The sequence below is a fragment of the Diadema antillarum genome, unplaced genomic scaffold (genome assembly GCF_040938485.1).
Source record: "Diadema antillarum isolate AM-2024a unplaced genomic scaffold, OU_Dant_1.0 scf00000006, whole genome shotgun sequence".
Taxonomy (NCBI): Eukaryota; Metazoa; Echinodermata; class Echinoidea; order Diadematoida; family Diadematidae; genus Diadema; species Diadema antillarum.
In genome coordinates, this window is record NW_027270895.1 from 2,452,456 (window position 1) to 2,596,634 (window position 144,179).

The 144,179-nt window shown below is 39.1% G+C and overlaps 3 protein-coding genes across 3 annotated transcripts in view; 2 read left to right on the forward strand and 1 right to left on the reverse strand.

Annotated features, from left to right (window-relative positions):
* Positions 1–8,990: 8,990 nt before the first annotated feature.
* On the forward strand, positions 8,991–11,091 carry LOC139715441 (uncharacterized). The gene has a single exon (XM_071627017.1). The coding sequence runs from the start codon at positions 9,170–9,172 to the stop codon at positions 10,937–10,939; it is 1,770 nt and encodes a 589-aa protein (XP_071483118.1). The 5' UTR covers positions 8,991–9,169; the 3' UTR covers positions 10,940–11,091.
* A 12,076-nt stretch (positions 11,092–23,167) lies between these two features.
* On the forward strand, positions 23,168–102,092 carry LOC139716185 (uncharacterized). The gene is made up of 28 exons (XM_071627752.1): positions 23,168–23,277; positions 25,505–25,609; positions 26,035–26,172; positions 26,635–26,883; positions 28,291–28,338; positions 30,147–30,203; positions 31,811–31,909; positions 32,941–33,096; positions 33,894–34,034; positions 34,652–34,883; positions 51,336–51,460; positions 62,194–62,322; positions 71,620–71,799; positions 73,117–73,323; positions 74,272–74,364; positions 75,781–75,882; positions 76,621–80,499; positions 81,044–81,231; positions 84,568–84,767; positions 86,397–86,527; positions 88,547–88,765; positions 89,960–90,064; positions 91,010–91,097; positions 92,142–92,206; positions 92,833–92,880; positions 93,240–93,329; positions 97,764–97,819; positions 101,094–102,092. The coding sequence occupies exons 1-28, from the start codon at positions 23,191–23,193 to the stop codon at positions 101,392–101,394; spliced, it is 7,518 nt and encodes a 2,505-aa protein (XP_071483853.1). The 5' UTR covers positions 23,168–23,190; the 3' UTR covers positions 101,395–102,092.
* Positions 102,093–139,027: 36,935 nt separating this feature from the next.
* The window catches only part of LOC139715833 (uncharacterized), a 5,458-nt gene continuing 306 nt past the window's right edge, over positions 139,028–144,179 (reverse strand). The window contains exon 2 of the mRNA XM_071627372.1: positions 139,028–144,068. Coding sequence (XP_071483473.1) covers positions 139,028–144,068 — 5,041 coding nt within the window. The remainder of the gene's footprint in view (positions 144,069–144,179) is intronic.

A 144,179-nucleotide genomic window follows, 5' to 3' on the forward strand; every position in this document is an offset into this window, starting at 1 on the left:
GATCATCGCCCATCAAGATGGATAAGGGAGGCAATTCACATCAGCAATTTAAACCCTAACACAATGAACAGAGACTCGGGACAATCCACACATGTATAATTATGATCCCATTCTCTCTGACGTCAAGCGTCATACCGCCATCTACGACGAAGTCCGAGAAAGTCACCAGTAGGAGGCGACAGTGCGCTCACCGAGGTACAAAATATTTTTACGTTATACTAGTAGTGAATAAAATAATGTATATTTCTATAATACATTATACTTTTTACACTTGAACTTTTATCAACAAAAATATGATATTGGAAGTAAAATTCATTTGAATTGAATTGAATATTGCATGAATATTGTATTTTAATGTATAAAGAGATGGTTCTGTCAACTGTCGCGGATACCATTTCATATTTGAGCAGGCTCATTTACGCGTCACCGATCACTGTAGAACAATGCTTTGACAATATTATGCATCCCGGTCACACAATGCTCTGCTCTGCGTCCAACGTTGCGTAGGAAAAAAACTAAAGTTTTTTTTTTGTTTGTTTGTTTTTTTCCTGCGGACTCCCTCAGACCTCTTCCCGGATGTAAAATTTATACCGGAATTTCGGCGTCAAAGGTCAGTTACGTGCACTTTAGGATAATAATGTGTATTTAAGATCTTTTGTTTAAGTTTGCATTCGTCGTGATGAAAAATTTCAAAATTTCGCAGGCTTGGCGTTGTAATTTTGTGTTTTACTACGGATCACTTAAGGACAGTTACGCCTGCTTGCAACCCTGTCGATACCAGCGAGCGTCCGTAACGTAAGGGAATGTGTGACAGGGGCTTACCACTTTAATAGTCAGAAATATTGTGGATGCAGAGAGTATTGCATATATGTACAATACATTAATCAAGTGTGTGTGTGTGCATTTTGTCTTTATAATAGTGTAAGATTGGCATTTCGTACATTGTTGTGTATAATGCAGTTAGTCTTTGCAAAATGTTTTGTTTTTGTTTTCTGTGAAAGTGAATTTTGTGACATGAAATTGAACGAAATTCGAATAAAGAATAAAAAAAGTGTGTGTGTATGTGCGTGTGTGTTTGGGTGGGATGGGGGGGGGGGGGGTACCGCAGCGTGGGGTGGATTGTTCGGGGTAGTGTTGCAATGGGGGTCAAGCAGCAATACTCCCCCTCCACCTTCACCCCTCCTCCGTACCCCCTACGAAGGTGGTACGAGGGTTGAGCCCCGAAGCTATAGCATATTTTATCCTGTGACATGGTTAGAATTTCTGTGGTAATTAAAATGTGTATGTCAGCTTTTTAGTAAAGTGTCATAGACTGCTTTGATTTAGGTTTTGAATCAGCTGCGTGTAAACTTTGTAGTTATTTATTGTGTATGAGTGGGCTACGCTGCATATGCGTGTGGTCAGAGGTTGGCCAAGGCTTAGTAGATTTAGTAGCTTTAAAGATGATAACCAATCCAAAATTTTATCAATTTCGTAAGCAAGAGAAACAAAAACTCTGCCGAATAGTGCAAAACTGGTCAAAACTGAATGAGAAATAAGGAAGTAATGACATTCTGAAATTTCAGTTTTTCTGAAAACACTTCTTGGCCAGTCGTTATGATAATTATTCAAATCGCCAAGTTAATAATGTCATGCTGTCACAATTTCTTATTCATTCTATAACAGAAATGATAAGAATATCATTTTCAGCTGTATAGATATAAAACGTCCTGCAAAACCACTTAAAATATAAAAGACAAACGGTTCCCCTGATATTTATGGTATGAGAGGATTCCTAGAATATTGCATGAATCTTTGAATGGGATGATAATAACCCTATAATCGTTATGATATGGTAGCCGTTAGGATGGCCGCTCTACACAGGAGTACACAATGACAGGTCTTCATGTAAAACTCTTCCTTGATAGATTGTTCTTTAGTATTGTAAGTTCTTCTCAGTAAGGAACAATGGAGAAAAAATTTAGAGGAGTAAAGGAAACCTTGTCTAATATAAGCAATGTTGGATTGAGCGAAAGGAGAAAAAATTTAGAGGAGTAAAGGAAACCTTGTCTAATATAAGCAATGTTGGATTGAGCGAAATAAACACGGAAGCATACATGTATACTTTCCATTGAGTTGTGTACATTACATCCGTAGTCTATTTTCTGTACATGCACCCAATGAAATATAGTCCCTTCAAATTCCATGAGAAAAGCTGTCATCTTCCAGCCAAAATGCAGTTTGTAGAGGAATTCGTACTCAATATCTGCAGCTATTAAGCATTTTGGCAAGCTGCATTTCTGGTTCTTAACTTTTTTCTTCATTGTATTTTGGTATCTTTGGTAAGATTTTGTTTGATTGATTGATTGATTGATTGATTGATTGATTGATTGATTGGTTGGTTGATTGATTGATTGATTGATTGATTGATTGATTGATCGATTGATTCTTATTTTGTTAAGGGGTCTGGGACATTCCATTTCATTAACAGGTGTTTGCCCTATAGTAGAGGTCATATTTCTTAATTAATTTATAACATCATAAATGTGTTTTTGATTATGTTTGCCCCGAAGTAAAATTATGGAAAATTACACATTGAAGAGGGTTGTAAAGCTTCTCAAAGGTGTTTTATCTTTACTTACCTGGATAAGTGAAATATACCCTTTCATCCATCAAATTTCCAAGGAGGGTTCTTCAGCTCAAACTCTGTCCAAGGATTCGCAAAGCCAGACTACGAGTTCTTTTTACCCAAAAAGCACCTATTTTCTGTACATGCACCCAATGAAATATGGTCCCTTCACATTCTCATGAGAAAAGCTTTCATCTTCCAACCAAAATGCAGTTTGTAGAAGAATTCATACTCAATATCTGCAGTTATTAAGTTTTTGTCAAACTGCATTTCTGTTTTTTAATTAACTTTTTTTTCTTCGTTTATTTTAGTATCTTTGGTACTACTTTGTGAATCGGTCAGGGACATTAAGTATTATTTACAGGCCTGAGCCCGGTACTACTCTCATGACAATAACTCTGAGGACTACATTTCTTGATAAGCAAAGTAAAATACATTGACGTGATATTTTGTCAACTTGTTATTATCATGTGTATACTCAAGTGCTCGATCGTGTCGCCAAATCAATTATTGTCATACTTGTCGAGTTGAGTGTGAGTGCACTTTGATAATGTATTCTTCTTCAGCCAACACATTGTACAGCAACCGACGAGGGCAGCATATCACTGTTTCGATCACCGAGTTCTGTGGTTTCGATACGTAGACGTATTTTGCAAGCAGTTTACTGTGGTATCTAGGATTATCAAGTCAACTCAGGTGGGGCTGACAAAACATGCTACTGCATCTATTTTGATTTTGACCTTCTCTTGGCACCATGTCTGGGTAGAAATATTAGGATTGGCAGAGAACACATCCTGCAAAGGATTTTTTAGTATAAAAAATATATTTATAATATAAGCGTATCAAAAATATTAAAATAATTATATATAAAAACACAGACACAAATAAGTATGTATGAATGTACATGATATAGATACATCAGGAAAAATTCTGGGACATCTAAGGACAATCGAAGTCATTTATTAGTAATTTTGTAAAGGGTGGTCTGGATTAAGACTTCGTCGGGTCACTGCATAAATCATCACAAATAAATTTGTACGTAAAGAAAAAGAAGAGAAATAACTTCTAAGCCTTCAGATTCTACCACATTTCGCATGTGAATAATCGCTGGCATTACGAGATCGAATGTGCAATTCACGCAATGATCACTTTATTTATTTTCAGCCTGTTCGTGCCATATAGCAAAGTCTATGAATATTACGGAACTATTACAAAGCTATACAAGAAAACTAATTTTAGAGTTGACGGTAACCGCTTCTGAAAAGATACATTTTAAGAGTCACCGCATTTGCCATAATAGTAACCAACACTTCTCAGAGATTGTACTGTTTAATTTGGCATGACAAAGTATTTCCTCATAGAGGTACTTACAACATCATTCTCAAAAGTTACGTGAGCTAAAGTGTGTTCCCCGTGCGCGGATTTGATAATCATTCTATAGGACAGCCAACAAAGAGTGATCATTCATGGATCATTCTGATATTTAGCAAACCAAAGCCCAAATATAAATGTATATTGAGTGAAATCAGCAATATTAGTGGAACACATCAGTAAAAGTTTGGGGAAAATAGGACAATCGATTTAAACGCTATTAATTTTTTAGAATTTCAGTGTCGTCATCGTCGGATCACGACGCCATTGATGGGCCATTGCCGCATGAGTTTCAGGATGAAATCAATATGATCAATATGCTTTTGTTATGGAAGTGTAAATGTCAGTCAATTCATTTCACCCATACGTGTACTATATGCATAATGTATAAAAACACACATACATACATATGAAAAGTTGTTTGCAAAAGGTGCTAAATTCATTTTTCATCCAATTGGACCTTTTGACAGAAACGTATTCATTTTCAGTAGTCCCATACAGTAAACTTTTCTAAGTATAGTGAAATTCTTGTGATAAACTGGGAAAATCGGGCAATGAAAATTGAATTTTGTTCCAACAGGTGGTAAATCCCGCAGAATCCAGTCAGAAGTCCATGCGCATTATGCTTGACTGCACTTTGACCCCAGAGTAAGACAGACCAATCAAAATAAAAGAGCCGTCTTTTAATTTTGATTTATACCATCTTCAAAATAAAATCTGCCATCGACTTGACAAAGTCCTATAGGCGAAAAATCGCTAAAACAACATCTTTTACCGAGTTTTCCTAATTAAGACTGTTTTGAACCTGTATATATATATATATATATACATATATATATATATATATATATATATATATATATATATATCTACCGTTTTATACAAAATGTAAGCAATGAAGAAGATTCGTATAAAGGTCGGAAGCTCAACAAATATAATAATTATAGAAGTGTGTGAACAATTTGCCTGCAAATAAACATTTTATATATGCTTTTATAATGTATGCCTCTATACATGCACTAGAAGAAAGTTACTGAATAATATGGATAAAGATAAAGCATAATGCAAAATATACTAAATCGGTGTTTTGATAAGAGACCACAAATTTTCTATCCAAGGAGAAGAGACATGATTCATACTATTTTCTTGGATACACGTGGAGGTTTGACGTTTGCTTTATTCTGTACAAAAGATTATTACGGAGGTAAAAATAAGATATAGTCTTACATCACACAAACACACACACACACACACATACACACACACACACACCTTACAATTCATTATAAGAAGAAATTCAAGATATAAACAGACAATGAGATGGAGGGGAAAAAAGAAGGTAGAAAGTATAATATCGAAGGCAATAGTAAGAGAAAAAAGATTACAGATGAAAAAATAGAGATAAAGAACAAAGGGAGAGAGAAAGAGAGAGCGAGAACAGAGTAAGGAGGAAAAGGAGAGAGTAATAGACGAAGTGTCAAGAAGAGAGTGGAAGAGTATATAAAAAATATGGAATGTTAATGGGTGAGAAAAATACATACATGACCTGAGTCCTATACAATTTCTTTACTTCTTCTTTTTTTGTAAGACATTTGAGACTTTCTCGCAATGGCGTATTGGTAACTGTAAATATTAATTATTGTATAAATATTGTTATTCTCCAACACTTTTAAAAAAATTGTGTTGTGTGCTCTTTCGGACCTATATTTTTTGTTTGTGCTTTTGTCTCTTCTTTAGTTCAGGGGAAAGCATAGAAATTGTATGTCACATTACTAATAAAATGTCGAAAATGTTGAAATAAAAGTTGATATTGTAGTCCTTAATGTGTTTTTGTGTGTGTGTGTGTGCGCGCGCGTGTGTGTGAAGGCAGGACTGGTATGTAAGTGTGTGTGCGTGAGCAGTGCTTGAGTGTGTAGGCCCTACACAAAATAGCTTGGGTAATTGTCAGTTTGAGATGTATCGTGTCTGATTTGACCGGTATACTTTCAGGTGCACACATTCAAAGCTGCCTGAGCTTTGAACTTTAGCACTTCCGCATTGAGCTGCCCAGTCATTGTAAGACGGTTACATCTGAATGTGTACGACGGTCAAACCTCGTTCTCCTAACTTCAAACTGTTCAAATCGAACATTATTTTCATCAGGATTGCTTTTTTTTCGCCTGATCACAGTGATGTTGGGACATGCATCTACATAGTTTGCTGCTGTTCGCTACTTTTACTCATTATCAAGGTGTTCAATCATCAGTTGTGCGCAGCGTTCATCGCCTTTTGAGTCTGCCAACATTGACAAGGATATACACTGTACACCATACGGACGGATCGAGGACGTAAATAGGCGTTGTCTTTGAGACTAGGTAATACATTGAACCCTTTATAGCCTAACTTCATTTACCTTACTTCATATTCCAATACAACAGAATCTAGTTCCTCAAAGATGCGTGTTAATGACTCGATCAAGCCCTCAGGCCTGCTGGTTGTCACATGTTTGATATTTAGTGGATGCCTTTACGCAGTGATTTTGTGTACAATGTCTATGGTGCTCACGTATTCCTCTGTACACACATCCATTCTATGTACTGTTCAAGGTGCACTAAACGTGGCCAAAACTAAACGTTTTTTTTTTTTTTTTTTTTTTTTTTTTTTTTTTTTTTTTTTTTTTTTTTTTTTTAACACGCACAGCTTCTGACAATGCCAGGCAAGCTCTACACTAATGTATGAAGTTCTGCAAAGACCAGGCTGAAACAAATAGGAAACATAATATTCTATCGACATGATGATAGAGCAATGTACATAGTCTTATCAAATATGGAAAATTTCCAAATTGGTTGTCTTTTCATATAATTTAGCTATTGATATATAGTGATGTAGCCATGCGCAGATTGTTGTCCCACAAGGCGGGGAATCCCAGAGACGGTTACACAGAGGTGCTTTACAGTTTCCGATCATAATGCACTATAGGGTAGCTGCTAGTCATCAACCCCACAAGTTCAAAAGGTTTGACCCCTTAGAGTTACTGGGGCCACCGTCATTACAAGAATGCGCCTCAGCCTGACCCCTGCTATTTGAGGGCGGGTTCGTTCACAAATATACAAAGGTTACAAAATCAAATACGGATTACAAATAATATCGAGTAACATCATGTAAATGGAAAATACAACGAAAACATATGAAAACATAATACGACATAATACAAGTGGTGATCATACGAAATGATTACTAAATCAAAAGATAGACTGGTGAAGCCGGAGGCGTTTCTTGAAAATTTCTAATGAAGAGAATGATTGAACGGAAATAAGTAATGAATTGAACATTTTACAGGGATTTTACAGGTAAAAGAGAAATATAAATTCTTATAAACTGGGAAATTTGGCTATCTTAAATGCATCTGGTACAACACCTGTGGTTAACGACAAATTGAATATAATAGAAAGAGGTTTCGCAAATGCAAAAAAAAAAAAAAATCGAACTAAATACAGCACTTATGTCATCATGTCCAGCAGACGAAGCATTTTCTAAACGTTGTTCCAGCTTGACGATTTCATTTTTATCAGTAGGAAAAAAGAACACTGATTTATTTTTTTGATTGCCCAGATAATCTGTAAAAAAATGGTTTGAAGATTTGTTGACATTTTTGGAAATACGAGAACTTATTGATGTAAAAAAGAAAATGATTTCATTTGATAGCAATCATTATTTGTCATCTTCTATTAATATATGACCCTGCAGAATACGTTGAGGCAATCTTGAGGCATTGCTTTGTCTACCCAAAATGTCATTAATAATTTTCCAAGTTTTGCAAATATCACTTTTGTTTCGTTCCAGTAAACGTGTGTAATACTCCTGCTTCCGTAATGGAATAAGTCGATTAAGTCTATGTCTATATCGTTTGTACAATAATTCATCTCTTTAGGAAGGAGAAGTGATATGATAACGATATAATCTCCGCTTTTTGTGCAATTGATGGCATAATCCCTTTTGTCATCCATGGCTTTCTACGAGTGCATTTCTTCCCCCCCCCCCCAAAAAAAAAAAAAAAAAAAAAAATGCCTGATTGCACTCTACTGTATGTTTGGACATGGACTCAAATTTATTTGTAAAAGTTTCATATGCAATATGGGGTCTTTACAGTTTTCGACACATGACCATTTGTTAGAATACAATTCATGTATTCTATCATCATCAGTCACGTTTTTTTTTTCAAGGTCCATTTAGAATGTCTTTTCGGGCAGTGGCTATCTTGAGCACAATGTGACTTTGTTACTATGAAAGATCTGTATAGGTGATCTGTTATATCTGAGAAAAGAACCCCAGGTATATAACAAGTTTATCCATGACATTTGTAAATAAGTTGTCAATGCATGTGTAGGAATATTCAGTTAAACGCGTTGGCCTATAGTAATCAAAGGCCTAAAACGATTTTCCTACATTATGCTACAGAAATATAGTGGCGGGATGTGTGAAATATTTCAATAAATCATAATCAAAATCACCAACAATATAACAAAATAAAGTTTCTTTGGCTATTTTAGAGAAAAAATTTCAAGCAAGTCGTTAAATGCACTAGAATCAGTGTCCGGGGCCTTGTAAACATCACCCAAAATAATGTTTCTATCGGGATTTCTTTTTCACCGCTACGAATATGGTATCAACGAAATCATTCGAGAAGGACAAATCAGTTCTCTCATTATACTTATGTCAATTCGCTGTCAACATAAATGCAGACGACACCATCTCTTCGGTTCTGTCGCGGTTTGTGAACAAAAGAATATCGAGGAATACTTCAGTAAACGCGTAGATCGAAAACCTATGATTAGACGTTAAAATATAATCAGAAATGCCTAAAAAATTAACGGATAAACTTCTGGAATCTAAATAAAGTTTGAGTGTTTTCGAGTCTTCATCTTACGGACCGATCTGATGACTCTTATTCTGTGTTTTTGTTTGTTGTTTGTTTGTTTTGTCTTTTTTCACTAGGGGTGTCCCTTGTAGTTCCCGTGTTTCAAGACCATCACTCTAGTCTTATTCTATGGTCTATGATTAATAGATTTAATCGTCCTTCACAAAATCATGTCAAATCATTCAAATTCAAAAACCCATATCGGCCATTTCGATTGTATTTTGTGAAGCGCTGTGATTTTTGTTGCTGTTCCTTTAGTGTCGCCAGACGACTGTGAGCACTTCGACGTTACCATGGCAGCAAACTTCAAGGAGGACAAGAAATGTGTCGACTGTGGAAAAAAATCTGGAGCGATGTACAATGTAAAAGAAAAACAAATGCTATGTGATGGATGCGTAGAAAAGAAAGACTTCGCAATCAAGACTGGAAAGGAAGACAAGAAATGGTTTTGTGAAAAACACGCAAAAGCCATCGAATTCTATTGCGATTCTCATGATCTTGGAATCTGCCAGTCCTGCCAAACCGTCCGTCACCAACCGCCATGTGTCCTACACGACTTGGATGACATTGTCACTGAGAGAAAGTCTGCTCTGAGAGACCTGGTTGTCAGGGCAACAAAAAAGATGGCTGAACTGGGAAACCGTGAACAGCATGCCAAGCAACATGAAGTTGATGCGACTAATCACTTGATGTCAGTGGAAAGTGAAATAGGATTGTTCTTCGAAGAGATTATTCGTCGCGAGAACGCCAACTTGCGGCGAGAGGAAGACATGATAAAACAGCAAGCAGAAGAAGAAATTTCTAACATTAATGAGAAAAAAGAACAGCGATTGCTACAGAGCCGTAGTAAAGCAAGGGCAAACAGAGAGAAAATGGCCAAAACACAAGAAGAACTATCGATCTCATTTACAGACATACGTAATGAGTGTATCAGAAAATTCGAACATTGTCACCATCAAATTACAAAGAGTCAGCTCGCTATGAAAAGAGTTTTGAGTGACACTGATACCCTTCTCCTCAGTAACAGACGACTAATCGAGGAAGGGAAAGATCTCTTAAGCAAACTGAACCAGGACGTTGGGTCAGCTGATGAAAGGAAGGAGGAGGAGGACCCTGAAGGCATCTCAAGCAAAGTGAAAACTGTCCGATTTGTGAAAAGTAAAGAAGGCAAGGGTTACAAGGGGAGAGTCGATTGGTGTGGTGGGAAGTGGGAACTCAGCGACTCAATTGAAATTCCAGAGGATGTAAAATTCCCAAATATAGTTGGATGTATCAACGAGGAGGAGGTGGTCATTTCAGACTGGTCCTGTGACAACGTGCAAACATATGTGATAAATGTCCGAACCAAAAAGACGGAGAAAGCGCCACAGAACGACAGTGAAACATTTATTGCTTCATGTACACTACTGGATGACAACACGATAGTCTGTGGCAAGTGGCGCCTGGAAAGCTGTTCGGGACCAGTCTTGACCAAGTGCATCTCACTTTACGACAGGCAGTGGCAACTCCTCAGACACCTGGACATACCAAGACACACGCAGGCAGACTACTCCTGTGTAGAAGTTGCAGTCGATGTGGATGGTATGATCCTTGCTTGTGAGGTTGGTCAGTCTAATATCTACGTCATCGATTCGAAAAGTGGAAAGAATGAGAGCGTGATCACGTGCAAGTCTGGGGATATCAGGATGCATGGAATTATGACCTGCGGGAAGATCATAGCTAGGCCAAATGATGGCACATTGTTGGTAATCGATCGTCATGGAGATCAGACGGAGATAAAACATAGTGAGAGAATCTTGAATGTGGCTATTGATCCTTTGACCGATGACCCGTATGTTGTATGCTACGATGCAGAGAGCAATGTATGTTCCATTGATCGTATGTCTTACGACAGTGAGGCGGGAGTAAGAGAATTGTCCCTGCCACTATGGGAGGGATTAAATGCAAGAAATGAAAGACACTGGCATGTTCTATCATCAGGGCTCATTATCACCTCTGATGGCAAACTCATTTTGTGTGATGGAAGAAACGTCATGGTCTATAAGAAAAAGTTTACATTGTAAACGATAGCCTGATATCTGCAAAGTTGATAAATTCAGAGGACATTTAAATGGATTGAGAAAATGATACAACTTCATCAAGAAGCGGAATGGGAGCATAATATGGTTTTGCTCCCTCAGCCAGTATATAATGACTTCCTTTCATTAGATGGCGTTTGGTCTCACAAAATGTGGGAATACATGTGAATATATGTGAACACTCTCCTAGAAGTTCAGTAGATCCTCCGGTTGAATATACTGTTTACCATTTCTCTCTTTTTATATATATATATATATATATATATATATATCATTATATATATATATATATATATATACATATATATATATATATATATATATATATATATATGTAGATGGATAGGTATAAAGCCTCAAATATAGGAAGATATTATTGTTTTTCTCTATATACCATAACTATAGACGGTTCATTCCAGAAAAAAAAAAATATATATATATACATTTCTACCTTATGCACACATTTTGAATTTTGAATATTGACCTAACGTATACGTTGGTTGTTTCTATCCCTAACTCACATCTTAGAACTATTTCGAAGCTCTTAAGCTGGGTTTCTGTTTCATTTGAAAATGGTAAATAATGCCTTTCAAATACATTAGTATAAATTCTTCAGTTGATTTATTTAGATTCAGCAAGCTTTTTTTTTAATGATTCTTGGGTCCCGATTACGTTGTAATCCTGTAATGTATCCCAACTCTTCATATCCCCATATACTGACACGGAGGTAGAGATCAAGTACCTATGAGACAGGTGTGAGTGAACAGTCTGACCTGCATGTAAAGACAAAGGCAAGACAAAAGTGTCTTAAATTTGGTTCATTCTTTCTTTTCAGATTTCTGGACAGCAAGAATAAAAGAATCTTAACCGTTCTTTCTGATGCATTTTCCAATGGCATTCGAAATTCTCACGATAGTATACAACTGTTACCGCTTGTATTGCTAGACAGTGTATAACCAGTTTCACGGTTACAAGTCATGCTAGAAGCCCTATACGTAATACGTTATATTTCCCACCTGCGAAACTTTTTACTCTCTATTTGTAATGACACTTTTTTTTCTGGACCGAGTTCTAAAGTAAATTAAGCTTCCGGGCTTTATCCAGGCATATCTCTTTTGTTACGAGATGTTGTTCCTGCTTTAGGTATTTGTCTATTCAGGTCACAAAACATTCATCTGGTGTTGATCAAATTATCATGTGAGTACTCCACTCCATGATCATAGTCTATTATTTTCCGTTTCACGTCGTGATACGTCAAGGTCCGATCGATTCACCTGCCTTGCAGATGTAGTTTCCCACCAGAACTAAACATGACATTATTGTTCTCACCTCGAGAAGAACGGACGGCATTGTGTTGAGATCAAACGTGCAGGGCGAAACCAGTCCTACAAGCTTTAACCAATTTCGATACAAGTGAAAGTCACCTGAAAAGAGAGTGATATTTCATAAGCACAGCAGTGAAAATTTGATCAAAATCTGACAAAAACTGGGGAAGTCACGAAATTGTGAAGTTTAGCTATTATCTTTGCCAAATTGCCAAACGGTTTTTATCAGTTGACTTTAATACGCAAATAAATGTACTGGTGGTGTCAGCATCTCACAATTTGATGGTGTCTAAAACACTAACGAGAATCAGATTTTTCTGCTCTGAAAGTGTAAAACTTAATTTTACTCCTGGATGAAAACTTCAAAATAATGATCATACAGATATATTAGGATTTGAGACTGGAACGCAATTGCGTTTGAACCAAAAAAAAAAAAAAAAAGATGATTGCAAGATGTCAGGCGATTACGTCATCAACGCCATATTTGCGTATTCATATCAGCTATTCAATTACTGGTTAGTGAAAATTTGCTGAACTTTAAAAAATGTCAGTACTTTTCTCATTTTAGTCCAATTTTGATCAAATTTTCATTATTGTATTAAACAAATGTTACTCTTTCTTTTCAAAGTAAACTTTCAAACAAACTGGTGCGGAATTGCTCTATGATATTCAAAGTAATGGTCGCAATGCTGGATCCGCATGAAAATGTGAAAAGCACCCCTATCCATCTACTACAAACGATCTTTCTATTCCCTCATATTAACTCTGCATCCCACATTACTTACCTGTTCATAGGTTTGTGTGCAACATTTGTGCACAGTTGACTCATTGACACTGAAAAGGTTAACAAAACGAATGAAAGTTACTGAAGAGACATCATAGGAAGTCCTGCACTTTTTAGGATGACGTCACAAAGTCTCCTCTTATCCCTTCTCACAATATTTACTCACACTTGTTTGACGGATGCATTTTGTGCATATTTAATCTGTTACTTTCTACTCATTCATATTATGCTGTCATCACTACAGTTTTACTACTATCATGGTTATCATCATTTTTTCCATTTTTTTTTTCATGTTAGAAATGAAGTAAGTATTTCTTCCCCACCAATGTTTTACATAGTCTTGTATTTCCATCATATCTGAACTATGGTTTATACTTGCATGGGAAATACTCATCAATATTTGATACAAAATGACATTGTATTTGTTACTGTCACAGTAAAAATGCTTTTCACGTGTCATTCATGTTATTACGTTAGTGTCGTTATATCGGTCATTCGTTTAAGCAAATTATCATGTTAATGCGCAGAGAGAGGGAGAAAGAGAGAGAGAGAGAGAGAGAGAGACAGCGAGAGAGAAAGTGAATGAAAGACAAGGTGTAAACCTGGCGGCAATGTTATGTGTACTGTACCATTGATGACCGAGACTTTAAATATGTTTGTATGTCAATAGCTATGCGTATACAGGCAGAGTACACAACCTGTATGTAATTTATACTGTAGAGCTTTAGTTCTCTAGCGGCAGATATCATTATTTTTGAGAATCATATATCGCTTGCTAAGGTGAATTTCATTCGACAATTATTATACCTGTGCTGTTATTCATTCAAACTGAACGAGTCTCTCCCTAATATCGCAAGACATGAAGTCTTCTTTTTTATACACACATAGAAACTAATGTTGTACTCAGATGGTGTGGTGAACCCAACGGCTGCTCTTTAAAGCTGACTTAATAATAATTTTATTATGTTTCTCTGCCTAATATTGGGAGGCCTACATTTCCCTACTTTAATTCTTAATTTACTTAATTCAGTTTTATTTTTCCTTCCTTCACCTGCACGTGAAACATTTGATGCCAGAATACAGATTTTTAAAAAAAAATGTTAAAAAGGTGTAAATGAGGTAAGATTTTAAAAGAGTTTATTCAATATTCTAAAAGCTCATTGTTGTACACGTACGAATAATGCAAATTCCGTGTGATTTTCAGCTTTGTGATCGCCCCATGGATTGAAATGCCTATGACCTTGTTACACTGTGTAAATTCCTTGTGATGCCAGTCAGTAATTTCCCCATGGATTGAATTGCCCATGACTGTCTTGTACTGTGTAAACTGTGTAAAGCTGTATGTATGCTATTTGTGACACCCAAGTGCAATGCACAGGTGATGATTGTGTTTCATTGTATATAATCATGCAGTCTGTATGAAGCGTGGCGCCTCCCTGTCACGTGGTTGTTGATTGGCGCCCTAATGGAGGTACTGCTTCACAGTGTCTATTCTCTCCTTTTTATATGTCTGCTCTTCTGCATTCTTTTGTACCCAATTCTTCTCAATATCAATCCAGTGTGCGTCTTATAATTTTTCTTACATCAAGAAATCCAGTCTTCTTGTGTCCATGAGGGTACGTCTTGTAGTTTCTTTTTTCGTCTACTTTTTTTCTTCTTTTTGCCTAACTTGAATTTATGTCAGTTGACATTGGTTTCCTTGATTTTGTTTTTATATATATTTGTAGTTTCATTAAGTCATTATTCGTTGTCTTATGTATTTTCCGAGAGTCCTAAACAGTACAAGTTTTGCTTTTTGTAGGACCCTCTATTTCCATACCCATCCTTGTATTATGCGTATAGATATACCTTAAAATGCTTTGTTGTTACTCGTGATCACATGTACTTTGTTATTTGAAAAAATATTACAAATATGTTACGTTAATGCATTGTATAATACTTTCCTTGATTACTTATTGGAAATGTAAAAAAAAAATGACTTACAAGGTTCATGAAGCCACAGAGACGAATTGCTTTTGAATAGTAAAAAATCTTAATGTTGAGGACTTGAATTCATATCAGTTAGGACGCTTTATGTTTGATTTTAGAAAAAAATAGTTGCATGAAGTATTTAGTGATGTGGTTTGTAGACATGTAAATTTTCATATGTATCCGACCAGAAAATCCAATGAATTTCATTTACTTTTGCTCTACATCATCTTCGCCCGGAATACTGTTTGTTTTATACAGAACCGAGCTTTAGGAACCAATATTGATTAGAGACAGTTTTGGTTGGTATTTAGATAACATGGAACAACATATTTTAAGTCTCATTATGCATTTGTTCTTTTATGTTGATTACTTTGTTTATGCCAATGGATAATGTCTGGCAATAGTCCTTCATGTGCTGAGGACGCCGTAAGCTGCTACCTCTTAGTAGTCCTTCCTTCCTTTCTTCCTTCCTTCCTTCCTTCCTTCCTTCTTTCTTTCCTTCTTTCTTTCTTTTCATTCCCTTCCTTCTCTCTCTCACTTCCCCTTCCCATTGTCGCTTGCTGTTTGTCCTACGTCTTTGTTTACTGTGAGCGTCTTGTGCCTGTGTTTGTGTTTTTGTTCCTGTATATTTTATTTTTGTATCTTTTTTATTTTGATATGATTTTTTGATTTTTTGGGTGGACCACAAGCTCACAAGCTTCACAAGCTTGCCTTTAACGTGGGCCTCTCTCTTCGAAAAACACAATTACTACAAACATTGGTTTCACATATATAAGAATGTATTATGTTGTTATAGTACGTTGTACTCCTGGATAAGGTTCATCTGATTGGTGATTTCGTAGAAATGTGTTCTCATTTCACAATCACGTAAATATTATTATGTACATTAGTGAGTACTTTGGCCTCCGCCTAGTGGCTTCTTCAGACTGCGTTGTATAGATGGCGGTATGACGCTGGCCGTGAGAGAGTGGGATCATCATATACGTGTGAAATACCTCCCTTATCCATCTTGATGGGGGTGGTATTCTCTGGCATGAATATAGTATAATATAATAGAAATTAGGCAATACCGAGCTGCCCGTGGCTGTACCAAACTTCTGTCGACAGATCATCCCATCAAATTGGAAATATGTTGTATTGAACACGATATCGAACGATAGACAGCCATTGGTGATCATGTTGCTATCAATAGCCATCTAATTGAACGAGAGCAGTACTTTTGCCAGAGAAGATCATCGCCCATCAAGATAGATAAGGGAGGCAATTCACATCAGCAATTTAAACCCTAACACAATGAACAGAGACTCGGGACAATCCACACATGCATAATTATGATACCATTCTCTCTGACGTCAAGCGTCATACCGCCGTCTACGACGAAGTCCGAGAAAGTCACCTCTTAGGAGGCGAAAGTACTCACTGAGGTACAAAATAATTTTACGTGATTGTGAATAAAAATATATATATTTTCTATAATACATTATACTTTTTACACTTGAACTTTTATCAACAAAATATGGTATTGGAAATAAAATTCATTTGAATTGAATAGCATATTACATGAATATTGTATTTTAATGTATAAAGAGATAATGATTCTGTCAACTGTCGCGGGTACCATTTCATGAGCAGGCTCATTTACGCGCCACCGGTCACTGAAGAACAATGCTTTGACAATAATCTGCATCCCAGTCACATAATGCTCTGCTCTGCTTCCAACGTTGCGCAGGAAAAAACAAACAAACAAAAGTTTATTTTTTTTTTGCTGTTTTTTTTTTTTTTTTTCCTGCGGACTCCCTCAGACCTCTTCCCGGAGGCGTGTTTTTTTTAGACGGCACAGATTGGGGAAACTAAAAATTTATCGGGGACCCTATCCCTAAACCTAACCCTAATCCTAATCCTAACCATAACCATCAAACCCTAACCCTAACCCTAACCCTAACCCCAACCCTAACCCTAACCCTAACCCTAACCATAACCAAAAACCCTAACCCAACATTTTTCCCATAGGTTTAACACGCGCCATGCCCCAATCTGTGCCGTCTTAAAAAAAACGCTTCCCGGAGGTAAAAGTTATACCGGAATTTCGGCGTCAAAGGTCAGTTACGTGCACTTTAGGATAGTAACGTGTATTTAAGATCCCGTGCGTAAGTTTGCATCCGTCGTGATGACAAATTTCATATTTTGATAGGCTTGACGTCGTAATTTTGCGTTTTTCTAAGGATCAGTTACGGACAGTTACGCCTGCTTGCAACCCTGTCGATACCTGCGAGCGTCCGTAACGTAAGGGAATGTGTGACAGGGGCTTACCACTTGGTGAGAAATATTGTGGATGCAGAGAGTATTGCATATATGTACAAGTGTGTGTGTGTGTGCATGTGTATGTGTGTGTGTGTGTGTGTGTGTGTGCATTTTGTCTTTATGATAGTATAAGAATGACATTATTTTGTACAATGTTGTGTATAATGCAGTTAGTCTTTGCATGTTTTGTTTTTGTTTTCTGTGAAAGGGAATTTTGTGACATGCAATTGAACGAAATTCGAATAAAGCATAAAAAGTGTGTGTATGTGTGTGAGTGGGTGTGTGTGTGTGTGTGTGTTTGTGTGTGTGTGTGGTGTGTGTGGTGTGTGTGTGTGTGTGTGTGTGTGTGTGTGTGTGTGTGTGTGTTTGTAACACATGTGTTTTGTGGTGAATTATTGAAAGTGAAAGATGTTAGAGTTATTCAAGTAACTGAGGTATCTCATTGGCTTGGATACCCGCAGTGAGGACTCGAGTCTCACTGGTCTGCGACATCTGAACACATCTCGACGTCCGGAGATAGCGTCGAAAGAGAATCGGGAACATGCTTATTTGTTTGTTTTATTTCTGTCATAAACATACATACAGAAATAAAAGACATCATAAGGTGCAAGAAAAATGATACATGCATAAAATGAAACATACATAAATAGCAAACTTTTGTGAATAGTATGACACTTCGTCAATATACGAAAAAGAATAGAGGATTAGACAAAGATAACGGCTGGATAGCCCATAATCAGCTGCACTTTTTTTTGGTGCCGCTGGTCTTCCATGGAGACCAGTTATACAGAGGTAAGAAAGAAAAAGAATAGAAGGTTACATTATTATGAAAATAAAAAATTTGGATATCAATATTGTACAAGATCTCAAGGCAATATAAACTTTCTGGCGGTGTGTAAATACATTATATTAATAAATTAATTTCTTTTGTATCCAAGCAAATAAGTGAATTTACATGACTGAGATTAACCTAATTCAGAAAGGGACCGTTAAAATCATTCAGTGACGTGAAGTCACGGACAGCATGCGGAAGGCTACAGTTTGTCTCCCTGTAGAGAAATGCACGTTTGCAAAAGTTTGTCCGAGATTTTGAAAGGCTGGGGCTATACGGTGCCGAAATTGGTAGGGTTTAGAGGAATAGAATATATAATATTAATGTTTGTAAGTAGGTGTTAAATCACTCAAAATCTTGAAAATCATCACTCCGATATGACATTTTTGATCGGATTTTAATGTTTTACTGTAAAAAGCATACAATGACATAATGAATTTAAAAAAAGATGTGATTTAGGATTAATTTTCATAGTGATACATATCTATTATGATCGATTTTTTTTTTTTCTTGAGACCTTTCCAGTCTCCAGCTGATCTCGGAGACGTCTTCGCGACTTGGAAGACGTCTCGGAGACGTCACGACGCGTCGTCTCCGGGACTTCCTTGTCGCCTTGTTTTCAGAGACGTCTCGGACGTCGCATTTTTGGTGAGGGCGCAATTCATTTTTGGTCTCAGAGCCGCTCGAGTCGAGGCAGTCTTTGTCATATCGAAATGTCCTCCGCTGAGAGGCTTGTGGAGACCTTATCTCTTGACTTTACATAAAAATTAACGTTGGATTGCGGTATAGAGGGGGTAGAAAGTCTCACATGCGTGGTTTACCATGATAATGATGATGATGATGATGATGATGATAATGATAATGATGATAATAATAACAATAATATTGATGATAATAAATAACAATAATAATTACAACAACAACAATGTACAACAAAACGTTGGATTCTTCTTATCAAATGGTGGAAAGAGGAGGGCCACTGCTTAACTAACCACGGGCACAATACTCCGCCTCCTCCACCCGAGTAGGCCCTTTGAAACACCTTCCACAGTCCCTGTCTGTCCAAACATCTAAACTTGTCCTGCATGGTCAGCTAATTTCATGTCATTTTAATAAGAGTGTGTATAATATAAAAATGTCAATAGGAATTTTACCCTATTATATCTTGTAGTAATGTATACATTATACAATGTATACAATTGAGTATATGAATATAAGAACGACCCAAGTCCATGGAAGACCATTTAGAGTATATAAACTAAATGAAAAAAAAAATTGTATCACTTTGGATTATGTCAACTTTTTCTTTTCTTTTTTTTTGTGATGATGGAAATAAATAAACTATTGAATTGAATTGAAAACTAAAAAAAACCTTCACATCTTTTTTATTTGTCCAATAATATTCTATTTAACTGTGATGGGAAGGAAACATTGTATATACAAATTAGAACACATATTATTATGACAATTAACATTTACATTAATTGTGGAGAGGCCATTTTGTGTGGTAGACTTGGGTCGTTCTTTGATTCATATGGACTTGGGTCGTTCTTTGATTCATATACCTGATATTCTGCTATAGAGATGAGAGAAGGATGAGAGAGGGCGCTATTATATGAATGTAAGGATGACTCAAGTCCTTCATTCTTACATCAATATAAGATTTAACTCATTCATTTCAGGCACTTCCGGGGTTAATTAGGATTTATCATTTATACACAAGATGAGTCCATGCATAAGCTACAATTTCCCTTGTTAAACTAGATTTGACCAAAAATTGGACTTGGGTCGTTCTTATATTCAGGTCTTCAATTTATTCAGTCATAATCACATAGGGCCTATCCGTTCAACATTTTTGTGTATTTTTGCAGTTATGAGGTGTGTCCATGGACAAACCCTCCCCCATGACATACTTATAGGCTTATAAGCCTATAAGACACACACATAGACAGACACAGACAGACAGACAGACACACACACACACACCACACACACACACACAATCAAACAAACACGAACACATAATGTGCAATAATGAAAAGTACCGTCGTGTTTCGGACCATTATGTGTGCAGCTGACTCAACGAAGCGGAGGTCTTTCCGCTTTTCATCTCTTACATATTCTATACAAATCTAATTATGAAAGTGAAATTCACCCAAAACATACAATGTGACTTCGGTGAATCACTCATGTAAATATAGAGCCTATACAGATTATTAGAAGAACCTCCGGTTCAGCAGTTATGAATCTTTAAAGGACAAGTTCAGCTTCATATAGACATGTGGGTTGAGTGAAGGCAGCAATATTAGTAGAACGCATCAGTGAGAGTTTGAGGAAAATCAGACATCCGTTCAAAAGTTATGAATATTCAAAGTATCTGCGCAGTCACTGCTGGATGAAAAGACCATTATAGCTTATGATGTCACATGAATACAACGATATAAAGAAAGAATAAAGAAAAGTCAACATATTTCCATTTTTCTCGCATAACAGAAGAACACTCGACTTCTCTCTTTCAGAAGGCAGGGGAAATAATATTACCCTTAACATACGTCAGTAGCAAGTCAAAGGAATGTGCACTTTATTCAAAAAGTAAAGTTTTGTGAAATTCTCTTTTTATTTTCCTTATAATAATAGTTGTACGCATGTGACATCATACACTGAAGTAGTCTTCTCTTCCAGCAGTGACTGCGCAGATACTTGAAATATTTGTAACTTTTGAACGGATTGTCCAATTCTCTCAATCTTTATGTATATGAAGGTGGACTTGTCCTTTAAAGGTTTCGTTAAATTCATGAGATTGTGCACTGCAAAAAGTCCGGTGTTAAATAGTGAACACCGAGCTGGTGTTAAATTTTCGGGGCTCATTTATGGTGTTAAATTAACACCTCCGGGTGTCATTTCCAATATAAAACTGTTTTTTAAAGAGTTTCTTAGTAACTGCACTTCTTGTTGATTTTTTATTTAAACAAGACGATCAAGAATTTTACATTAAAATACTAGATTTTTGAAAAAATGTGAAAATAAATTTACACCAGAGTAACACCAGCTGGTGTGGTCTCTTATTGAAGCTGGACGGGTGTTAAACCATTGATATTAACACCAACAAATATCAAATCAACACCATGTGGTGTCATTTTTTAATTAACACCAGTACAGTGTCAAAATATCACCAGGTACAGTGTCAAATTAACACCACGAAGTGTCAGGTGAACACTTTTCAACACCCGGATCACAGTGCATTTTCTACGCCTGTGGATGTGGTCCTCTATTAACACTTGATCGGTGTTAAATTTAACACCTATGGTGTTAAATCTAACACCGATGTTTTTACAGTGTGTCGTCATCACTGGATTAGAAGAACAGTGGGACATTGATTATGACACATTTATTGTGACAGAGATCCATACAAAGAGAACATGGAGATTATTCTCTAAATTAGTTTTTATTTTATGAAAAGTACACATTCCAGGCGAATTTTCACTGATGCTTTCGAACTCGTGCATGGTAAGGCTTAAACCTAGGCCTATAGCTACCTCCTGCCTCTGAAGGGGCGAGTTACAAGGAAAATCGGGATCGTTCAGACGTTACCCATTTTTGATGTTTGGATAAAACAATGTGTCGTCTTTGCGGGGTAAGGAAGCTACAAAATATACGATTTTATTTGATTTTGATTTGATTTATTTATTCTCTGTATGGCATCATCTACAATTCTTTTTCATCAATAATGAAACATAATATATATATATATATATATATATATATATATACGAATATGATACTCATTATAGCTAGATTTTTATAGCTAGTTTTTTATAGCTAGTTATTTTTTCCGACCTGCGTATCTCAATATAACTACATTTATATCTTTACAAATGACTTAATTAATTTATATTAAATACAATAGTTATAAAAAACCCTCGAATAATATATTATTTACTCATTATTTATCTTGCGATCCACGTCCCACAAGCTTTGCTTTTTAGTGGATCACTATTTTCCATAAACGAATCTATTTTCCGCACGCCCACGAAGTATATATGCATTGTTCCTCCTGATTATTGTATATATATATATATATATATATATATATATATATAAATAAATATATGTTGTTATATAATTTTTCTCGGATACTACATGAATCTTTTGCAAATGTTTTAACAATATTATTTCATGACATGTTTGTATACTTATTTGTACTATGTTTTGTTTTCGTTGATTGGAAATAAACTATGATTGAATTGAATTGAATTGAATAGTTCTAAAATTGCAACAATTTTCATTACATATTACACCTATGACATAGGGAATTCGAAATTTCCTAAAAAGTGCATAAAAGTAAATATATTTACTTCGTTATATTCACTTTTTCAGGAAATTTTGAATTATATGGAATCCTCTTCATTAAATTTGTAGGTTCCCTAGATGTCACATCATAGATTTTGTAGCCTTCTTCACCCAGGAAAGACGACACATTGTTTCCTCCAAAAATAAAAAGTGAATAACTTCGGAACAGAATCGTAATCTCTTATACTATAGTACTAGGCCTTACCTTGGACTGAAATATTTTTGCATCCAAGCATCGAACCCACCTAATATATCCTATTTACTCAGTATATCACAAGGGAAAATTCTCCAACTATTGTTTTCCCCAATGGAAGCTTATATTTTTCCATGTCTGCTTTAGGCCTCATATGCATGAGAAAGTTGAATTTTAGTGTTCTTTTGTGCCGAAAATAGGAACATGTTGATAGTATACGTAGGCATGTGCACTATGCAGTATCACAAAATTATCATGTGATTTTTTTTTTTTTTTTTTCTGTCAAAATGTTGGGTTGATGCGGCACTGAGACTGGTATCCTTTCTGACGCCGTCAGTATCGCCTCCCTCTACAACGCGCCTATGCAATATTTCAAAATCGGCTACCACTCTGTATGTTTAACATGGCGACCTACACATCTACGTGTAACTTTTGACGAAGCTTTTCTCGTGCAAGTAGTGTATGTAAAAATCTGCCACCATGTTTAAGAAGATGAAAAAGCAAATCGAGGACAAGGAAGCGAAGTCTCCGCTTCGTCCATCCGATTCATCAAAAGGAGTCAATCAGGTAAGTAGTGCCAGATAACCATGTTTTTATCATCCCAATCCGGCGTAATTTTCTTCTCGCTGTGGAGCGGGTACTCCGTTACGCCCACCTACCCAAGATCTCCGGCCGGCAGCGCTCTTGGCTGCGTGCTGGCTGTACTGTGCTTGTACCTCCGCGCCAGGCCGTGTGTGCGGACTTCTGGTGGACTTCGCGGATGTTTACGCAGCTCACATTTTCCAGTCGCCGTATGGCACCACACACCGTGTGGCATTGAATTCGGGGTAATCCTGGGGTTTAGAGGCAGAATTATAAGAGTAAATATACATATGTGACATTAGAGACCTCTAACACACAAGTTCAACAAACATAAACAGCAACCCTCCATTATCATGATTATCCACCATGATTACATCCCAGAACAAAGTCCTTTATGACTTGTCAAAGCAACTGTGACTGGTTTCTAAACTTCTCTCTCCGCGCTAACCGTACCTACTTTGTGTTGGACAGTAATTGGTAACATGCATTACATAGAAATTTTCTTCGAATCTTATTAGAAGAAGAAGAAGAAGAAGTAGAAATAGAAGAAGAAGAAGAAGAAGAAACAACAACAACAACAACTATCTAGCAAGTAGCATACAAAACTGCATAGAGATAAGCATAGGTCTAGATAGCCATAGCCTCAGTCATAGGCACCATACATAAGTGGTCTAACCAACCGTTCGGCGTTAGATCTCAAATATACTGAAAGGAGAACTTAAAGGCAAAGCCATGGAAAGTACTCTGGAACATTCAAATAAAAACACAAATCAAGAGAAGTGAGGAAGGTATGGCCGGCTATGGGTATGCAACCTGAGGGAAACAGGAGGAGAAAGAACTGACGAAAATCCTCATTAGTAGGAAACATAGTTATTGTTAACATGTCTTTGCCATTCACTAGATTTCTTCTTCTTCTGTGGTAGTCCTGCATCCTTCAGACTTGAAGATTATTACAGGCATCATTTAATTCCTCCTTCAAGGGAGGAGGTCATGTTTTCATTACCGTTGGTTTGTTTGTTTGTCTGTGTGCTAAATAACTAAAAAAATTGTGCGCAGATTTAGGTGAAACTTGCAGCAAAAGTTGAGAATGACGCAAGGAACAGATGATTAAATTTTGGTAGTGATCTGGACATTTTTATGGATGAAGGATTTTTTATATTTTGGCAGGTGCAACATGTGGGGTCAATGAAATTGGGAGTTCAAGCTGTGCATTTTTGAGGTTTTATATGCATACTAAACTGCACGCTCTAGTTTCTGCTAGGGCAAGGCGCGCCGCGCAGCTGAAGCAGTGAAGGTTTATGACGTAACAAAGACTTTTATATTGGAAAATTATTGGGCAATTTTTCAGCATACATGTACATACAAATTAGTAGTAGTACGTATTGGGTGGAAATCACTGATCTCTCTGGAAGAGCAAGTCTGGATCATCGGTGGAAAGGAAGTAGCTGCTTGGCGGAGGTCTGCACTCTCAGAGTGCTTTTCTAGTTGATGCTGTGCTTGTGAGTTGTATGAAATATCTGAGGGTGCGAGTTAAAATCCATCAGCAGTCTATACTATAGGCTTGCCATCAGCTTTAAGTGCTTTATAAATTGGGAGAACGGGCGGTCGATTAAAATGATGAACTTGCACTGGTGCACAGTAAAAAAAATGTCACTTGCGTTTGTCAGCGAGAATTCCACACATCCAGTACAATCTACGAGTCAACAATCTGAGCCAGGATATGAATCTACCGTATTTTCTGCCTTGACTGAAATGAAATTAGGGTGAAACTGAGGGATGTTTTCTAAGACACAAGGTATTAAATTAAAAAGTGATCGATGAGTAGTATGTCCAACTATACACATCACGGATGCGGGAGGTCGAACCTTGGTGCAGGTTTTATACAAAAATTGTATCTTTTCAGTAGATTTTTTAGTAGATGTTGTGAGTTGTCAGTTGTCTAGAGTGATATATCATACAAAATGAATATTTATTCAAATTAGTTTCTGCTTGGATGGTCACTTAAAAAACAAACAATGACAAGGTGCCTCTGCTAACTGCTCAGTGTGAAGACTTAAAAAGATACTTCCGTGCTGAAAGGAAAGATGAAATTGTAGACTTACTTTGTATTTTCTATATGTGCTGGCATTGTATCTATAGGTACAATTGTACAATAAGTTTACCCTACATACATGTATTGTAATTGAGTGTGTCCTTTTTCTGAAACTCACAGGGAAAGTCACCTGGTGGTGGGGGCAATGCCAGTACTAGATCCACCCCTGCCTCCACCCCAGACTCCAAGCCTGACAGAGACTCGTTGAACTCGAGAAGGCCTCAGGTACGACACAAAACTGATGTCTGAATCAGAGTGACATGGTCAGCCAAATGAAACATCTGGGAACAGTTGTAGTGACTTGAAAGAAGGCAGACTTTAGATATAATACGCCTTATCAAAACCATTCAGGATGACCTGGCCTATTGAATCATTTTGCTAATAATTACAAATTCCATGTTAATGTGAATGATATTGTTTTAATTTCCAGAATTGTGAATGGAGGTGTGAACATTTTCTTCCTCAGTTTTGTAATATTGCCAATAATTGACAAGCAACTAGTTTTAAACTTTAACCCCCTCACATCTCTCTTGTCTATTTCTTTCCTATCTTCGTCTGTCTACATTTGTATCTTTTCTGAATAAATTGGAATACACGCGCAAATGTAAAATCCATTCACCTTCTGATCTCTCTTTGGCCCCATTGCCCAGACCCCAACTGAGAAGAAGACGAAAGCAGCGGAATCTGCTCCCTCCACCCCTACCACCCCTGCCGCCGCTGCCCCAGGCCAGCTCAATGCATCAGCCCCAGAAGCAGAGCAAGCCATTGTCAAACAGACTGCAGTACTGGTAGGTCAAACTTGTTAGGATCCCAAGAGTGGCTGGAATGTTCAACTGTACCTCAACAATAGACCATCTTCATCTTTGTAATATACCTGTGCGGTTGAAATTTTTATCCATAAATTTGACTTGATGTTATTTTGATTGGACACTTTTGAATTTGTAATCAAATTGCATGTGCTATTTTAGAAATTTATTGATTTAGTATTCATTTGTTTTTTTATAAAGCTCAGATTTTGATGTGAAGAATACTGCTTTTTTTCATGTAAATATGATATTATTGATAAGTAAAAGTTCATGACTATCACATACTCCAGTTTTAATTAAATTCTTTTGTTTTTTTTTCTTGTCATAATGATTGAACAAGGGTTAGAGTTTCTCTTGTGCGAACATGAAAACAGATTCAGCTGCATGATGTATGAGTGAAGAAATTTGTCAGCCATTCAGTATTGTCCTTGTGTCCTATTCCAGGAGAATGCAGCAACTCCACCCAGGTCGGGTCAAGGGAAACCCCCTGCCCCAATGGGCGGGGCACTTGGGGAAAGTCCCCTGTTTCCCCAGTACCAGCCTCCAACCAACACCTACGAGGCCCCCTCTGACACGGAGAGTGAGATGGAGGATTCGGGCATCAGCCTGGATACGGTGAGAAAAGAAGAGCTCTTCCAGAGATATAAGAACCTGGAGAGGAACATGGTGAAATACAAGAGACGATACAAAGAGGTGAGACAAGGGGAGTATTGCTCAAATGTGACCGTGCACCTCAAAACGAACATAAAGTCGCACACACTGATTTTGCGTGAGGACTGAAAATAAGTGAAATGGGTCAACCTAGCCGAACTTGACTTTTTCATATTTTCTGAAAGAGCGGGTCTTCTTTTACATTATGCTAAAATTTGGTATCATAAAATGGGCAGGAAAGTGTGTTTTTTTAGCAGTTTATCTCGAGCATTTTTGGTAGAATAGTGTGATTAGGTGTGTCTTTAGAATCCTTTTTTCATTTCTGAAAAACCTTGTCCACACTCTTCACTTTCAACTCTAATAACTTTTGAAAAGATAGTGCTTATGCTTTGAAAGTTGGCATTAATTATGGACAGAATGTGTTAATGAGACATGCTTAATGTCAGTTTAATCTGATAACCCCTTCATTGTTGTTACTCTGGTGGTTTAGTTCCTGTTTTTTGTCCCATTCATTGCACAGCCAGCACGGTTTGGTAAAGATTAAGTGCTTGAATAGACACTGTACATCAGAACACCTTTTCTCAGTTCACACTTTTCCTGAGTTTGTGCTTTCTTTCCCATATTAGGTAGGTTAGGAGAGTTCATTTGATTTGAGTTATACATCATTTTAAAGCTTAAAGTCTGCTCTTTCAGAATATGGTCTTAACTAAAGATTAATGTCTGGCGACATTTTGTTTGTTTTGAGGTGCAGGGTCACATATTATTATTTGAAGGTTCAAGGATTTTTGCAATTTTGACTGTGTAATTGCACATCACACATCACATATGCTTATAAATGGAGTTAGTTTTGTTGGATGAGAAAAGAGATGATTTTTTGTATGGTCTTCTTTTGTGCATAAATGAAGATTAAAGGTTTAAAGAATATGCAAAATTAAAGGATGGTACAAGCGTACCTGGAGGCATACAAATTGTTGTATCAGCTAGATTCAGATGTAATTGTTCATTGCCCTGTACTTGTGCGTAGTACCCTGCAAAAGACTCGTTACAATTTAGAATTGCAATTTATATTCAACAATACGCAAAATTAAAAGAAGTGCATCAATTATTAAAGGAGGAGGGGAAAAAGGGCAACACATAGAAATTCTACTTTGTCATTGAATGTGAACCTCATATTCCATTATTCATTCTTTATTGAAATTGCTCTTATTTCTGTGGGTTTAGTAGTGCATTGTACAGTAGTGTAAAGCCTTTGTGTTGTTGTATTAACCTATTGAAGACTAGTCGTATGTGTACTCAGGCAGGTGTCTACATGGGGAGTGTGTGTTATAGCAAAATCAGCTGGTCCTCAAGGGGTTAATTGAAAGCAATAAACATGGATTATTTTCATATCTCTTTGAAATCAGGTTACTGACTTTTCGATTGTCATCTTTTCTTCTGTTTGGTCTGAAGGTTTCTGGTGCTTATAAAGATCTATTAAAGGAAAATGAAAAGATAAAGGTGAGTGAGAAAATAATTTTGATTTCTCCTTCTGAGCTAAGTTGATATGCACCGATTAAACCTTCATCTACAAGAAACAACACACTGTATACCATTCATTTGCTCACCTGTGTCAACAAGAGTATTGCATTCTAGATCTACTGCCACACACAAAAATTCCATAGAAGCATTCAAGTTGTGCAGCACAGATTTTTTTTTTTTTTCAAATGATTGATATGGATTATTGAGAGATAATTTGCAGAACAATTGAATCAAAATTGAAACTGAACTGAGTCATATAACATTGTTTATTCTGATTTAGTAATTTGGACATATGCTATGTAAAGCTCATTGATGAATATTATCTACTGCAAAAATTGTTATTTTTATGTTAGTATTTTTCTCTCCTGAGTGGGACAAATTTCTTTTGTTTTTAATTTTGTGGAATCAAGAAATTTATGAGTGGAACATATGACCTGCAAAAATATTTGTGTGTTTTTATTTTTGTGCTGGTTTGTGGTTGCTCGAAATGCGCAAAAATTTCCACACTGAAACTTCCCATGTTTACAGCATCACAAATGCACTACATTAAAGATTAGTTCACTTCAGGATTATTGTTTTCTAGAAGATATGCAAATGAGAAAAAGTTACCTCTCAGATCACTTGCCCTCCATGCCAATGTAGGCCTATATATTTGTATAATATACTTTTATTCTATGATTTGGTGTATGATATTACATTCCACACAGACACTGTTGAATTTTGCTCATGACATTGCTATTGGTGTTTAAACAAGCAAACATAAAGTTGATAAGCAAATATTTCCAGAATGGCAGACTTTGAACACTTCATATACTTTGGAACTGCTAGCTCAGTGTTTGAACTTTAGAAGTAAACACAGTGGTGGGCCTGGGTATTTCACATCATTCCAAAGTATCAACTTGTACATGTACAGTGTAACAAATGTTTTCTGTTCTGATGCTAGCTGTTTGAGGTCATAGTGATATTGATTTTTCAGTTCATAACCTTGTGTTTGACGTAAACAATTGAAGGATTACTTCACATCTTCAAATAGTATACTTGAGTGACCCGCACCTCATCATAGGTATAATGTTTATGCATGAAACCACAAGTTCTATGATCGATACTGGAAATTTGCAGCTATCGTCATCAAATGCGAACGATGCGGAATAGTTGAGTGCTAAGAAAGGGGCCCGCACCTCGCCACCCCGCGCTCCCATAGACATACACGTAAAAGTGATGATACTGATAACACGTATTCCTTATATAAATTTAAGATTTTCAAGAAAAACTGTTTGGTTTTCACCTCAGTTTGCTTGGTTGTGGTAACCCAGCAAAGTTTCAAGCATACTTGGGTATCTCAGCCATTTCATAACCAATTTTCATTGAATAAATGTTGAATTCCTCTTGGAATTACATGCTCATATTTCATGTTTCATAAGAGGTTTCTGATTATCTCACCCAAACATGTAAAAACCTGAAGTTAAGTCTCAACCAAAACTATATGTGCCCTTTAAAGTAATAAATGTCAAAAGATCTTTCAGTTTGGATCGTGTCTTAAGGAGTCTTGCTATGGTGAGAAACTATCATGTGCTGTAAATGTGGAAACTTTTGCATTGTGTAAAGTTATATGCATATTGCATGACATGAAACCACCACAAGAAACACTTGAAATTCATCTTGCCCCACAAAATGTGAAAAATTGCTTATAAATGCAAAAATGTATACTCGTACAATACAATTAGTCTTTGTTATCCTATCGCAATCATTAGCTTACTCTTGCTTCCTACATCCACATGTCATTGCAGAATATCATGACTCAAACCCAAGACAAAGCTCTCAGGAGAATTTCAGAGCTGAAAGAGGTGAGAATTTTATCCAGCGTAGCATTTCACCCATTCTCAACCTACAGTATCTGAGATCACTTTGCAATGCCACGTGTTTATGCAAACTGACAAAATATCTAGAATTCATTCATGCAAAGTGCAATCTTGAGCATTACACAGAGAAATCACACCCAATATTCCTAGAATGTGATAATATATGCTGAAAAAGGACAAAAATTCAAGTTTTACTAGTGATAGTCTGTTGTAATATTATGATATTTAAATTAATAATGTACATGTATCAGACTCATATTATATATTGTATACTTTTCTGTATTTCCCCCTATTTTGTGTGTGTGATTGTATGTACATTTTCCTTGGAACGATATATGTCTATATTTTTTAAGATTCAATTCAGTGATGTATTTAAACAAAAGGGCCACTTCATTGATGGTTTTCTTTGAAGCGCACAGTTGCTCGTACAAAGTGAATTAAAGCCAGAGTGTATGCCATTATAGCATTAAAGATAATAAAAAATTTTGGTACCTCAAAAGCTTCCCTGAATTTCCTTGTCTTGGTTTGTGTTTCAGGTTAAAGCACGTTGTCTGTGAGAATTGCTCGCCCCAAAGTGCTCTCATGTCTTAGTAATCATGCAATAATGGTTTCGTACCAGAGCCGACGCTGACCAGCGTCAATAAATATTGTACGAAACCACTGACTGCGACCAGCAGCGTGCAGCCCATTGTACGCATAGCTAACTGCGACCAGCAGCCCCATACGCATAGCGTAATGGGGCTTCGCATTGTAGCATTCAGGATCGTGACAGAATTAGTATCGCGGGTAAATGTCAACTTAAAATCCAAAAATTTCTTCGATTTGAAGACTTACCAATTAAGTTGAAGTATTGAAAACAGGCTTCGAACAACGTTTGGTTCTGCCAATAGTCCCTTTCTGTTCGAATTGATGACTGAATGTGACTCGGTCGAGAGGACCTTGGGAGAGCTACATACACTGGCTACCATGGCCAGCGCATGCGCACACAAACATCTTATCCGTTCATGGATTTGAAATTTGTGTGCATGTGATGTGTTCGCATGCACTGGCTGTAGTATTCAGTGTACTGTATGTAGCTCTCCTAAGGTCCTGTCGACCGAGTCACATTCAGTCATCAATTCGAACAGAAAGGGACTATAGGCAGAACCAAACGTTGCCCGAAGCTTGTTTTCAATACTTCAAGTTAATTGGTAAGTCTTCAAATTGAAGAATTTATGGGATTTTAAGTTGACATTTACCCTGCGATACTAAATCTGTCATGATCCTGAATGCTACAATGCGAAGCCCGATTACGCTATGCGTATGGGACTGCTGGTCGCTATGCGTATGGGGCTGCTGATCGCAGTTAATTGCATGATTACTAAGACATGAGAGCACTTTGGGGCGAGTAAGTCTCACAGTGTTAGTTATATGAAAGGTACTTTAACCTGAAACACAAACTAAGACAAGGAAATTCAAGGACACTTTTGAGGTACCAAAACTTTTTATTATCTTTAAGAAAGTGATTGTAGCAACTGTAGAAGACCTTGCAAAGATCACACCCTGCTTACGAGCAAATTTTGACCCTGTGTATACCTCATCACCTCCACCAGGCGGCTGAGCTGGATCGGCAAGCCAAGACTCACATGGAGGAGACTTTTCGTCTTGCCTTGGAGGAGAAGGAGGAGATGGTTAAAGTACTACAAACTCAGGTCTGCTCCATGTTCCATCAACCTCTTCTTTTGACTGTAAATAGTGTAGTGGCACTCTTTAGGATGCACCCTAAACTTATACAGACCCACATTTAAATATAGGAATTGTGTATTTAGGTGGCATGTGTCTAAATAGACATTGGATGACCTGTTTCTGTAGCAGTTGGAAAAGGAAGGGGATCATGAACATCCTTATGATATTCCTCAAGTGCCTTTACATTTTCAAGCTGCCCTTTATAATGCTTATAAACTTGCTATCCAATGGAACATCAAATAGCTCTTTTTCAATTCAATTCAAATTCAGTTCTTCTCCCATTATGCACATCATGGTAGCATAGACTTGCTAGAGTGCTCATACTGTGGTACCTATATTCGATGAATCTGTACAGAATCTAGAAAGGTTTTCAAATTTGGACAGAATAGCAAAACAAATATACAAATGCACACCATGCAAACAGTTGGAAGTTTGATGAGGTACGCTACACTCTTATGATAACTAACACATTTATTCTACCAAAATTTTGTCGCAACAAAGTAAAAATTCAGATCCAGAAATTATTTTCTGTATGTCTGTATATTTAATTTGTTTGGCCATAACAAAATTTCGATATAGCCTACGCTGCACACCGGCACAGGTCCTATGGCCCCTGACCAGTAAAAATCACTGTCGGACCAGTAACTTTTTTTCAGGAAAGGACCAGTAAAACATGGGAAAACTGGGGTACCTACTGGTCTGACAGACAGTTGGGACCAGTAGGAAAAAATGTGTTAGTTTGCAGCCCTGATATGCAGTATAGCAAAAGAAAGCTGCCAGCCCTGAGGTCTTCATTACAATGGGAGTTGTGTATATTCGGTTTATGAAATATAAATTCATCTCTATTCAAATTCATGAAATTCTTCTGTCGAAACATCTCAACGGAAGAAATTCATCTCTGTTGAAAATTTTCTGGGGAATGATCATGTTGCCATTGACAATGTACTTGAGGGGAATGTGTGGATGTTTCTAATCTCTCCCTTTGGTATCTTACCAGGTCAAGTTACTGAAGCAAGGTCACAGTACTGATGAGACGGATGCAGCTGACAAGGCCAGCCCGGCCACGCCCTCCACCCCGGCCACGCCCTCCACCCCAGTGGCTGCTGATGGCGACGCCCCCACGGCTGAAACAGTCAACAATCTGAAAGAGAAGGTGACAATCTACTCTTATTCTTCATACCCAGACAAGATTTCACTGGATCTACTATATCTATCAATGGAATTTTGTGCAGTGGACTTCTTTGAATGCAAAAGTCAATATAAATGTGAGATGCACAGTATAGAATATCTGAAAGATATTTTATATCCCCTCCTGCAGAGACCAAATTAGATAGTCATTGAAGCTATTCGATAAAATATACCGCAAATGAGTCCAAAGTATAGACCAGCAGGGATACAACCAGTCACTCGTAACTGCCAACAAACATTTACCAGATACATATTGGCATAGAGAGTGGGAGAAAAGAAATAGGATACATGTAGATACAACTGCATGTTCAGTTTAAAGGGCACAATATTGTGCTTCTTTGCCAAGAGGAATCATGTTATCTCACAACACTATACAATGTACTTCTACTGGGTCTTTAGGGAATTAGTTTCAGGACCTTTAAAACCTAATATTGCCAGCTCTCTTTTCATATGCAACAGACACTCTATGTATGTATCAGAGATGTCAACTCTTATTTTTTTTCCTTTTTTGTTGGGGGGGGGGGGGGATTCTGTACTTAATATGCCCAGAATACTGCAGGTTTCATGGAAAATACTGTTTTGTCTGAAATTGTATTGCGACCTATGTTGAAAGAGAGGTAAAATCACTGTTTTGCCACCAAGAATACACCTTTTCAGCTCTCAGTGCCGTTTGGAAGCTTGACATCCCTGTTGTTTCAAGACTCTATTATTTATATTTGTGAAACTCACTACATTATTTGCATGTTTTGATTTCACCCAAAGGTCAAACGACTGGAGGCTCTATTGGGTAAATGCAAGGAGACAATAGGGAAGAACAAGGAGAGAACTGCACAACTGGTTAGTGAGAAGGATTCCTCGATGAAACAGCTGGAAGAGAAGACTAAGGAACTTGAACAACTCAAGGTAAACATGGTATATTTAGAGACACGGTGCCAAATATTTCAGCACAATTGTAACATTTTGACAAGTGAAATGTAATTGTGAATTTATTAAATGGTGATTGGCTTGTAGGATACATTTTGAATAGCATCATTATTGATCAGTTTCACAAATATGAGCCCTGTTTGCAACTATTAATTATGAAATTGTATTACCTGCATATGTATGTGTATTATTTTCTAATTATTATATGGTAGCTCTTTTTTTTCAAGTCAATAGGTACAAACAAGGGTTGAAGAGAAATCTGTGTATCTGTTGTGAATTGTTATTGAAAATCAATGAAATCTAGCCAGGATATACACATACATACAATGTACATATACAGTATTAAAGCAATATGACTGGCGCACAATAGCACACAATTTTTTTTTCTTTCCTTTTTTTTTAATGCTATATGACAACAAAAATGAATGTTTGTCCATGAAGATAAACGTGGACTTTCCTCTTTCAAAGATTACAAGACAGAGGGTAATGAGATGTAAAGCCTAAAGATTTCATTAGTGAAATATCAGTAAAAAACAAATTTTCAAGTCCTCACTGATTTTGTTATCCTCTGCCTTGGTTGTGTGGCTAACAATCAGGAGCAGCAGCGAGTGGAGCAGGCCAAATTTGCTGAGCAGCTGAGTAAGGCCAAGGACCTCCTGGACCAGGCCCCGGAGGAGAAGGCCCTGGCCATCGCTGAGACCAAACAGATGATGCATGCTGAGCTGGAGAGCAGGGACCAGCAGATCACGGAGCTGAGAGCCAAGGCTGCCTCAGCTGGCACTGAGGCAGAGACCCTCAAGGTGGAAGCAGAGAAGAGCAAAAAACAGAGTGAGTTTTCCATTTTTTCCCATCTTCCTTCTCATTTTTCTTGTTGTTGTTGTTGTTGTTGATGGCTTTGCTAGTGAAATAGAAGTGCTCTTCATTAGTCTTTTGTGACCTCTTTGTACATGATACCACTAGCATCATGATGCAATCTTATTTAGAGTTTTTTTTTTTAATGCCATTATTACACCCAGGGTGTGTAAGTCACAGACTTTGATGTTGATGTGATATCAGGGTTTATATATTTGCTGCAAATACCTTAAGTTTATTAAATACATATATATATATGATATAGTGCATGTTTTCTCATGATTTTCTGCAAATATTTCATTGCAGACAATCCAGGCAGCTATATAATGTGGAATTTTCTCATGTCATGTTGCCACAGTTTGGACCCCATGATATTTAACTTTGATGTTATACTAAGCATTGGTAACTTTTCTTCTGCAGAGTTTAGGCTAGTGTCTATAGATGCAGTATTTGGTCAATGTACACAGGCAAAGTGTCTGTTGATTTTTTCAATCTACCACACTTTCTAAAAACTTTCTCATCTCCATACCACAAATAGTCATTCTTTGCTATTCAAAAGGCATAGCTGTATTAGAGGAATAACAGGTTACACTCTTTTCTGCCAGAAGTCAATAGAGGGCTCTCTTCAGAGATCCCCTAGTCATGCTCTCCATGGTAGCAGTTGCATGGGTGGAAATACATGGACAGCTTAAGTGACCTAAGGGTTGAGTCATGGGCATACGTTTGCACTCTTGCAGTGGTCTTAATCAAATCAGCTCTTGTTCCTCTGTGGTCAGATCAGGGTCAGATAGCCGCTGTGTTTTATATCTCCTTCTCTTTGTGGAGAATGTTAAAGGAATAGGGTCTACAAATTGTGCAAGAGTATCCCCTATCATCCAGCACTGTGATTCACCCAAGGGACTAATTTACATGATGTTTAGCATGAAAAAAAGAAGGTTGAATAAAGCTCCTGGCAACAGAGGAAGACAAGAGCAATTTGAGCATGGTCGTTATAGAAATGAATGTGTATGAGATGGGATTTAGAATCTGGCTTCTCGGAGCAGTGGTTTGCGGTCTCTTGTATCGTATCGTCATTCCAACATTGTTTTGTGAAGCTGTGCCTTTATAGTGAATCATAAGCCGTTCATTCAATTGACTGTTTGGGTGATTCACATAGCTGTAAGATTTAAAGAAACAAAGCAAACACCAAATAAACAATCAAAAAAGAATAGAATTGTCTCTTTTTTTATTGACTTCAAATCCCTGTGATTAGTGTATGTTACACGTTCTTTTGAATGAGTCTGGATCTTACATATTATGTTGGTGCTGCCTCTGTTATCTAAAATTCAATGATGAGATCAAAGATCGAAGTAAAATTTTATGAGTCTTAATGGGTATGGAAAAGGTCAAGGGTCAGAGGCCAAAGTTTGAGTTTAAAGTATTACTTTTTTTCTACAGTAGCTTGAGGCATATAATATACACATAATTGCCTTTTATTTTGTTTTGTATGAATGTAGTTGTGCAGGGCAATTGACTGATCATAATTTAGGCAAAACATTGTGATTGTGTCCGTTTCCTAATTAGAATGTGAGTTTGAAAGATTATGCTTTTTTGTAGGGCATTATTTCACAGTGTCATTTAGAATGTTATTATGTCCTCCAGTTTTGAACTTGAATGTCTAAGTTGCACCCCACTGTCAAGGAAATATATCTGTTTTAATACTCAATTCAGCTTTCAAAAAAGAAAAAAAAAGAAAAGAAAGAGCTATTTCCTTTTTTTTTTGGGGGGGGGGATTTATTTCTCAATATTTCTTCATGCAAATGAGTGAGAAAAAGAGAGTTAAATGAACTTTTAAAAAAGACTAGATGTCATTGTAAATTTGCAAGTGGTGGCAGTTTTTTAACCTCTCCCCAAATAAATAAACTTGACCACTGACCATTCAAATTGCTATTGATGTTAAATCATTGCACTTTACTGTCTTTAATACTAAGTCAATAAAACAAGAAGGTGTAAATGTGAAAATAGGCTATTAACACATGTGAATTAAATTACAAACTCAGAAGACATGCATCTTTCAACTCAATAGACATTAACCTTTCAATAAAGAAATGTAATATGTTTGAATTTTGAAGTAATAGAATTAGGGTGTCTATTCCCAATCCTTCCCTATTGATGATGCTGTTTGATATACATGTAAAAGAGGAAGTGGTATTTAGGATTTACACTGGGTGGGGTAGTAATTTCCGTGTGCTAAAGCCATTACATAATTCATAACCTTCCCTTGTCCCCACCCCACCCAAAATGAACCCCTGGTCACTCTTACCCCTTCTTGTAAGCTCACATCCGTTACTGAGTGTATTGTACTTTGACTGCCTATTGGTTCACATGTCTGTAGTGGTGATAATGGCTTTTGGTTTTTCTTTAATCGCTTTGTAAAGATTTGTGAAGCAATTATGAATTTACTATGTGAATTATAGGTCAGTGGTGTCAAACACCAAAGAAAAAATTCATAATTCCAGAGATTCCTTATTTGTATTTTCTTTATTTTTTGTCTTCCTCAGGTCTTGTAAAGTTTGTAAATGGCCACCATTTGCTTTGTAAATTGTCCGTCTTCCAGTTGAATCTATTTGTTGATTTCTAGTGTTTTATTGTGGTATGGAAGCCATAGATGAGCCTGCTCCAAGATATTTAGTTGTTTTTGTTTGGGAAAATGAGCTTTCTGAAGAAAATGACCTCAGTTGCAATCATGCACAAATCAACCAAACAAAGACACCAAACAAACCCAAAAGTAACAACTTCTCAGAGTTCAGGTTTTCAAAGTTTGGCTGATCTGAACTCAAACTTCCCCAAAAACCTTATGCAAAACTTCTTGCAAAACTTCCAACTTAGCCTCGGGAAATTTTCCTGAACCCCTGCAAACCATCTGAAAGTTTGTGCATTCTAAATGCAATTCCTGCTGAAATTTCACGAAATTGTTCATGTGACCAGTCCACTTCCTGTCTCCAGTTCCTCTGAAGCAATCAGAAAACACATGCTTTCTACTTTGTTGCCCATGTGCCCCAGTGATGCAAGCTTTGAGAATTTATAGAGAACAGAAAATTTGAGAAATTTGACAACCAGTATGAACGGATGAGCAGATTTTGTGAAGTGATCACAAAGTTTTTCCATTGTGACTGGGGCTATTGAGAGCCTGATACATAGCCTAAGGTAGAGGGAAAGCCAGCTACCCCATCCCTGCCCACAGCATTTGTCGTCCAGTCAGATTGAGTCGTAATAGAGTTAATCCTTAACACACTATTCTGAGGCTGGTCACCTGCTAGCTGTCACCGCACCGACAGCTGTAGGTCGGACAGGGCTCCTATTGTACGTCAGTCTCTTATCCCACAAAATTTGTAATCTTGAGTCTTTAGGGAAATTGGTTTGTGTAATCAAGGTAATGTGGTCACCAAATAATATATCACATTGTTTTTTTGTCTTTGCTGTATATTTGTCTGGGGGGGGGGGGGGTTGGGAAGGAGTGAGAGGGAGTTGAGGGCGAGGGGGTTATGCTGCTTTGTTTCATGTTGCATCCTTGCATTTTAAAAAGACCAGTTTGTCCAAAGATGAGTTTATTCAAAGACGATAGAAAAGTTGACAACACGGACACACACCAGCCTGGACAACTTAGGAGTTAATTTTATCTGTATTGAAGTATATGTGTATGTTAAACACAAATAAGCCGTTTTGGCAGACCTTCTCCCTGGGCGCACCCAAGTGTTCGCCGGCAAAGATTACATTCCACACATTCCATAAAACTCTGGTTAACCGCCGAGTGCCCAGATTTAACAGACATTGCTCAAAAACCTTTTCTGAGGAAGATACGCTCTCCTTGGCCAATCACATCACAGATATGAATTTATGTAAATGAAGCATTTCACACCATTGTCATTACACTGGCATGTGATTGCGTACTAATGTGCAAGTACATGTATGTACAGACACAGACATGTGGGGCCTAGTATCTACCGAGGCTTTTCAATGTATTAGGCCTACTGTTTTTCCTTTACTAAAATATGTTCACTGTGAAAGCGCCTTTTATTTCTCTTTTCTTAAGGATCTTTCAAAAAGAAATAGAGAAATTACAAGTTGTGAAATCAGCCACATGTTTAATCAGAGGATGTCTATTACGATACTGCTCAACCCACAGAACTCGATGAGTGTGACCACTGTATATAGGTACCATACACACAGCCCAATACACGCTGTGCACAAGTCGCCGTTCTTTGCATGGCGTCTGGTTGTGCTAATACATCGGGAGAGTTTGTAGGATATGTGTGGCACAGCGCTGGTCACCTGACTTTGGGCTGGTCTTGTGATGCCTCGGGGGAAGATTCACCCCATGAGCATCTTAGCAGACATTATAGCAGGGTAGCCTCCAGCGGTTCGCTGGTGGCTACCCTTCGTCAACCCTTGTCGATGGCAGGGTAAGATTCTCCCCGAGGCTACCCTGAGGCTACCCCGAGACTGTCCACTGTGTTGCGTCTTATAACAGACACGGTCTTCTCAGGGGAAGATTTTTTCACCCGAGGCTACCCTGCGTTTTGTGGCCCGCCAGGACGTGGCTTATCATTGGGTTTGCAACTGCAGTAGATGATCTTGCTGAAGCAGTGTAGTGACAGTACGGTTGATAATGCTACGAGAGTGACCATTTCCATAGACTTGGTAAATGCATGTTTTTGCCAAGTTTGCTTCTGTGCATGAGGTTCAAACCTGGCCTGCTGTGTCTGTGGTTGTTGAGGATGAGGAATTGATATGTGAGGTTGCTGGGGATATTTGCTGGTGGCTCTACGGTTCTCTGCAGATGGTTGATACTGGCAAGATGAACGCATTAAATGATCCAGTCTAATGTGGTTCCTGGTTGATGTTTTTCCCTTTCCCATCTACAGAGCTTGGATGTGGTGGCTGATTTGGACCAGGAAATGGCATGGGAGATAGGCCTTGGAAGGGAGGTCCCATTATTCAAAAATGCAAAATGTTCCCATAACTTGGTTCTGTCCAGCATTAAGTTCATACATGTAAATTAACCCGTTGCTTCCGAGATTACTTGAATTCCCATTGCTTCTAACAGGGGGCATCCGGTTCCAATAGACAACGGGTTAATGCCAGTTGCGCATCATTGTGTCTCTTTTCAATTTCCTCCTCCCATATATGTTGTCTGGTTTGGCGCTCCTTTTCCTCTTGTCGCAACCTTTTGTGGATATGTTGATAATAATGATGATGATAATAATAATAATAATAATAATAATGATAATAATAATAATAATAATGATAATAATAATAATAACATAATAAATAATAATAACATGTGCGCTTAACGGGAGCAGACGTGTTTCTCAGGCTCTTAAAATACCATCTCGAAAAGGGGTTTACATTCATCAACATATTCCAAAATAGGTACCATTGGATTGCATTTGATATCAAGATCACGCTCATCTGGACCTTTTTTGGTGTTGACCTCTCTGGAAGCAGGAAAAGGTGATTTATGTCACATTTTCAGGGTTGGAAATGTTTGAATTGAACACTCGCGCGCAGGAAGAAAACACCGCGCAACCAACAGACTGAAAGCCTACGCGCACCCGGGAGGAAACATCACGCGCACCCGGGTTGGATACGAGGATTCTGTGTGATATACAATCAACGATTACAAGTAACAAAAAGTGATATTTTGTGGTATAATCACTCGAACCTGAAGCATCAGAGTGATGAAAGTTGCCTGCTGTATCCTGTCTACGGAGAGAATGGACCCCAGTTCACGCCTGAGTTAGGTGAGTCCACACCTATTTAATCTCACTCGATAACAGTGATGGATATGAAGACTGTAAAAGATAATTCATCTAACGGTGGATATGAGTCTGGTTCTATGAACCGTCTCTCACCCGTCAGGAGAGACGTGGATGGTCAGGCGTCTCCTGGACATAAACAAAACACTGACCATGATCAACATGAGGAAATGATTGACAATGTGCAGAGACGAAAGTGGAGTAGAACAACCAACAAAGTTGTAATGAAGTGTTACTTTAAAAGTGAGCCAAGGAAGAGAGGTTATCGACAGCGCATGAAGCGCTTTTGGGATGAGGAAGAACTCTTTGCAATATCAGAGCAGAGATTAGCTGATCAAGTCAGAGCTATAAGAGTAAATCGATGGATCTCTGAAGTCGAGTTTGAGGAGATAAAGAGAGAGGTGGAGCGGAGAGATACAAATAACGATACATTGCAGAATAATAGACCCATAAATGATAACTGTGCCCCAAATACCACGCTCCACGCTAGTGATGAGGACAATGAACAGATGGGGGCAGATACGGATGCATCACGAATTGAATTCGAACTCTCTGAAGAAAAAACAATAAGGTTGAGAATCTTGGAATATATGACAGATTCTCAAAGAAGAAAGCTGCCAGCTCTCAATTCAGTAGACAAACGCAAGCTGATGGGACATGTTAGGGACGTTAACGAAGTATTGGACACCATCGATACCACATGCATAACAGACACAAACGCTCTACTTTATGCTGCAGCCAAAGTTGTAACTGAAGATCTTGGATTTAAAGTGCATTCTAAGCAGAAAGTTAATAAAACTGAGCCATGGTGGAAAAGACGGCTGGAGGGACAAATAACGGAGATGAGGGCTGCTATAAGTAAACTGACTGAGAGCGAAAGGAGGCACTGTAAGAAAATCAGAGGACTATCTCAAATTGAGAAAAGGTACAACGTAAAAGAAAAAGGGAGGACTGTCGTCATTGAAGAGCTCAAGCAGCGTGTGACGGCGAAGGCTGCAAAGGTAAAACGATACCAGCAACGTGTAACGCAATTCAGACAGAACAAACTCTTCAAGACGAACCGAAGAATTTATATGAGGAATTGCGTGGCACTAGAAACCACCAAGAGGAACATCCAGACCCAGTCGAATGTCAACAATTCTAGGGTAAGATTTGGGGTAATTCAGTTGAACACAACAAGGATGCACAATGGCTAACAGATGTCAAGAGACAGCTCAAACACGTCGAGAAACAAGAAAACATCTTCATTTATACACAAAAAGTGAAGAAACAACTGAGCAAAACGCTGAACTGGAAAGCAGCAGGACCAGACGCAGTGCATGGATTTTGGATCAAACATTTCACGGCAGTCCATGAGAGAATAGCAAAGCAACTACAGCTTGCTCTAGAGAGCGGGGAGGTTCCCCACTGGATGACCACAGGCAGGACGGTCCTCATCATGAAGGACAAATCCAAAGGTAATGTTGCCTCAAATTACAGACCCATAACTTGTTTAAACATGATATGGAAGTTAATGACTGACATCATAGCGAATGAGATGTATTGCTTCATTGAAGGGAAGGACTTATTTCCTGTCGAACAAAAAGGTGGGCGGCGAGGGTGCAGAGGAACTAAAGACCAACTACTAATTGACAAAATGGTGATGAGAAATTCCAAGAGAAGGAGGACCAACCTGTGTGTAGCCTGGATCGATTATAAAAGGCTTATGATATGGTGCCTCATTCGTGGATCGATGAATGCTTGCAAATGTTCGGACTTGCAGATAACATCCGAACTTTACTGACAAATTCTATGAAGGCATGGTGCACAACCCTCACATCAAATGGCAAAGATCTTGGTCAGGTGAGAATACAACGAGGAATATTTCAAGGGGACTCACTGTCACCTCTCCTCTTCGTTATATCACTCATCCCACTTACAAGCGTTCTGCGAAATGTATCGGCCGGTTATGACCTCGGAGGAAATCATGGCTCTCTCAATCATCTGCTGTTCATGGACGACCTTAAGCTCTTTTGTAAAGACGAGAAGCAGTGCGACAAGCTAGTTCAAACGGTTCGTCTGGTCAGCAAAGACATCGGCATGGACTTCAGCATCAACAAGTGCGCTACCCTGGTTATGAAGAGAGGGAGACGAGTGAAGAGTGCAGGAATACCACTCCCTGATGGAAGAATACTACAGAGTTTGGAGGAAGGAGAGAATTACAAATACCTCGGAGTGTTGGAATCTGATGATGTCTCGAACAATGCTATCAAAGTGTCTGTGACGAAGGAGTACTTCTCACGTGTAAAAAGTGTACTAAAATCACACTTAAATGGCGGACACGTGATCACAGCTCTAAACACCTGGGCGGTAGCAGTTTTGAGATACACAGGAGGAGTGGTCGAATGGACGAAGGCGGAACTGGCTGCTATGGATCGGAAGACAAGAAAGATGCTCTCGATTTACAAAACCCACCAAATGAGTGCTGATGTCGACAGGTTGTACCTGCCAAGGAAAGAAGGAGGCCGAGGGCTCGTGAGTGCATCAGATTGCGTTGAAATGGAGCAAATCAGCCTCAACAACTACATAAACAGCAGTGAGGAAAAACTCCTTCGAGCCGTTCTGGTTGAAAGTGGAAATAATGTAAATGTCATTGATCCACTTACTTTCAAAAGCCAGAAACGAACAGAAAGATCCGCAAAGTGGAGAGAAAAGCAGCTGCACGGGCAGTTTTGCAGAGAGACGGAGAACATACATCAGCAGTAATGACACATGGTTATGGCTGAAGAAAGGAGAACTGAAGAAGAAGACAGAAGGACTGATCATCGCTGCCCAAGAGCAAGCACTGTCAACAAATGCTCTGAAAGCCAAGATACAGAAGAGAGATGTGGATGCCGCATGCAGGATATGCCGAGAAAGAGACGAGACAGTGCAACATATCGTATGTGGCTGTAGTAAATTGGCGCAAAAGGAGTACAAAAGACGACATGAGAAACTGGCACAAGTCCTTCACTGGGAGCTTTGCAGAAAACATGAAATACCATGTGAGAGCAAATGGTATATGCACGAACCACAGAAAGTTTCTGAAAATGATCAAGTTAAAATCCTGTGGGATTTCGATGTTCAAACTGACAATGTCATCCAGCACAGGCGTCCGGATATCATCGTCGTAGAAAGGGCTCGACAGATGTGCACAATCGTCGATGTCGCGGTACCGGGAAACAGCAGAGTAGCCGAGAAGGAGAAGGAAAAGATAGAGAAGTATCAAGACCTTGCCAGAGAGCTTCGCCGCCTGTGGAATATGAGAACGAAGGTGATCCCTATTGTCGTTGGAGCACTCGGAACAACGCCAAAGCAGCTGCGACGGCACTTGGACGACGTTGGTGTGCCAGATCGAGTGCAAACGCTCCAAAAAGCAGCATTGCTGGGGACGGCACGAATCCTGAGAAAAGTACTGGAAGTGTAAGGTTCCAGGATGGAACTTGACGTGATATTAATCTCCAAGAGATATCTTGTGAAGATAGAGATAACAATGATAATGATAACAACAACTTAATAATAATGATAATGATAATAACGATAAGCACAGCATTTTTAATGCACCATCAATCTAGTGGCCTATTCTGAAGTGCAGAGGGACATATAAAGAGAATTACATTGTATAGTTGTACAATGTACATATGAAAGTTGAAAAAAAAAGGAAGAGATAGAAGTTCTATGGTAAGGCCGTGTCACACCATTCCGGGCAAGCTACGTGGGCTTGTGGCGAGGAGGTAGTTTCCAGCACGTAGAAGATTTTCAGCAGGCGAACAAGAATGTTTGCAATTTTCATTCATGCCTTGTCATACCGTACGCGGGAACTTCTGCGGCTTGACTTGTGGGGAAACAAATTCACTCCCCGGAGCTCTCCGCAGTTGGTCCGCACCTGACAGTATCTAGCGCGTAGTTGCCCGGAGGTGCTCACATAAGTCCGATTTAACCGCAGCCAAGTTTTGAGCATGACCAAAACTTTTTCCGGGTGAGTCGGGGGAATGTCCGTAGAGGTCCACGCAGAACGCCAGTAGGAGACCCTTAGTGGCAGTACTTCCCAGGCAATTCCCACGCAGGTACTTCGCAGTCCCATATGCAGCCAAGATAATGAAATTCTGTGAGATTTCAGCCATTCCACTAGAGGAATTCCTTCACTGAGTTGTCAGCCCCCACGCGACCGGTACAAAGGTCACACAGTATACTCGCGTATAAGTATAACGCGTCCAGCAAGTAAGACACATGCGCTGACTCGCACAAATCCTTTTCCGCCCTCAGGAATGTCCGGTGTGCTAGAAAATCCCTACACGTAACAAGCCCGAGTCGTTTGGCCAGAAAGGTGTGACAGGGCCTAAACACGGTTGCGGGTAAAAAAATATGCGTGCGCACCTCTGGGCGACTATATGTACTTTTGAGATACATGCTAGGTACTGTCATGTGCTGATCATCTACGGGGACCTCCGGGTAGTCAAAATTGTTCTTTGCAAGTCGCACGCAAGGCTGGTGTGACACGGCCTTTAGATGGAAGAGATATGTTCTAAGTTTTCGGTCATCACTGAAGAGACAGCCTACATGGATTCCATAAGCTTACCTTTTTTTCAGGTGGCTTCTTTCTGACAAAATCTGTGAATGCAATGGAAAAATGTAAGAAGTAAAAGGAACTAAAACCTAAAAAACAGTACATAAACTTTTTAAAATGTAAACAAAAACAGAAAATAAACTTTGTAAAGCCTAATATCTCTTGCCTATGGCAAATTTCTTGTTGAAATGTTGAAATGGTATACTGAATGCATATTGAGCAGTAATGAACTGATTCTTGGAAAAAAAATGAGGAAATATCTTTCAACAGTTCCTACTTTTCTGTGTGGTGTACATTTAAATGATTTTCCACAGTATGATAATAAACCATTTGCAGAAGAAACAGACCTAGCATGTGAGTTAGGAATAGAAACAACCAATGTAAAAATTTGAACCAGTAAATTAGATGTTAAATATTGTTTAATACACAAAATGTGATCAATAGTTATTATAAAAATGTTTTCCGACTAAACCGTCTACAGTAATAGCACGTAATACTATGGTTTAATGAGAAAAATAATGATATCTCTATATATTGTAGGAGCTTTATTACAAATATTTTACATTGTATATGGTAGGATGTTTAGTGATACAACTGACCTACACATATAACTATGCATCAAAAGTGATATCTTGAACATTTGTTTTTTTAAATCACTGCTCCCAAAGGTAACCATGACCTTTAAACTAGATCCCTGATGAACATAGGCCCTACAACTGCTTTATAATTTGCCCATGCCCCCACTACCAGAGCTGGTTCCAGCCTTCCCACCTACACTGTACCTTGCTGTCCTGCTGTGTTTGCCGGCAGGTCTCTCCGACAGGAATTATAGCCTTTGGTGTGCTGCTGGATGCTGGGATGTTTATTTGCAGTTTAAGCTCACTGTACCGTGCTGGTTCATGCTGGTTGAGTTTGTCTGAACATTCATACATATATAAGCAAATCAAATTGTTCCCTGTATCGGTACAATAAAGTGCTGTTTTCCTTCTTAACTAATCACAATCACAATAGTGATGGTGACACAGGTCACTAGCAGTACTGAATTTCCAAAGATTATGAATGCAATCATGGGGGCACTTCCCAGTTGGTTACTTGATTTGATTATCAATCTCAAAACAGAGTGAATTTACATCAAGTTGTAGAAAGTTGCAAAATGTAAAGTTTGCTCGTATAACTTCTGTAGGATTATATTGTTTCTCAAAAATGACAGACACACACACACACAAACAGTGATATAAAGCATACATGCACATGCCTGATGTATTTGTCTACCTTGCATTTGGTCATTCTCATGTTCCTCTAGCTCTGCATACCCACTAGCAGTTGCTCTGCTGGTGTCTTCCAGCCTAAACCCAGTCCCAATCTCCTCCTCAGCTTTTAGTAGTTGATCATGGCAATACATCTATTCCTTGAGTTCCTTCACCATCTTCCTTTCCAAAGGAAGAGTCCGCATCATTGTCTCAATCACTTGAAGGTATGGTGGAAGTTGTAGTACCACTTGATCTACTAGCTGTGGATCACGTCAAAGATGTCCCCGAAATTACGTTTATTGGGTTTGTTGACGGGCAGTACCCCCATATCGCCTGACACAGTGTGTGGTGTGGGGCCACCTTTTTATCTTGCCCACTCCGATTGTAATTGTAGATCACCTTCAGCCACTTGGCGCTCAGGTATTTTAGCTTATTTCTCACCTGCACACGGGATTTCATGAAACCAAGAGCCTTACAAGATTGTCGGCCATTGCTCAGTGTATCTGCTTGTTCCTCAATGTGACATCCATTTCAGTGCTTTAATCTCCTCCTCCGCCCTAATCTGCAGCAGGGCCTTCTCCTCATAGGACTCCAAACTCCAGTTGGCCATACATATAGCTGCCAAGTGAATATAATTCGATTTGATTTGATTCGATTCGATTTAATTCAATTCAATTCAATTCAAATTATTGATTTCATAAAAGCAATACAGCCAATATTTTGTACAATAGTCAAATGTAGAGGAAACCATGAAAAAGCCAGTGGCTTGAAGATTGGGGTCCCGTAAACAGACGTACATTTAAGAAAAAAACAGATCGGCATGAAAATACAAAAATGTCAGTACATAATAACACTGGATACTTAATGAAAGACAGAAATACACATAAAAACAATCAGAGCATAAATAAATACAACACAAAACAGAATGTCATGAATGTATAATATGCTTCAATACCTTGATGAAACATAATTAATCGTAAGATTCAAAGAGATATATTGTTTCAATTTCAACTTAAAAAGATTTAAACTCATAATGCGCTTAAGATTATATTTCAATGATGAATTCCATATTTTTTGCACCTTTAAATTACACTAAGTTCCTAAATTTCATCATAATAAATACATGTACCCTTTACAGAACTATACAACAAACTTCATACAGAAGAAAAGTCACAGACAATTTGATTAGGTATTCCTCTGCTGATGATAGCTTGTAGCTGCAATGAGTCTTGTACTGGTACATGATGTGTACGTGTGACTGTGAGCACTACATCACATGATCAACACTGTACTGTGCGTAGAGATGTGCCACCTGCGATAAAAAATACTTCTTTTCAAAAAAAAAAATCCATACATTTTTACATTTTTTTCTACATAATGTATTTGCTATGTAAATACTTTTTTTTCATAATTTTTATAATAAGTTTAGAAATCATGAACCAAAATATTGAAATCAGCAATGTAAACCAAACTCGTCGCGTGGAGTAATATTGCGCAACCACATGATTTGCGTGACAGTGGCAGCCTCCAGCGGTTCGCCCGAGGCTACAGTACCCCGTGTCTACCCTGGTCGATCGCAGGGTAAGATTTCGCCTGCCCAGCGTCGGGACCAAACGCTGTTTTGGCCAAGTACCATACCCGTTTACCATAGGACGGGACGTTTCTCGGATTGAATCATGCGCAGAAGCACATTTTGCACATGGCACCCTCAACTAGCAGCCTCGTTGTGCCTGCGAAAACTCGCTAATCTTCCCAGGGAAGAATCTTCGCCCGAGGCTACCCCAAGGCTACCCTACGTTTTAGGCCTTTTAAGACGGGACTTTACTGTGTATTTGCTGTATTACCTGACTAGAATTTGTAAAAAAATAAAGGAGCATTGTACTGTGTCCATATAGCTGCTTCTCATGTCTCATCATCCTTTCTATCCATCCGCAAGTTGCAAAACTTATAATGAATCTAACCTTTGGTTTAGTTAGCAAAATAGTTTGGTCTTACATACATGTATGCACTGCTTAGCTTAAAGAGGTATCTTTCAGTTGAATTGAGCCACACTTTCACATGTAATGTACAAGTTCTAGTGTTTCGAATAAGATTTGTAGTTTCTTGCCATTGAGAAGGATCACAGTTCTGGGCGAAATAAATTTGTGGTGTGTTATGACTGAAGTTGAAATGGGGCCATCTTAAAATTGAATTTGCAACGGAACTGAGCATCCGGGCAGATGGAATGGTGGGGGGGGGGGGGGGGAAGAAGCACAAATTAAGGATGGATGAGTGAGATAAATTGGCAGTGACAGCATCAACACAGGCAGAGGGGTAAGAAAGGGTTTTCTAGTTTGAAGAAATGGCTTAAAGAAAATTGTGTCGAATATAAGAAGGGCAGAATTGCTTGAGAGGCAACTGTATTGTAGAGTATTACATATGTTTGCAAAAAGTGTCATGCTTTTGTACTTGCTAATTATGTATTAGAGAGAGGGAGCAAGAGAAAAGATTAAAAGATGCAGATCTCAAAAAGATAGAAAGATAGATAGTTGTATGTATAGATAGTTAAATAAATAGATACATAAATAGATACAGACATAAATAGATGATACAGACAATAACTCATATGTAAATTGATAGATACATAGATAGATACATTGTAGATAGATAAATAGATAGATAGAAAGATAGATAGATAGATAGATAGATAGACAGATAGATAGATAGACAGATAGATAGATAGACAGATAGATAGAGTAATTAGTCCTATCAGTCTTGAGGGATGTGATGTAAAAAAGTGTATGATGCATAAATTTGTAGACGTTCTAGGTAACATTTCAGTAAACTCTGAGAGTAATTGTGAATATCACAGCAATCAGTGAAATGCTTACATTGATTGGTTGTTGCCTGGCTGTTGCCATGGTAATTGTGATTGTTGTTTGTTGCAATTACTGCATACAAAATAGGTCCCTGATTTGCTTCTGGGGGGGGGGGGGATACTGTACGTGCCATTGTATTTTGCAGGTATATTAAACATTTTGTGAATTTGTCTGAAGATAATCTTGTGAGTGGTTGAATTTGCAGTTGAGAACTGCAGCGACGAAATGACAATAAGTTTAATCCCTCTTTCAGGAAGAAAGTAAATTGTTTTCTGCCTTGAAGATGATAGACGGCTCATTTGAGTCATAGGAGGCAATATCTTTTGTGATTTCTTGATTTTGTGATTCTCAGTTGACCTACAAACTTTGAGAAAATTAGAATAGTGCTGAAATAATGCAGCATGATGATTCTTTTTGCATGTAAACACAATTGAATTTCCAGAGGAGCATGCAGGGACCTTGATGAGGTGTTGTAGACGATAGATGATGAATCCTGCTAATCTAATAATGGGTAATTGATATGGCTCATGGTAGGCGGGTCCTTCAGTTACTGGTGATTAGTGAAAGTCTCCCCTGTAGAGAGATACAGTGACAGATGTCACAGACTGACACGGTCTATGATTGAGGCTTCTCTGAATGTCAGTGGTCCTTAATTAAAGTCAGACCCTCCTCTTAGGGGAAGCTGACACCACCTAAAGCTCTTGTGATATCCCTCAAACTGCTGCTTTATGACAGTGAAGAACAGTATTTCGTATTTCATATAAAATGCTGCTTTGGGATTTTACTAAAAGAGTTTTCTTTGATTTTTTTTTCTCAATTTTCTGTGAACTTGTTCAAGATTTATTTGTGATTTTCCTGTCATTTACTGTCAGTCCTTGAAATTAATTTCCTGTTACAAGAACCCTTCCACATAAACCATAATGAAGAGCCAAAGTTTTTTTGTTTGTCGAAGTTTGTTTGCTTGTTTTATCCTGAATGGTGGAGCAATATTGTACACCAATTGTTAACAATGCTGTCTAGCTGCCCTACACATTTGGATCTGCTACATGTATGTGCACTGTGGCGTGACTGTGCAGAGGACTGGCTGATGCCCCTTGCATACTCACATAAAACAGAGCAACAGAAACAAATGGAGTTACGTACCCTTTGATATATTTGTAAATATTATTTGAGAGAGCCTTTCTGAAAATGCAAAGTGTGTTTAACGAGTACATTGCCTTGAAATCTTAACAGCCTTGCAGATTTACTGCTACACGTTGCGATATCTTGGTCTGAAGTTTAAGACTACTTTGTGAACGTATGTTCCTCTCTGGACATGACATTTTGTGAAGCCAGTGAGAACGAGGTCTGACAGACATTAATTACTTCCTCCCAGCATTCAGCTCTCCCTGATTCCTGTCTTCTTCACTCAAGTTTTTGTCTGTACCATGTTCAGATAGGACAGTTAATGCTATTACCAGATGGTGTTAACTTTGATTTATAGTGTTAAACACTCCTGTGAGTGTACAAAGATTGCAGACATTATGTTGGTGGCATTACTTTCCATTGTGTATAAGGAAAGATTTCCTTTAGTTCCCTGAAAAGAATTCCATATAATGCAGGTACATAATTTCATCATCACAAATTGTTATCTACACAATTCACTTTATTCTGTCATTTTTTTTTTTTTAATGTTACAAACATTTTGAAGTACAATGTATTGGCTCATAGTTTCACCAATAATTTGTAATCATTGAATAATGATGTAAAGATTTACATAGGGGTTCCTAAATTTGTATCAAATACAAATTGTGTCCATTATTGCCAGGTGTGCCTATTCATATTTTTTTAAGTAAATGACATTAAAAAAGTGCATGAAATAATACATAGTTAGTGTCAGTTTGAAGAATTCATCATGTTGTTTAAATCTTTCCAATGCTTTATCTTCCATCGTCTAGTTGATGAGCTTAAGAAGGAACTGAAGAAGCAGCTGAAGGAGTCAGAAGCTAGGAGTGACCAGGAGAAGCAAAGTCTGGCCCAGGAACTCTCCAGGGGGAAGCAGGCTGTCATCAACCTCATGCAGGTAGGGAAGCACTGTCCTTGGTCCTTTTCCTTCAGCCCCATCCTTCTTTCTCTCTCTTCTTTCTTTCTATGAAACAACAACCATCCCAGTCCTAGACCCTTTGTGCCACCTAACTTGCTCCATCCTTACGATTTGTTATATCATTCTTGTTATCAAAAACGATAGATCAGTGTATTGTATTTACTTCTGACCAGAATGAAAATGAGCACAGAAAATGATATTCTACTGCGATATGAACCAAAGACCTTTGGACTGCTACAGCAGTGCTTTTACTGACTGAGTGACGGAAATCCCTAGTACTGTATAAGCTGTTATTTTCTCGAATTTCGCCAATCACAGTTGGATCGTGAATTTAGCAAAGTTCTGGCAAAAATGCCTCGATGTACTTGGATGATAGTGCATTTACGTTCGCGTTGGCATTAATTTGCAAAAACAACATCTTGCAAAAATGTCTATGACCTCTTAATTCGTGAAAATATCTGTACACAACAATAACAGCGTATACAGTATGCTATTTGTCCTGAAACCCTATGACTTTCATTGCTCTAGTGGTCAGAAGCTATATAACAGAACTTATGTAGAAATCAACTTGGGGATAAATGCGAGGGATCACCAAAGTGATACAACTTTTTGTATTTATTGTAAAGTCACACAAATGGGGAAAACTGACCAGAAATATATATAATACAAATAAAAAGATGCAAAGAAGTACAGTGTATCCAGATGGAATCCCATTTCCTTTGCTCTTTAAGAGTCATATTACATATTTCTGGTCAGTGTCTAATGTATTGGTTTGTATTTATTGCCTTTACTTCTCGCAGGTTCAGCCTCGGTAAAGTCAATGACCTTATTGCTTTTAAGGAAGACTGCGGAATTCAAAATGTTTTAATTGAAACAAAATCATAAGAATCCTTGCATTTATCTAGTTTTCTGTGTGTTACTTTAGCTGTGTGCAGTCTTCTTCACTTATGAATCAGTGTGACTTTTATACCACTTGCTGAATATGCATTGCAGTGGGTTGAATATTTCAGTAGGGCTGTAGTGTATAATTATACAACACACAACAAATCATACATGGTAGTTTTTTTTTCCATACTGGATACTTATAGATTGGTTTGTGGGGAAATATATCTGCATAGTGATTTGAAAGAATCCTTATCATTTTACACTTCATGATTGATATCAATAGGTACAACGCTAAACTACCTTAGTTAATTTCCTTGTCCTCTGTCAGCAAAATGAGGGATTTTTTCCTCTGCTGTAGATTTCTGGTTTGATAGTATATCAACTCATTTGGGTCTTCGTGACAGACTCAATATGTTAGGGGAAAGTCTGCTGAATCTGTGTGGAATAGGAGAGACCTCTTGCCGTGTCATAGGTGTAGGCATGCTTACCACAGTTTGAATTTAAATTGAATTTTATCTTTCATGTTACACAACAAAATATCATATATCAATACTAGACAAGATACAATTCAGAGCATATAAAATAGATATCAAAAGTAAAGTTAATAATGCATGGATGGGTAAATTAAACCAAGTTTAATTTTGAATGAATGATAGAACTAGAGAAACTGAAATATGACAGAAACGGCTGAAAACAGTGTTTGGGAATATTACGTAGCTGTAATTGGTTCCTATGTTGTAGTTTGTCCTGAAATGATAAGTAAGTAAAATTCTAAAATTTAGTTCTGTAGGAAAGTCTATGATTCCCCAAAGTATTGCCCCGTATTCTTTTTTGCTGATCATCCCAAATCCTCATTTCCAATTGGTCTCATTCACAAATTTAGATTTTCTTAAGATGTGCCAATTAACATTTTTCCCTTGAAACCATTATACAGGCAGTAATAGCAAAATAAACTCTTGTATTCACGATGCAAAACAAACCATACCTCATGATTGAAGTAGTAATGCACACTTAGGGCTGACTCAGACGTTCATATTACCGCATTTGCTCTAAATAAGATTTCCTGCCCCATTTCCATTAATGGCATTTTGTGCTGTCACCGTAATTGATACTAGTACTCTCAAGAATGATAACAATTTAACAAAAAGTGTACTTGAGACACTTCATGTAATTGGGCAGCAGCATAATAAGTCTGACCGGTTGCCTTCATTAACATGGAGTGTTTTAATTGTTATGAGAAACCAAATCTACAGAGGCATGTTTCCGAGACATATTAAATCTTTTTTGCACCTCATCAGTCAGCTAGGGTATTGCTGAAGAGTGCTGAAAGTTTTTGGTAAGCTGGTTTTAAAGTAATCACTCTATTTCTTCTCTCTTCTACCACTACTCTTATACAAAAGTTGCTAAATTCAAGGCAGAAACTTTTGCTCTCATTTTTGTTAAATGTGTTGCTACTTTAAAGGATATTATAAATTTAGAGATGTGGGTTGAGGTTTTTTATGGTTTTGCAACAGAAATAAACAATGATATGTGGCCAGAATAAAGTTAAAAAAGAAAGAGACTAAGGTTTTGTATGTTTGTTCGTTTTAAGTTTGTTTTTTGTTTTTTTTGCTACACTACTAGCAATGAATAATTGAAATTACGAGATAAAGTTGTGTATTTATTTAGGACTTCATTTGTTTTCTAAAAAGTGAGCATCCATGTAATATTGGTTTTAAAGTGCTCTGAGGAAGAAAGAGGAAGCAGAAATGTATGTGGTTCATTCCCAAAACATGTTTTTGGGGAACAGTTTCCGGCAGAGTGAAGTTTGGGCTACAGATGCTTTCAGACTGTTGCCAAAATGCTCTTTTGCCAAAGTTTTGAGCATAGCATACAAATTTAGCCTGGCAGTCATCCAGCATATTCTAGTTTTAGACAGTGAATGATACGTATGATACTCTGTATTTAACATACAATGAATCACAGTCTTCAAAATATCTCTGTGTGATGATACGCAATTACTAACCTTCATGTTTAAATCACTTTTTGGATCTTAAACAGAAATATCTATTATGACCTCAGCATTATTGTAGAACAGGAAAACTAGATTCAGGAAAAGAAACATTGACGCTACAAGTTTTAAGCAATGGTTATAGAGACTTGCTCTTTCTTGTCACTTCTTTAAAGTGGAATATGAACTAGAAAGACACAATTTCAGGAAGCACTCTTAATCTCATTTCTTGTTCGAAACAATTTAATCTTGTTAAAATATATACCAATGCAGGGGTTGTGTGTAATCTTGCCAATGATGAGAGCTTACATTAGTGCTGTAAATTTAGATCCCATATGACTGCTTTATAAATTCTGAGAGATTTCTCTAGTCACTGATAAGGTTGCTTTAATTTCAAATTTCGTTTTGTTATTGTTGTTGTTTTGGTTTTCATGGCGTGTATCACTCAGGATTGAGTATTTGTTTGAGTGCATGTTAATCCTTTAATCCAGCAGCTTGTTTTGTTAATTTCTATGACAAATCAAAGTTGAAGGCCCATTTGACAGGACACTGTCAATTAGCAGCAGACTTCTTGCACGGAGGGTGTTGGCCGGATGGCTACCTCATGTCAGAAACTTTACGCCTTGGGTCGTCATAATCTCACTTCACTCTCACGCCCCCTTTCTCCGTATCACGCTAGACTCGACCGCATGATAGCCTATGCCATTGCTTGTGATGTCATCATATGAATATGAATATGGATTGTTGTTACCACCAACTGGTTTGTCTGTACGATTCCACAAAGTGACATACTGAACTGTCATCAGAAGGTTTTCTTGACTCAGATACTTGTATAAAGTTTATAAATATCCATACAAGTTGTAGCAATGATATGCAGTGTATACAGTAGTTTAGTAGTTATGTTTTGAATTTTGTTTATTTCTTTCTTTGTTTTTAGTGTAGAGGGCTAAAACTTTAGTTAGTTGTAATAAACTTGCACCCTGAGGAAGATAAGAGGATAGAGTAAGGATTTCTTTTTTTTATATATTTTGGTTAGTACCTACTAATCCCTAGATGCTAATTGTACAAGTATCAGGAGTCATTGCAGATTTGAAGATTCACCTTCATGAAAGATCTTCAAGATAGGCAGTTGATTACAGACCAAAGAAACCTCAGAGTCAAACGAGATTAGACCATATTGCTTTCTTGGTCTAAGAAGTGACTAAGATGATGAAAAAGGAATCATGGGATTACGTCAGTGAGAGAACAAAGCCACTGTAATTCCATTTGGTGAATCTGGTTAATCACTAAGTTATATCAATCTTGATGAGTTTATCTCTAGATCTGGTTGGAATCTCCCCTCAAAAACCCCTCCTGGTAATCCACTATTCCTCTTACTTTGGCCGCTTCCCTCCGTTTGCTGACGGACGACGCATGAGAATTTACATCTAGGTTTGTAGCTTGTGTTTGACAACTGTCTGGCGCTGGCAGGGGCAGTGACGACTCACCTCACGACTTGACGCATGTGATCGTTGCGGGTTTTTACGTCAGGGCGTCTTGTGCGCGGTAGGGGAAGTGTGCAGCCCTCTGACTTTGTTTTGGGGATCAGCTGACGGCATGAAGGGGCGCTCTCGAATTCCTGCCAACAAAGAGTTGCCCGTCTTTACGTCAGCTCTGCTCTCCGGGCTTACCGATGGAGGAAGTGAATCGTTGTGGTTCTGTCAGTTAGCGTGTTGACAGCGCTCTGCAAAAGACAACTGTCTTCCAGCACCGCCAAATTCCAGGGCTTGAAATTATAGCAGCAAACTTCGGCAGGAATTCTTACTGAGCTGATGTGTCGTGTGTATCATTGTGTTTGTTAACCCACTCTTATTCCGATCTGCACTTTTACACCTCCATCTGAAGATGCAGATGTGATGACGCAAAGTATGACAAAGAGAAGATAATGTGAGACTCTCAATCGAAGGACTTTTCGTTTTGGGGTTCGTTTTATGTCCGAGTGAATCAGCGGAATACGTGGACAGCTGCTGTGATCGGTTTTCTGACATCCTTTTCATCATTCACACATTCCTTTTAACTGTCCATGCAGCTTAAGAGCGGTTTTAGCTTTGCTGTGTCATGTACTTTTCAACCATTAATGCTGTCTTGATGTGTATGTGATCCAATCGTGTGTCGTGAGAATTTCAAGCGTTTGCCTCTGTGGGTTCAGTAATCATGGAATCTTTGTGGATTACGAAGGATGGGACCTCTGTAGATTGCCACGATCCTTGCCCAGTCACTACTGGAAGTGACTGTCTGGCTTGCTCCTACAAGAAGGTCAGTCAATGAATTCGCCGTTCTTTCGGTTGCTGTCATTTCGTTAGAATCATCTCACTACATTTTGTTTTCTTTTAAAGGTCCTGTTACCTTTGGGAACAGTGATTTTAAAAATTTTCAAGATATAACATTTAATGCATATATATGTGTAGGTCTGTTGTACCACAAAACATTCCATCATATGAAATTTTTACGATAAAGCCTAAAACATAAAGGAGATATCTGTATTTTTCTCAATAAACTGTAACTGTAGACAGTTTAGTCTGGAAACATTTTTATTATAAATATTGTTCACATTTTGTTTATTTAACAATACTTAACGTCGACTTTACCGTTTCAAATTTTTACAGTGGTTGTTTCTATCCCTAACTCACATTTTAGAACTATTTTAAGCACTAATGCCAGGTTTTTGTTTCATCTGCAAATGATAAATTATGCCTTTAATTACCCTGTCACCACTCTTCAGTTCATACTGCCTGCTGCACTTCAAAGATGTTCTAGAAGCGTTTGTTCTTCTTTCTCAGGAGATGATGTCTTGACAGCTTGTTGAGATAAAACCTTGCCAGGAGGCCATCTTAAAAATGCACATAATGGTGTGCTAGAGACAGAAAAAGAGTTTTGCATGAAATGATAGAGAAATACTCATATTATGATGTTCGCTTTAATTACCTTAGATGAAGAAAAGCTATGTAGACTCTACTAGTTTATTTAATGGGTGTTGTAGTACTTTTTTTTTTTTGGGGGGGGGGAGGGAGGGGGGTGTCATGTTGCAGGAGGTATCAGACAAAAGAACACATAAAATCTTACATCATTCAAGCTATTTATTTGTGTAGCAATTTATGTCTTCATATTCTACGTCTTCATGATAATAATTATTTGAATCTGGCAAAAAATTTAGTCTCTTTAGCACAGATCATCACTAGAGAGGTTGCTTTGAAAATCATAGACAATATCTCTTCACGTGCCAAAATTTCTGGTATACATATATCCCCCCCCCCCCAAAAAAAAAAAAAAAAATCTAAGAAGAGTATTACACATATGTACAAACAAATATTATTTGGTCGACACTGTACATTGTATGTACTCCTAGTATGTACATGTACTTGTACTTACATGTTGTAAGTACATTATGTATATTATCCTTACTTGATGAATTATTTATACCGTATATTTTTCCTTTGAAGATCTAGCGGATGTTTGTAATTTTCTAACTAAAACCTCAGATATAACAAATAAGACTAAGAGTCATTTACTTCAATAGACCATGTGATCACCTGAAGTCATAGTATGGACAAGAACATTGATTCAATGTCAAATATCCAGCTCTGTGGTGCATTTACACCCCATGTGGCATCCCCCCCCCCCCCCCCCCATGAATTCATGAAATAAGCAGGGAAATCTATTTCACTTGACCATGATACACAATGTCAAGTTGTGCAGCTCCACGTAAAATGTGTGATATGCACTGTTTACATACTGCTGTTAATGGAAATAGTGTTTTCAATGAGCAAGGCATGGTATGATTGATATGATTAGGCCATGTCCACCACTAAGCATGAAGGGACTGTCCACACAGCTGATTGTAAGTCTCTATTATCTGACACAAGGATGAAGGGAATTAGTCAAGACCAGGTTCTCACTTGCTCAGAGGCAGCTTAAGATATAAAAAGAGATCTGTACATCATGACAATCAGACAGGAAGGATAATGATCTCCACCCAACCCTCCCTCCTTTCATTCTCTCTTCACCTTTTTTCTCCCTCTTCTGTATTTCCTCTGGCAGTGTCTTCTCCCATGAAGCTTCTGAGTCTCATCCTCTTTATACTTACATGTAGTTACCCCCTTCCAAACCCTTCCATGCCCCTCCCTAATCTTTCCCTACCCCTTTCCTACACATAATTCACCCAACTGTTTCTTTTGCCCCTTCTCCCACTCCTATATTGCCCCTCAAAATCTTCCTTCTTTTTCATTTCTCTCTGCCCCTTCCCTTGACCAATTACCTCCTCCACTCATCTTACCCCCTTGTTGCACCCTTCCTGTACCCTTGATTTCCCCCTTACTGTACCCTCCCTATTGTAGCTACACCCTCCTTACCCACTCTTTTCACCCTTCCTACTCCCCGTCTTACTCCCCTTTTGCACTTTTCCTTCACCCCTCGCACCCTTACTGCTCCCTTTGTACACCCCTTCTTACCCCCTTCTGCACCCTTAATACACCCCTCCATACCCCATTTTGAACCTCTCCTACACCTTTCCTTACTCCTCTTTTGCACCCATCCTTCACTCCTCATTACCCCTTACTGCACCCTTCCTTTACCCCTCTTTACCCCCTTTTGTACCCTCCACACACCCCTCCCTGCTCCTCCCCACCCTTAACTTCCTCCTGTCCTTCTTGTCTCATCTAATCTTTATCCTTTATCATCCAGTACCCCTCCCTACCTTCCTCAACTCTCACATGGACAACAATTTTCTGCACAACCCCTTCCTGATGACTGCACTTCCAATGACACAAATCTAGCAAGTTGTAGAAACAAACTTTGTCTCATTTCCTTGGTGCAGTATCTGTTTTATATATTATATAATTTCTGAAGTTCCATAAGATATCATGGAAACTTCTTTCATTTAACCCCTCTGTTCATTGTTTGATTTTGTTGCAACTTTTTTAGAAGTCTTTAAAGTGCTTAAATCACTACTAATTCTCAAATTGGCAACACATTTTACAAGATCAAAGTTTCTGTTCCTCTCTCTCAAAATTTTCATGAATTTCTCTCTGGTCTCTTGGAGATTTGATATGTAAACATGTTTATAACCATATCCATCTATAAAATAGTTTATACAAAAATATAAAACATACAGTGAAATTCAGGGTGCAGAATTTCATGATGACATGGTGATAATTCTGTCCCTCTGAAGCAAAACTTTCCATAGGCTTCATTGGTTTGAGCACTGACTTGAGGTCTTTGGTTACCAAACATTTTTAGATGATGCGTAATCTGCTCACATGAGATTACTTTTAGAACAGGAAGTCCTATGACATTGTAATGTGTCAGGTTGATTAGTCATCATTTCAACTTCAGGATATTGTGTCTATATTTGTTTGAGCTGCCAGCTACACCCTGGTACTGAAATTGTACTGTCCTTTTAGGTTCAAGCATGCAAAATGTAGCTCTAGTAACTACACGTACATAGTTCCTAAGTTGTATGACAAGATTTATAAAGAATGTGTTTAATGTGTGCTGTACATTCTGTGTTGCTTACAATTCAATTCACTTTTTCAATTCAATTTCTTCCATTCAATTGCTTTAATTGCAATACATACTAACAATAATAATAATAATAATAATAATAATAATAATAATAATAATAATAATAATAATAATAATAATAATGAAATAACCAGTGATAACCAGTATTTAGGCAAAAGAAAATGTATAGGAACAAATATGTCACAACGTTGATATGGAAAGTAGACAAAGATGAAGCCTTAACTGCCATGTCAGTTTTGTGTTTTGATACCAGTTACAATTTACAGACACGATGTTGTAGTACATGTAATTTGGATGGTGTTTTGTATAATATGGTCACTACCATTTATAGAAGAAAGAAGAAACAATTGTTCACTCTGCTTTGAAAATGTTAGGGAAAAAATTTTTGTGTCTGTTATGTTTGACACCTATCCAATTAATGATGTGTAAACACAGGTTTTTATATTGGGGCAAATGACGTGTTAATTAATCAATTAGTTGTAAACAAGGAGTTTCCTTTGAAGGCATCACTTCCCAAGCTCTTTAATGTTTAATAGCTTCAGTCCTTGGCACCAATTACTTGCCTCTAAAATCTCTCAGTGATGTTTATTTCAGGGATGTTACTGTATCAGCCAGCTTCTATAAAGAGGATATCAGAGGTAGAATAATTTGAAGTGAAATTGATTTTTGAAGTGCTTGAGTATAATCATTATGCTCATTTTCATTTTGTTTTTCATTTGGACACTTTCATAACAAAATTTGGGTGGAGACTAGGCACTGGAATGGAGTTTGGATGGGAGAAGAATAACAGAATGCAACTGTATGGTCCTGTTTACCTCTTGGAGCAGTGATTTAAAAAATGTTAAAGATTTAATGTCACATTTGATGCATAATATGTGTAGGTCTGTTGTACTCACAAAACATCCTACCGTATACAATTGTTTTGCAAACAGTAACTGTAGACCAGTTTAGTCTGGAAACATTTTTATTCTTAGTTATTGTTCAAATTTTGTGTATTTACCAATACTTAACATCGATTTATATACAGATTCAAATTTTTACAGTGGTTGTTTTTATCCCTAACTCACATTTTGGAACTATTCTAAAGCACTATTGCTGGATTTTTGTGTCTTCTGCAAATGGTACTGTAAATTATGTCATAAACCTGTTGAGGACGAGTCCCGAGTATACTCTGGCAGGTGTCTATGGGAAATGTGTGATGTAGCAAAATCAGTCCATCCTCAATGGGTTAAGGTCTCAAATGGTATTAACCCTTTCTGAGCCAGGGACGTTGAACAATATGTACATTGCTATGGGGTTTTGTCACTCCAAGCACACAGAGAGTTAGAAAGTTATGAATTCTTCCATACCATGAAGAAGACTTCATCATCTTCCTATAATAGAAGGTTAATCCCAGAGGTGAAGACATCCTGTGATATTTCTGACAGCAAAGTGTACTTTGGGTTAGATTAAGATGGATAAAGGAGAGTTGTGTGTCACCAAGCATGGGTCATCTTTCAGCTGGGACTTTGTGGCGTCCATGATGATAGAGTCCCCCTTGCCCATCGGGGGGCGGGGGGCAGGTGGTCATCTCTGAAACCTGCAGACTGAAAGCCTTTGTGCAACTGTTGCGTGTCATAGGTTGTGTTTATCAACTCACTTCTGGCGCAGAATTAAGGTTCCCAAACAACTTTCAGGGAGTTTTGGGTTGTTTAATGCAAAGCTGTTTTGATTATGGGGTTAGAAATGTGTTTCTGAAATGCTGAAAAAGTGCAATCACCAACTTCTTTGAGGCAGAAATGTGTTTCTTTAGAGTTGATATGCAAAGTCCTTTTGAAACACGTTTATGGCATGAACCTTCCTACGCCAACCACTGTCAACTACAATCCTACACATCTCTTCTCCTCGGGTCAAAATGCGCAATGGAGCTGCACAGTGACAATTCCTCCCAATCAACTCACAGCAGCTTGATGAATGCAGCAACCCCAGAAAAGCGATCCGAAAGGTGTTTGCGTTTACGCATTTTGATAGTGGGTATTGCAACACATTTCAAACATGGGAAAGTTGATAAAGGTTAATATGGAAATTGTGTTGTGTAAATTGCCATCAGTTGTCCAGGTGGGGTAAATACAGTTTATCAAATCAAATCATTCAAACATTATTGTTCGCATGTTTCACCAGTCTCCAGTTAATGCCAAAGGAGGGTCAAGGTGGGTCGAAGAATCTCCTGTTCAAGAGATACTTTAGGTTGGAGTCTCTGATTTGCAACATTTTTATGTGATTTTTATATAATTTTCAGAAAGAGAAAGATGAGCTGAAGGATGAGATGTTGAAGGAGAAGGAAGCAGCCATTCAGGAGAGGAACCAGCACTGGGAGGGGGTGGTCCAGGCCAAGCAGAAAGAGTTCCAGGACTCACTTAGTTCCAAGGTAAGTCTAGCCCCTGAACAGTAGTATGCCAGAGGCTGTATGGCCAGATATGTTTAGTTCCAAAGTAGAGAAAATCCATGTTAGTCTAACCAATGATGACATATTCCTCAAGCTCTATGTGCATTATGACATAGGGCTTCTTCAAGTGGATTTGTTTTATTTCTAGTTGAGGAATGATAAGACAAGGGCTAAACTTCAGGACACTATTAAATGAAAGTAAGAGATCTTCTTTTGCCGTGGCCATAGTTGCTAAGTCTCAAGTCTTGTTGTTTGGAAACTGTTGTAGCGATCAAATATTGCATCATTTTGCCTCTAGATTGTTGTTTCTTGTTTTCATGTTTTGGTGAGAACTTCATAAAATTGATTGGCAGAGGAGTGGAGTGTGTAGTAAAAGACTGGATCAAGAGGCTAATCTGTTGTCTAGTCCTGGATGTTCCATTGTCTTTAATGTCAGGTATGACATGCATTTGTTGAAAAGGCCTTGATTTTCTCTCCCCACAATCTTCTATGAGGCAATTTCTTATCACCTCTGACATTTTCCCGAGACATGAAGCCGTCACGAGAAATCCAAAATTAGCAACAGGTTGGCATCGCCCCCGAACAGTAGTAAGCCAGAGGCTGTTTGGCCAGAAATACATAGTCAGCTTGTCCTTTTAAAGTCTGTAGAAGACTGTACTGACATGCAGTAAGTTTTAGGGGACATAAAAGACAAAAAGGTAAATTTCATATATCTCACATGGAAAGTCTCATCTGTTGTGGATTGTTTGGACTAGGAAAAAAGTGAAACCCAAGTTTCAGGCTTTTCTTGAAGACAACTTTAGCATGAAAGTGCAAGTAAAGACAAAAGTGTATGGCAGAAATCCAGCACTTTCTTCTTTAATTAGTAATGAAAGATGTTGTTTTTAAGAGTCTGTTGGCACAATTATGGTTTTTCTAGGTGAATTTCTTGACTAATGATAACATTCAGGAGTTATGCTTGTTCTTTTCCACTGGTACTAGCATAGAAGTGAAAGTGTAGCATATGAAAAGTATGTATGTTTTGATATGCTACACATGTGCGTAGACTTTAAGAGATGTGACCCTGACTTTGGAGTCACTGTTAGGGGTACATGCAAGTGAGGAAAGATTTTCTGTTGTGTTAAGCAACAGCTCATCCCACACCAACATACAACATTCAATATTAAGTGCTCGCCACCCTGCCTGACGCTGACAGGAAGTTGCTGAGGTGGGCCGAATTTAGACAGTGCATTGTGGGATCATGTAGTCCACATTAAGCCTGGTTGTGTGAGAAGTGTATCCTGCTATCTAATGTCCCACTCCGGGTCACAAAGAACTTTTGACTTCATTGTGAGAATGCTTTGAGAAGGTCCAAACTGAACAAAAGTTTTTTTGATGACTCTTCTTTGTTGTCCATACTTATAAGAAATGTGTGCAGTAACTCTTAATTGGTAACGGTATTCAAACTATATCCCAAGGTACATGAACTGTATAACAATAGAAATGTTGTGCTTTATAGTTTAATAGTACATGTACATGTACTTTTATCCTTTACATTTGGCCTATAACTCCTTCAAAATAAGCTGATTTTCATTTCTGAGTGATATTCTGTTATCTGCATGATCAGGAAAAATTCATGATTTTAATACCAGAAAGTCACATTGGTTCTCTTTTTAAAAGCAACACAGGGCTTCTTTAAATTTCATTGTTTACAGAGACATACAATTGTAATTTGCTGTGTGATTAGTATTATATCTAGTAGGGACTGTCACGTGTTAGGAGAAGCAGGTTAATTGGGCTGTTGTAACCTGAGAATCTGTCTGTTCGTGAGTTAACGCACAGAGAAGTCCATCATCTAATGACTGTGTAGGAAGATTGGTAGCCTGTGCCGAGTGATACCGGGTCACATGTCGGCATTCACACCCCAGGGGGAGGAAGCGCACCCTTCTGGATCTAACATCTGGCGAGGAGGGGTAATAGTGCGGCTCGTTTACTGCCAAGTGAGGGCATGCTGAAAAGTCGGTGTCAAATGTGTAGGGCTAAGGATTGTAGTGTGTGAAATCGCTGTGGAAGTGGGAATTACTATACTGTACAACATTTGGCCTTGTTCAATGCAGTATATCCAAAATTTAGCGAAAGATTTACTCTTATGACATTAGGGGAGTTGGCTCACGAGGAGACAAGATTGTCTAGAAAATCTGCATGTATCAGACATGTTCCAACTGATTTTTAATACGATTACAGATTTTTCACAGATTTACTGCTTGTCCAGTTGTTTTTGTCAGTTTAGTGTGTAATAAAGGCAATATCTGCCTGATTCCATTTCTATTTTCCTACAATTTATGTACATTTCATGATAGTCCTTGTTCACTCATACACTGTAGTGGTGCTTAGAAATATTTCTGACCCCTCAAAATTTCTCTTGCAGTATGTATCTTTACAGCGTAAGTTGAAAGCAGCAACCAAATTTGAAATGTTGTGGGTCATATCATTATGAAATTTTTAGTAGAAGCTCAAGTTACCCATATACACAAATGTACAAAATACATCAAATACATTCATATAAAAAGATCAGGATATGGCAATTTTGATAGTGAATATTGAATTACAATGCACTACCACTAATTTGCAGGGCCTCAGTTTTGATACTTGACTAATAAGAAGGAGAAATGATTCTAACGGCAGAAAAAAAAAATCCAAAACAGAAGTGCAACCAGCATGTCAAAGAAGAGTTGAAGGAACTGGAGCAAAGTGATATTTGTTTCTCAACAGCAAAGCCTGATTTTTGTCTAACAATGAGGTTGAATTTTTAGGCTATATCAAATTTCTGCTTAGAGATGAAATTCAGTCAATTCTGGGAAGATATGCCAGCGATCTCTACAGCCATCGTGACATGCATAGCCATAGTCACAAGGATAGCCCACAATGCATGCTGGGCCCGCTGGCACCTCGTAGAATCCGGAAACTCAGCTAGCCCCCCCCCCCCCCCTCCTGAGCCCCAGAGTTCCTAGGGTAGAAATAGTTGTGTCATGACTGGGAAAAGAGAGCCTGTTCGACCCAAGTTCAGAAAACTCCCCTAAAAATAACACAGTATTATGATCAATTTCCTCCGTTTCTGATTCCCTCTGCAATATTGGTCAACCAAGTATTTCCTCAGCAATGGTAGGTGTTCTCATGGTTCTGACTGTCTGTGATTCAGAGAGAAGGGGGGGGGGGATGATCACATGTAAACTATTTTAAGAGATTTTATGTAAATTAGTAGCCAGTAAGTTTGACTCTTTGGAAGTCAGAATATTTAGGATATTTGCACAGTGTGAGTATTTCAGTGTAAAATTCCTCTTCTTTATAAATAGTAAAATCAGCCCATCCGCAACGGGTTAACTCGTTGAGGACGGGCTGATTTTGCTATAACATGCATTTCCCATTGACACCTGCCGAGTATAATAGGGACTCATCCTCAATGGGTGACATAGTACTCATATTCTATTTCACTCCCTATTTAAAGACTACATGCTTACCCCATCAGACTACTACTCTAAAACATGATAGTCATCTTGAAGGGTGGACTGTAGATAGTGAATATTTTGCCCGGGGTTTTGTTTTCATGAATTTTGTGAGTCAAAATAAAAATGTGAGCTTAACAATTTGCCAAATTTTGCCCTCCATTTGAGTGAGAACCTAAAAAGAGTGTTCTGAGAGCGCAGACCTCTGCCAAGCAGCTATTTTCCACCCATACACACATGCTGAAAATCATCCAATCATCAGCTTCCAGCTGCGCCGTGCCTTGCCTGAGCAGAGCACGCACTTTAGAGCATGTAGATGCAAACCTCAAATGCACGCAGCTTGAACTCCCAACTTCATTGACCGTATCTGCAAAAAGATTAAAAAATCCTTCAAAAATCCATGAAAATTCCCAGATCAGTGCCAAAATTGTTTCATCTGTTCCTTGTGTCATTGCCAACTTTTCCTGCAAGTTTCATCCAAGTCTATCCCCAACTCTTTGAGTTATTGTGCACATAGACTAGCAAACAAACAAACAATGAAACAAAGAAATGCCGATGAAAACAAAACCTCCCTCCTTGGCAGAGGTAATAAGTATGAGAGCAATGTACAGGTGTACCAATGCCACATGGGCAGGCAGCACCTGCACATAAATGCTAGTGTTTTTGTTCACATAACCAAGGGTTAAGGTCGAAATGTTGAACTGCAGTGATTATAGCTGCCTTGCATTAACATTCAGAAAAGATACAAGTGTGTACTGATGTTCATTGACAGACCTTCATTACATTCTGAATATATACATTGTGTGAATAATTGATTTCATCTTGAGTATAGTTTGGGCAAAGTCTTATGCTCTGCTGTCATGCCTACTTATCATCATTGTTCTCACTTGTGAAATAGTTTACACTAGCAAGCTGTCTTCTGAGCTAGAGCCTCATGATGTAAAAGTCTTGTGACCTCCTAGCCGTGACCCCAGCCATCTCCCCTGTGTCCCCCAGACGCCCCGCTGGTACCGCTGGCTTCCTCCGAGACTGGCACCCTCTTTAGATTGTTAGGGAAAAGGGGAAACCAAACATGAGGAGCTTCCAAAAATAGCAATAGATGGGACTGTGATCCATATCTCCTGCTATGCCTCTCTGTGATGAAGACTGCACCTCGAGATATTGCGCTTCATTTTTTCGGCTGCATCACTGCTGATTTTAACTTGCATTTAGTGACAGTATCTAAAACCACAAAAACCAGAGAGTAGTAGCAGGCTGGTATGCTGAGGATAGCAAATCATGTTCACACATACATGGAGATGTGTGTTTGTACAAGTCATGTTGTTGATATTTATCTATCAAGTAATCACATCTTGGGCCTACAGGTCACTAATTAAGTGTGAATGGGGTATCAGATTTTGCTGTGTTGTTTACACTCGGTCACGTGGTGTTTTCAGACCTGCACACAGAGCACATGGCGTTTTTCCACCTATTAGCCTCTTCTCACCCCACTCCATTTGACAGACATGACAGAGTCGTTAACACCTTCCCACACGTAGCTTGCACCTCTTCCTCCCCTAAAGGTCTTATTTTACTCTTCATAGTCCCTCAGCTATCCCGTCTGCCAGTTATTGATAAAGTCTGCATACTGCCATGCCATTTCCCGCCCACTTACGCCTGTCATGTGAAAGGTTACACATGGCAAACAATCTTTCATTCCAACACATGGTCTGTTGATATGGATTACAAAGTCAACATCAAGATGATCAAATACTTACGGAAGCTTATACGTGCAGTGCCAAGGCAAGTTGTTTAACTCGCCAAGGCGCGTTGTTTCGGTCAACAAGGCGACTTTTACAAACTCACTATAGAGGCTCCTTGTTTAAGACGACAAGGCGTGAAGGCGGCTTGTATAAACTCGCGAAGGCGACTTGTTCATCTTGATCATAGCGCCTTGGCGACTTTTCTACAAGTCGCCTTCCCGTCTTCTCGTTTTAATCAAAGCACCTTGGCGACTTTGTAAAAGTCGCCTTGTCATCTTTTTGGCCGAAACAAGGCGCCTTGGTGAGTTAAACAGCTCGCATTGGCGCTTCACGTATAAGCTTCTGTAGATACTGCTTAAATACATGCATACTATATGCCACATACTTATTATTTAATGTTTTCTACATGTGTGCACGTACAATGTACTTAATATTTTGTATATTGTAGCCTAATTAATGGCACTTGCAAGATAGCTAGCACTTAGTTTAATGGTGAAAAAGGACCATACTGATGGAATGATAAAAATCATCCCTTCTGAAAAGCAAGTTTTCCAACAAGGAATTAATAAACATTGGTGCATCCTACATTGTATATTATGGGAGGCTATACATGTTTTTGACTTTGAGAATACTGGTCAGCTTAAAAAATTCACTAAAATAAAACCACTGCTAAATTTATTGAAGTGATGGAAAAGAAATGTATCAGAGAAGAAGTTTGAGGTTTAACATATCAATCAGGTCAAACATACTGTACATTGTGTCAGGTGGATCAAACATATAAGGTCAAACATTTTGTGTCAAACATATCAGATTAGATGTATGTCAAACGTACCAGGTCAAACATATGTTGTCAAACACATGTGAGCAGAAGATATGACCTTCTGAATGTTGGCATATCTTCCCTTATTGCGCCATGTGATCATCTCAAAATAGAGCTTCGTCTTGGTTGTGCAACTGTGACATTTCTAGGCCCCTTGTCTGCTTGATACACAAAGAGACTGACGATTGAATTCATGTGATTCACCACAAAGACTTTGACTTCCTTTGTCTGCGAAGATACAACATGGTGTCCATGATGCATCTCTGAAATTAGCCTCAACTCCATGCATGGAATGTGTATTTAAAGTTTCTGTATGCAGTCATGTGACCAACACTTTTTTTTAAATTATTATATAAAGTGCATTGAGTGACCAAAAGCCCATAAGGAATGAAAAAAAAACCCACAAACACAAACAAAAGCTAGCATAGGCAGCAATTCGCTATGATAGATATCCAAATATCATAATCAGTGGTTTATTGCAACCAACAAGAGTAACTATCTTAACCCATTGAGGACAGACTGATTTTGGTACAACAAGCATTTCCCATCTATAGATACTTGCCCAAGTGTACTCGGGACTCATCCTCAATGGGTTAAAGTGCTGGGGCAGACACTTAGTCTCATTAAGATACAATGTTAGATGCCTCAATGACATTTCCAGTCACTTTGGCATTCATGATAACTGTTCCATTTTTTGCCCAATGACAAAGTTTCATCCTTGTGCTGCTTTTATTCCAATCCTGTCATGTTAGATACTTTTCATGAAAGAGTCTCCTTCAGGAGGGGATGTAGCTGCTTATCGTGGCCCACAGTATGCCACTGCTACCCCCACCCTGCCAGCCATTTTTCCTGCCGTATATTATCTCGGTCTGGAATAGATTCATTTCCGCCAGAATGGGCAAGGGTCGTATTCAGTGATGTTCATCCTGAATTTAGCAAGTCTGAAATGGGAGCAAGAAACAAACAAACAGCAACAACAACAACGAAACTCCCACAAAATGGCATTGCAGTTTATATTTAGGCATTCAGTCTGGCCTTTGTATTAAGCTGAATCTATTAAACCCATTAGGAAGGCTTGTACTTGTTCTGGCCACAGTAAGAAAGTACAGTTGTAGCTGAGTATAACTGCAATCTGAGGTCAACTTGTCTGATGTTGATTATGTGCAGACCAGACTTTGAGGCTTCAGGGTATATCATGTCTCCTTTGCCTACTGCATCAAAGGGGAAAAATATTTCCATTCCTTTTCCCCACTTCTACCCTGCTCCAAAGTAAATTAATGATGAGAATGCAATTAGCCATTCCCAAACAGTTGAACTCTGTGTATGTATAGTAATGTTCATCAAACTGCAAGGGAGCATTCTGTAAACTGAAGGTTCTGGATTTTCCCTTCAGCTTGTCAGTATGCACTCACATCTCTGTGTGTACCAGTATATGAGTAAAGAATGATTTTATTCGTGAAGTGATACATTTTCCACCTCGTGAAAAATTGACATTTTTCACAAAATGAAAGATGAGTTGCTTGATGTAACAAGTCAAAAGAGAGTTGAATAGAGCATCTCATCTTTCACTGAAAGAAAAATCTCAGTCCGTTTCAAGAATAAAGTCCATTCATTATTTGTTTTATGAAACAACTAGGACATGAGTACTGTAAAACGAGGAATGTTCATGTGCATTTTAATTTCACGAATTTTGCGAGAGCCAAGATTCGCAAAATTAAAATGCACGCAAAAGTTCTTGTTTATTATACACATTGAGTGTCAGAGGCAACTCATGAAAATTTCATGTCGTGAAAATATTGTGTTTTACAGTAATGATCCGATCGTGCCCCAAGCTAAGGCTTGAGTACAGAATGTATTTATGTATAACAACAATCCTCTCGACTTACACAAGATGAATGGCAAACTGTGAGTGTATTGAAAAGCTTGTGGAAATAATATAAATGGTATGTTATGTCATTATGCATTTAATCCAAAGCTGCTAGATGGCATTTGCTGAGCAGGCAATATTATACAGATATGGAATGATTTTTGCACATTGTTGAAATTGCCTCTTCCAAAGGATTGTGACTCCATGAAACATTCGGAGAAGCTTTCTCCAAGGATCATGGCACGGAGTTAAAATCCAAGGGGCAATAATTTTAACAATATCTAGCATAAAAGCAGTCTACATGACTCTGTTTTCGTTGCAACTGATTGACAAATTGCCCTACATCGAAGTAAATGAATTTGAATGACTGTGTTTTATGTCCCAAATAGTATTGCAATTATTTTAGATTACATTGGACAAGGGTCTCCTCTCATGCTGTGGAAGCAAAGCATTTATATTACATGTGCACACAGGTCTGCACATTTAACTTGTACTGCATACTTTAATATAAAAAAAGAGGGCATTTTGTGCTATGGGGCAATATGATGCTATGGGGCAGTTTAGGTACTATGAAACTGCAGGCAGTAGTTGCATTTATGCCCCTGATTTCAGCCAATCAGAATCAAGGATTCATCAAATGAGATATCTGACACTTTTTTAGTGAATGTCATGTGATTGGTACTGTGTAGTGAATGCTATGTGATGAGCTGTCATCCAATTTGGTGGCAAGAATCTTTTGAGGTGTTTTAGGAGATGTTATATACCTCATTTCTAGAATCCTCTCATCTGATTGGTTAAAAGGGGAGTCATGAAAATAGCTGTGCCCTGTTTTTGAGTTACTGTGACCGGGGCCCTGGCACAGTTAGTAAATAGGTTTGGAGACAGTCGCGACCCCGTACACATAGATCACTCATAATGTACGCACCAATGATACGACCGCCGCGCATTCGATGCACGTGCTGTAAAAGAGACTAGCGGACTGGTTTGGAGACAGTCAAACCCCGCGTACACTGTACACATAGATGATCACTCATGTACGCACCAATGATACGACCGCCGCGCTGTCGATCAGCATTGATTACGAGTGCTGTTAAAGAGACTAGAATCTATATTTTCGGTATCTATATTTCGGAATCTATATTTTCGGTATATAAAACAAATAATGACTGCTTGATATTCGGGGTACAGTTAAAATTATGTAGGCCCTCGGTGATGTGAAAACCATAACCATGCCCTCAGCTTCGCTTCGGGCATAGTTACGGTTTTCACATCACCTTGGGCCCATAATTTTAACTGTGCCCCTCATAGCAGTCATTATTTATATAATGGATGTTTGCTTCCTTTTGAAATTTCTGTGGATGACTGCAGGACAGAGAACATGAGCTAACCCTGCAGCGACACGTCGAGGAGCACCAACGGATCCTGAAGGAGAAAGAGGGAGAGATGATGATGGCCATTGAGGAGAGAGAACTCCAGAAGATGGCCGCGGTCAGCGCCCAGGACAACCAGAAGGATGAGCTTCAGAGGGTCATTGACTCTATGAAATCGGTCAGTTCATTCGTATCTTGACAGTTACATCCCACGTCTGCTCTCAGACCATTGATCACGTGGCAGGCTAGGTTTATGTATACTACCAACTGCCAAAGCACCATGTTCATACAGGCATATGATCAACACACGACTTCAATACCTAGACGATTGTGCACTTTACTTTGTTTACACATATATTTCTTGTTTGTCTGCTCATATCACTCTCTGTCTCTCTGCTCTAAAAATATGTCTTACATGGAGTGTAGTCACACATCATTTGCACAATTTCGAAGATGTTCGCTTTAACAAAATACTTTGACTGCATTTATAAGATTTTACATATCCCAAAACTCGGTTCTGAAGCATAGTTTTGCAACATGGTTTGACAGCAGAGCATTTATACAGTTTCTCTTGAACATGTTTGTGACTCGCTTGAACTGTGCCAATACATATTGCATTATATGCTATACATATAGCTTGTCCTTTGGCAATTAGTCACAAAGGTTTAACAGGGTGCATACAAGTATGATGTCATATAAATCATGTTTCAAATCACTGTTGCATATATAAAGATATTTGAAACCATGTTTGATTACAATTTTAAATTGCCTTTTCTTGTGCATTTCAAAATCATGTTTCAAAACCATGTTTTTGATCATGACTACTGTTTACAAGCAAATGTATAAAAGCTATGTGTAGAAACATAGGTTTCAAAACCATGTTTCCAGCTGGAAAATGTTGCAACAAATCCATCCTCTGCAGCCAACATGGCAATTTTGAATTAGCTGTCAATTGATTTTAAAGGGTGTGTACAGTTCTGGTCGAGGTGAAGATTTAGCTTTTACCGTTTTGTGAGATATTCAGAAACCACTCTATGAGATGTCAAAGAGCATGCAGTTCTAAGGGGTATCAAAAGTTTATTCGATGAAAATCGGTTTTGAAATGGCTGAGATATCCAAAAACAAGGTGAAACAAAAAGATACTAATAAAGTTGGGGCATGTCGCCTTTTATTATTAGCACTTTTTTAGATATCTCAGCCATTTGAAAACCTATTTTCATCTAATAAACGTTGAATCATTCTTAAAATTACATGCTCTTTCATATTTCATAAGAGGCTTTTCATTATCTCACTTAGGAATGTTCAAAACATGAATCCTTACCTCAACCAGTACTGTACAGTCCCTTTAAGTTGATAATAGATGATTATCTTCTTCATGCAGACATAACCGCATATCATCATACTCTGCCCTTAGTACTGGTAACCAGCCAGCGAGATGTGAGAAGAGAAGATGCGCTCCCTCTGACCTTTTTGTCATCTCTCTCTTCCTGTGCAGGAGAAGCTAGAGCAAGATGCAGCCTTCCAGCGGCTGCAGGAGCGCTACCAGACAGACACCAAGGGGCTGAGGGATAAGGTGGAGGAGATCGCTGCTAGGAGCAAGGCAGCCGTGGCCAAACTGAGAGCACAGCAGAATGAGAGCACCCAGGAGCTGGCTAGGAGGCAGGAGGAGGAGACCACTACTAGGATACAGGAACTGAGTCAGGTACTGGGAGAACAACCTCGTTTTAATAGCTTTCCAAGTAGATTTGAAAGTAGTAGTAGTGGTAGTAGTAGAAGTGGCAGTAGTAGTAGTAGTAGAAGAAATAGTAGTGGCACTGGTAAAAGTACATGTAGAAGTAGTCATAGAGGTAGTTTGTAGTAGTAGTAGTAGTGAAATTGGATACAGTAGTAGTAGTAATAGTAGACAATATAGCAAACCTAGTGCAAGGAAAGTGAACATTCAACACATTTGTGACAAACCTGTCATTTCAGTATTTTGCCAGATATGTGAAACTGTCATCACACATTGTCAAGACATTGTACTATAGACCTATTAGGAGAACCATGCATTATGGCAGAGGCATACCAGTCGCTGTAGCGACATTTCTAGTTACCTCCACCAAGGGAGGAGGTTATGTTTTTGTTACCATTTGTTTGTCCGTGTGCAAAATAACTCATAAAGTTTGGAACGGATTTAGATGAAACTTGCAGGAAAGATTGAGAATGACACAAGGAACAAATGATTAAATTTTGGTAGTGATTCGGAAACTTTTATGGATTTTATGAAGGATTTTCGATATTTTGACAGGTAGGGTCAATGAACTTGAGAGTTCAAGCTGCGCATTTTTGAGGTTTTCATACGCGCACAAGTCTGCGTACTCTAGTTTCTGCTAGGGCAAGGCGCGCCACGCAGTAGAGGGTTTATGACGTAACAAAGGCTTCCATATTGGGAAATTGGGTGATTTTTCAGCTTGCATACGTATGGGAGCAAGATCATTGGTGGAAAGTAGCTGCTTGGCGGAGGTCTGCGCTTACAGAGTGCTTTTCTAGTTATATTAAACTTTTTGGAAAATCTGTTGATGACTTGTGTAAAATATTAAACATGTATTCATCACATTTTTGTTAAAAGGCATTAAGTGTATTAATTGCTCCATATTTAATTCTACCACAGGAACACCGAAATTATGTGGATGAGTTGAGACAGCAGCATGAGGAGGCTCTTGAGTCTGCCAACGTGGAGGCAGAAAAGCTTTATAAACAGCAGGTAATTTGTTATTATTATTATTATCATTATTATTATTATTATGATGATTATTATTATTGTTATCGTTATTATTGTTGTTGGTGTTGTTGTTGTTGTTATTATTATGATCATTATTGTTATTTTCTATTTGGCATTTCAGACATGTGTACATGGGTAAACACAAAACACATTTGATTCAGCAAAACATAGATAAGATAAATTTTAACACAGAGACAACGCACAAATGAAATAAACAAACAAACAGACAAACCTAGGTTGTGACGTAGAAAACAGGGCTGCCAAGGGCAAGAAAAGCCTGCATGTAAATGCAGGCTTTAGGTTTTGGCCCTCACTTTCCACATCATAGAATATTTTCATGTCAAGGTTTTTTATATCGCCTCACAAATCTGCGATATATACCATGTTGTGGGCCATGTTGACCTTTTAGAGTTTGGAAACTAAGAGGAAAATTTCTTATCACAAGATTTTTACCCAATCTTTCCCCTTCCCTTCAGTGAGTGAACATGAATGCACGTGTAAAAGGAAATCTGAAATACAGGATTATTTGTCATTATTGATGAGAGCACGAAATTGAGATGCCATAATTGGGTCCTTGATTATGTCAAGGTTTTCATATCACCTCAAACAAGTGTGATATTTACCAGGTCGTGGGCCATGTGGCCTTTTGAGTTCAAAACTAAAATGAGGAAAATTTCTTATTACTGGACTTGTTTTTTTTTCCCCAACAGTTTGTGAGCAATGAACATTCATGTAAAAGGAAATGTGAAATGCAGGGTGATTGATCAGTTCTGGTGAGAAAAGGAAATTGAAATGCCATAATTGAGAGTTATTTCTGTTACGTTTTTTTTCTGGCTCATGTTCATGGGAGGGTGATGGGCTCAATATGTGCAACCTTGTTTCAATTCAGTCACACTTCCCTATTTGAATTCAGGCAGCGATAATTAAGGACGATAAAGTGTGGTTACGATATGACATGACTAGATGTGGGCACACACTTCTGGCCTCCCATTGGGGTTTTTCATCTGATATTTTGTCGCAAATTATGTCATGATCTGATGTTATTTCTAGTGTTTCCTTCTTGGCTAATTTGGCCAATCTATTTCTGCACAGTACAGTCCTGAACACTAAAAACATCAGCTAATTAACAGTGCACTTATGACTATGCTATAACGTACCAGCCTATAACAAAATTTTGTGACTATTAAAAAAGTAAAGAAATTAGACTCTGGAGTTATTGTCTGTATATATCTTTTAATGTATTTTGTTTGTTTAGCTATAATGAAATTTCAGTATAAAGGAAAAAAAAACTGCTGGGCTCGACTTCATTATAATGGCCTGTAGGCCTCTAGCTCAACATGCAAGTAATGTTTCTGTTTTTCTGTTTGTGTGTTTATTTGTCTGTAATTGTTTGAGCAGCTGAATGACTTGAAGCAGAATCATGACAAGGTAGTGCAGGAAAAGGTGGACCAACTCCAGAGTCTTGTGGCCAAAGCTCAAGCCATGAAGCAAAAAATTCAGGTAAATTTATAGCACTTCATATTCCTATGTATGTAACAGATTAATTCATATCACATATTTTCCCTTTAAAAAAAAAGAAAAAGTGAGCCAACATTACATGCTTGCCCTTTTCAGTGTCATGATAAGTTCAAATTTCCCCTCTTGAATGTTGTTTTTTTTTTTTTAAAGAAATCAACAAATATGGTGATGCTACAAAGTACCAAGGCAAACACAAATTGCTGTGGTTGTTAGGCATGATATAACTGTGGGTAAAAATCATTGATTCTGAAAGAGTACTTCGGCAATTGAGGATATCTTCATTTGGTGATTTGTATCGTTGCACTACACAAGGGATTTTGTGTACATCATTCAAAAAGTTAAGCAAGCATTATCCTATGAAAGATGCATCATCGTAAGTGATATATTTTCTCTCTATTTTCCTGTTTCACTTGAACATCTAGTACAGTGTGCTGCCAATATGATAATTGTGCAGCTGAAATGTTTCATCTCTTACTACCTTCAAAAGATGAAGCATTTTTTCATCCATACTTTGTTGAAAACGTCAGCATGATGAAAGGCATACATTTCAAATCTTGGCATTTTCATTGGAATTAGGTGCCACAGTGTCACAATTAATAGGGGTTTTCATGTGTGCATCTAAAATTGCATTTCAGCTAAAGTACATATATTGATTAATAAGATTTTCTTGAATGAGATTTGCAATTCACCTCAAAGTCAATGTATAATTTCTCACCACAGGATCTGCAGGCCCAAAAGCAGGAAATGGAAGCAAAGATTGAAGACCTGGACTCCAGATTGTCCAAGGAGATGGAAAACCATGCAGCAGCCATTGATCAGAAAAACACAGAAGTGCAGAAGCTGGCAGAGGACTTTGACACTGCCAAGCAAAAGAACCAGGACCTCGAGGAGAAACTTCTCCACAAGGGCCAAGAGATGGACAGCAAAGTTGCAGAACAGAACAAACTTATTGAGGAGGAGAGACAACTGAAGGAGGCAAAGGAGACAGAAATCACAGCGCTGAAGCAGGAGATTGAGGAGGCCAAGCAGAGAACTGAAGCATTGTCCAGGGAAATGGAAGCAAAGGTTGTTGAACACGAAAACAAAGTCAGTGAGTACGAACAAAAGCTGAAATTCCAGGAGGAGAACCATGAGCGTGAGTTGAGTAGGAGGCTGGAGGCCCTGGAGGTACAGAAGAACAGTTCTGTCAATGAGGTTTCTGCAGAGCTTGGCAAGAAGCTCCAGGAGGCCAACGAATCGCTTGGCGTCAAGGAGAAGGCTGTCCAGGATCTTCAGCTCAGGGAGAGGGAGCTACAGACTGCCATGGACTCCCTGAAGAACAAGCTAGAGGGAGATCTGAACTCAGCCAATGAGATGATCCAGCAGGAGCGCCAGAGACACGAGGAGCTTGTTGGACAGTTGCGACAGAACATCCAGGAGCTCACTGACAGCAACAAGAAGCGCACTGAGGACATCAAGGAGCTGGAGCGTCTTGGAGCAGAGAAGGACACTGCCATCGAGAAGCTCAAGGAAAATGTGGCCGAGTTGACCAGGAATGCTGGCGAGCTGCAGAAAGAGATTACGGACAATGTGGCCAAGGTACAGGACGAAGTGTCCAAGGGTGAATCCGCAGTGTCTTCTCTACAAGCAGAGCTCACCCAGTCCAGAACGCTGCTGGAGAATCAGCAGAAGGAGTTTGAGGAGATGAGGCACTCTGGAGAACTTCACCTGCAGCAGAAGATGGAAGAATTAACAACTGCCAATAATGCCATAGATGCCGTCACCAAAGAACTTGAAGAATCAAGAAAATCTCATTCAGATGTCGAAGTGCAATTGACGAAGATGTCAGAATCACACATGAATCTGGAAAATAAGTTAAGAACACTTGAAGAATCTTTTGCCTCTAGGGAACGTGAACACGAGGAAGCACTTGCCAGGCAGAGTACTGATTTTGAGGAGAGATTGCGTGTGGAAAGAGAGAACCACGAGAAGGATGTTGCTAGGAGAGTAGAGGCCTGGGAAGCCCAGACTCAAAGTTCAGTGGGTGAGGTAGCACAGGAGCTGGGTAAGAAGCTCCAAGAAGCCAATGACACCATCAGTCACCTTGAGCAAGACATCACCAGTTTGAGAGACAAGGAACATTCACTGTCCACCTCATTACAAGAACTGCAAGACAAGAATTCAACCTTAACTTCAGATATGGAAAGGAAAGACACTGAACTGACATCCAAACTGGAGGAGCTGAAACAATCACATGAAAATTCCTTGTCTCTTCTAGAGAGCAAGGAGAAGGATATCAGTCACAACTTAGCAACAATCAAAGAACTGGAAGCAGAAATCCAAGGACTGAAATTGAGAGAAAATGAATTACTTGCCTTAATTGAGAATGCAAAGAGCGAAACGCAGAATGAGATGGAAACGGTATCGAAGGAAGTGGAGAGTTTACAAAAGCAGGTCTCTGAGAAAGATGCAATGCTCCTCGAGAAGACGCAGTGTCTGGAGACGGAAGTGAGTGCTAAGAATAAGGAGATTCTCTCTCTTCATGATGAACTGAAAACCATGCAAGAAGTGGTGGAATCCTTCCAGCAGAAGACTGAAGAGTTGGACAGACAGAGGGAGGAGAGTACCACTGAGGTTGAGACTCTTCGGTCCTCAATATCGGAAAAGGATGAAGAGATTGGGAAGCTCAAGGGTGACCTCCAGGAGAGGGTGAAGATCGAGGAACAGGTCGCTAATCAGGTTAGGAATCTGAACACACAAAATGAAAAGCAGAATGTCCTCCTTGAGTCACTACAAAAAGAACTCACAGAGGCTGTGGCACAAAAGGACTCTGAACTGAAGACTCTGACGGAAGAATTCGCTGAAAAAGAGAAATCTCTGAAGGAGACACACAAGACACAAGTGCTGGAGTTCCAGGGAAAAGTCAAACAAAAACTTTCAGGCATGAGGAAAGACATGGAAGAAGGGTATAAGGCAAAAGATGATGAAATCGGAGACCTTAAAGCACAGATTGAAGAAGCAAAGGCAAATCATAGCAGAGAGGCTGAGGATTTCAGGAATAGGATTGAACAGCAAGAGAGTGACTTTGAGCAGCGATTAGGTGAGAAAGACACAGAGGCCAAGAGGAAGAGTGACGAACTAGAACAACTCATGGAAACGCAGCAAGCAAAGCATCGAGAAGAGATTGAAGCCTTAAAAAGTGACTTTGAGAGCAAACTCGAGGAGAAAGAAACATCATTTCAGGATCAGCTTTCTGGTCTCCTCAAGGAGAAGGATGTCGGTATCGAGGAAGTGACATCAAGGCTGCAATCAACACACCAAGAACAGCTGGATAGACTGAAGGAGGATTTAGGGGTGAAGGAGAAGGAAGTGGACAACTTGAGAGCGGAGATGGAACAGAAACAGAAGGAACTGCAGGAACAGTCGGCTCAAAGGCTCAAAGAACTCAAGGAACAAGCCAAAGCAAAAATTGCCAAAGTCACAGCAACTCTGAAAGAAGAAGTGGAAAAGTTAAGAAAAGAGTTGGAGTCGCTGCAAGAGCGATCCTCAGGTGAAATAAGTTCCATGAAGCAGCAGTGGACAGAAGAAGTGGACCGTATCAGAAGTGAGAAGATGGAGCAAGAAGAGAAATTGCAAGACTCGGAGAAACTGATTGCAGAACTCCAGGCAAATGTCTCCAAATTGGAAGAACATTCAAAGTCAGAGGTAGAAAGAATGCAGGCAGCTCATGAATCTCAGCTGGAAACACTCAAAACAGAGAATGAGAAGAGAACCAAGGACCTGGAAGAAAACTTCACCAAGCAAATCACAAATCTGACAGAAAATGAGAAGAGTAACACTGGCATAATAGAGAATCTGGAGAAGCAGCATTCTGCAGAAATAGCAAGCAAGGAGAAGGAGCATAAGCAACACTTGGAGGAACTTGAGCAGCAACATTTTGAAATGATTGAATCTATGCAGAAACAGTTTGACGAAACTCTACAGTCAGCAAAGCAGGAGAGTGCAACTCTGCAGGAAGAAATGGCCGCCCTGGCAGAATACAAGTCAAAAGCAAACGAGCTGGTGGACAGCAACCTTGACCTCCAGGTCAAGCTGAAGGCCTCTGAAGAGCAGATCAAACTCATGGAGAAGGAGATCCAAGACTTGACAACTTCCTCCAAGAAGAGGGTCAATGACGTGGAGGAGGAGAAGCGGGAGGTGGAGCGGATCCTTAAGCTGAGGGAGGATGCGGTGGCTCAGGGAGATGCCAGGATCCAGGAACTCGAGTCAGAGATGGAGGCCCTGCGGGACAGTGCCGCTTCAGACAATAAGACCAGGCTGGCCGAGTTGAAGAAGAAGGCGGAGGCCAAGCTGGTGCAGATCAAGAACCAGTTCTCCCAGGATCTTGCCAACAAGCAGCAGGAGATGAACGAGACCATCGCTCAGAAGGAGGCAGACATGAACGAGACCTTCAAGAAACAAGAAGGGGAGCTGAGGGAGGCGACCACTAAAGTGGAGAGCCTTGAGAGACAGCTAGCAGCCCAGGAGATGACTCATGAAGAGGCTATTTCAAGTCTGACAGAGGAACTAACTGAACTCAGGGCATCGATAGAAAAGGAGAAAGCTTCAGCAGAAATGAAGGTAAGATACACCACACTTTCTTTGCCTTCGACCAGATTCCTTTTTGGTTATTTCTGAGGAAAGGAAGTTGATATTTGACATTTTCATTCCTTAGTTCATGACTCTCTGCATTGGTCAAGTGTCTTCCCGAGGAAACATATTAACCCATTGAGGACGAGTCCCGAGTATACTCGGGCAGGTGTCTATGGGAAATGCGTGTTGTAGCAAAATCAAACCGTCCTCAACGGGTTTAATAATATTATAGGAATTTTAAAAAAGTTATGCATGCTTACAATCTGAGTCAAACTGAAACAATTGTGGATGAGGCTGTGCATTATCATAGGGACGGTGTCAGTAATTTCATTACAACAAAGTGAGAATTCAGGTCCCAGAATTATTCTCATTAAATAAAGTCTGTGGTGCAAAGTTTCCATGCGTTGTAACAAAATTTTGATATAGCAAAGAAAACTACCGGTCCCAAGGACTTTGATTTAACGGGAGTTGCCCATACTCTTTAAAAGTGAGCCCATCTCTTACCCATGACATGATGGTATCTGTGCAACAGGTGGTGGAGGAGAGAGACAGGGTGCAGAAGGAGGTGACCCAACAGGTGGAGTCCCAGATCACGGCGGTGCGGGAGTCCCTCCAGGGGGCTGAGGTCCAACACAAGGAGGAGTTGGAGAAGAGGAGCGGCGAGGTGGAGGAGATGAAGAAGGAGCTGGAGAGCGAGAGGAGAAAGATGGAGGAACTCAGGTGAGAGTTAGTCTCTATTCAAGGCTGAGAGGTAGTATTAGGGGCTCTGTCATCTCCACGATTCCCCACAGCTTCATTTCATTTCATTTATTTTTTTTTCCGTATCCAAATAATGCAAAATTATTACAAAATAACAACAGTCACTTGCACAAGCTAGTGTAATAGCATATTGAGATAGTTCAATGAAGTAAATACACATATCGTCGCTGGGGCGACAAGATCTCATATCTACAAAATGTCAAATGTTCAGGAGAGCCAAAAAACGTAGCGGCCAAAGCACTGTAGCAAATGGGATAGCCTTTCCTTTGACATGCCGTGGTGGCTTCATTTTTGGAGTAAGACAGTTAGGATTTGGACTGGACATCACTTATCCATTATTTGACCATTAATCCAAAAAAGTCATTTTCACCAAAATTGCAGATACAAGGTCTTGTCACCCCAGCGACGATATGTACATTTATAAACATCAAACAATTGTACAGTGTATCGTCAGCTGATAACCAGAAGGGTGCCATTGCGTTCTGAAATTTGAGCGAAAATAAAAACGAAACATTCAATTCTCATGTAATAAAAAATTTACTCAGTCAAATGTGGATAGATTTGTAAGCATTGTTTCAAATATAGGGTAAAATAGTGCCTTTATGGTTTTGATTTTTAACCTTGGACTGAAAATGAAAATACTTTAAAACTGGCACCATAATGTAAAGGAGATCAAGCTCTGCAATAAAGCAGGCGGTATGAAAAAAGATACATATACAAACCTGCACAAACATACATGGTGGCACCAGTTACTGGAAAGTTCTAAGCTGTGTACACTGGAACCAACCTCATAAATTGACTAGAAAAGCACTCTGAGAGCGCAGACCTCCGCCAAGCATGCAAATCATTTTCACCACTGATCTTGTTCTTCCATAGAGATATTTCCACCCATGCTGTGCTGAAAGTCGCCGATTTCCCAATATAGAAGCCTTTGTTACGTCATAAACCCTCTGCTGCCCAGCGCGCCTCACCCCAGCAGAAACTAGAGCACGCACTTTAGAGCGTGCATGCAAACCTCAAATACGCGCAGCCTGAACTCCCAAGTTCACTGACCCTCCCTGCCAAAATACCAAAAATCCTTCATAAATTCCCCCAAAATTCTCGGATCACTACCAAAAGTTAATCGTTTGTTACTCGTGTCATTCTCAACCTTTCTTGCAAGTTTCATCCCAATCCGTTGTCTACTTTTTGAGTTATTTTGCGCACAGACAAACGAACGAACGAATGAAAGAACGAACGAACAAACAAACAAACCAACAAACCAACGGTAACGAAAACATAACCTCCTCCCTTGGCGGAGGTAATTAGCCTCTGTGCCACAGCAGACACACAGTAAGGTGTCAAGTTGGTGATCAGTACCTGCTGTCATGAGCACAGAGGACTGCACAGTTTTCAATCGAGAAAACTATCAAGTTCCTTTGATATCATATAACAAGATGTGCATTGTTTAGCTTTTCTTTGTGATGATGAATACTTTTGCTGCCATTAGTCACAACCCTGCTGTAGTAATAATAGGTTGGACTTTTCCAGTGTGTGCTTGTGCATTATCAAGGAATGTCAGATTTGAGAATAGTTGTCAGTTTTTTTTTGCACTGAGATGAATGTTAGAGACTACTTAATGTGAATTTTGTTGTCTCTGTTGACCTCAGCTACAAGATTATTGTAAATCTTGTTGCTATTTCTGCTGTGAAATATTGTATTTCATTTGGGTAACTGCATTTGGCAGCTTTTAGATTAAATGAGGAAAACATGTAAGAGGAAGATTCAATTATCTGTTTGGCTCCTGAAGTATGTTTCTTTTGGGACACTGTAAATGTGCAACGAAAAAAATCACATGACTCAATGCCCTTGAGAAATTACAATTACTGATAAGATTTTTAGCTGTGTCTGATAACAAGTATCATGTAGTTTGTAGGGAGGTCTCACTTTATCATATTAAAGGGGAATTTACTCCAAATGTATGTGCATTCAGTGAATATAGAAATGTTAGTAGAACACATCAGTGAAGTGTGCTGAAATGTGGACCAGCTGCTGAAAAGTTATGAAAATTTTGGCTAAATTGATGTACTGTTATCACTGGATAGGAATGCTACAACTATGTTGAAATATGATGTGATATAAAAAGCATAGAAAGAGAATGACACAACATTTTATTTTCTATCAAAAGTTAACAGTCTCTTGAGATGTTACTGAAATACATTGTATGTTAAGGGTCATTTTATTTTCTTGTCCACTAAAGTGAAGTAAGTTACATGCTCTTTTGTTATGCTAGAAAAATTAGAATGTGTAAAATTTTCTTTATATCTAATCTATACTCTTGTGTTGTTTTAACATCACAAATTGTTGCAGCCTCTCCACTTAGTGAGGACAACAAAGGGATCAAACAAAAAATTCAAAAATTTGTATCTTTTGAGCAGATTGTCCAATTCTCCTTAACCCGTTGAGGACGGACTGATTTTGCTACAACACGTATTTCCCATAGACACCTGCCCAAGTATACTTGGGACTCGTCATCAACGGGTTAAACTTTACTGTTGTGTTCTACATTAACTTCTAAGTATGAATATTTCTGTATTCATTTAATTCACATGTGTACATGTGTGTATATGTTAAGGGTAAATTCCCTTTTTAATAGTCCATCCTTTCCAGAAGGAATATTGTTGCAGAAACTATCAGATCTCATCATTAAATTTGCAGCTCTAAATTTTGCAGAAATCTAGTATTGAAGGAAGACTAGGAAAGTTAAAAGAGATTAAACCCTTAAATTCAGCACAAATCAGAATGAAATTTACAAACATTTGCCAATGCTAAAGAGAGAAAATTAAACCTCGATGCTTTTAAAATGTATAGCCAATTTAAGACTCAATTCTGAATGTAGCAAAGAGAGATTTTGAAAACTCAGCAACTGAATGAAACAAGAAAATATTAACAGTTGAGGCACTTCACCTCATGAGAAACACTAACTATAAATAGCTATAAATGAAAGACTGTACACACTATACTTTGTGTGGTTTTTATTTTCACAAACTTAACAACGCACAAAAATATTAACAATGATCCCGACATGAATGCCATGTGCATGCGTTCACTTTTCCGCTCACCACTGTACTCCACAATTCCGAATGTAACCACTCGTGAAAATGTCGGGAAGTCCCAATTTGCACACAAAAAAAGACCATACTCGCCAAATGCATATATGGCGCATACAGTAAAATATTGCAGCATCAAACTACAGAAATGCGATTTGTGGGACTCGATGGGTTACAACTAATGGCGTCCAAATCTTCTTCCTGGCAGAGAGGACCACAAGGCCGAGATGGAGACGTTGACGATGGAGCAGGAGAAGAGGTTGGCTGTCATCCAGCGAGAGTGTGAGGAGAAGATGAAGGTGAAGGATGAGGAGCTCAACTCCAATCTCAAGAAGATCCTACGTGAGATGAACAATAAGATGATGGAGAAAGAGAGAGAAATGGAGGACAACATGAAGGCTGTGGTCGGTAAGGAGAATTCGGGCTCATCTCACCATCAATTTCCTGCTTTTAGACTCATGTTCACAGATATATTTGAAATTAAAATGGTGCTTGAGATGCAAATTTTGATAATTATGACCAGGAAATTACAAAAGCTAGTAATTGGATATCAGTCTGGCAGTTACAAGTGTAGATGAATGATGATAGATGCAGTAATAATAATAATAATAATAATATTAATAATGATAATAATAATAATAATAATAATAATAATAATAATAATAATAATAATTATAATAATAATAATAATAATAATAATAATAATAATAATAATAATAATAATATTATTATTATTATTCATAATCATAATCATAATCATAATAGTAATAATAATAATTATGATATTAATAATAGTGATAATAATAATAATAATAACAATAACAATAACAATAACAACAACATCAACTACAGCATTTGTAATGTGCCATCGATCTAGTGGCCCATCCTGAGGTGCAGAAGGACATATAACATACGTAATAAGTAACATTGTATAGTTGCAGTAGAGTTTGACCTCAAGGAAACAAATAGATTCCTGCCAAAATATCTTATGTAATGAGGCTGCATATTGAACCACAATGTGTCTGATTAGTGATTGGTTATGAATTACTTACACTTTGAATATATATTTAGATCAAGCAAAACGCCTGATTTGTAGCATCCCTCTTCCTCAGGTCAACCTTCCCAAGCTCCTCCTTCACCTGTCTGTTCATCATTTTCTTTGTTCATCCTCCCTTTCGTGGCTCATTCAGTTTAACCCGTTGAAGACGAGTCCCGAGAATACCCGAGCAGGTGTCTATGGGAATGCTAGATGTATAACAAAATCAGTTGGACCTCAATGGGTTAAATTCTAGTACTTTCCTCAGAACATGATCAGCATCCCCTCCTCAACACCTGCCGATACCTCCGCACTCTATCCTCTTGACATTGACACGTGGAAGTGGTTCTTTTCTCTAGAACAGTTGATGGAATGTTGATGCCGATGTGTCCAAGCTGTTAAAGGACAAGTTCACCTTCATAGACATGTGGGTGGAGTGAATGCAGCAATATTAGTAGAACACATCAGTGAAAGTTTGAGCAAAGTCGCACAATCCGTTAAAAAGTTATGATTTTTTTGAAGTTTCTGCTCAGTCACGGCTGGATGAAAAGACTACTATAGCTTGTGATGTCACATGAGTACAATGATATAAAGAAAGACAAAGAAAATTCAACATATTTCCATTTTTCTCGCATAACAAAAGACCACTCGACTTCTCTCTTTCACAAGGCAGGGGGAATAATATTACCCTTAATATACATCAGTAGCAAGTCGAAGAAATATGCGCTTTATTCAAAAAGTAAATTTTTTTGAAATTCTCTTTTTATTTTCCTTATAGGTAGTTGTACGCATGTGACATCATATACTGTAGTAGTCTTCTCTTCCAGCAGTGACTGCGCAGATACTTAAGATATTCGTAACTTTTGAACGGATTGTCCAATTTTCCTCAAACTTTCACTGATGTGTTCTACTAGTATTGCCGCATTCTCTCAGTCCTTATGTATATGAAGGTGGACTTGTCCTTTAATGTTTTGTTGTTGTTGTTGTTGTCTTGTACTCAGTCAAAGGACAGTCAGTGGAGGACAGGATGGAAAGAGAACACAAACAGATTACCCATGAGCTTCAGATCCAACTAGACGAACAGTCAAAGGAGCTGGAGACGATTAGCGAGAAGTATGAGACGCAACTCAAGGTAAGCAAACGCATTCTACTTTGAAAGCATTGAAATATGATTTAAAGCCCGTCTGCACTAGCCATTATTTTGATGCCAGAACTTTTTTGTAAAGAGCGCCATCTATTAAAACTTCCGGTGGCCGGGTTACATCCACAGAATTCTAGTTCTGTGATTACATCGTTATTTTATACTGTGGCTGATCGCCGCCTGCCGGTCAGCGCACGATCTCACAGCAGCTGTGCGCAGAGCCGAGAGAACACACACAAGCAGTGAATATTATGGTGGGGTACCGAGAACCCAGCCCGGCCCGCCCGGCGCGGCCTCGATCTTTCGGCCGATCGCGAGGGAACGGGTTACTAGTCGCGAGAGAGATCCACGACAATCCACTCACTCAGCCCAATGACCTACTCGCTATACACCAGCGCAGCTCGCATCTCCTCCCACTGGATCCAGCATTTACCAAGTCGTATCCGTGACATAATCGCAGATTGAAGTTCGACACAACGATCTGAGTGTTGAAGACAGTGTTTGAAAGCACCGAACAGATCGTGAAGTGATAAGTGACAACGCGATACGTATAATGGTATATGGTACGTACCATGGTACTATGGTACGTGGTATACATATACGTATGAACTGGACTGCGCAAGATAATGCGGGATCGAAGCGAGCCGCTGCGCTGCTAGGCCATCCCCTACGTTTACGGGAACCTGGTGATCTGTGTGTTAAGTCTATGGGGATATCAGAATTGAGTATGGAACGGGTTAATTGCTGCACGCCGCTCGGCATTATGGGAGAAATGCTGGGCACCACAGAGAAAAATGAGCCTTATGATGGCGCTAGACATGTTTCTTTCCGGTGCAGACCCACTTTAAGAGAGAGTAGGAGGCAATATAGTCAAATGATATATTCTGAAGGGGAAAATATATTGCTGGTGTAGTGTAGGCAAGATGTATACAGGCTGGCTGCGTGATTGTTCGATATCTCTAAACAGAGATAGCCTGACTCTACTATGCACTCTCAAATTATATGTAAGTTCTGTAATGTCAATCATTTACACTTTAAAATTATTGTTGACCATTGGGAGCAGTGATTTAAAAAGATGTTTAAGTCATCACATTTGATGCACATTTTTAGGTTAGTTGTATCACATAACATCCTACCATATAAAAAAGAAATGCAATAAAGCCTAAGAGGCTCCAATAAGGAGATATCACTGTTTATCTATTAAAAAAAAACACACAAAAAAAAAAATAATAACTCTTGAGGGTTTAGCATATATTAAAAGATATATTATAACTATTTTGTATATCTAACAGTGTTTAACATTGATCACTGATAAACATTTTCACATTGGTTGTGTCTATCTCTAACTCATATTTTAAAATTACATTTGAAGTACTATAGCTGGGTTTTTATTTCATCTGCAAATGGTAACTAATGCATTTAACATCAGATTTCCAAGCCAGCCTGGACAAATCTTGCCACTCAGACTTGAAAGTACCTGTAGCTTCAAGTGGTCTTTAGACTCTTTCAATAACCCACCTGCCCAGAAGAAGGCAGCATGATTAGAATTTCAAAAAACAAGACAAGGAGGTGAGAGAGATGAAGCCCAGAAAGGCAGCTTGCAGTGACCCTACTGTCAGATTTTGCCTTTGGCCCGGTGAGGACAGACTGATTTTGTTATAACACGCATTTTCCATAGACACCTGCCCCAGTACTCTCCGGACTTGTCTTCAACGGGGTTTATAGTCATAGAAAGGGCAGTTTTTCTGCCACATCTGTGTGCAAGCAGACTACTCGCTTTATTGAGAAAATGCCCCACTTTTGTTGGATTATCAATTTGCGAATTATGTGAAATATTTAATTTGATTGAGATTAAGGTGAAAATATGTAATCTTGAATAGCAACACAGTACTGTTTCCTCTTTTGTGAACTCTGTTGTGCTATGTAAATGATTTGATGTAAAAAGATGTAGAAGGGTCAAACTCAAAAATTGCTGAGCAGTTTCACTTTCTCCGTAAATTTGTCTATCAGGAGAAATCAGAGGAAATTGACGGAATGAGGACAGACTTTGAGAAGCAGCTGTCGGCCGCCAACGTCGAGCACCAGGCCGAGATCAACGAGATCGAGTTCCGGCTGGAGCACCAAGAGAGCCAGCACCAGAACGAGCTGTCTGACCTCGAGGCTCGTCTCCAGAGGGCCATGGAGGACCTCAAATACAAACATCAGGAGGAGATCAAACTTATGCAGCAGGTGGGTATGGGTCATGGTCCTTGGGGAGTGGTCAACAGTCTTGGGGTGTGGGTCACAATTTTGGGGTGTGGTTTGGGGTCTAGGGGCTCACAGTCTTGGGGTGTCGTTCATGGTCTTGGGATGCAGTTCATGGTCTTGGGGTGCAGTTCATGGTCTTGGGGTGCAGCTCATGGTCTTGGGGTGTGGTTCACAATCTTTGGGTGTGTTTCATGGTCTTGGGGTCTTGGAGTGTGGTTCATGGTCTTGCGGTGTTGTTCAAAGTTGCAGGGTGTGGTCCATGGCCTTGGGGTGTGTTTCATTAGCTTAGGGTGTGGCTCATGGTCTTGGGGTATGGCTCATGGTCTTGGGGTGTTGTTCATGGGTTTGGGGTGTTGTTTATGGGTTTGGGGTGTGGTTCATGGCAGGGGTGTGGTTCACAGCCTTAGGGTGTGGTTCATAGTCTTGGGTGTGGTTCACAGTCTTGGGGTGTGGTTCATGGTTTTGGGGTGTGGTTCACCATGTTGGGCTGTGGTTCATGATCATGGGGTGTGGTTCTTCATCTTGAGGTGTGATTTACAGCCTTGGGGTGTGATTCACGGTCTTGGGGTGCGGTTCATGGTCATAGGGTGTGGTTCTTGGGCTTGGGGTGTGGTTCATGGTCTTAGGGTGTGGTTCATCATGGTCCAAGGGTGTTTTGTTTTTGCTCAATGTCCTGAGCTTTGATCAATGTCTTCAAAGCCTTAAAGTTCGCATTTGTGCAAACATTCTATTGTCCATAGAGACAGTGTTTTATATTCATTTCTCTGCATTCATTCTCTTACTTTTGGAAAAAAAAAAATTTATCTTGATTGACTACTTTTGTAGTTTTAGTCATATTGTGCAAATCAGTACATATGGTATAGTGTGCTAATTCAAAACAATGTGTTAGTCAAATGTTTTGTGACAGAACATCATGGCATGCTTCCAGACATTACAATTTGTTGAACACCTCACCTTATGGGTAAATGCACTTCAGTTACAGGTATCATGAGAAGTATGTCTGAATGAAAGAGATTACTAACTCATAACTATATAGAGGGCAGACTCTGTAAAATTGTACAGGCTGTATTGTGAGTTAGCACTCTAGTACTTACTAGTTTGTAATCTCTTTGGTCCGAATACCATTTATGATTATGCTAATATTCTGTGTGTGCGCCCTCTGTCTGTCATCTCCAGGCGAGTTTCCCTACTAGTCTACACTACCTAGACCCTGTTGTTCCAAACAGTGAGGGAGAGGGTGTCTCCAGCCATGATCTGGAGATGCAGAATGTGGCATTACAGGTAAGTCATGCTGGTGAAGAAAGACTTGTTTTTTTCTTATGACACAAGTGTAGAGAAAATTGTTTCTGTTGAGCTGGTGGATTCATATTGTAATCATGCTATATTGTAATCGTACACACATTGCTTCTGATGATGACATGTGATCAGCTCGTAATGACAAGTTTTAGGCAGTCCTTGAAGGTGTTGGAAATTGAATACATCAAGCTATTCAGGGATGGGCTCTATTCTTTTACTTGTTATGAGATGTTTTCATCCATAGTAAAATTGTAGTTTGAAAGCACATAGCATTGATAATGAAGTGTTTTTTACAGATCCTACATTTTGCAAGGGAATAGTTTCAGGCATGTGAATTCATCAAGGACTTTTTTCTCTCTGTCTATCTTTCCATCTACTATGTATGCCATATTTCATGAATATAATACTTTGTGAATTGGGTTTGTCAAACAATTTTTATGAGTGGTGGAATTCACTATTGAGAACCACATTGCTAGAATGAGATCCAAGTTTTCCATTTTCAAGAGACAATAGCAATTTCCCGCCCTTCAGAAAGTATAATGTCGCTGGGGTGACAAGACCTTGTATCTGCAGTTTTGGTGAAAATGACTTTTATGGATTAATGGTCAAATAATGGGTTAAGTGGTGTCCTGTCCAAATCCCAACTGTCTTACCCCATAAATGACGCCACCACGGCATGTCAAAGGAAAGGCTATCCCATTCACTATAGTGCTTTGGCCGCCATATTTTTTGGCTCTCCTGAACATTTGACATTTTGTAGATACGAGGTCTTGTTGCCCCAGTGGCAATAAATACATTTGTGCCACCGGAGGCAATATGATCATGACAAATATCTATCAACTCCAGAAATTCTCAAAAATAAAGCATTGTAAAAAATACAGGGTGTACAATGTCTGTTTATCTTTTTGTCTGTCTGTATACCCACACCAGGCTGAGTTGCAGCAGCTGAGAGGGCTCCTAGCTGAGATGAAGCTGAAGGAGAAGAGGACGGAGGTGGAGCTGACTGCTCTAAGAGGAGGTAACACACACTTTGACCTTTGACCTTTCACACCGTGTCATGAGGTCAGGAGGTCCAGCCAGTGGGAAGCTGTGATTAAGCAGTGTCTGAGAGCAACCATTAAAGGAGACCTCCGGATGATTTTCAGATTTTTGCATTTGAACAACTATAAATTAGTTATACTGAGGACAGAGTTTCAGAATTTGTGATAACTCGGATGAAGAATAAGAATATTTTCCAAATTTAGAACAAATTGCAATGAACAAGGATGATGACATTGCAGAGTCACCATGAGAATGCATGAGTTGGGGCTCAAGGAAGCAGAACAAAAGAAGAAGGCATGCATAGATTATACACAGGTGAACTCGCAAGCAAGCGGTATTGTAATGGAATTACACTGCTACATTTCTGAAATATGTGAACCTCCTATGTCATCATCCTTGTTCAGTGTAATTTCTTTAAGGTTTTTTAAAGTATTGTTTCTCTGCTCAAGAACCACAATAGATTCCACAAAATCTATACATGGAGTTGTCGATTTATGTACTACATGATGTGAAATTATGAAAATCGTCTGGAATGTCCCTTTAAACTCCTTTTCTATAATATGTTTGTTTGGGGGTAGGGGTGTGTAATTGCATGATTGTAGAAGCAGATTTGGTATCTTTGGGGAGATTCCCCAAATAAGCCAGTGAAATTTATTGTAGTTCACTGCCGCTCAGAAGAACACTGCAGATAAATAGCCAGTTGAGTATTATTGATATTACCATGTAGAGATCATGATAAAAATAATCATAATGCTAATAGTAATTTCAGTAGGAGAGAAGTTAAATTGTGATAGTATTCTGGTATTTTCATTATTACTGTTATTGCTATTTGCACTTTAAAAACACTCAGAGTGTTTCCACTTTGAAAATTATCATAATATGAATAATGATTACAGTGGAAGAAGAATTTGTGTTGTATTAATATTTATGATTACCATTATTACTGTTACTGTTATGGTTATAACTTTTCTTTTAAAATGCTTTTGTTGTTTCTGTCTCCTTTGTTTTCATCTTTTCATAGCAGCAGGAGGAGTAAACAGCCTTGGGAAGCAGGGACCAATTCTTGCCGAACCTACAGAAATAGAGGTGAGGCCCCAGTCTTCCTCAACAAGAGTTTGGTCCCAAATCAAAATTACACAGAATAAAACTTATTTAAAAAAAAAATCACCATTAAGTATTATTCTATTAGTTTCACATATTTTTGTCATACTAATGTACTTTTTAGTATACAGAAAATACATTGTATATGATCCCAAGTAAATGGGAGGGAGTTGATTTACAACAGTGTCAATTGAAAAAAAAAAGGAAAGAAAGTAACTAAAATTGTTGTGATGTGATAGTCCAAGTAATAAAACAAAATGTATGGGGGTATTCATAATTATTCTGGGAAAAAAAGATATGAGTCAGGTTTATTTTTAACCCGTTGAGGACGAGTGCTGAGTATACTCGGGCAGGTGTCTATGGGAAATGCGTGTCTTAGCAAAATCAAATCGTCCTCAACGGGTTAACCAAGACTGTGTGCTAAAAAATCTAACATCAAAGTGCATCCTAGCATTTACCCTTTATGAGTAGATGGGAGAAAAACATTGTGTTATGATCGATTTATTTATTTGTTTATTATTATTCATCTCATAAAGTCATTACAATACGTACGATGTGATGTTATCTCAGAGTTAACTTTGACACATTCACGTTTGCTTTTATACCCACAGTACCTGAAGAAAGTCTTGTATGAATACATGATGGGCAGGGAAACAAAGGTAAGCTGTCATCTAGAGAGACAGAGATCGATAACCTTAGGGGTTTTCCCGATCACTTGTACTTTTTTTCCCCATTTTATCATATTTTCAGATTTTGAAGAATTTTGATTTTATCTAGCAATAGAAGATTTTATCATTTTGAAACTTTAAAAAAAAGTGCAGACACAGTGTTTTCTTTTTTTCCCCCTGTGGCAAAAGCTAATTCAAGTTTCGTTTTCAGTTATCAGGGTGAAACTGGAGCATTTCACATTCAATCATGCTCCCAATTTACTCATGTTTAAGTTAGAGATTGGGGAAAGATGAAAGTAAAGACTTCCCAGATATAATTCAGACTGATATTCCCTTTATACACCTTCCAGACGATGGCTAAAGTAATAGCAGCAGTGCTCAAGTTTTCCAGGGAGCAGACAGACAACATTATAGCCAAAGAAGAGCAGAAGCAGGGAATGGTAAGTACACTGACCTTTGACCTCTGATCTCATGACCTTCCCCGACACAGGAAATTTGGGATGTTGGGATAACCTGTCTTGAGATATGTGACCCGCTCCGACGAAAAGATCCGAAAGTCGGGGGAGGACAATTTTCTAAAAATGGCATGACATTATTCCCTTACTCTTCTACTTTCATTTCATATATAGCACAACTCGTAAAAGTGCTCGGTTGCGGAGATATCAATGATTTTATTAGCGCATGTCAAATGGTTGAGGAAATCAGAGTTTCGAGAAACCCGCTTTCAAAGTTTTCCTGGTTTTCACCTCTTGACAATAGAAGGCATGTCCTAGCGACGTCCACGATGTTCATTCAAGCTATAGCACCAGCAGTCTACGCACGACCAAGTAGTAATCAGGATGCCACGCACTGACCAATACGATCACTCCCTCGTTGCTAGGGGCGGAGTCTAGCTGCGGCGCTAAATCCAAACCTTCGGACATGTTTCTGTTACGTTGAAAGTCGGAAAATCGTGGCCCAGAAAAACGCTGATTTCTTGCCTTATATCATTTAATAGCTTCGAAATTTAGACAGATGATAGACAAAACATTAGATTACAAAATTATGCCAAAAACAGAAATCCGATTGTTTTGACCAATTTTGCTGGTGTGACTTCAAACTCGATTTTCTTGTCTCAGCCGTCAGCGACTTTAGGATCCTTTTGTCGTAGCGGGTCACATAAAGGATATCAACAGAGTCTATGTGTCCCTCTCTACCCCTATCCCTACCCCAACCCATGCCAAGCAAACAGACAAAAGTCTATTTCAAACAGACACAAAATGCAGCAAAACACCTCCCTCCCCCCCCCCCCAAAAAAAAAAGCAGTGTGAATCCAAATCCTATTTTTTTCAAAGACAGACTGAATATACACCACTGTCTGCAATTGTGTGCATTGTTCTAACATCTTCCTGTAGCAGGTCATGTAGAGTAGTAAATATATATTTTTTTTTACTGTAAGTTTTAAGTACTATATAAGTTGTGGTGTTCCTGTCATTATTCACAAGCCTTTATTTTGTTTGCTCTGCTGAGTGCCGTACTGCTTGTGCTTACAACAACCAGCTACCCAGTATAATGTTCTGCACAACCATGCCTATAATACCCTTAGTGCATTGTCATGGTGGATTTGTCAGTGACAAGTGTCCTGTATCAAAGTGTTTTGATGTGCCATACATTCAAATCTTATGACCAAGTAGGTCAGAAAAAAAAAAATGGTCATAATACATCTGAAAAGCTGATTTAACATGTAAAGCTTTGCCCAATTTGTTCATGAAGCTGTTTTCATTGTATACTTCATTTACTTGTGATGCTTATAATCATCATACTTGTAGATAGGCTTGAAACGTTGTATTTGTACATGTACAGAGATAATCTTTTTACAAGTGAAAACTACCTGCGTTAGTAGTGTTGGAAATCTAGAGTGTTGTGCTTTTTGTATTAAAAGCCATTATTCTACTCTACCTACTGTACCCATTTAGCCAGGATTATGTCACCAGCAAAGATGCATTTAAATGTGTTAACACAAGAACTCAAGCTTACAAACACAGCTATGTAATACTGCATTCACGTTTGTTATTATCATCATGCTTATCACATAAATGTTTTGCTAAGTCTTCCATTTGGAGCCAAAATGTCAATATATGCACTCAGCACCAATCAAGCATGTCCATCATGTTTAATTCATATTATGCCACGTTGCTGTGACATTTCACCATGTCCAACACATGAAATGCTGGGAAAAAAATGACCATAATAAACTCATGCAGGTTATCCCATTTAAATCTTAGGAAACTAGACCTAATCCTGCTGGACCTACTCACCGCCATCTTTCCCCAACATTTTATTTTGCTCTCTCAGTTCTCCCCTGCGCCCCGTAAGGCACCTGGCTCTAGGCTAGTAGTCGATGTGGATTCCATATCCATATAGGTCGATGAGAAATAGACTCCACTGTAAGTGATCTTTTGCCGCTGGACAGCATACCCATCTCTCCATCCTCTTCATAATGTTCAGATATTTACCAATTTTCCTTGGGTTTTCTGTGCAAATTAATCATCTTTGAAATCATACGGGGAAACCCTCAGCTTCCAGACCTTCTCTTACTCCAGTGTCTCACACATAGAGGATCGGTGTATACATTCTTGGTGTTTCTATAATCAGACAGCCTTGGATGTCGTTTGCTCTCTTTTCTACGCTCATAGAAATCTAACTCATTTTTATCGATTCATGATTCATCCAAGTCCAGTTCAAAGTCACTGTGGTTGTAAATTTGTGCATGTACATGTTTTCCCCTGTAGTTTCAGTGAACTTATTTGCCTGCCAAACCAAACTTAACAGATAAATGAACACTGAAAACTGAACACATACTATTGTAACTGTTGTACAATACAATACATCAGACTGAGTACTTCAAATATTTCTCATTGCAGGAGATTTGTATATAACATTGAAGAATTTCTTCTGTAGTGGCACAAATCACACATTGTATTGCTCTATTATGTACAGTGGAGAATACTCCTTAAGGCATGCGTACATTACTGTTAATAGTTGCTTGTTGCAAAGAAACAGCCGACAGACTGAAACACAATTCAGAAATATTTTGGACTTAGTGCAAGGTGGGATTATTTCATAGTGATCATGAATTCAGTGGTTAGTTGTAGGCCAGTTACTGACATTGTAAGGATTTTGAGTGCATAAAGTCATCTTCAAAATTTCTAACGCTCAGTCAGTGTAAATGTGTGCATGCATGTTGCGAAATGATCACAAGAAATATTGGTGTACACATTGACATGCCTTGTGATGATATAAGTACACATTTCCTTTCCTCACTTGTTATAGATTCATCGTGTCTCAGTTTTCATCAATTATTTATTCATTTAAATTTGTCTGCAGTGATGTATGCATTTCTTTTGATGTGTATTGGCCTTCACCATGCATTACTAATTTCTGCTTTTTGATTTTTCATTTTCTTGTCATTTGAATTTGTCAGCAGTCTGAGCAAACAAATGAGGTATTATAGCATTGTTACAAAAGTTAGTTATGCTCTTTCTCAACCAAATATTTACCATCTCAAATTTGCATGAAGAAAAATGTTTTATTCATCATATAAGCTCATAGGCAGAATGTAGGATTTCTTCATCTTTTCAATGAAAGCAGTGATTAGATTGACACCTGTCACAATTCTGTCACCTTTTCAAAAGCCTCATACAATGAATCGGCTGTACTCGAGCATGATAATTCCTCTTCAATCTGACTCATGATTTCATGGAAATTCTCTCTGGTTTGGCATAGACTTTAATAAAGGCAGTTCATGAATTTTTGATTTAAGGCTACTGTAGCTTCTTATGAAAAAAACAGAAAGAGTAAAGAAAAAGAGGAAAAGAGGAGTGGGATAGTAAAGAAGGAAAAGCTGAAGAACTTGTATAGTACCTTGTACGCCATACTAAAGGAGCCAGTGTACCAGCATGCAGCATTCAAACTACTGTACCTTCTTGACTATATGCCCCAAGACAAATGGATTTTTTTTTTCTTACAAGCAAGTAAAATGTAAGGGCACCAGTTAATAGACTATAACGGGCACTACCCAGATTCTGTTCCACTTTAGTAGTGTCCAGTGAAAGGATATCCCTTTGTAGTAATAAAACAATCATTGCTGGTATAAATGTGCATTCACCGGTGTCACGAAACCTTGGGAGTAAACATGCATGAGGTGTTGTAACTATATGATATGGGTCTGTTTCGAGGACATGTATGGCCTGGCAGTACAAGTTTACTATTGTTGTCACTGATACTTGTATGACGTCCATTTAGTGCAGACATTTGATTCTACATTCCCTTGGTGTGTGTGATGCTTGGTTTTACTCTTTCTCATGGTTGATAATCCTTGTCTTGTGTACCAACCAATCTGAAGTCAAATCTTGACAATTTTCAATCATTTCTTCCATGACATTGTGTCACTGGGTCTTGCGGGTGTGTGTATTTGACATGCCATGAAATTGTGCTAGTGTCTATGGTTACACAAATACGTATTACACATTTCCACTCTCCCAATTTAAAGCGTCAGCATCATATTTCATATATTGAGGAAGTCATCTTTCTCATTTTATGCATCATGATGGGAATTTTGGGCAGTTACTTTGTGAATCTTCCTAATCTTAACTCGTTTTCTTCTGTGTTTGAGGGAAATTGCATGAAACAGTCTGTGAGACTACAGTGTTGGCCTAATTTTGAATTTGCAACTTAATCAGCATGTGAAGTATTTTTGTGTATCCTATGATGTGTCTATCACCAACATTTTATTAGCCTGATAACCTCTTCAATCTGTATAACCTGGATGAATTGAAATTGGCATCCATCCTGACATATATATCCTTGCCATCACCTATGCCGCAAACCACCAGATCCCCGATCACATGTGTAGTACAGTCAGCCAGCGGCTGTCCAATAATTACGACCTGTAAGTCTTGGCTTGCTGCATGCCTTGCAAGGTGCGAATGCTACACAGTCACCTGCATGAGAGCACTGATTCAAAATTGGCCAGCTCTGTGCTGGATTGTCACCTTAAGGCTTGCAGAACCAATCTCAAACCAACCACTCTTATATCACAAGGTCACACATTTTCACAGTCAACCTCAAGGTCACATACTGTCAAGGTCACTTCTTCAAATGTCAGTCTCAAAGTCACACAGTCTTGAAAGGCACCATATCAATGTCAAATGAGCCCCATGCAGATGCAGGCTCAAGGTCACATATGTCTCGATGTCACAGTCTCAAGGTCGCACAAAACCACACAACGGGTTTACAGTCTCAAGGTCACACGTGTTCTTGGGTACAAACTCAGGGTCACACAGCCTTAACGTCACAGTCGTAAGGTCAACGTAGTCATTTATTGCACAGTCTCAAAATCACGCATCAATTTCACCGTCTTGAGACCCACACTCTCAATGTGGCACATTCTCAAAGTGACAGCCTCGAGGTTGCGCATTTTCAAATGTATAACACTGTTACTGTCAGTAGAGGGTAAATGCCGTGATCACATACATGTACACTTGGTGTTGCACATTTGACATTATTCCCTGAGTGCACATCGTGATCAGCAGAGACTTGCTCGTCTTAAATCCAAGACCCAAGGGATAGAGATTTACTCGTGTTGGGTCTTTTGCCTGGGGACTGTTCAGAACCTGTAGAGCTAGGGACAAAGTAAAGAGACATGAAGGAGAGATCAAAATCTGCATGTGCACAAAGAAGAATGTGTCATGAATCTCATCCTGCATGAATTTCTGAACACAAATCATTCACTTTAACCAACCGTATTGCCACTCATTCAATACCGGCATTCATTTTATCATTCTTCCTTTATACATCTGTGGAATGTTTGTCTTCATCTTTGTACTTGATTTACTCCAATCCATTTCTACAGGTCTCTTTCTTTTTCTATACTTTTTAGTCCGTTATCATCCTTGCACATACAGTTACAATTTCTAAATTTTAAATCTGGAGAATTTCCTGTAAAAGTCTTCCTTGTATCTAGGATGCTGGGATGGAATTTGCCTAGATGCTCACATTCTCTGCAGTGCTTACTTAAAAATGGGGGAAAATTCTCATAGAAATCATTAGGCATTTTGATTATTAGAAGAACCTGTTTTCCACAGTTCAAGTGTAGATAGAGTCAATGGCACTGCTTCAGTGTCATTAACCTATTGAGGACGGACTGATTTTGCTACAACGTGCATTTCCCACAGACACATACCCGAGTATGCTCGGGACTCGTCCTCAACTGGTTAAATAGATAGCATAGCCATCAATGTTTGTCTGGGTTTCTTATGGGTAGCTGGGCTGTGAAGTGACTTTTTACAGATTATTCTACAAAATCATACACATTATTGTGTGGGCCCAGAGTAAGTATTATCCATCCACTTATAACTTTGCAATCGCCCGACACACTCAAGGCAAATTTGAGTGTGTTTTGGAATTTTCAAAAGCTCTGGATGGTGGACGATTTCACCTGACTGACTGAGTAATGTGCATTATTTGTTTTATTAAATAGTGACACAATTTAAATTCCACAGCAGCCATTTTTGTAAGATACCCATTCCAGCACCAGTTCCAAGCTTACTGAACTGCACATTACAGTCTGTAAAACAAGCAATTTATGCCAACTGGCAATGCACATCAGCAGTTATTTGTACTAGTCACAAGTCTAACATCCAGTAATAAGTAATTTGCCTGTAACTTAAATAAAAGGACTGGTCACATGATAGCTCTCAGCGTATTATTGGAGTCGAATCTATAATTATCACCATTTGAAGAGTTTCATTGCGAAACAAGTTAACTCCTTTCTAGTCAATTTGAGATAATTGCGATTAAACATGCTAAAAAATAAAGAAAGTAATAAGAAAATATGAGACTTTTCAATCGTAATTTCAAGAATATTCATTGTTATGGAGTAAGTGAGGTGTTATTGGAAACATTTCATTTTGCTCAAGCTGATGGTCAACAAACTTTTTTTTTCTTAATGGCACTTATGCTCTTTTGCAATCAAGCTCTCCATTCTATAAGTGTTGTTTGCAAAAATTTGGATTCATGAAGCATCCACTGGGTAGTAAGGTTGTATTATATGAAACTTTACATTTCTGTTATTCCTGTTTTTGTATTCACTGTCATGTATTGATGTTCTCATTTGAGACATGTCATATTATTTGATTTTGCTTTATTGTGCATTATTTGATCAACTTTTATTTCATTCACCATTCATTCAAATCCTCATTTCCTTCCCCCATCTGATTTCTTCCCCTCTTGTCTTCCGCCTGTTCCTGCTGTGGTTGCCATGCCGACTGAATGCAGTAACCTCATACCTACCATCAGAATTCTTGAAACAGTTTGGGCATGGTTAGTTTCCAACTTTGTATTGATGCATTTGTTTCTGTTGACCCTGTTTGTTTTCAAATTCATGAAATTTATGACACTGTTTGTTTGTATTGGTGATAATGCATTTTTCCCGCTAAAATCTTATGTTGCTCTTCAAAAAAAAAAAAAAAAAATCATGTCTGTGTAATATATCTTTACCCATTTATTTGTTATTTATAGAGTTTTCATTATTTTTGCATGTTTGCGAGCAAACAATCATTAATATTCATTTACATAGCCTTGTGTCGATTGAGCTTGAAAATTGCATTTTGTCATTTCTTGCAGAGAATACAATTTTCCCAGATTTCAAGTCAGTGTGCCTGCCATGTAAAATTTTTAAAACTCCTCTGTAATCAGATATTAGCCTAAGTACTGTAATAGACCTTGTGATGTCTGGTTCTGCCTCTGAAAGCAAGTACTTGTAACTTCAGCTGTCAAAATTGAGAGTATCTATCAAAGATCCAACCAAAGTAAATGTGTCATAAATGGCTGCTACGTTTGAGACATACAATGTACATGTATTTGCTTGCCCTCACTGAAAATATCATTATTTCAGCAAATTTTCATTATATCATTCCTTGATTATAATGACACGTTTCAGTGAGTATTCAATACACTATAATTAGGATGCACTTTTGTTGTCACAGTGAATGTAAATTCATTTATTTTCTGCTCAAAGTTAGTTTTAAAAAGCTGTAATACACAGATGAACAGATGTCAAATCTTGTAAAGACATGAGGTTTGAAATGAAGAGTCTCAGCTAGCTGAATGTCTTGCTTTGCTGAGCATTGCTTACTCAACCAAATTTTTGTTTGGCCTCATAGGGGCGCCTGGGTACCCACTGATGAAGGGGATTTCCCTGAGGGACCGGAAGGAGAGGATGGGGAAGAGGCGGGGTGCAAGGGAACCGAAGGAGCAGTGGTCCTGAGGCGGAAGCGGTCGTCACGGCGAAACGGCGGGGTGTGGCGGAACAGCGCGGGTTTCCCCGCTGGCGACCTGATGTCGTACTACAGCTGCCGCGAGCACATCATGCTGATCGAAGAGATGCGGCGCTACTCGCAGCTGAGCGACAACTCCAACTTCGAAGAGGAGGAGTTCAGGCTCCACTCGGACAACTTTCTATAGGAGAAGAGAAAACTGGCTGATTCGCCACCCTGCTCCCAGGCCCCACCTCAACAGCCTCTTGGTTGCTTTCTCCTTCCATGTTATGCATTACCCTGGCTAGTATAGGAGACTGTACGCATCTGCTCTGTACACTTGTGTAGTTGGTATCTCCATGCCCTAGAGGCAATGTCCTTTGATGTATGGTAATATTTGGTCCAATGTGTGATGCCCTGCCATCTCTTTACTTTATTAGCATCCATCCAGATTCAAAGGCAAACTTGCATATATCAAAAGTTTGATGCTTGCATGTGTAATGTTAATATTGCTGCAGATATTTATCAGTTCATTTCTATCAGTCATTATAGTCTGGTTGGAGGGGAACTTGTCAAACAAGAGTCCATTTTCATATGCAGTTTGTTTTGTATATTTGGCTCACACTCCTGATAGTATTAGCTGGATTTATCAGTAATCTGCTGAAGAGTTGGAAGCAGTTCATGTATTCAAATAATGCTCATATCCATCCTTTTACATCATGTCCTTTTCATGGCGGTTTGTGAACTCGTCTAAGTGAATTACAAAGACGGCACCAGTTCCCTTTATGTTGAAACTAAATCTGTTCAAGTTTGGTTTATTCTGACAAGATAATTCCATGTTGTTTGTCAAGCACCGTATATATGCCAGCATGACTGATGGGCAAACACTATAATGTGTATTTAGTTCAGCAGGGGAAGGGGGGGGGGGGTGTCTTGAAATATATAACCTGTAATGAATTACTAGTAGTAAAGTGATGATAAGAAATGAAATTGAGAGGCATGATCTACAGAGCAGGCCATTCACTTTCCAATTTATAACCCAGGGCTCGACACGAAACTTTTTTTCACTGGTGGCTTATTAGGGCCACTAAAATCTTCGAATATGAAATTTTTGTCGCACGAAAAAGAAACGCAGTAGTCTGAAATAAAAGCAGACATAGATACCCATCTTGAATCATAGTTGCTTAATTTGGCCACTAAAAGATAACCATTTTGTGAATTTTGTGACATCAATTTTTGGCATCATCGGGCCACCGGGCCACCAGGCCACCAGGCCACTTTCCCGCCACTTATGTGAAGCCCTGCATAGTCCCATCAGCTCGGCCTCATTTCATAAAAGTTGATATGATAGCAACTCTTGCTGGAATGGCGACTTCCCATAGCAACAGCCAATCAGGAAGCTGGATTCTTGTTGTTACCATGACAACTGCCATACCAGCAAGGGTTCCTATCAAATCAAGTTTGTTTCCTATCTTGGTCAGTGTTTTGTACATGTCTCTCGTATTGCAAAGGCTCATTTATGCAGTGGTAAATACATTCGTTTGCGTTGTTAATTTGTCACTGAGTAAAGTGCCAAAGGTGTTTGAAAAAAAAGAAGAAATTCCAAGACAATAAATGTAACCACAATTCAGGTACTGATGTAAATATCATGGCGTAAATCTAAGATATGTGGCTGTTTTGTGACCTGGTGGACGTGTTCTAATCTGACAGTAACTGTTTTTTTTCTAAGCACAGAGACTTTGCTCTATTACAATCAGTAACCAAGACTGATTTTTTAATTTAAACAGATTTGTATATTGGAATATTTCTGTTCTGTAAATGTACATTCCAGTGACCTGTCTGTACATGGCTTGTTTGAATTCCTGTAACAAAAAAAAAAAAAAAAAATGAAACCAAGCAACTTTTCTCTGATGTGAATTCATTAGCAAACCTTGATTTAAATTCTTATAGTCCATCATATTTTTTTTTGTCAAGGAGGGTTTGGAATTCACTCAGTAGGAGGTGAAATTTACAGACGTAGTTACTACACTCATGATTTTATCCGCCAACTACACAGTGGTGACATTTGCCACTGTCACCGCAATGATCAGTGGCTCAAATCTGATCACTCAAAACTGATGGCTGCACAATTTTCAATAACTAACATTTCAGTAAGTGGTATGTGGTCCTGCAGTAGCTTGTATGTATTTGTCTAGTCTCCTCAATCACTTAAAGGCAGCCGATCGCCATCCCTAATGGTACGTAAACTCCGAACGACCGAAGTTTGTGCATGCAATTGCGCAATGCTACCACTGAGACAAGTGTGTGTGTGTGTGTGTACGTGTGTGTACGCATCATACACAAACATTGTCACCGCGAGCTGCGGTGATTGGAGGAGAGAGGCCAGAAGACGCTGCGGCGTGTGTGTGTGTGTGTGTATGTGTGTGTGTGCGTGTGTGTGTACGCATCATACACAAATATTGTCACCGCGAGCTGCGGTGATTGGAGGAGAGAGGCCAGAAGACGCGTGGCTCTTTCGGCCTCTCTTCATGTGCATGCGCACTGAGAGTGTGCGTCCATTCGGAAGCTCTCGTGGCTCGCTGGGACAGCCATTTTGGGTTAGGAGATAAGCACAGGGAGCTCTCTTGTAGCCTACCGTATTTTCGCTGACCCACTGAGCCAGCGTTATTCTCATTCGGGGGTCACTACATTTGATACAGAATGGGGGAGGCAGCGTGTTGCGTTCGTCTCCGTGCCGCACAAACCACTCGCCACGACTGAGTGTCTTTAAAACAACTGGTAATTGTGCCATTTCAAGACAGTTTTAATAGCTGTCACTTAATGTCTCCCTGACTGCCCTTTCCAAAGCATACAGTTTTTTTACTTTGGGGACTTGCGTGGGACAAAGTTTCAAGATCAGATGCCTAGTTGGTATCTAGATTTGTTTTCCTTTAATCTTTTTAATTCAACATCAGTATAGAACTGAAGAAAGAATGATTGAAAATGATGTCTTGTCAAGGAAAATCCATGCTGGGTTGTCGGCTTTTGAGACATCTTCCTCAAATGGTCATTCTTTTTTGTTACTCATTTGCTCAACAGTAATTCTAGCACCACGTTACCAGTGGTCACTACTGTTCATGCACAAACATCATACTTTTGTTGGTGGACAGTTAACTGATATGCTGCATTAGTAGATCGTGTGACTCCAAATTTCAGTGAATGTGCTCCGTGCTCATCTCTCAGGCGGTGATTGTGGGATTCTCAATCAAATTATCCCATGTGTGGGCTGTACAGGGAATTGCTATAGCTGTTTGTTTGGGTTGAGATACATGAGTGTCTTGATGTAAGGCTAATCAGCTGAGCATGTTTCAAACCAACTCAAACCAATTCAAACCAACAACAGCAAACAAAACTTGTACATTGGTAGAAGGGCACATACAGTCATGATTGCTCTTATTTGGCTGAAGAAAACACTATGTGTGGCCTGTTTTTCACACTCTCAAAGTTCACGAAAATCAAAGGAAGTCTATTCCTGTTGTGTGACAACACTCCTCATACTTTTGATTTGTTGCAATGACATGCAGAAGAAGATATTTTGGAGCTGTTAGATTCTGGCATTAAAAGTGTAGCTTCCTTATAACTGATGTGCAGTCAACAACATGTTGGTGCTTCATATTTGATTCTAGAGAAGGGTAATTAGGCATAAGTGTGCTACACTGTACAGCAAAACATCATCTATGGCTTCTTATCATTTTTTCCATAACATCCCCCCCCCCCCCCCCATTCAGAGGGAGGAGGTGATCTTTGAATAGTATGTATTCTAAGTGACCACACACCATTTCATAACTGGTCAGTGAAAGTTGATGTATTTTCTCTTTCTTACATATGATTCATTCCAATTGAAGACACAGATCTTCTATGCTATCTTTAGGAGTGCATGTTATCTTAGCTTTTAAAGTGAATCCTGTCTTCATTGTGATGACTTGTTTTCTGGTCATGTATCATTTTTGTTTTTCTGCTCAAATATTTGTAATGGTTGAAACGAAGTCTAGAAATGTAAGGGTTCTATAGAAACCTTGTATTCAGCAGTGATCTCTACGATGCTATCGAATCTGCAAGAAATGTAATTTTCCTGAAGCGATGGGTGTATTCAGTCTTCATTCTAACAACAATAATATTAATAATAACTGCTTGTAGTAACTTTCTTGTATTTTTTAGCTGATCGTGCCTGAATGTTGTGAAATATGTATATATCTCTACATCATCATCTTGAAAATGTGATTTGTGTTTGATCAGATTAGTCAGTGTTATTAGTATTTTATTAGTATTTTAGAAAGATGGTGTCTACATACAAAGTAGAGTATGATTTACAGACACTTTTTCTTATGGGGACTTTGTGCATACTTCAGATTTATATTTTATCATGATTGGTGCAATTTTTTTTTTCCTGTGTAGTTTATTGTAGAATTTATGAAATTTTATATCTCAAGTTTCTGTAGATTCAGTGAGTTAAGCTGTACTGTATCTGTAATATTGCCTGTATTTCGAAAGCTATTGTATGGACGATTATGAGTGAAAATTTTTCATTTATATCATATACATATTGCTCAAATGAAAGCACTAAAGTAGCATTTAATTTCCCTGCCATTATTTGCCAATTTGTAAAACTCCTGGGAAAATTCTTTCCTGTTCATGAAAAAAAAAAAAAAAAAATCATAGATCACATTAAATTGAGAGCTTCCATGCATTACACTTATTAGTCTCAGTCAAGGAGTTAAAGGTCAAATGTCAAAAGATGGTATTTCCAGTTATGTTGTGGGAAATATAATGATGAATTTTTAAAGGCAGTAGTTATTAAAAAAAAAAAAAAACAAGAAGCTTACACAGAGGGAGTTAGATAAAGTATTAGTTGACAAAACTGAAAAGGTTGCAGGTAGACCTAGAGTATTTGGATTGGACCTAGTCATCTTTTAGAGTATGTCAAGCCCAAATGTCAAGTACAGTAGTAGATGCAACATTAAGAAGCACATTGCAAATCTGACAAGACTCCTCCGTCAAAATTCCAAAATCAGAAGTGAGACATGTTTTTATTACATGATGCTTAACCTTGTGACAGGTGTGTGTGGTACATTTCGTGGAGATTCTACTTTGAAAGCTGTTTATTTAGCTAGCAAATGAAGGACACGGTAATTATCTTAAAAACAAACGAGGTTACCACATGTATGTACTTACATTGACCTGTTTTGCTTGTGAAGCAATGATAATATATAAAATGTATTACATTTATGTACATTTAATAAGCTACTATGTACATTCCATAGAATTTGCCTGCATGAAGTTGTTGTGCTCACTATACTGTAGTGCAAGGTTAGTAAGGTGATTGGAGTAAAGACTTATGTAATGACTTCAATGAAAAGATTTCACTCTGTCACTTCATCAATTTGGGGTCTGCCGGGAATTCCCTTATATGAGTTTTTCACTTCAAGGTGGGAATGTAGCCCAGCTTATGTCAGACTCGAATATGTCGAATTTAAAGGTGGTTTGGAAACTTGTGGAAATGATGAGATATATGATGTGAGTATTTTGATGTCATTGTGTGATGGGGTGTAAGGTTAACAAATATTACATCACTGTTCTTGTGAAGAGACTAGACGCTATTTAATTTTACGTTGACATTTGCAATTTACGTACATGTAGATGGACTACGGAGCCATGTGTATGTTCCATGTACTGGCCGCTAAATTGATTGAACATTTTCATAATGTATAACAACTTAATAAAACAGTAACAAAACAGACAAATGTATGAGTGCTGTCATTGATAGAGTTGGTCTTGTGTCTGAGAGTATGCTTCGATGGAAATGTGTTTAGGCATTATAGCAAAGAAAAATGATTCTGAGACAAGCATTTTCATTGCCAAAACATGCCAAAAATATCTATGGAATGATTGTGATATGGGAAATTGAAAATATCACTCACTAAGGAATTGCATGGACCGGTCACAAAAGAGCAAAGTTTTGCGACTTTGTAAACATTACAAAACTCAAATCTTGACCATGAACTCCTCAAAGCTTCTTCCCAACAAAGGGATGGATGCAATAAATAATAATATCATACAAATGTATTTGTACAGCACATTTTACCAAAAATTTGATGATAATTAATGTCTCCATGCACATCGGAGGAAGGAAAACAAAGAAAGGAAAATAGACAATAAATTACCTATGTAAAATATTCCACAATTCATTTCATCGAAACAGTCATGTTCATAACTATCCGACGCGACGATCCGACGAATTCCGTCTTCCATTAATGAGAACCGCACATGCCCAAAATACATTTCTTTATACCGAACCCAAACTTTGGAATAATTTAGATAATAGTTTAAAAGATTCCCCTAAATTTGTCACATTTAAATACAAACTTAGAAAATACTTACTTTCTACTTATAATCTTAGATAATTTAAATTGCTTTAATTCATGCTTGAGTTTTCACCTGTCCTGATGTCGCAGCACTTGGCGTGTTCTGTGTGCAGACCTCTCTTCTTTCTTCTCTCCTCTTCCTTTCCTGTCTTTTGTTCTTCGTAGACTTGTATTGTTACCGTCTTCTCTCCTCTTGGTACTGTCTCGCGTCTTACAGTGTATATGCGTGTGGGTAATTGAATGTGTGTACGAATGTGTTGTCCTTGTCATATTTTCCCGGTACACGTGGAGATCAGTGAACAGTGTCCGGGCACTAGCATTGGTATTCTATAATTTTTTTCCCGACCTGTGTATTTCAAAATAACTACATGTATATTGTTATAGAATAGTATATCATTTACTCATTATTTATCTAGCGATCCACGCCCGACAAGCTTTGCTTTTTAGTGGATCACTATTTTCCATAATCGAATTTATTTTCCGCTCGCCCACGAAGTATTTATACAGTGTTCCTCCTAATTATTGTACATTATGTTGTTCTATATAAAATTTGTCTCGTATATTACATGAATCTTTTGCAAACGTTTGAACAATATTATTTAATGACATGTATACTTTGTACTATGTTTTTGATTTTCGTTGATTGGAAATAAACTATGATTGATTGAATTGAAGAGGAAACCAAACGATGAAAAGGGACAAAACTTTGACATACAACATAAAGGCCTAGTCCATTGACAAGTTTATTCGAGATCACGTCTTCAAAAAACTCTTAAAGTCATCTACTGTATCAGATTGCATGAGATTTGTGGGTTATTTGTTCTATAACTTCGGTTGCAAGTTGGTTACTACCAAAAAAAAAAAAAACAAAACCAAAACACAAATGTAAATAGGCAAACCGTTGGGATCAAATAATTTGTGGTAAAGAGTGTTGAGTTAGGGACGCGTGCATCATTTTTTCTGTGTGTGTGTGTGTGTGTGTGTGTGTGTGTGTGTGTGTGTGTGTTGTATTATAATGAAACATATTTTTAGCATAGGTATATCGTCATGTATATCTGCAATTTATGAATAGCTTGTACGAACAGCTCTTTTCGCACTTATTGAAATGTATGTAGACCATACTAGTGTGATGTGATTCTGTCATAAACTTGGGGGGAGGGGGGGGGGGGGGGTAGTCCTTGCAAAGGACAATATCACATATCAATTATCAATATTATCATACATAAAAGTATCGTCGTTGTCGTGGCTGATTTATTTCATTGCCTAACTTTTCAAAACGCAAGTGTGATAATTCCCATGATGTGGTACGACGAAGACCGTTAGTCCGAATGGAGATCGACGGAATGAGATTTACTCCACTTTCACCAGTCCTGTACTAGCTGGTTCCACTTCGGGGGCTGAGTCTGCCACCGGACCCAGGCGATCAATACATCGTAAGCACAAAGAATGTATCCGTCTATTGATGCCTGAAAAAAAAAAGACTCAGAACCATTATGAGGAAGAAAATGAAAAGTTGACTGAAAAGGGACAGTGTGTGTGTGTGTGTGTGTGTGTGTGTGTGTGTGTGTGTGTGTGTGTGTGTGCGTGTGCGTGTGTGCGTGTGCGTGTGTGTGTGTGCGTGCAAAGGCGGAAGAGAGATTGAGAGACTCTGTGACGTAAGTAAAAGAGAGAGAGAGAGAGAGAGAATGACGTAAGTTAATTGTGACGCACCTTGATAACATTTCTTGGTAAAAGTTGCTAAAGGTGTACTTTACGTTCGGAGTGATTCTTGTGTCCTTGAAATCAACTTTACAAAGGGGTATAGGCCAACCTGGACTGGCCTATAAAGTTGGTATATTAAAGGACAGGGGTGTGACGTCACTGTAGATGTGGTTAGACGTTTAAGGGGGGGGGGGTTATTATTATCATTTAAGTGTTTAATAAGTCATTGTGAATTACCCCGCTATTGAAATTATATGTGACGTGACTTCTAAACATCAGAATCATTTTTTTTTTTTTGGAGGGGGGGGGGGGGAGATGGGGCGGGGCGAGATGGGGTGGGGAGGGAAGGGATGTCCATATGATTTCTCTTTTGCACTCATTTCAAACATACACGGACATGTATATTCCTACATGAGCAAATATCAAGATATACGGTAAATTACGTCTGTAAATAACGGTATTTTATCACAATAACGTCACAGTGTGAATATATCACATGTAGGTCTATAAGCCGTGATACTTTCGACGTCGCATTATACCAATTGTTATGATATCATATCTGTATGTACTTGACCATTAGAATGCAATGTTTTTTTATTCAACCACTAGTTCAGTTCAGTTCAAATTTTATTTCATAATTCCATTTTCTCAATGATGACATTACAAAATTATTGACAACAAAACAGGAGTACAAAATATATACAATCATGTCTTTTGATTGTAGAAGAAAAAGAAAAAGAAAATATACTTGACACAAATGTACATGGTCACATCGTATGAAAATGTCACTAGTAAGTATAAGAAATATGATGGGGCCTACATAAAAGCTTTAAAGCTTGTAAAACTGTAGGTTCCCGAGTTCATAGGCATATAATTTTACACGGAGAACGGATATGTTTGTCTTGACCAACTAAAATTACACCAGTACAAAAAATCGATGAGTAATCAGGTAATAAACTAATGAACCACATAGATATCGCACAAACCAGACTGCATACAAATCTCGCAGTGTTTGAATAACAAAAATGCTATATTATTAAAAGATGTATCATTACCATGAAATAACTTAAATAACTTGGTGCAGCGGACAAGGACAAAAGACTGGGAGCATAAAAAGGTTGCTAAAGGCTTGGTAGTGTGTATCCACTAAGTAATAACTGTTTTAATTTGCGTTTGAAGGTGAATAAAGATAAGGAAGAAGTGATATCTAGAGGGAGATCATTCCAATATCCGGGTCCAGTAAATATAATTGTCTTCTTTGCAAAAATAGTGCGAGTACGGGGAAGGTGATAGGCGTCACTCTGGCGAGTGGGATAACAGTGGATAGAACGATTCCTTTTGAACATGTGGATAAAAACAGATGGTAATTCATTAGTTGTTAGTTTATACATGAAAATTCCGAGATTATAATAAAATAAGTCTGAAATTTTCAGAATTCTATTTTGATGGTATAAAGTGATCTGACTAGTATAAAGTGATCTGAGGTTCAACCTTTCCACATAAGACTCGACGGGCAACGATCAGCATATGATTCTTACAAGGAACATATAACTATGTTGCAATTAAACTGGTTGTGGTTTTATTTGATGTGCTAGTTTTATCGTGCTCTTGTTAATTTTGTAGATAGGAAGGATAGGATTTCAACGCTAAAATGCTGCTTCTATCAGAACAAAACGTTTCCCACAGTATACCAGTGAAAGATCTCTTTCCTTTTCAAAAGCATATCAGAGGACTATAAGTATACTGTGAGACGAATACTGATATATGTTAGTAAAGGAATGCGGCTGTCAAGATAAACACGTCATAACAGCAGCGTGTAGTCTATACAATTTGGACTGTCTTCGACTGATTCCACCGTTTTCAAAATGACTTCACTCTTTAGTCTTTTCAATTCTCGCGCAGAGATCTCGATCGCAGTCACACCAGTGATACAGAATATCATATCCATAGCAGCAGGATTCCTGCATGCCCATCACTGATCTGTACACTGCTAGATCAGTTAGCAGGATTCGACCTTGAAACCCCCGTATACTTACGTTAATGATTTCTACGCTTCATAGCACGGAAATAGAGAAAGAGAAGTAGAGTCTGCTTCTATGGGTATGATTGTGTGTGTGCGTGTGTGTAGACGAACAACGCGATGGTGAAAGCGGGATCGAAGAGATAGTCGCGTCTGCCACAAAGGCTGCATTACATAATCACCGAATGTGAATACGCATATCCGCATTATTCACTGTAATTTCTACTACAAAAGTCGCTCCTATATCTCTGACGACGATATACTGCAGCTGTTGTGACTCCATTCTGCAGTTTTACACAAACTGCCATTATACACCAACAGAGGAAGACATCAATTGCGAGTTCGATCCATCAAGAATTTCGAAAGGTAGGTATACAATACAAATACGCTTGGGGCGCAGAAAGCAGCATGGCTTCCTTTTTGCAATTCAGAGCTGCACGAGTTGTATTATGAAAATACACTCGGATCAGGGAGGTGCATGTAAGTTGTTGACGTGAATGATGCACAGTGGACGTGTACAAATGAAACCGGTTTTGTGGATGAACCATGGCATTAATACTACAATTGTATTATCTTGTAAAACATGTCTCAGGTCCTAGGTGCTTCACAGATACGTAAATTTAGATGTCAAATATAGAAGGAGATAAGTATATAGACCGATGTATATGCCTATGATAGAGAAAGGTTACGTGAATTGGTGGGTCGCGATAAAGTGATCAAGGTAGATAAGATTGTTAGATAAATATATGCATATAGAGTGAACCAATTCTGTTAGTTAATTGTTAGTCGATACGTTGTTAATCGTTATTGTGTAAGACATTAATATATACGCAACAGATATACAGATGCAGTAAAGATGGATAGATTTATGAATATACATACAAATGTATAAAATGTGTAGATATAGATCGAAACAGACGGATAGAAGGAATATAAAAATTAATACATAAGATTAAGATTGATACACAGATCAAGATTATTGAGAAAAGGAATATTGTCTTTTGAATCTCCATGCACTCTGAAAATGTTTGACCCTGCCTTAAGTGTAGAAACGTATTTATAACGGATCTGGGTTACTATAGCATTGGCCGCATAAGGGAAGATTAATACGAGAAAGTGGCTGATAAAAAAAAATAATGATGGCCTCTATAGGCCTTAAAGGGGAAATCCAGTCTAAATATAAGTTAGTCTGATAAGAAAGAGTAAAATATTACGAGATCAACATTAAAATTGATCGAAATCGGGTGAAAAATAAGGAAGTCAATGTGAATAATTATGCAAACGGCAAAGTGAGCATATCATCCCTTCACAACTTGCCATAATTATGGTTTGTACATAAAATTTTGGAAATTTCTAGTTTGTCATTAGAGCGCAATTATGCCCGAAGCTCAACATCTGGTATATCTAACTGCACTATTCCGAAGTTATTAAACCAGGAATAACATCATGTTCCAGACCGTAATTAAAGAAACATTTAATTTTCATCATTTTTTAACATGATCAATAGAAAATTGTAAGGTTATGACATTGTCAGCTCACTCATTTGCATATTAACATCCACTGTACAACAACTGTTCTGTCGGAAATTACAAAAACTTCAAAATTTCATTATAACTTCATTAATTTCACCCGATTTCGATTAAATTTTTACCTTTGAACTCGTAAGATTTTATTCTTGTTTATCAGCCTAACTTATTTACGGACTGGATTTTCCCTTTAAGCCAGTTATAGGTTCGAATGTGGTGTATAGATACAATCAACTTCTAACCAGTCAAATCCAAAGAACTGAACAAAAGAAAAAAAAAACCGAAAAAGAAAACTTAACTTATAAATGCGAATTCCGACTTGTACAAAAGAATTAATCACCGTGTGTATATCCACCCGGTATTTTTTTTTTTCATCTACATAGCCATCTTTGTCGACTTTTACCAGGTTGACTGAGTCGGCCGAGTTACTCCACAAAACCCAGCGTTAGATGGCAGTTCCATTGAATACATTTAATTATGTGCTTATTGAGATATAAGTCCTATAGATATAGGTTTATATTCATTACCTGAATAACCGTGATTGGGCTACATTTTACTTTCAAATTGGATTGTTTTACTGTAACCGGGAGCTTACATCTAACAACTTCACACTCATCTTAATCTCACCTCCCTATTTTTTCACGCACATAAAAGTAATTATTATGATTATAATGTACCTTAATATCTTACATTTATTTTCTTATCTGTTTAAAGTGTCAGAATGTTCCTTCTTTACCGCTACAGACGTAACCGTTGTAACCAACTATCATCAGAATGTCTGGGGCACCTGAATATCACGCTCAACAGGCTTACCCTCCTCCGCTTGCTCAAGAGCCTTCAGCTCCCGTGTATTCTCCCCACGGGCCTCCGCAGCCGGGACAGGCCATGAGCTACCCACCACCAATGCAAGGGCAACCCGCGGGTTACGTGCAGGCGGGGCAGCCGGTAGTTTATCATCAGCCCACCCAGCCGCAGCAGACCGTTGTATATACCGCACCGTATGCTCCACCAATGCAAACGACATATGCATACCAGGTAGGCACTGGGAGAAGACTTTTATCGCCACGAAAATAAGCCCACAAATGGAAAAGGAGATACTCCAAACAATCGTGAAAGTTACTTGGAAAAAAAAATGTTGTCTTTTCCTGTCAATTGTCATAACGAACGTGGTAATAATGAAGATGATAATACTCGATTCTCCTCCTCAACTAGTACTACTACTACTACTACTACTACTACTAGTGATAACGCTAATGATTATAATAAATTAATATCTTTGCCATTACAACGAATATCATCATTATGTACATGAATAGAATGAATTCAATCTTAATGATTTGACATGGTTAAAGTTTCAACGCTGATAAGAATTTAAGTCGGTCGACCTATGAGCAAAATCTGTTCTTGTTTGTTTGTGTTTGTTTGTTTGTTGTTTGTTTGTTTTGTTTTTTCGTTTAAGCCAATCGTTGTTCAAGACATCAAGGACACGTTAATAGCTGACAAAGTGATTTGTTTAATTCGCCATTTTCATCAATAATAAAAATGTAGCGTTGTTTTCCTCCCTTCCTCCATTTTATTCGAATAAGACCAACAATACCTGCTGCGGGGGTACATCGGAGCGGTTCCAAGCCAAAGCGGGTCTCTCCACGGGTGTCACTCAGCTGGCTATTGGTGTCCTTAGCGTCATTCTTACCGGGGCTTCTTATACCTTCCCAGTCATCAACCTTGCCTATGGGATTACAGCTGGAATTCTGGTGAGTATGCATGCACGTTTTGCATTTGTCATGTTTTGTTGAGGTTTGATTTGATTAACTTTGGTTCTCCTGCTCCTTTTTTTTTCCCCTCTCGAGTTACCGCGTTCGGCGAATGGACACAATAATGTAAGCAAGGCAAGAAATACGAGTCAGTAGAACTTGTCGTTTCCATAGACAAATACTAACGACTGACCCTAAGTAAAAAAAAAACCAACAACAATGCAAGAAACCGCCATCATTGTCACATTTGTCATATGGAGAGATTCCTTTGGAGTTTGTAATCATCTGAAGTTGTCTGGTAGGCCTAATGATGTTCTGGGTCATTTGACTTTAATCCCACATGTATTTTCCTTTCGTTCAAAATCAAGAGCATGTCGAGCATGTAGTGCTTTATATTATATTCAGAGCATTTTCTTTTATCAGTCTTGGTATGAAATCAAAATAACTTAACAGCAGACATTTATTTGTAACTGGGTAGAATATCAAAGACATGGTATAGTACTGGTTGAGACGAGGATTCAGCTTTTAAATGTTTGTGAGATACCTCAAACCACTTTATGAAATGTTAAAGAGCCTACAGAAGAGGAACTCAAAGTTTATTTGATGAAATTCTGTTTCAAAATGACTGAGTATATCCAAAAACAAAGTAAAACAAAGTGATCCGAAGAAAGGTGGGTCCCACCTTTTATTGGAATCACTTTGTTATGGGCAGCTCAGCCATTCTGAAACCAATTTTCATCAAATAAACCTTGGACTCCTCTTAAAATAATATGATCTGTCATATTTCGAAAAAGGTCTCTCTTTATCTCAGAAATAAAGTTGGAAACCTGAACCCCCATCTCAACCAAAAGTATATACCATTCCTTTAAATTCTTGCAATATTGTATTTTTTTTAGGGGTCGAATTGAAATGATGGCTTTGATTTCTCTTTTATTTATTTTCCTAATGCACCCATCTCCTTTTGTTTCGACGATATAGTTTTTCATTCCGTCTGGTATCGTTGGTATTGTGAGCAAGAACAAGTCTACAGGAGTGGTAAGTAGCCCTATATGATCTCAGACTCTCAGAAGATTGTACATTGATGCTGTAGTAAGAATAAACTTCGAAATTTTGCTGCCACCCGTGTTGACTGGGATGGCATGGGATGACGAAAATTTGATGTTTTCCTGAGTTAAAGCGTTATGCATACCCTTTGAGGGGATGTTCGAGGCAAATTTGTTTGTATAAAGTTAACAAGTAAATACAAATCATATATTTCTTTCATTGTTGTCACGCTTTCAAGCTCTGTTTATTGTTTCAACCCCTGAACTCTAATTAAAGGACAAGTTCACCTTCATAAACATAAGGATTGAGAGAATGTAACAATATTAGTAGAACACATCAGTGAAAGTTTGAGGAAAATCAGACAATCCGTTCAAAAGTTATGAATTTTTGAAGTTTTTGTGCAGTAACCGCTGGATGAAAAGACTACTGCAGTGTGTGAAAAACTTAGATGTCACATGCGTACAACAATATAAGGAAAATATAAAGAGAATTTCACAAAATTTCATCTTATGAAAAAAGTACACATTCCCCCTACTCGTTACCGACAAATGTTATGGGTAATATTATTCCCCCTGCATTTAGAAAGAGGCAAGTCAAGTGCTCTTTTATTATGCGAAAAAAGTGAAAATATGTTGAATTTTCTTTATATTTTCTTTATACTGTTGTACGCATATGACTCACAAGCTGTAGTAGTCTCCTCATCCAGCGGTTCCAAAACAAAAATTTCAAAAATTCATAACTTTTGCATCGATTGTCCAATTTTCCTCAAACTTTCACTGATGTGTTCTACTAATATTGTTACATTCTCTCAATCGTTATGTTTATGAAGGTGAACTTGTCCTTTAATCATGATAAAACATGCAATGGAAACACAATTTTTAGGCCTACTTTTCATTGATTTCGACAAGCCTGTGTGCTATGATATCACGTAGTGTACACTTACTCTTATGTCTTGTATGTGTATAGTTTGTTGGGGTTTTTTTGTGTGTGTAAAATCTGTATCGATGTGTTAACGTTGAAAATAATTGTACTGGCAAATCAATACTGGGAAAAAATTTGATAACAACATCACAGAAGGTCGGGTTTGTCTGTCAATCTAATTCATCAAAATCTCGATTAATGTAGAAATCGTAGAGAGACAGGCAAAATTATATTATCTGATTTTTTTTTTCGGCTGAATTGTCAAGACTTAACTTCTGTCTTTTCCACAGAATAAGCACGTATAAATGTCCATATTTTCGTCTGTCTTTTCTTGTCAATTATTTTCTCTCTTTTTTTCCATGTTCTCAGATCATCGCTTACATGATACTTAGCATTCTGTGTGCCCTCCTGAGTATCGGCATGGTAGCCTACGAGTGTGTGGCCGCCTCCATATATTCGTTCATCCAACCCTGTGACTTCTACCCCAGTGCCTACTATGAATGCAATCCTGTCCGGCTCAAGGTCAGAATGCCACAAAATCTTCTATAACTTTTTCAGCTGAATGATACGTTGCAAAATGTAGTTATTTACTATTTACTGCGCAAGGCAGCGTAGCGAGTGAACTATTAATGTTTGTTTTTTGCAAGATACAAAATTGCCATTTCCGTCTTTCGCGCGCATATATACGTTAAGTCCCAAAATATAGCCTCTCACCTCACTACTCACTATTATAATAATGTCACCCGTCAGGGAAAATTTTACATTTAAATATATATATATATATATATATATTTATATATATATATATATATATATAAAAAGCTTGCTTCCAAAAGGCGCTAAATCCATAATTTTTCACTGGATTTAGCGCCTTTTGGAAGCAAGCTCTTCATATATATATATATATATATATATATATATAAATATGTAAACATATTATATATTTGTTTATATAATGTGTGTGTGTGTGTGTGTGTGCGTGTGTGTGTATGCGCGAATCTGTAGGCACAAACAAAAAAATAGTCAAGTTGTATATGGCCTAAGGTTAGATTTCATCTAGTCTGTTTCTCGTAGTCTGACATGAATTAGTTTCATTTCTATCTTTTTTTTTTCATTTCCATTAATGAAAGAAAGTGTGGATATGGCCACAACTAACTATGAAAGTATCCTTAATATCCCGCAGGGATCTGTGATCATTCATTCCATACTGGCCGTGTTGGCTTTCCTTGAATTCGTCACCTCCATCGTTGCCGCTGCCTTCTGCTGCGGAGGTCTCACGTGCTGCTCTCCCACCCCTGTCCCGGCGGGGGCGAATACAACCACCATGGTAAAAGCGGTTTTCACTCAATGTCTGGCCAAAGCATGGTGTGGCCAAAAGATAATGCGAACAAAATCACCAAATGGGACCGAACATCATCACAATACAAATGCAAGATATCATTGCTAATGTTGTCTGTATAGGATTAGAGTATCAAACAATTTAAATCATTTGGACACTGGTGATAGTTACAAATTTAATGACACCAAATTCACCAAACTTGCATATGGATATTTCGTTTTAGTGATATTTTAGATAATTGATTGACGTCCACAGAATTTCGTTTTTAATTTTCGTTTTTTCGTTTTTAATTTGGGGAATTTGTGTTCGCTGACTATTTTTTTTTTCTATTCATAGATTGTGGAGAAAAAGATTTTCACATGACCAAAGTGTGGCGGTAATAGATGCATACAACGAAAATAAAAGAGCCGTGTTGTCGACGTCTTTATATCAAAATGAAATAAAAGAAACTTCTAAAACGTGAGCAACACGATTATACTACTTTAAATCCTCGCCCATCTGTTCGTGTATGGTGCAAGTCTCTTCATTTCTCCCCTTGCTTTCGTAGACTTACTACGCTGCTCAACCTCAGGCTATGGTCGTTGCTGGCGCTGTTCCACAAGGTAAGTGGTAGCATATATGTTGGAACGATGCTCAGCCGAGGATATGAACATGCTTTAGGATTAGGATTAGGGTTTACTCAGTTCATTACCCTAGGACACCCTAACTCTAACCCTAACCCTAATCCTATACTGCGTTAACTCTAACCTAACCCTTATTCTAAAGCATATTCATATCCTCGGCTGAGTATCGCTCCAACATAACAATGCTACCAAAGTAAGACCGCATCCATAAGCCTATTGATAATTGTAATGACCGGGCAATTTCCACCCGTTTATTACTGTCTATACTTGTCGCTTTTGTGTTTGTAGTTTTTATTCATTTACTGGTCTAATTATTCATTTATTCATTTTATGATTTTTATTTACTATTATTTCATTCTTTTTAGTGGGGTTGGGGTATCGTCGTAAATAAATATCAACCCAAAGCCTTACAGTACTCCTATGTAAAACAGAATAGTTGATTGATGCGATTTCCAGTATTTCTGCAGAGTGCCTTCAAAATCATGTCGTTACTATTACATCAAATTTGTATTCAAATCCGACGATCTAATTTTAATATGGTCGTGAGAGGGCCAATTGCTTATATCGCCCATCATGCAGCAGACGTTTCAAAGAGTATTAAACAGAAGGATGCAACACTAGTCAGAGACTTGGTCATCATGGACAGTAACGACGTTATAATAGGAGACGAGTTGAAAAGAAACTGCACCCAAACAACTAATGTTGGTTTTGTAAACAATTAATTTTGAGCCGCGTCAATGCCAGTTCGTATTATTCGTTCTGAAGATATTTTTTTTCAACATTATGTCTTGACACACCTTGAAATACATGACTAAAGCGATATCATTCAATTATATCTGGTCCGTGACATGTCATAACCAGGGGAATCAGACTTATTCGTCTCACCCGAGTCAATAGAGTTTTGCTTCCTTTATATCATTTATTTTTATATATTTATTAATTCATTTATCTTTATTATTATTATTATTATTTTTTGCTTTCTTCTCAAGTAGACTAACTTCAAAAGAATCAAAAGAAATAATCACGAAATAAGTCCAACGTACTCACGGCCAGTTAAAAAAATAACAAAAACAACGAACAAATCCTGGTCTGCCGTGTCAGATTTTCGTGCTCCCTCTTGTATGTAACTGATGTCTAACTTATCATCCTTCTTCACAGGCTACGACCAGGCACAAGAGAAGATTTAATCGACTGCTACCACGGGCGTCGACTTTATCCTACTTGGTTTATGTCTATAAAGATTTGTCAATGACGTGGACCTATGACGTCATCACACGTGCACCACTACCTCAATCTATACTAACTGGAGGAAGAACAATATTCATAATTATACCCTTCTTTGCAGTATCAAATATATCGATATGCTTAATCAAATTCAAAGTTTGAAAATGAAGATGGTCGAGTGAGTAATTGGTAGCGGCAATGTCTGCGTAGTATATACTTTAGTGTACGTTAAGGAGGTCAACGCTCTTGTAATAACGTACGAAAAGTGCTAGATATCATTAGCGTATTTCTGTAATCATAATAGTATACACTTTATACAAATTCTATACAGGAGATAACCACTCTATGTATAAGTGTACTGGTTTGAGTTCTTCATGTTTTAAATACAGATAGTAATACACTATTGTATATATATATATATATATATATATATATATATATATATATTTACATACATACATTAATGATAGGCCTACTTGCTTTGGAAAACGTATTTCTTCAACTTGTCAATGGAATAGGCTTTACGCCGTATGTCAGAGTCACTTTTCATCTTGCCTTGTTTCCTCTTCTCTCTGTCTCTCTCTCTCTTTCATGTCTATTTTCCTGCATTTCTTTATTTTCCTAATTCCTTCAATGTGTGTAGAGACATTAGTTGTTGCTTTTTTGTGATTATGATCCATGAAATTATTATTATTGTTATTATTATCATTATTATTATTATTATTATTATGATTATTATTACAATCATTATCATTGTCATCATCACCATTATTAGTAGTCACTATTAGTAGTGGTATTTTTATTACTGTTATCACTATTATCATCATTTCTATTATTTTCACTGTCGATCTACTAATGGTAAGGTCACTTTAGTAATCAATGTATCTTTATTCCAATCTGACATAGTAATGACATGGTTATCAATGTATTTGTTTATTTGTCATGTTTGGGACCTTTGTAAACTTCTACATTTGTTTTCGTATCCTGCAGCCAGTTGGTTTCCACCTTGTGATGAAATAAAGTTGCGATGAGTTGCGATGTTTAGTGATCTGATTTGCTTTTACACAAGTAATAAACTCTAGCGACAAAGGTACCCTCTTACATGTCTAAATCTAAAATTTACTTAGTGTCTACTTGTTTCTGAAAAATACTATGAAGTATCCCCGATATTTTTTGGTGGGTTTTTTTTATTTTGTATAGCCACACTTTGCGAAATTCCCTATATCGATTATGATTATTGTTTGTCATGTTAATTCTTCATTATAAAAATGTCCATTTGATGTCATGTGACTCTTTTGCTCACTATAATTACGCCGTTCTGTCCTTTTTTTCATTTTTTTTTGTTTTTGTTTTTTGTTTTGTTTTGTTTTGTTTTGTTTTGTTTTGTTTTGTTTTGTTTTTGGTGTTGTTTTTTTTTGGGGGGGGGGGATATTTTTGGATGTTTGTCAATCTTGCCGCACTACACATTTTCCTTCGCTTTATTCACAAGACAAAATGTACTCCTATGTAGGTACTATGTACGTGCCACTCCCGGTTGGACTAAATCCAACTGAAGGAATTTCAAAGAAAATCTCTCAGCCGTCAAACTGGTAACTTCTTTCTCTATATTATTATCGTCATTTTTGCTATTATTACTAGGCATTTAGATACGCTATATATAGAGTTCAGCTATACCATTGCGCTTACAAAGATACATGTATAAAACAAAGAAAATACACCAAGTCGTTACAACTGTGCGGGAAAAAGATAACTTTTCAACATATTATGCTTATGAGTTTGTACTGAACGTGCAGATATGATGAAAGTGGGGAGTTTGTCCCATTCCTTTGTTGCTGTTACAGTGAAAGTACATTATTTTCAGTAATGGGCCTGTAGTGATAATCATGCGTCTCCCCGAATGAGAAATCCTGTTGAATGTCAATTTGATTGATGCCGTCCATAAAGTGTTGCTGAAAAAAAAAAGTGATCGGTTTAAAGGAAAAGAGCAACAACAATATTCAGGTTTCAAAACGTGTTTGATGTAAACACGTTGTATATAACCTGTACCCATGGCTCGACACTAACTTTTTTGTTTGGTGGCCCGATGGGGCCACCAAAATCCTAAATTTCAAATTTTTGGTGGCCCGAGAGAAAAATTTGGTGTCCCGAAAAAAAACAATAAAAAACATTTAAAAGCCTTTTTTTTTTAATGAGTCAAATATTTAAGTTTTATGATAGTAAGAATTAGAAGTTGGACATAATTATCTACTCATAAATATACTTCAACAAACTTGCAACACTCACTCTCAGGCACTCATTCAGTCCTTTTTATCCATCCTTTAAACAAATTTAAGTGCTAATTTCCGTCGCAAAAAGTTACGAATTTATTGACATACTTTTCAAAAAATTTTGGTGGCCCGAGGCGGGTCACCAAATTTGCCCTTTTTTGAAATTTGGTGGCCCGACTTTCATTTTTGGTGGCCCGGGCCACCGGGCCACCGTTAGTGTCGAGCCCTGCTGTACCTGTCAATAATACATACCCATGCCGACGTGGAGGAGCCTGAAACTTTTTAGGACACAAGTAAGCACCGTGGGCATGGTGGGAAATGATCCCAATACCATATGAATACACAATCTGTTTATACAAGGGCAGCACTGGAATAGATTCTCATAAGTTGTGGCTGTCTTGTTATTTCTTTCATGCGAAGTTTAAAAAGCTTTTTGTATGTTTCTCTACAGGTCGATTGTATTTATTGTGCTGTGTGTCGAGAATGTACATTAATTCTGTTGGTCTGTTCGTCAGGGCAGTTGTTTATGATTATGTTTATAGCTATCAGTTGTTGGATTTTACGAAGAATACATATGCGGTAATAAATCATTAAATCAAATCAAATCCAATGAAGTACATGGTCCTTTGTGTTAGGTTCTTCAGAATACATTGGCCCTGTGAAGGAAAAACAAAACAAAACAAAACACGCACTAACAAACACACACATAGGCCTTTCTCCCTCATCTACATTTTGAGTGTTCGACTTGTGGTTATTAAACGTGCAGAAATACGTAGTGCACAGGGATTTATACATATGTACATGTATATAATAGGTGTGACGGAGGAATGACTGCTCGCAGACGTCGCAGTATGTTCACTAATAGCCTTTTATTCTCCCGAGCTTTCGACCGAGTTACCGAATCACCCAAACAACACACTGAATCACCCAAACAACACACTTCAGCCACAGACCATGAAGAACATACACAAACTCAAACAATATCCATGCTTTTAGACACAATTCACGAAGAGGCCCTACAGAGCTCTGAATCCACAACAAAATTCAGCAACTCACGCACTTCTCTAAGCCCACTTCCCACGCGAGAGAGATTTTTTTTTTTTTTTTTTTTGCATTTTCAGAATTGAAATTCTGCAATCTGGTGCACACTTTGGATAAGATATTTGGACAGTTTTCTATCGAAAACACAACAAAATTTACCTCATTTCGGGAATCATTGGGGATCAAAATGATATGTTTGCCCTTCACTAAGGACAATAACCAGGTACCCTCTATAACCTTCCACCAAGTAGTGTACCAGAGATACCTGAGTGTGATATTACCGTCAGTGGTATTATAAAGTTGTTGAATAAATCAGACGTTTCAAAGGCAGCAGGCCCGGGTAATATTCCAAATCGTATCCTGAAACTTGCAGCCGAACAACTATAGCCCCGGTCCTCCAGTTTATGTTCAAACAATCCTACGACCAAGCTGACAGCTGCTACCTGAAGATTGGCGTAAAGCCAATATTGCTGTTATCTACAAGAAGGGCGACAAGAGCGAACCAGCTAATTACCGTCCTATATCCCCAACCAGTGTATGCTGTAAACGGATGGAACATATACTGGACAGCCAACTGGTGAAACACCTTTCAACAAACTCAATCATCACTGATTACCAGTATGTCTTCAGACCGAGTAGATCATGTGAAACCCAACTGGTAGCTACTATATCCATGATCTTGCCTCAAACTACAACAACAAAGGTACATGTGACATATTGCCGTCCTCGACTTCAGTAAAGCTTTTTTTAACGTCGTTCCACATCAGAAGCTACTACAGAAGCTTGACATGTACGGTATCCGCAACAAGAACCTTGCCTGGATGAAATCCTTCCTGACATGCCGTCACCAAAGGACAGTCGTCAACGGTAAAACATCTGACTGGAAGCCAGTACTGAGCGGCATACCACAATTAAGGCACTGTGTTCGGTTTCCCATCTTGTATATCAACGACCTCCCAGATGCAGTCAACAGCACAGTAAGGTTGTTTGCAGATGTACTGCATACTCTACCGTACAATATCTAACCCCTCAGACGAAAAATCCTTGCAAGAAGATCTTGACAACCTATAGTCACGTGGGCAAACACATGGGGAATAAAATTCAATGCAACGAAATGCTCCGTTATGAGAATTACTAGAAAACGCGACCCATAGGGCACACCAAGTACACACTCCTTGGCGAACATGCCTCCAAGAAGTTGACAGTCACCAGTACTTAGGGATCTACATAGAAAACAACCTGAAATGGGATAAACAGACCCAACACTCTATCAATAAGGTACAAGGGCCTTAAACTTCACTAGAAGGAACTTCCACCACTGCTCCAAAACAGTTAAAGAACGACTCTATCACACCTTAGTAAGACCTCATCTCGAGTAAGCATCCATTGCATGGCATCCGGGCACCGCCAGGAACACCAAATCACTCGAAATGGTACCGTACAGAGGCGTGCAGCCCGATTCATAACAGGAGACTTCTCTAGAGAGTGTAGTGTCACAAATATGATGAACACACTTGGCTGGATTCCCCTAGAGGACAGGAGACAACATCTACGCCTCATCAGCTTTTACAAGCTCATCCATGGTGAACTTGACCTAGATCTCCACAAATACGCCTCAAAGAAAGTAACCCGGCTACGGCGGACACACGATGAGCAGTACGACGCCGCCCTAACAAAAAAGTCCTGTGGTACTCCCTGTGGTACTTGTCGGTACCACACAATGTACCACACACTTGTAATGTTACCACAGGAACTGTGTGGTACTGTACCACAGGCTTGTAGGGTACTCCCTGTAGTACTTGTCAGTACCACACAATGTACCACATAAATAAATGTTACCACAGGAACTGTGTGGTACTGTTTTACAGGCTCATGTGGTACTCCCTGCGGTACTGGTTGGTACCACACAATGTACCACACAAATATATATGTTAACACAGGAACTGTGTCGTACTGTGTCACAGGCTCGTGTGGTACTCTGGGATGTACCACAGGGCAGTACCACAGGACATTACCACAGGAAAGTACCACAGGACAGTACCACAAGACAGTATACACACAAATTGTCCTGTGGTATTTTGGGACGTATACCACAGGACAGTACCACAGAACAGTACCACATGAATTGTCCTGTGGTATTTTGGGACGTACCACAGGAGAGTACAACAGGAAAGTACCACAGGATAGTACCACAGGACAGTACCACACGACTTGTTCTGTGGTATTTTAGGACGTACCACAGAACAGTACCACAGGGCAGTTCCACAGGACAGTACCACAGGAAAGTACCACAGGATAGTACCACAGGACAGTACCACAGGAATTGTCCTGTGGTATTTTGGGACGTACCACAGGACAGTACCACAGGACAGTACCTCACGACTTGTCCTGTGGTATTTTGGGACGTACCACAGGATAGTACCACAGGTTGGTACCTCACAACTTGTCCTGTGGTATTTTGGGACGTACCACAGGACAGTACCACAGGACAGTACCACAGGGCAGTACCACAGGAAAGTACCACAGGATAGTACCACAGGACAGTACCACACAACTTGTCCTGTGGTATTTGGGGACGTACCACAGGGCAGTACCACAGGACAGTACCACAGGAATTGTCCTGTGGTATTTTGGGATGTACCACAGGACAGTACCACAGGATAGTACCACAGGACGGTACCTCACGACTTGTCCTGTGGTATTTTGGGACGTACCACAGGACAGTACCACAGGACAGTACCACAGGACAGTACCACAGGGCAGTACCACAGGACAGTACCACAGGACATTACCACAGGAAAGTACCACAGGACAGTACCACAGGACAGTACCACAGGACAGTACCACACGACTTGTCCTGTGGTATTTTAGGACATACCACAGGACAGTACCACAGGACAGTACCACATGAATTGTCCTGTGGTATTTTGGGACGTACCACAGAATAGTACCACAGGGCAGTACCACAGAACAGTACCACAGGATAGTACCACAGGACAGTACCACACGACTTGTCCTGTGGTATTTTAGGACATACCACAGGACAGTACCACAGGAATTGTCCTGTGGTATTTTGGGACGTACCACAGGGCAGTACCACAGGACAGTACCACAGGAAAGTACCACAGGATAGTACCACAGGACAGTACCACATGACTTGTCCTGTGGTATTTTGGGACGTACCACAGGACAGTACCACACGAATTGTCCTGTGGAATTTTGGACGTACCACAGGACAGTACGACAGGAATTCCTGTGGTAGTTTTCGATGTATACCACAGGAGAGTACCACAGGAACTGTCCAAAATCCCACAGGAAAATCATAATATGGTGCTATTCCACACAGAAGTACCACACAGCAAATTAAATTCGTAAGTACCACAGAAAAATGCTACAGGATATTCTTTTTTTTTTCTTAACATTTTATACCAGAGGACTATCACATCAGGAGAATATCAAACAGCAGTACCACACAGGAGTACCACACAGGAAAATTGTAAGGCAGAATCAACTGAAATTTATAACAAAAATATAAACAAAAAACACATTAATATTCCTCAATTAATTGATAGATGAGTTATGCTGTGAATTATAGCTATTGATTTGCCTTTATTTATCCTGTCCTATACTCCTACAGTATTACCTATTTAGTGAAAGTGCTGACGTAAAGCATGAGAAATTTCATAAGGACTTCTGTGGTACTCCTGTAGTACTCCTGTGGTACTCCTGTGGTACTCCTGTGGTACAAATTTTTACATAGCTTATGAATATTCATAAAAAGCACTCTAGATTTTAGAAAATATTATATGACTTAAAAAGTCAAAGTATTAATGATGGGACTTACTTTGAACTTTATGAAAGATTGTCTAATTATGTTATGTTATTCCCAATATCATACATATTGTTATGAAAGTGTAATTTCATATCTTGATAATAAAGTATAATCGAGTTAGTAACCATGCCTTAATGCTTTACGGATAGACGGCCATATATATATGTACTGATACGGTCGATGGCTACCTAGGAATAGAATATGACTATATAGATCTATTATAGGACTAGATTGGCACTTGGCCATTAGACTTAGAGGTTATATGTTAGGAGTAGGACAGGTTATTAAGTAGGGCCATGTTTGTCCTGAAATCCATCACTCACCTTTCAGGAATATTCCTTGATATGTGGCTAAAATTCTCCCAGATTTTTTTTTTCGATCTATCCTGTGTGGTACTCTCCTGTGGTACCATGGAAATGCTGTGTGGTACTGCCCTGTGATAATGCTGTGTGGTAATGATCGACCTGTGGTACTGTCCCAAAATACCACAGGACAGTTCCTGTGGTACTGTTTTGTGGTACTAGTCCTGTGGTACTGCCCTTTGGTACGTCTCAAAATACCACAGGAATTCCTGTGGTACTGTTCTGTGGTACCGGTCCTGTGGTACTTTCCTGTGGTACTGCCCTGTGGTACGTCCCAAAATACCACAGGAATTCCTGTGGTACTGTCCTGTGGTATGTCCCAAAATACCACAGGACAATTCCTGTGGTACTGTCCTGTGGTAATTTCCTGTGGTACTGTCCTGTGGTACCGTCCTGTGGTAATTACCACAGGAGTACCACAGGACTTTTTCGTAAGGGCGTATCAACTTTCATCTCCCCCAAGCCAGCTAGCAAACTCATTCTTCCCATCCTTCCTTCTCTGGAACGACCTCCCGAAAGAAATGATATTATTCAAGAGTATCCAAGTCTTCAAAACCAAACTAAAAAATCAAAGCTCTCACAAAGCAAATTATACTTCGTAATTCCGTCAGGGATTACGTTGACAAGAGAGAGACCCGCTGACGCATGCGCAGATTCCCTAATTCGTTGACGGCGCATTTGCACTGAAGCACGGCTTCGGATGCCCGTTTTTTCCCCTGAAAATATCGGCGCGATCCTCAAGAATAGGTTAGCGCTTTAGTGGAATATTGAAACTTAAAGTCTCTTAGTTGAAGTGTAAGTCACTTTCGAGACTATATTTCACGTTTCCGTTATCAAAAAATTAACGATCGGTATGGAGGCGAGCACGGCTGCCTCTCCCAAAACCCCAGCGGCGCCCGCTAAAGCTGGCCCGCTGGTTCCGGGCACCGGCAAGGTCGGTATCCCGGTAGAAAAACACGCAAGCGGCAAGGCCGCAGTAGCTATCAGTAACACCGCGAAGAAGACGATCGCTTCGTCGGTCAATAATACGAAGGTGAAGAAAGGTACTGCCAAAACCGTAGCGGGATCTTCACAGCAAAAAACTTCTGCTCATATGACTGAATTCGCCGAAAGGCTTGACAAAATGGAAAGTTTGCTTTCCAAAGTGATCGAAGCTCTACCACAAGCGACCGCAAATTCATCGCGTTCGCCGGCCAACATGGCGACCGCCACGGGCAGTGGCGAGCAAGATATGAGTACGCGGGGTGCATACTATCCAACCGCGCCACACGCGGACATGAACTTGCCGGATAACTCGCCCACTGGGCAACTGGATATGTACATGATAGATCATGACGACGATACTGCGTCTGGATTCGACCACGCAGAGCAGATCCCGCAGTCCCAAGTGGAACAGTTTGAGATCCCCACCATAGCAGCTAAATTCGCGATGCCCACTGACATTGGGGATCCAATAGACGATGAAGTGGCAAAGTCGACTACCTATCTCATGACTCACCAACTCGAACTGAAAGTTCTGGAGGATGTGGTTGGAAAGTATCCCTCTCCAAACAATTGTCAGCTCATCGATGTGCCCAAAGTGAATCCGCCTATCTGGGATTTTCTGCCACCAGCGACCAAGAGTCGGGATTTAAAGCTACAACGGGTGCAAAAATCGCTTACAAAGGGATTACAAGTGTAAATGCGTTCACAAGATCGCTCTCAGCAGGTCGCATGTCTGATACGCAGCAAGATGCCCTCGCTCTGATTTGCAACGCGAATTTCGAGCTCAACTGTCTCCGTAAGGAGCTGATCAAACCAGACATAAACTCTAGATTTGCACATTTGTGTAAGCCATCACTCCCTGCTACCCGTCTACTGTTTGGAGACGATCTAGGAAAACAAGTCAAGGACTTGAAAGATCAACAGCTAGCGGCAGCTGGAGTCATGAAATCGCAAGGGAGGGCGAGACCAATCGCGGCGTATCAGCGCTCGCTCAGTAGGCCGTATCCACAGAGAGGACGTGGTTTTCAGCATGCTGCATATAACAGACCGGTAGCTGGATCTACTGCTGGACCTTTTTTAGGCCAGAATTACAACAGGAGGGGCAGGCAGCCACCACCTCACACACAAACGCTGAGCTCGTCGAGCCAGGCAACTCAACAGACAGCCCAGCGAGGGGGCACTCCCATCGGATGAAGTAGGAGCTGATACCGCCGAAACGGTGAGTAATCTCTGCTTACCTAATCACACTAGACTTGGCACTAGATCTAGTACATTGAAACACGATAGGCCTATTGGAGGTCGACTGAGGCTATTTAGAAATAACTGGAGGACAGTGACACATGATCAATTCATTCTGAACTCAATTTCTGGCATGAAATTGGAATTTAAGGAGGGAAAATTCCCCCCTACAAGCACAAGAAATCCTCACTCCTTTCGGAGAAATTCAATTGACAATGCTCGTGTGCATGAAGAAATCAGAAATCTGCAGACAAAAAATGTTATTGAGCAATGCAGTCATGTGGAAGTAGAGTTCATCTCCAATGTATTCCCACGCCCCAAAAAGAATGGGGGCATACGGTTAATTCTGGACTTGTCAGAGTTAAACAAGTATCTTGTGTATCGTCATTTCAAGATGGACAATATTCACAAAGTACTGGAATTGATATCTCCAAACAATTTCTTAGCCTCAGTCGACCTTCGAGATGCCTACTATTCAGTCCCAGTACATGATGGAGACAGAAAATTCCTACGTTTCACTTTCAGTGACCAGTGTTGGCAATTCAAAGCAATGCCAAATGGGCTTAGCTCAGCCCCCCGTTTGTTCACTAAAATACTGAAACCAGTGTTTGCAACACTGAGAAGATTGGGCCACATCGTTATTGGATATCTTGACGATACCATACTGATCAGTGAAAGTGAAGCGAAACTGAAGGAATCCATAGCTACAACAGTAAGCCTTCTCACACATCCTGGGTTTGTGGTGCACCCAGAAAAATCAGTGCTCTATCCGACCAGGAAAATAAAATTCCTTGGTTTTATGCTTGACACTGTAGAAATGTCTATCAGTCTGCCAGAAGAAAAAAATGACAGAAATCAGAGATCTGTGCGCTAACTTGCTACATATGAATAGACCTTCAATTAGGCAAGTAGCACGAGTGATCGGAAAGATTGTAGCAAGCTTTCCGGCAGTATACAGTATGGTCCATTGTTCTATCGTGAACTGGAAAAGGACAAAATTCAAGCTCTGAAGGCAAACAAAGGTCACTTTGATAGAAAAATGGAACTATCCACCGAAGCAAAACAGGAGCTTCAGTGGTGGGTAGAGAACATTCACACTGCCTTCGCACCAATCCAAAGAAAGAAAGCAGATCTAGAATTGCGCTCAGATGCCAGTGGGGCAGGATGGGGCGCCACAAACCTCCACAGTAGTACTGGGGGAAGATGGAGTGAGAAGGAACTACATAATGCAAAGCATAGTGGCATCAATTATCTTGAATTAGTTGCGGCTGGGCATGGTCTCAAGTCGTACTGCAAAGAACTAAGAGATGTGCATGTTTTGCTGCGTGTAGACAACACTACAGCTGTAGCATACCTAAACAACATGGGAGGCGTTAAGTCCCCTAACTGTAATGATGCCGCAAAAGAAATTTGGAAATGGTGCATACATAAGCACATTTGGATCACTGCGTCCCACATTCCTGGAAAATTAAATGTAGAAGCGGACCACAGGTCAAGACAGTTTAATGATGGGTCTGAATGGATGCTAAATCCAGCAAAATTCCAGGAAATTGCCAGTCACTATGGTACCCCAGAAATCGACTTGTTTGCATCAAGGCTAAATAAACAAGTAGAAAGATATGTAGCATGGCAGCCAGACCCAGAGGCAGAAAATGTAGATGCCTTCACACTCGATTGGGGTCCATTGGATTTCTATGCCTTTCCTCCCTTCTGTCTTATCTCAAGATGCCTACAAAAAATTAGGCAGGACAAAGCAAAAGGCATCGTAGTTGTACCAAACTGGCCCACCCAACCATGGTTCCCTGTATTAATGTCCCTGACCACTGAAAGACCAATGCTATTAAGACATAGTGCAGAGTTGCTTACGCTCCCGGGAACGGGAGAACCTCACCCCTGCATGACAGACTTGATCTGCTCTGTTTCAGGTGCTGCGAAAACCCCTAAGCAGAGATGGACTGAATTCAAGAACAGTTGACATCATCGCAGCATCGTGGCGAAAATCTACAAAAAAGCAGTATGGGGTTTACATCAGGAAATGGAAGTCCTTTTGTACAAAGCGTAGTTTGAACTATCTAACAGCACAAGCAAAGGACGTGCTGGAATTTTTAAGTGTTCTTTTTTATGATGAAAGTTGTAGTTACAGTGTTATCAACAGTGCACGTAGTGCACTTTCTTCGTTTTTGATATTGGAGGATAATTGTCCAGTTGGAAAACATCCACTCATTTCGCGTTTCGTTAAAGGTGTTTTTCATCTTCGCCCACCGTTACCCAGATATCGTGAGATTTGGGATGTGAACATAGTGTTTAATAAACTTCGTAGGTGGGCACCTGCAAAGACACTTTCTTTGAAAGTGTTGACCTGGAAACTGTGCACATTAATGGCCTTAGTTTCTGCGCAGAGAGTACAGTCGCTGCACAATCTGCACCTCGACCACATGCAGCTAAAAACCAGCGGTGCGCAATTTGTTTTCAAGGACCTCTTAAAGCACAGCAGGCCAGGAAACGCTAACCTCAATTTGTCGATGAGGGCCTTCCCACCAGACAGACGGCTGTGTGTGGTGAACTATCTGCAGCACTACATCAAGCGAACAAGCACATTACGAGGCAAGGAGCGCTACCTGTTCATTAGCTTCAAGAAGCCTCATCATCGCGTGACATCACAAACCATAGCCAGGTGGATCAAGAGCACGCTTTTTGAACAGCTGCAGGGATAAATACTCAGGTTTACGCAGCCCACTCTACCCGAGCAGCTACGACATCAGCCGCAAGGTGTGCGGATTTGCCCATCAGTCAAATTCTGGCACAAGCAGGCTGGGCTGGAGAAAGGACATTCAGAAAATTCTACAACAAACCACTGGAAACGAGGAGAAGTTAAGCTGCAGCTGTGATCCTGAGCAAAAGCAATCCACAGCTGTACCACCAGAATTAATGGCAGCCAGCCCCACATTGACTACAGGGCCATTTAATGCAGGTAAATACCTCCCGACTGCATAGATAAGCAATTAATTTACATAGGCCGTTCATGGCTAACGGCTTTAAAATCTCTTGTCAACGTAATCCCTGACGGAATTACGGAGTATAATTGATAGATTAAACGAGAACTTACCTGTTTGTAGTTTGATCTCAATTATATGAGTAATATTACGGAAGGGATTACGTCCCTCCCTTCCCTCCCTGTGTATTCAAACTACAGTGGAAAGTTCTCGTTGATCTATGTTTTCGTTAGCCATGACCGGTTTTCTACGAATATTGGGGAATCTGCGCATGCGTCAGCGGGTCTCTCTCTTGTCAACGTAATCCCTTCCGTAATATTATACTCATATAATTGAGATCAAACTATAAACAGGTAAGTTCTCGTTTAATCTATCAAATAAACTTGTCTACCACTCTCGTCAGCCCTGATCTACCCTTCCTGGCGGAGGTCTTCGGGGATAGCTACTACAAGGTACAAGGTACGAGGTGCAAGGTACGTTCCAAATATTCCAAGTCACACCCCTCACACGTCACTACCCCCACATTACACCTGGGAACCTCTCACACTCATCCCACTGACACCACACACAGCAGACATACCCCCAACGCCCTAAAAGGTAACCAGTGTTGGTTTATGTATTTCCAATGATTTCATTGCAATCATTACCGCTGTTATTGGTTATTTATACTATACTGCTACTACTGTTCCATTATTTTCACTGCCAGTGTATGTAATGATATTGCCGCTCCGTTGTAGTGAATGTGTCATGTTACTGTCTGATTTTTTTATTTTCTTTTTATTTTCTTTTGCCTTGTTTTTGCCTTATTCTGTTCAAATGTATGCAAATTGGTGTGAATGTCATGTTGCCGTCTATATTCCGTTTGGTTGCCTTTCTGCTTTTGTGTTTACGTCCCAAGTCCTTGAAAAAAAAAACCGGTTACTCGGTCGAAAGCTCAGGAGAATAAAAAGGCTATTAGTGAACACACTGCTGCAACGTCTGCGAGCAGTCATTCCTCCGTCACACCTATACATAGAGATAATGCAGCACCCACAACGTACGAGGCCTAGCCCGCTTCAACCTGTATAGATACACACACACACACACACACACACACGCACACACATACACACATATATATATATATATATATATATATATATATAACGTTTCTTCAATTTGATGCATTCAAGCGAGTTCGATAAATTATCTTCATAATGTGTCAAGAGTTGCATAGTGTGATCAGGGAGATGTAAGGGAGAGCTTAGACCTCCTTGGTGTGATCACACTGATGGAAATAATTATATACGAATATTAGTTTCAGCAAACCTCGTTTCACCCCTTTGAAAGGGACTTTCTGTGTACACCTAACCATGATAGCCATAAATGGGCGTATTCCGAGGCAACGGGAGGGGGGGGGGGGCTTCGTCCTTCCCCTCGGCCCATTTTTTTTTTTTTTTTTTTTATAGGGACTGAATATTTGGGCCTCCCACTTTTTTCGAGCAAGTATATGGGGGAAGGGAAGTGGCACCCAAAATGTGAAGACCTTCCCCCCCCCCCCTCACTTTCAAAAACGTAGCGCCGCCCCTGCAAGGAACTTCCTAGAATTCGGGGGAGGGGGCATACAGTTTTGCTAAGAGTATGCTATATTCTAAATCCTGAATGGAGAAACAATAATGATTTGATGCATTTCCACACGTGGAAATAGTAGAACAAAAAGAGAGAAATGCAGTAATGTTCACAAAGCTTCTCTTCTGGCGTTGCCGTTTTGTCTGTCTAGTCGCCCAAGATAGAAAAGGGAAAGTCCAGAACCCTAAAGCAAGGACAGGTGTGATATCAATGTCAAAAAATAACGCTTTTTGTTCCCCGTATTTATTCTAGTACCGGAACTCTGGACTGTAGGTCCTACGCGTTATCACAGGATCAGTGTATCACTGCTTGCCCTAACTATACTCTTTACTGTAATAATGTTTGTGAGAATATATTAACAGAATATATAATCCATCCGATCCCTTGGCATTGATTTCGCACTCCAAGCCTACATCAGATGAGATCGCATACGTGTTCCCTAAATCTCCAGTTAAAGACAAACCTAACAAGTAAAAAAATGATAGATATCGCGCGACGAAATCATGCCCGAGCATCTTTAAAAAAGAATGGATGTATTTGACTTGTCACGCTTAGATTTCTTTTAAGCATAAGATGCCTTCTTTTCTTTTTCTGTTTTGAATCCTGAAAAATTATATTACAGGGTTGTGATAAAATCTTAAAAATCAGAGAAAAGATTGATTTCTCTTTTGTTTTAGAATGAAATTCTCACCACAGTTCAACTTAGCTTGAGAGAAAAAGAAATCTCTACCGATTTTGTAACAACTGAACTACGAGATAAAATTAAATTTCTCTTTTCAAGTATCATTATTCTTTTGTCTGTTTGGATCTTAGTTACACTCTCCATGCGATTAGCAACAATAATTTTACTCTATACATTGTAGAATTTGGGAGTACGGGACATAGTTTGATAATGGAATAAAAGTTATCGCTCAAATCAGCAAAGAATATACTTCTATTCATGTACGTATAGAATCTGCAATGTCCTGTATTAGTTGTGGAATTCCACGAGGTTCTGTTCTGGGACATCTGCCGTTTTTGTTATACATTAATGATATTGCTAACTCTTCTTTCATTGTCGTTAATCTTATTCGCCGTTGCTTTCCAACATGAACTCAAGCGAATTAATCATTGTTATGAATTTCGAACTGAAAATGGCTTCATTATGATTCAAATGTAATGAATTATCTTTGAACATTAGTAAAACGTAATTTATGCATTACCCAACTACTCGTAGAAATGTACATTTACCAAAAAATATAATCACTGATAATATCCCTTTCGATGAAAAAGAATATGTTAAAATTCTCGGTATTACAATAGGCAGGCATTTATCATGGTGTCAACACGTAAACAAGGTGTCTTCTCCAATAATTAAAGGACTTTGAATATTGTATGAATTTAAACACTTTCTGTCAGATCACTCTCTTCTTACGATATATAGCATAAATTTTACGCTATCGGAGACTTCTGCTATGACTGAACTAGATCATTTACTTTCATTACAAATGAAAGCGGTTAGGATTTGCACAAATCGTCATATTATATGTATTTAACACAAGGATTCACTGTTCAGTCCTTTGAAATTTGTCAAGATAGAGATTATAATATAAATGCTCTACAGATAATTACTCTCATGTATAAACATCATTACAAAATTCTTTATTTTTTCATACAATGCATGTATATATACGCCAGCCGACTTTTTGATATAATTGATTCATACTCTCACAATATTATGATATATCTTGTCATTGTTACGCAGACGATACTCAACTATATATGTCATTCAGCCCCGTGAGTATACAAGAGCAGTCCTGTACAAGTATGTTGGAACTCGAACAATGTATTAGGGATCTTCGTAGGTGGATGTTAGGCAGTAGGCTGAAACTCAACGAGGGCAAAACTGAACTTCTTGCTATTGGAACACCTAGGCAAGTGTCAAAACTGAGTCTGAATTCAATTACGATTGGAAACACTGAAGTCAAGAGTTCTATGGTTGCAAAAAAAAAACAAAAAAAAAAAACCTAGGTGTCTGGTTTGACTCTCAGCTGAGCATGGAGACACACATATCCAAGACCTGCAAAGCAGCATTCTACTATTTATATAATCTTCGTCATATTCGTAAATATCTCAGTAGAACATGTATGGAAACATTGGTCCATGCCTTCATCAGTAGTCATGTAAACTTGATTACTGTAATGGACTGCTGTATGGGTTACCTGATACTCAGATAAGTAAGTTATAACGTGTACAAAATGCGTGTGCCAGACTCATTTGCAACTCTTCTAAATTTTCCTCTGTTAGTCCACTTCTTTATGAACTGCACTGGCTCCCAGTACGCCAGAGATTAAGTTTAAGCTTCTTCCCATTACATTCAAAGTTATTCATGGCTTGGCTCCCTCTTATCTCAGCGAACTTCTCACAATAAAACAGCCCAGTTTTACAGACTTCGTAGTTCAAATGACACCATGCTCCTCAGTCATCCACGGTGAAAGACGAAAATTACCTCAGGTGACCGTGCTTTTGTTAGTGCCGCACCAAATCTCTGGAATAACATCCCTTCCTCAATCAGACATAGGCCTACATCAATCAACAGCTTCAAAAATCTCCTTAAAACACATCTATTTTATGAAAGTTTCCCATAGTTACAGTTTAGTACATTATCCACATCGTTCCCAGATATCAGATATTTTTATGAATTATGATTGTGCAATTATCAGTCCCTTAATTGTATTTTTCTGTACATTGTATGATTTTCAGCTAAGAATTAGTGTGACGTTATGTATGCTACGAAGCAACCTCTGCAGATCGGCACACGAAAAAACAAGTCCTCAGTCCATAGTTTGAAACGGTGGTTAATGTGCTGTGGTGTGCACGTGTTATTCTCTGTCCTTGCTTGTACAGTTACATCTCAGAATGTACACCTTGCAAATCTTCACTGTGTCGGTACCCTTTAGCTACACCTTGGTTACATTGTACTCGAACAGTTGCACCTTACAGTTGCACTTTGCACTTGCACCTTACACGTTCAATCTGCAAAATCAAATTAGATATAACAAAAAAATAATAAGCATTTGCACTCCATCACATATATCATGGATTTGCATGAATGTATGAACAAATGCTACAACTGTATAGCACTGTACACCTACCCTGACACTTTGGGTTCATAATCACATCTTACTCCTTACTCTTTGCTTTATAATGATCTCAAATCATTATCAAATTCACCTGACTTTACAACTCTTTCCCTATTTCAAACCTAAATCAACTTCACACTGCCCTGAATTAAAACAACATAGACTATTATCTGACCTATCCTATGCTGTATCAGCATTACAACCAATTAAATGCCCTAGGCTTACATCGTGCCTTTCAACTGCACTCAATAGCGTTCTCACACCATATAACCCTGTTAACTTTACTGCCTCACGGTAACGATTCAATACACCAAACTTGTTTAATCAATCAATTTCACTTATTATAATTCCGATACACCCTGTTGTATCTTACATACACTACAATACTAACATTATTCTTCCCTTTACTTTCATTTGCCATATAACAGCACCTTCATTTTCATACTTTGTACGCAACGAACGCAACCTATTGTACACTGTACATTCACACGCTACGTATTGACTGGCACGTAACTAACATACATGCTATAACGTACATATACATGTAAATCGTTCACACTTTTCTACCCAAATTTTCACATTATGCAATTATACTTTTTATCATCTTTACATTCATACATCATTTCAACATTCCTCAACGGAAATCTTGACTTTGTAATACTCACAACATTGGACTTAAGCCGATTAGCGTGAATTTACTTGCAGAAACCACTGTCCACAAACACCCTGGTCTGTAATTTTTGAGGCTGGCCACCAACGCCCCCTATCGACCGAATAAGTCAATCCAGGCAAATCGCCGCTTCTGACGTCACTAAAACCAACACATACTTAGAACTTACATCCCGGCCCCTTAAATGCGGAGCTACAGCATAGCATTTATCAAACAATAATTTTCTTCACCTCTTAAAATCATAACAATTGTAGCTGAGGTATTTACACTGATGCATCAACTGCATTCTCATAACTCCTTTAAACAAACAAACAAACAATAAACCTTGCAATGTATACCCTTGCCTCCAAAGCACAATATCTAACATTTTGCTTATTCATACCTTTTGTGTGTTTGTGTTATATGGCTGTATGACACTATGACTGCTCCTCGGTACAAACATTCACAGCATCTCAACTACTCTGTATACAATAGGCTATTATAAACTGTTGTCAATCTCTCTTTCAGACTGAACTTCTATAATGCGTGTAAATGCTGAAATTCACAAACATTTCAACTCCTTTCAGGATTGGTCACACAATACCTTATTATATATAGAACCAAATTAACACTAGTTTGCTGAAACTAATTCTGCAATTGTCAGAATCTAGTCTTCTTAAACTTAAACATATCAGCTCTGTATCTTAACTCCTGATATAATGAAAAGGCTTATGGTGTAGCTGCACAAACTCATATTCATCAAGAGTTATGAAATAATGCATACATAATATAATATATGGAATGGCATATGGAATGTTGCTTATTTCACAACTATACCACTAGTCTCAGTTCCATGCTGATTGACAGTTCAGAGTTCACTGTTCCTTCTACAACTGGCATGTCAAGCATGTCAAACAAAATATCTTTGGTTTAGTGTCAATTCTACTCTCACAAATCCAAATGTCCGCATTTCGCTCAGGGAATTGTGGGTAGTTGATAGTCTTGTTTCAAGTCACTGTTGCTCCTGTGTATTCATTACTTCGCGACAGACAAATCCAACACTGATCCACTTCGCTTTGGACTCCCTCCAATATCCGTATGACAAACATCCACATGGCTTACACATTGAGGCGGCGCTAGGCTCGCACCTCTGAAACAATTAAATATCAAACACAAACTGATTCATATAAATCACTGAACGCCACTTCCTGCTGCTTCCAAAAGGCAAAGCTTCGTCACAGGTCTCTCCAGGATACCCCTGCTGTGCTTTACCCTGACGGATCTGACGAGGTTGTCCTTGCCAGGAAAGGTCTCCATTACCCTTCCCATCAGCCACTTGTTCCTGGGTTGATCGTCCACGATCAGCACGAGGTCACCGAGCTGCAAATTCCTCGCCACCTCCTGCCATTTCTGTCGCTGCTGGAGTGAAGGTAAGTATTCTCTCACCCACCTCCTCCAAAAGACATCTGCGAGGTACTGGATCTGCCGCCAGCGCCGACGACTGTACAGATCTGTCTGCTGGAAAACGTCCGGAGGTAGAACATTGCTTGGCCTCAGCAGGAGCAGATGGTTAGGTGTTAAAGGCTCAGCATCGTGCACATCATCCAAAGTGACAGTCAGTGGTCTCCCATTGACTATCGACTCTACAAGGCACATGAGAGTCACCAAGCCCTCATCATTCAATGTCTGCTGTTTCACCACTGCATTCATGACCTTTCTCGTCGTCCGAATCTGCCTCTCCCAAGCTCCACCCATATGTGACGCTGTGGGCGGATTGAACCTCCAGTTGATTCCTTGTTGCAGCAGGTGGTCATGAATTTTCCCTTGATTCCATCGTTTCAGGCCCTCTCTCAGCTCACGCTCTGCTCCAATAAAATTTGTGCCATTGTCAGACCTGATGATTTCTGGCCGTCCACGACGTGAGATAAATCTCTGCAAAGCATTCAAGAACGAATCTGTATCCAGTGAATGCAGTACTTCAATGTGTATTGCCCTGATGACGAGACATGTAAAGATACACCCGTATCTTTTCACCAGACTCCTTCCTTGCTTCACCATGTAGGGTCCAAAGCAATCCACCCCTACATGACTGAATGGTGGTTTCTCTGCTGCTACTCTGTCTGCAGGTAGGTCTGCCATCTTCTGCTCTACTGGTCCTGCTCGAAGCCGCTTACATGTGAAACAATCGCTCAGCACACGACGAACTGCAAGACGCCCTCTGATCACCCAGTATCTCTGTCTGAGTAGGGACAGCACATATTCCTTGCCTGAGTGGCCTGACATGATGTGATAGTGTCTCACCAACAGCTGTACTACATGGTGATTGGGAGGCATAATGACAGGATGTTTTGCCCTTTCCTCAAGTGGTGCATTATCCAGCCGTCCTCCGACACAAATTAGTCCTTCATCAGTCAGCTTGGCATTCAGCTTGGACAGGGGGCTGGATTTTGCAATCCTTCTTGGTGTCCTAGCTTGTGTAGATTGATCTCCCTCCAAGATCATGTACTCTTCAGCGTATATCTGTAGCTGAACATATTTGACGATGGCCTCTTCAGCGCCAGCAATATCACCTGTACTCAGTGGCCCCTTAGCATAAGAGGTATTTCCTTGCCTCTTACTTCTCAAGAACTGCTTCAGCCTTAATATCCATGCAACTGCTCGTTGTAGCTTATACCATGAGGAGTGGTAGTTGAGCAGTCGATCCACAGCATCTGGCTGGCTTGCCTCTGTTGCAAAGACTTGAGTGTCCTTCTTTCTCTTCACTTCGGGATCATCCTCTGCAATAGTCCCAGGTGTAGAGGCATCCTTGGGCCACACATTTTCATCTTCTTGGATGAATTTTGGTCCAGTTAGCCATCTAGTGTTTGCCTTTAACTCCTTCTCTCCCATACCTCTCGTGACATCATCTGCTGGATTGTCATGGGAGTTAACATGGTGCCATTGTCCTGGATCTGACTGGTCCCTGATTGCTGTAACTCTGTTAGCCACATAGGTGTTGAACCTCTTATCCTCATTCCTGATGTACTGTAGAACTATAGTACTATCTGTCCAGTACACAGACCGCTTGATAGGAAGTTCCAGTTCTGCCTTCAGCTTAGCATCTAGCTTCACAGACACGGTTGCTGCTGTCAACTCAAGTCGAGGAATTGTCAGCTTCTTAAGAGGAGCTAGATGTGACTTTGCCAGAATTAGACCACTATGAACCTCCCCATCAGCATTCTTGGACACCAGGTATGACACAGCTCCATATGCCACCTCTGATGCGTCTGCGAAATGATGCAGTTCACACTCAACTACTTGCCCAAAGTCATGTGGAATCACACATCTGTTCACTTCAAATTCAGCCATGGCGGGCAATTCTCGTAGCCATCTATTCCATTTCTCCTTCTCAGCATCTGGAATTGTCTCATCCCAACCAAGCTTGAGTCGTGTGAGCTCTTGCAATATCAGCTTAGCCTGGAGGACAAATGGGCTGACATAACCAAGAGGGTCATAGATGGATGACACGACGCTGAGTATCCCTCTCCTTGTCTGTGGCTTGCTCTTTGGCTGGCACTTGTACAACAGGCAGTCTGACTCAACATCCCAACTGATACCGAGGGCCCTCTCTACTGGTAGGGCATCATGATTGATATCAAGTCCCTTGACATCTTTGGCTCTTTCTACCTCTGGAATGGATTGCAGTACAGCTGGGCTATTGCTGATCCATTTGGTCAATCTGAATCCACCGCCTTTCAGCATCAGCGTCAAGTCTGCTGCAAGCTTCTTTGCAGAGTTTTCACTCTCTACAGATACTAGACAATCATCCACGTAGAAATTATGGAGGACGGTCTTGGCTGCTTCATCTTGACTGTCATCTTGATTGTGTCTGGCAATCTGACGTAATGCAAAGCCACATGCACTCGGGCTCCACGTGCCACCAAATGGGTGAACACACATGCGATAGACTGACAGCGTTGCGTCCAAATCCCCATCCTTCCACCAGAGAAATCTCAAAGCATCTCGTTGTTCTGCGGGCACCTTCACCTGGTAGAACATGGCCTCTATATCTGCCATAAGAGCGACTGGATGTTGTCTGAATCTGAGTAGCACTCCCAACAAATTATTGGTCAGATCCGGCCCCTGTGAAACAATGTCATTCAAGGATACTTCTTGATGTTTGGCTGCGCAATCAAAGACGATTCTGACTTTGCCTGGTTTTTGTGGACTCATGACTGGATGATGAGGTAGATACCACTTGTGATCATCTTTGGAAGGACTTGTTCCCCGTGTCTCCTCATTCACCTCTTCAGCATAGTTCTTCTCAAGGATATCTGTTATGCCCTGCCGGTACTTGTCATGCAAGGCACCATCTTTCACTAGTCTCCTTCTTAGAGATTTCAAGCGTTGTTCTGCAGCCCATCTGTTATCAGGAAGGATGGAGGTTTCTTCCTTGTATGGTATCGGTAGCTGAAAATGCCCATCTTGCAGCTTAACAGTGCCTTCCCAGAGACTAAGCACCTTCTTATCATTGATGGACATCCCTTTCTGCGTCTGAAGCATCTCTGATCCCTCCATCTGCCAGAACTTGTGAACTTGTTCCTCGAGTTGAACATCACTGCCAATGAAATTAGCAGTAGCACTATGCAGATGTTCTGATGCCTTGCTCACAGGTTCACTCACTGACCATCCAAGTTTGGTCCTGACTGCGTACGGTCCCTTATGTCCTCGTCTGACTTCGAGGGGGATTAGAGCCTCTGGAATATCTTGTCCAATCAACAGACCGACTTCATGCTGAGTGACCAAAGGAATGTCAATTCCCTGGAGATGTTCCCATCCTTCAACATCCTCCACCTTGGCGATGTTCGTCTGTTGAATATTGATAGACTCTCTCGTGTACACACAGGGTAGCTTGACGACCTCCGTTCCCTGCCCAGAGTCTATGAGCAAACTGACCACTGATGTTCTGACCCTGCTGTTCACCTTCTCCAGAGTAGTTAAGTTGAGGCTCTCTTTCTTTGAGTCAGCATTAATCTGCTTAGCTAACCTGTCAGTGCAAAAAGTGCTCGTTGATCCGGAATCCAACAACGCATAAGTTTGGACTGCTGCAGTTTTTCCCTGTGCCCAAACTCTCACCGGTACTATTGGTAGTACACATCTCCTTGTTCCTGAGGAGCCTTTTCTGATGAACCCATTTTGTGCCGCCTGACTTGTGTGTGCTTGCGTTGAATCTGATGAAGGTTCATCTTCGGCCTGTGACAAATTCCTTGCAGCTGGCGGTGCATCCTCCTGTGTGTGCAGGAATTTAGTGTGCTTTCTGTGACATCCTGTCACAGAACACCGCCTATTCAGTCGGCAATATCTACTGCTATGGCCCGGTTGCAAGCAGTTGAAGCACAACTTGTTGTCTTTAGCGAACTCAAACCTCTGCTCTGGTGTCATGGCCTTGAACTTGTCACATCCGAACAAAGTGTGTTCTTGTTTGCACTTAATGCACTTCTTTGGTTGTTGTGTCATTGACGTTGCCTTGCCCATAGCAACTGTAGAATAGCTACTCTTGTTGTTCTGTTGCTTCTTGAAATTCGGCTTTGCTGCGTCTGATTTAGATTGTACTGTTATCTCACCAAAAACAGGATCATTCACTTCCTCTGCAGCGGCCGACACGAATTTCACCACATCAGTGATGTCAGGACAGCCGCCTTTGTGTCTGATGTCTTGAACAACCTTCAACCAACGTCCCTTCAGGTAGAATGGCAGTCTATCCACCACCTTGAGTAGTTCGCGCTGGCTACTCATCTCTCTTGTGAGATTCAAAGCGTTTAAGGTCTCGACGCACGTCTTCAATTGGTCACTGAACTTCTGGAGACCTTTCTTGTCACTAGCATGGAATGGTGGTCCGCCAGTCACCTGCTTCATCCAAGCATCCGCTATTTTGTGTCTACTGCCAAAGCGTTCCTCCAACAATTCTCTGGCTCGTTGGTATCCATGATGCGGGACCATAACCATACAGCACTGAATGATTCCTTTAGCCTCGCCTTCGCAGCACTGGAACAACTTTATAAGCTTGGTCCCATCGTCAAGTGCAGACTCACCAATCAGATTGTCGAATGAACGCATAAAGTCGAAGTAATGCAGAGGATTTCCATTGAACTTCATCAGTTCTGCATTTCTGAGTGAGACTGCATCGATGAGTCGCCTGTTCTGATGTAGGACATCTGATGAATCCACTGCCTGTCCTTCATTCTGTGCAGGTCTAGATGGAGGTTTCGGATAAGGGATGGTGGCATCCTGATCGTGATCACCTCGCACATTACTAGCCGTCGCTGGTGGAGGGTCAACACTACTCTAAATTGTGTCGACTGAC

Bases quoted from the DNA above. Each gene is read 5' to 3' on its own strand.
- LOC139715441 (XM_071627017.1), top strand. From the start codon at position 9,170: ATGGCAGCAAACTTCAAGGAGGACAAGAAATGTGTCGACTGTGGAAAA.
- LOC139716185 (XM_071627752.1), top strand. From the start codon at position 23,191: ATGTTTAAGAAGATGAAAAAGCAAATCGAGGACAAGGAAGCGAAGTCT. The intron at 26,173-26,634 runs GTAGGTCAAACT...GTCCTATTCCAG, and splicing joins TCAAACAGACTGCAGTACTG to GAGAATGCAGCAACTCCACC. The intron at 34,035-34,651 runs GTAAACATGGTA...GCTAACAATCAG, and splicing joins AGGAACTTGAACAACTCAAG to GAGCAGCAGCGAGTGGAGCA.